At 46.5% G+C, this 141,807-nt stretch overlaps 3 protein-coding genes across 18 annotated transcripts in view; 2 read left to right on the forward strand and 1 right to left on the reverse strand.

The window, feature by feature from the left end:
• The first annotated feature begins 2,999 nt into the window (after positions 1 to 2,999).
• On the forward strand, positions 3,000 to 115,502 carry MARK3 (microtubule affinity regulating kinase 3). 14 transcript variants are annotated; one of them, XM_021081591.1, is made up of 19 exons: positions 3,053 to 3,214; positions 27,025 to 27,216; positions 44,547 to 44,600; positions 64,578 to 64,626; positions 68,716 to 68,781; positions 73,610 to 73,680; positions 79,815 to 79,871; positions 82,423 to 82,659; positions 82,761 to 82,880; positions 83,374 to 83,473; positions 83,764 to 83,876; positions 84,421 to 84,526; positions 90,634 to 90,851; positions 95,729 to 95,832; positions 104,526 to 104,687; positions 105,390 to 105,647; positions 111,045 to 111,071; positions 112,219 to 112,263; positions 114,562 to 115,502. In XM_021081591.1, exons 1-19 carry the CDS (start codon positions 3,164 to 3,166, stop codon positions 114,905 to 114,907), a joined length of 2,376 nt encoding a protein of 791 aa, XP_020937250.1. In that variant the 5' UTR covers positions 3,053 to 3,163; the 3' UTR covers positions 114,908 to 115,502. The 14 variants fall into 14 exon arrangements, 13 of the variants coding, with proteins under 13 accessions (XP_020937256.1, XP_020937250.1, XP_020937260.1 ...); XM_021081588.1 differs by having other exon boundaries at positions 3,054 to 3,214; positions 84,373 to 84,526; XM_021081597.1 differs by lacking the exon at positions 104,526 to 104,687 and having other exon boundaries at positions 3,000 to 3,214; positions 114,562 to 115,105.
• Positions 115,503 to 131,286: 15,784 nt separating this feature from the next.
• Positions 131,287 to 134,585, reverse strand: CKB (creatine kinase B). Of its 2 annotated transcripts, none has more exon segments than NM_001243575.1 (8): positions 131,287 to 131,678; positions 131,764 to 131,953; positions 132,126 to 132,249; positions 132,940 to 133,111; positions 133,457 to 133,589; positions 133,664 to 133,818; positions 134,018 to 134,240; positions 134,518 to 134,585. In NM_001243575.1, coding segments are annotated over 7 exon segments (1,146 nt in total). In that variant the 5' UTR covers positions 134,211 to 134,240; positions 134,518 to 134,585; the 3' UTR covers positions 131,287 to 131,499.
• Positions 134,586 to 139,385: 4,800 nt separating this feature from the next.
• The window catches only part of TRMT61A (tRNA methyltransferase 61A), an 8,774-nt gene continuing 6,352 nt past the window's right edge, over positions 139,386 to 141,807 (forward strand). The window contains exons 1-2 of one of the 2 annotated variants that reach the window (XM_021081563.1): positions 139,386 to 139,867; positions 141,053 to 141,410. In XM_021081563.1, the coding sequence (XP_020937222.1) occupies positions 141,080 to 141,410 (331 nt within the window). In that variant the 5' untranslated portion in view covers positions 139,386 to 139,867; positions 141,053 to 141,079. Of the gene's footprint in view, positions 140,044 to 141,052; positions 141,411 to 141,807 lie in introns of both variants that reach the window. The other variant, XM_021081562.1, reaches the window with a different exon arrangement.

A 141,807-nucleotide genomic window follows, 5' to 3' on the forward strand; every position in this document is an offset into this window, starting at 1 on the left:
ATCCTTAACCCACTGAGAGAGCGCCAGGGATCAAACCAGTGTCCTCATGGATACTAGTCAGGTTTGTTACCGCTAAGCCGCAATGGGAACTCAGAGAATGACATTTTAAACAGGGCTGCCCTTGGCCCAATGAACACTTGGCTGAGAGGGTGAGATGGAAGCCCTGACTGCATCTTAGTCCTCAGTTTTTTTTTTTGTCTTTTTGCCTTTCCTAGTGCTGCTCCCACAGCATAAGGAGGTTCTGAGGCTAGGGGTCTAATCGGAGCTGTAGCTGCTGACTTACTCCCCAGTTCACAGCAACGCCAGATTCTTAACCCACCGAGCGAGGCCATGACGGGAACTCCAGTCCTCACATTTTTACATTGTGAGCATCTGTCCTCTCTGGGAATGATTCTGACATTTAAAGACATATATGGGAGTTCCTGTTGTGGCGCAGCAGAAAGGAATCCCAACTAGGAACCATGAGGTTTCGGATTCAATCCCTAGCCTCACTCAGTGGGTTAAGGATTCAGCGTTGCTGTGAACCGGGGAGTAAGTCAGCAGCTATAGCTCCGATTAGACCCCTACCCTGGGAACCTGCGAATGCCGTGGGTGAGGCCCTAAAAAGCGAACAAATAAAAAAATAGACATATATGTTTTGGGATTCCTGTTGTGGCTCAGCAGTAACAACTAGTATTCATGAGGATGTGCGCTCCATCCCTGGCCCTGCTCAGTGGATTAAGAGTCCAGCATTGCTGTGGCTGTGACTGGCAGTTGCAGCTCCGATTTGACCTGTAGCCTGGGAACTTCCATATGCCGCTGGTGTGTCCCTAAAAAGACGACCAAAAAAAAAAAAAAAAAAAAAAAAAAAGATATAATGTCTCACAGAGCAGGAAATGTCCCAGACATAGCAAGAGGATTCACATCCGGGGGGACCAAAAAAGAAAACATTAAAATAGAAAAAAAGGGAGTTCCCATGATGGCTTAGCGGAAACGAATCTGACAAGTGTCCATGAGGATGCAGGTTCGATTCCTGGCCTTGCTCAGTGGGTTAAGGATCCAGTGTTGCCATGAGCTGTGGGGTAGGTCACAGACACGGCTTGGGTCTGGCATTGCTGTGGCTCTGGGGTAGGCCAGTGGCTATGGCTCCAATTTGACCCCTTGCCTGGGAACCTCTATATGCCGCGGGTGTGGTCCTAAAAAGAAGACAAAAAAAAAAAAAAAAAAAAAAAGAAAGAAAAAGAAAAGAAAGAAAGAAAGGAGTTCTCAGTGTGGCAAAATGGGATCCACAGCTTCTCTGAGGCGCCAGGACGTTAGATTCCCACTGGCACAGTCAGTTATAGGATGCTGCATTGATGCAACTGCCCCTTGGATCTGATTCCTGGTCCAGGAACTCCACATGCTGTGCGGCGCCCAAAAAGAAAAAAAAAAAGAAAAGAAAAAGCAAGACATATCCACAAGGGTTTATCTCTTACGGAGGTTTTAGGATGTGGGTTCAAACCCCGGCTTTGCGGCTAGCCAACTTGGATACTTTGATCAAGTCACTGTAATGTTCAGACCTGAGGTCACAAGGTGTGTCTGCCCATCTTACAAGGTTACCCTGAGGCTTAAATGAGGTAACAAATGTAATGTACCCACAAGGTAGACTCTGAACAGTTCATGTTACTCCAGCCCGTACAGCTCTCCTTCCTCAGAACTCTGCACCAGAGCGTTCCATCTACTGCTGGCCAGCCTCCAGGGAGGTCCACCGTACGTATTCAGAGACTAGAGAACAAGGAAGGCGTCCAGGGGAGGTACCATTTCCAACATCCCAGTCTGCAAGCGTTCACTCAGCTCCGCCCCAAGGTGGGACCCGGGGATACTTCCAGCCCTCCAAACAGCTACACGCTGGTGTATAAGAAGAGGCTGGTTATAAATCCCCTACTGGCTAAACCCCTGAGGGCTTCTAGGGGTCCCCGCCCCAAGTCCCCTTCTAGAACCCTTCCTTCCGGAAGGCGTTTAGCTGGGTCCGGGTCCATTTGCCTCTTGACCGCGAGCTTCCCGAGCGCAGGACACGTCTGCTGCCCTTGGGATACTGAGCTTAGCCCCCGGCTAACCCAGAGGCGGAGGCAGGAAGGGTTATTGAGTCCTCGGCTGCCGGCTAAAGAGCAGGAACTCGTCTCCTCCCTACAGCCCCGGCCCTATAATTGCTGTCACGGCTCGATTGGGGGCAGAGCGGGCCCAGCTTTTGAGGGACGCGACCTCAGCTTTTGCACGCAGCAGGCGCTCGATCAACACTGTAAACTTCAAACTAGCAGTCGAGCTCAGGCCGCCGCCCAGGGTGGCTTGCCGGCTCTTTCGCGGGTCCCGCAAGCTCCAGACGCGGAAAACCCGCCGCCCCAGCCGCCCGCTGGGGAACCGCCACCCCTTCCCAACCTAGAGCACCGCCCCCTCGGCCCGGGACCCGGCAAGTCGCCCCTAGCAACAGCAGCCGGACCGGCTTCCCTGGGCCGCGACGATTGGCTGAACTCCGGGAGGCGGCGGTGCCGTCACTTCCGGCATCCGGAGGCCGCAAAGGAAGCCGAGGGCGGCCATCTTGGGTCCGTGAGGCTCCAAGGTGCCGGGAGCGGCGGCGTCGGCGGCCAGCGGGCGGAGGCTGAGGCTGAGGCTGAAGCTGAAAGCGAGCCGAAGGGAGAAGAGCTGTCCGGCGCAGGCGCCGCCTCCGCAGCCCCCTCCATGGTCGGCGCCCGCATTCTGCGGCGACCTGTCTTGCACTCCGCCTCCCTCACAGCCTCCTCTTGGTCTTCAGGGGCCGTCGGCGACGCTGCGTGGAGGCTCCGGCGCTGAAATTCGCCGCGCGACGGGCGGGGGCGGAGGAGGAGGCGAGGGGCTCCGGGCTCGCGGGGCGCCCTGAGGCGCGGGGACGCCGCCGGGCCGACCCGCCGCCCGCTGCCGCCGGCCCAGCCCCGCCACTGCCGCCCGCGGGGCTGCTCGGCGCGGCCGCCGGGGCCGGGGGAGCATGAGCCCCGCGACCCGCCGGGGGACGGCCCGGGCCCGGCCCGGGATCTAGACGGCCGTGGGGGAGGGGAGCCGCCCGCCCGCCGCGCCTGCGGAGCCGCCGGGCGCTCGACGCCGCGGTCGCGGGCCCCCGAGGGCCGCGCTGTTTGTTTCAGCCTCGCGTCGTGCAGAAGTGAAGGGAAGTAAAATGTCCACTAGGACCCCGTTGCCAACGGTGAATGAACGAGACACTGAGAACGTGAGTAGCCGCGTCGACTTCCCGGGTCGGGGGCGCCCCCCGTCCGGGCCGCTCGGGGACTAGCGGGCAGGCGTGGGCACCGGGAGGCGGCCGGGCGGACCGTTTCCTGAGCGGGCAGCGCTCCCGCCGCTCGCGTGCGGCCGGGGAAGCGCGTCCGCGATGACGCCGGGTCTGGTTCGGTCCCGAAGCCTGCGGGTTGCGGCGTTCCCAGTCGGTGCCCGGAGAGGCTGGGTTGCCGCGCAGTGGGTCCTCCGAGTGCGGCCGGCTCTGCCGTGTGTAGGGCATCTTCTGGCTGAACTCCCCCTTTACATTAGGCAGGCTGTCAGGGTGAAACGTCCGTGGCGTTGATCAAAAGTAATTGATTGCATCAGGTGGACCGTCCTTTCTGCCTCGTTCTTTAAATTGCCTGGGACTGAGTTTAGTGAGAGTCACTAAAACGAAGTGCCCAGTGCGGGATCTTTTCGGACTCCTTAGATAGCACTGCAGAGCTGGTCAGAGGTTCTTGGAGAGAGCTTAAACTTTATTAAAGAGGGGCCTCGTTTCCGTACGAGTCTGTTTAGAAGGAGCTGGTTAAGTACACTTTTGAAAGGAAGCGGTGTAGTAAAGCTGCCCTGCCACGCGCTGCCTAGCCCAGGGCCACCCACTCTGGCTTAGCCTTCCCCCTGCCTGGAAAGGGGGTGGCTTAGAGAAGTTCTTGGGTCCCTTCTGGCACTCACATTCTGTGATTCTGTAAAAGGAACCTTCGATTTTGTTCATATAAACCTTGCAAAAAGGCCAGGAACAGCAGTTGAGAGAACGACAAAACAACGTTTCTCCAGTAGGAGAAATTCTGCTGGAGAAACGTTGACTCTGTCCAAGTGCCTTCTGAACAGTTCTCTAGGTTCAGAAGTGATCCAGTCTAGCTGTGGGTTACCTTCTGTTAAAAACAGACATCTAGAAATTAATTTGTAAAGAAACTTCACTGCACTTTTATTATAAATGTTATGAGATAATTCCTGGCAAGAACATGCTATCACTTAAGAAAAACTTCCTTGCTCTGCCTGTTTTCATGCTTTCAATAACATCCTGAGACATTGTGGCCTAATGGTATCAAATGCCTTCATTTTAATCTTCAAAATGCCACTTGTTTGCTGGATAGCTATCAGGTGATTTAACCTGTTTATACCTTGGTCTAAAGCATCCGTGTAGTATATTAAGGTATGGTATTTAATGCTCTTTAACCTGACAGATTAGAACATTACATAAAGAGTAATCAAAAATCTGTACCAGGTGAATGGAAGTTATTATTGTTTGTTTGTTTTTGTTTTGTTTTTTTTTTGTCTATGCCCGTGGTATGTGGAAGTTCATGGGCCAAGGATTGAACTTAGGCTACAGCAGTGAGCCAAGCCACTGCAGTGACAATATCAGATCCTTAACCCGCTGCACCACGAAAGAACTCCCTGAACTCATTTACATATAGACCTTTTGAGGAACCTTATTCTAACTTCATCATTTTCCTGTTCCCTGACTATCCTGTAGGGTGGAGCAAGCAAAAAAGTGGATTGGTTAACTTTGATCACAGTCATTTTTTTTTCTTCTTCTTTTGTCTTTTTAGGGCCACACCCAAGCCATATGGAGGTTTCCAGGCTAGGGGTCTAATCAGAACTGCAGCTGCGGGCCTACAGCACAGCTCACGGCAATGCCGGATCCTTAACCCACTGAGAAAGGCCAGGGATCGAACCCTCAACCTCATGGTTCCTAGTCGGGTTCAGTTTCCACTGTGCCGAGACAGGAACTCCTGATCACAGTCTTACATTGAACTTTCTAAATAAACTAAAGCCAGAAATAGTCATAGCTGATTTGTGATAATGTACGATTTACACCAAATAGGTCTTTACGTCTTTCTCTTTTGAATTATGCTGTAATTTTTTTTTTTTTTTTTTTTTTTTTTGTCTTTTTGCCATTTCTTGGGCCACTCCCGCAGCGTATGGAGGTTGCCAGGCTAGAGGTCTAATCGGAGCTGTAGCCACTGGCCTACGCCACAGCAACTCGTGGGATCCGAGCCGCATCTTCAACCTACATTGAACCTGTGTCCCAGCAGTGGGTGGCCTGAGCTTCTGCAGTGACAACACCGGATCCATAACCTGATGCACCACCAGGGAACTCCACCCTGTTCCTTTTTAACTCTGGTATTGCCATGTTCTGGACATGCAGTTGAGTGCCTTTCACAGTGTGGTGCCCCTGTGTCAGTGTTATACATCTGGCACATACCCTACTTACCTACCATTGCCGAATTGCTAAGTATTAGACTTCCTGCCAGTTGAGTGATAAGGGTACGAGGATGAATTGGAGTTCTCGATTTATTGGGCAGTTTTCTTATTAAAGTCAGGTTGATTGAGATACAATGTTTACTCTTTTTAAGTGTACGGTTTGGTGAGTTTTGACAAATATTTAGTCATGTAATATCACAGTCAAGTTAGAGAAGGATTCTATTGCCCAAAAAGGTCCCTTGTGGCTCTGTACAGTCAGTCCCCTCTCCCTTCCCCTGGCCCCTGGCAACCGCTAATCTGTTATCTGTCCCTAGAGTTTTTTCTTGTCTAGAACATTATTTAAATGGAGTCAGAGTTGGAGTTACCGTCATGGCTCAGTGGAATTGAATCTGACCGGCATCCATGAGGATGCAGTTTTGATCCCTGGCCTTGCTCAGTGGGTTAAGGATCCGGGGTTGCCGTGAGCTGTGGTGTAGGCTGAAGACGCAGCTGGAATCCTGAGTTGCTGTGGCTGTGGTGTAGGCTGGCGGCTGTAGCTCCGATTAGACCCCTAGCCTGGGAACCTCTATATGCTGTGGGTGCAGCCCTAAAAAGACCAAAAATAGATGGATGGATTCAAAGTGGGAGTTCCCCTTGTGGCTCAGCAGTAACGAATCTGACGAGTATCCATCAGGACGCGAGTTTGATCCCTGGCCTTGCTTAGTGCGTTAGGGATCCGGTGTTGTTGTGAGCTGTGGTCACAGATGCAGCTCAGATCTGGCATTACTGTAACTGTGGCATAGGCCAGCAGCTGTAGCTCGGAATTGACCCCTAGCTTGGGAACTTCCATATGTCTCAGGTTCGGCCCTAAAATGCAAAAAAAAAAAAAGAGTCAAAGAGCATATAATCTTGGGTCTAACATCCTTTACTTGGCATAATACTTTTGAGATTTATTCAGGTTTGTGTGTTTATCATTCCTTTTTATTGCTGAGTAGTAAGGGACTCATTGTTAGGGTGAACCACAGTTTTTTAATTCGTTCACCAGTTGAGCATTTTGGCTGATATGATGAACAGCTTTGTCTTTATATTTTGTAAAAAGACTCCATTTTGCTTAGCCTGGGAATCTTTTTTTTTATGATTTTTATTTTTTCAATTATAGTTGATTTAGTGTTCTGTCTAGCCTAGGAATCTTATATAAATTTTAAGTAATTATATGTAATTGTGCTAAGATTTTGCCTATACATCAAGAATAATAAAAGGCAGATAATTTATAGGAAGAACAATATCTACATCTTGGTACACTACTCTATTTTAAAATTCAAAAGGAGGAGTTCCCTGGCGGCTCATCAGGTTAGGGATCTGGCATTGTCACTGCTGTGGAGTGGGTTAATCCCTGGCCCAGGGAACTTCCATATGCTGAGAGTGCAGCAAAAAAAAAAAAAAAAAAAAACTTTAGAAGGACTAGACATAATGTTCTCACCTAATGAGAATGTTGACACTCAGGTGACAGGAACTGTTTGTGACTGACTGCTATTTAGCAGCATCACCTCTACTAGGCCTTGGATCTCCATCTCATTTCTTTTTGCTTTTTTGTGTATCACACTGTTTCTGAAAAGCTTATGTGCTGGAGTTCCTGTCATGGCTCAGAAAGTTAAGAACCTGACTGGTGTCTGTGAGGATTCAGGTTTGATCCCTGGCCTCGATCAGTGGGTTAAGGATCTGGTGTTGCAGCAAGTTGCGGTGTAGGTCACGGATGTGGCTTGGATCTGGTGTTGCTGTGGCTGTTGACCCCTAGCCTGAGAACTTCCGTGTGCCACAGGTGTGGCCCTGAAAAAAAAAAAAAAACAAAAAACTATGTACTGATTATTCAACTAGGGAGATGTAGTTGTACCATTACACAGAGCGTGATTAAAATAAGACGTAAAGGTATTTTGTCATGAAAAATTTCAAACAAATTAGAGAGAATTTAGTAAGTATTTATCAATGGTTCTCAGCTGAGGACGGTTTTGCTGTTCCCTCCCTCCCCCTCATGGACATTTGACAATGTCTATAGACATTTTGGGGAGTTCTTGTCCTGGTGTAGCGGAAACGAATCCAACTAGGTAGGTTGCAGACGCGACTTGGACCTGGCGTGGCTATGGCTAGGCCGGCTACATCTCAGATTAGACCCCTAGCCTCTGTATGCCGCGAGTGATGCACTAAAAATACAAAATATATATATATATACACACACACACGTGCATACACATACATACACACACATATATAGACATTTTTGGTTGTCACACCTGAAAAGGGTTGCTACTGACCAGGAAGGCAGCTAAACATTTTACCGTACATAGGACAGCAGCCCTGTCCCCTCAACGAAGAAATGTTTAGCCCACAATGTCAATAATGGCAGGATTGGGAAACCCTGGTGTAGAGTTACCCCCTGAAAGGTACTCAACAGCTCAGTGAGCAGTCTTATTTTATTCTCTCTCTAAGAAGCAAGTTCAATAGATCACATCACTTCATCTCTAAACTTTTAGAAGAGATAAAGCTTCTTTTAAAAATGTAATCATAATCCTATTCCTTTGTCATAATTTTTTTTTCTTTTTACAGCCACACCTGTGGCATATGGAAGTTCCTAGGCCAGGGATTGAATTGGAGCTACAGCTGAGGCCTGTGCCACAGCCATAGCAACACCAGATCTTCATCTATGACCTATGCCACAGCTTGTAGCAACACCAGATCCTTTACCCACTGAGCCAGGCCAGGGATCGAATGTGCATCCTCACAGAGACAACGTAAGGTTCCTAACCTGCTGAGCCATAATGGGAACTCCCTTTATTATAATTTTTTTTTTGCTTTTTAGGGCTGCATCTGTGGCATATGAAAGTTCCCAAGCAGGGGTTGGACACCCACGTGGGGTCTGAGCCACGTCTGCGACCTACACGACTTACAGCAACACTGGATCCTTAACCCACTACAAAAGGCCTAGGATCAAATCCACATCCTCGTGAATACTAGTTGGGTTCGTAACCCACTGAGCCACAGTGGGAACTCCCATCATAATTTTTTTAATATCAAATACTCAGTTGGGGAGTTCCTTTCGTGGCTCAGTGGTTAATGAACCCGACTAGTATCTATGAGGATGCGGGTTCAGTCCCTGGCTTTCCTCAGTGGGTTAAGGATCCAGTGTTGCCATGAGCTGTGGTGTAGGTCACAGACACAGATTGGAACTTGTGTGGCTGTGGCTGTGGCGTAGGCTGGCAGCTGCAGCTCTGATTCAACGCCTAGCCTGGGAACCTCCATATGCCACAGGTGCAGCCCTAAAAAGACCAAAAAAGAAAAAAAAAAAAATCCAGTTGGTGTTCAACTCCTCAGTTGTCTACTTTTTTAACACTTTGTTCAAATTAGACTCCATCTTGGGTCCATGTATTATAGTTGGCTAATGTGTGAAACAAGGCTACTCTTTTCTTTCTTTCTTTCTTTTTAGGGCGTACCTTTGGCATATGGAGGTTTCCAGGCTAGGGGTTGACTTGGAGCTGCAGCTGCTGGCCTACACCACAGCTATAGCAACAAGGGGTCTGAGCCGTGTCTGCTACCTACATCACAGCTCAAGGCAATGCTGGATCCTTAACCCACTGGGTGAAGCCAGGGATTGAACCTGCATCCTCATGGATGCTAGTCGAATTTGTTTTTACTGAGCCACAATGGGCGCTCCTTAAATTTTTAAAAATAAATGAGGAGCAGAGTTCCAGTCATGGCTCAGCGGTTAGCTAAACTGACTGGCATCCATGGTGATGAGGGTTTGATCCCTGGTCTTGCTCAATGGGTTGAGGATTTGGCGTTGCCGTGAGCTATGGTGTAGGTCACAGACGTGGTTCGGATCCTGCGTTGCTGTGGCTGTGGTGTAGGCTGGTAGCTGCAGCTCTGACTTGACCCCTAGCCTGGAAGCCTCCATATGCCACAGGTGCGGCCCCAAAAAGACAAAAAATAAAAAACGAGGAGGAGTAAACACATCTCTTCCTTGGGCATCTCCCAGCTTTAATGTCGTCCTCTGCAGGAATGTAAAGAATGCGCTTGGAGTCAGTTTGCAAGTAGTAATAAGGGGTTGTGTGCTGACCCATGTGTACCTGTTTGTACAGTGATTGAGAGGGCAGAAGTTGGCACTGGAAGAAAAGGACTTTTTTGGGGGAAATCCCAACTTTTTCTTCAAGTTAGAGTTCTTGGGCACTGAACTTTAGTCACCTGAGCTGCTCACCATAGTTAGTCTTATACAATCTTATATAGACTAGATGAGGCATTGTTTCTGTGGGTTACCTGGGATTTTTAGTGTTTGTTTATTTATGTGTTGTTGCTTTTTAGGGCTGATCCCATTGCATATGGAAATTCCCAGTCTAGGGGTCGAATCGCAGCTGTAGCCACTGGCCTACTCCACAGCCACAGCAACGTGGGATCCGAGCCGCATCTGCGACGTACACCACACAGCTCACAGCAACGCCAGATCCCCAACCCACTGAGCAAGGACTGGGATCGAACCTGCATCCTCCTGGATACTATTTGGGTTTGTTTCCATTGCGCCACAGAGGGAACTCCATCTTTGGTGTTTATAAAGTTGAAGTTTGAACAAAGCTTGCGGTGGTTTGTAATTCTTGCTAATAGTTAGGCATTTGCTTTTGGATGGAGGTTAAATATTGTGGGGTTTGTATTATGGACATTTTAAGTGAAAAACTGCATTGGGAGAATTTAATATAAAGTGTGAGTAAGTGGAACTCAGGTTTTTAGTCCATAATTTTATATAACCCCATTCTGTCATCATTACCTTTATGACCTCATCGACTACTGTAACAGATTAGAATGAGAATCCTGGAGAGGAGCAGACCGAGAACCATTTCCTAACCCCAGCTTTCTGCCTTTAGCCTTACGTTCTTTGTCCAGAAGAATAATTTCAACTGGGCGAGCGCTTTTGTTGTTGAAGGCATTCGAGGTGTTTTTGGTGACTTTCTTTTCTCACACTGTCTCCACCTCTTTCCTTGTTTTCCTCTCTTGTGTACCCTTTCCTGTCCTAGGCCTTCCTTGATCCCCGTAGGCATATATTAGCTTTACAAGTGGACTAGACTAAAGGAACTTAGATTTTCTTTTCTTAAAAGGAGGTTGCCTTTTAGACACTAAAGATATTGAGTGATGAAGAACCTTCTACATACCATGGTAATGTATTTCTCATTTCTTTTCCATTTTTGTTAACTTAGGTCAGGTGCTTAACATTTATTTCCTGCTTACTGTATAGTTGTCCTTCTTCTTATTGCTGTGGAACTAGCCACTCCACCACTCAGTAGTGTAAAACAACAACCGTTTCCTTATACTTAGAGACTTTGTATGAGGAATTCAAATGAGAATGGCCTGTTGCTGCTCCATTATGTCTGGGACTTCAGTTTGGGGGACTCATGAAAGGCTGGGGGGTCTTGAATAGCTGGACTGGAATATCCACATCCTAGACTCTTTCTTCACTCATGTATCTGGCACCTTGGCAGATACTGTTGAAGTGCTGGCCTCAACTGGGACTCTTGGCCAGAGCCATTTATATGGGCCTCTCCTGCATGGAGGCCAGTGTGATCGGACTTTTGAGGTGGCTTGGTGTTTTGACAAACAAGACAGAAGCTGCCTGCCTTTTATGACCTAGCCTCTTAAGCTGTATAGTATCACTCTGCCATTTACTCTTTTTTTTTTTTTTTTTTTGGCTTTGTCTGCAGCCTGCAGAAGTTCCCAAGTCAGGGATCGAACCCGTACTGCCGGTGTAACCAGAGCCACAGCAGTGACACCAGATCCTTAATCCAGTGAGCCGTGAGGGAACTCCCTGCCATTTATTCTTTTTTTGTTTGCTTGTTTTTGTTTTTTTGTCTTTTTCAGGGCCGCACCCGAGACATATGGAGGTTCCCAGGCTAGGGGTCTAATCGGAGCCGTAGCTGCCGACCTACCCCACAGCCACAGCGACACCAGATCTGAGCCGCATCTGCAACTTGCACCACAGCTCACAGCAACGTCAGATCCTCGACCCACTGAGCGAGGCCAGGGATCGAACCCGCAACCTCATGGTTCCTAGTCAGATTCATTTCTGCTGTGCCACGACAGGAACTCCTTATTTGGGTTTATAATCTGACCTAACATTTTATTGTGTAACCTTGGACAAATTATTTAATTTCATGCCCTAGTTACCTCGTCTTTAAAATGGGATTGATGGTGGTAATGACCTGATAGGGTATTATAAGAATAAGCCCTTCCAGGAGTTTCCACTGTGGCTTAGGTTAAGGACCCGATGTTGTCCCTGTGGGGATGTGGGTTTGATCCCTGGCCTCCAGTGAGATAAGGTCCAGGGTTGCTGTAAGCTGCAGTGTAGGTCCCAGATGTGGCAGGGATGCGGTGTTGCCCCAGCTGCACCTCTTTGTGATGAGGGTTCTATGAATGTGAGTTCCGTCTTGGGATAGTTTTTGTAGTATTATTCCCCAAAACTGGATAATCTAAAGTCCTTGGTTTAATAGTCAAAGCTCTTGACCCATATTTCTCGCTTTGCGATTTCTCTTGACCTATAACTTAACTTTAGAGCCAGAGAGTTCTCCTTGGATGTTTATTTACTCAGCAGTTTCATACCTGCTGGCACAGGTTCTGTGCACTGAGGTGAGACAGTTCTTGCCCTCAGAGAGCTCATAGTCAAGTACTTTAGTGTGGGAATTAGCTAAGCAAGGGAGCATAAGACAGAGTGACAGCCTAGTCAAGAACATAAAAATAAGAAGTTGCCAGCAATCTTGATGTCAGGGGACTAAAGCTGTCCCCCCCAGTGTTAGCAGTGCATGAGTTGTGAGAGATGAAACTGGCTAGACCTGTAGGTTAAGGGAGGCCTTTGGTCCGCCCTCCCCGCAACATCTTTTTAAGCTTTCCTTGTGCTGGTGCCTGGTTTGAAATTGTCTTCATCTCCTATTAGAACTCTATTACTTGTCCTTCAGACTCTCTTCACCTCTAGACTCCTTTTTCATTCATCTCGCCCAGATGTGATCGGATCCTCTGAGTGCCTAGAGCTGCGTTGTCCAGCACAGTAGCCACGAGCCATGTGTGGCTACTGAGCACTTGAAATGTGGCTAATCCAAATTAAGATGTTCTGTGTGTATAAAATATATACTAGATTTCAGAGACAGTATGCAGAAAGGAATGTAAAATCTTACTTTTTTTTTTTTGCTACAACTTTGGCATGTGGAAGTTCCCAGGCAAGGGGTTGAAACTGTGCCACAGCAATGACCCCAAGCCACTGTAGGGGCAATGCCAGATCCTTAACCTACTGTGCCACAAGAGAACTCCCAAAATCTTACCCTTTTTCTATTATGTGTTGAAACATTTGGGAATATATTGGATTAAATGTTAATAAAATTAGCCTATTTCTTTTTGTGTTTGTTTTTTATGTTATTACTAGAAAATTGAAAATTATATATGTAGCTCACAAAGCTGTCAGATGGTGCTTGGAGTATTGGCGCTCTGATTTTTCTTGGGGCAAGGATTGTCCCTTGTTTGAGTTACTGTTCCCTGTGTTAGCCCTTCAGGTAGGTTATGGCGCCTTCAAGGATTGACACCATGCTTTTTTATTTCTTTTATTGTCTTGTAGTGCCTGCTCCTTAATAAGTGCTTAGCGTATAATTAACTGGTCAAAAGCTACAGAGTCAGTTTTCTATAGACACAGTTTATTTGTAACTTATTCTTTTGAGGATCAGGCAAGTAAACTTTTTGGTGTTTTTCGTTATTATGATAGTTCACCTGCTATACCAGTAATAAGTATTTTATTACAAGTGAAACCAATGTGACTGAACTTTTGGATATGAACAGTAATAGACCCCCTTCCCTATTAACCATATTCTTGGAAATATTTTTATAAACTCAGCTGTACAAACTAGTGTTATCAGGAGTTGTCTTTGTGGCTCAGTGGTTAACGAACCCGACATAGTGTCTGTGAGGATGCTGGTTCAATCCCTGGCCTTGCTCAATGGGTTGAGGATGTGGCATTGCCGTGAGCTGTGGCGTAGGTCGCAGATGTGGCTTGGATCTGTTGCTACTAACTGCTGCATAGCACTCTGGTATGAGTCTGTCCCATTTTACTTGTCTCCTTACTGGGGCAGACATTCACAGTGCCTCCAACTCCCTGCCGCCGCAACAGTGACTGTACATATCTCCTTGAGCTGGGGATGTGAGGCTAGGAGTGGACTTGCTGGATGACAGGAAATGTCAAATAGTGCCAGGTTGCTCTTCTGTATGGTTAAATCACTCCACACTCCCACCAGTAGTGCACAGGGATTTTTTAAATCTCTGGTTCCTACCACGTTTAGAATTATCCAGCTTTCCTAATTTTCCTTATTTGAGAGCATTCTGTAAATTTCTGTTTTCCTCTTGTCCCTTTTTCTCTGGTGGTGGTCTTTTTCCTTGTTGATCTGTAGATGTTCCTTGATTTTCTAGATATTAAATCTGATGTAGGTTTTAGTGCCTGTATCTTCTATCATCTTTCTATAATGCCTTTGTTGGGAGTTCCTGTTGTGGCTCAGAGGAAACAAACCTGACTACTATCCATGAGGACTCAGGTTCAGTTCCTGGCCTTGCTCAGTGGGTTGGGGAGCCTGCATTGCTGTGAGCTGTGGTGCAGGTTGCAGATGTGGCTTGGATCTTGTGTTACTATGGCTGTGGTGTAGGCTGGCAGCTGTAGCTCCTATTCAACCCCCAGCCTAGGAACTTCCTTATGCTGCAGCTGTGGCGCCCCAAAAAAAAGCAAAAAAAAAAAATCGTAATGCCTATGTTGGATAGAAAGCCTTAATTCTGGTATAAATAACATAAACTTTTGCCTTGTGATTGTGGTTTTGAAGTTTTACTTAAATACCTGGGTCACAAGGATATATTCACTTACATTTCATGTTAACCTTTTATCATCCAGCTTTCACATGTAAGTTCGTATTTTTTGTTTTTTGCTTTTTAGGGTCAAACCTGCAGCATATGGAGGTTCTCAGGCTAGGGGTCTAATCGGAGTTACAGCTGCTGACTTACACTACAGCCATGGCAACACCAGATCCAAGCTGAGTCTTCGCCCTGCACCACAGCTCATGGCAATGCTGAATCCTTAACCCACTGAATGAGGCCAGGGATCGAACCTGCAACCTCATGGTTTCTAGTTGGATTCGTTTCCTTTGCACCATGACAGGAACTCCACATGTAGGTTTTTTATCCCTCTATATTAAAAGGGAGACTGACCACCTTTTGCAAATTGATTTAGAGAGGGATCTAGTTTTTTCTCTATAGGCTGATACACCGAACCACTTTTCCCACTGCTCTCTACTCAGTAGTGCATCCTTTCCCCACTGGTTTGTAGGACTGCTTTTATTGTATCTTACATTATCATACATTCATGTCTCTCTCTTTTTTTTTTTTAGGGCCGTACCCGCAACATACGGAGGTTCCCAGGCTAGGGGTCTAATCGGAACTACAGCTGCCAGCCTACCCCACAGCCACAGCAACGCCAGATCTGAGCCGCATCTGCCACCTGTACCACAGCTCATGGCAGTGCCGGATCCTTAACCCACTGAGTGAGGCCAGGAATCGAAACCGAAACTTCATGGTTCCTCGTCGGATTTGCTTCCGCTGTGCCACGACAGAAGCTCCCATGTTCATGTCTTTTAGCTTTGTGTTTTTTTTATTTTGTCTTTTTGCTATTTCTTGGGCCGCTCCCACGGCATATGGAGGTTCCCAGGTTAGGGGTCTAATCGGAGCTGTAGCCACCGGCCTACACCAGAGCCACAGCAATGCGGGATCCGAGCCGCATCTGCAACCTACACCACAGCTCACGGCAACGCCAGATCCTTAACCCACTGAGCAAGGGCAGGGACCGAACCCACAACCTCATGGTTCCTAGTCGGGTTCGTTAACCACTGCGCCATGATGGAAACTCCTAGCTTTGTATTTTGATGCATTGGTCTGTTTTTCTGTTGTGCCAAAACCCCATAGGTTTTGTTTTCTTTAAAAATTTCTGTGGCTGTGTGGTATGTTGCACTCTGTCTATTTATGGACCTTTTTATTTTGAAATAATTTTAGACCAAGATAAAAATTGCAGAATTGGTACAGAGTCCATGTATACTTTTCACTCAGCTTCCTTTCGTGTTAATACCTAGATAACTGTGGTACATTTATGAAAACCAGAAAATTAACGTTGGTCTGATACTGTTAATGATGACTGCAGAACCTGTTTGAGTTTTCACAAGTTTTTCTTCAGGGTTCTTTTTTCAGCTCTCTGATCAGAGAACCCACAATTTAAGTTTGATTTTTTTTCAAAATTAGATTAAGGTAATATCTCTTTGGCAATGATACCACGGAAAAGATGCTGTGTTCTTGTCAGTGCATGCTTTTAGAGTGCAGTGATGGAGATGTGTGTTGTCATTGGTTTTAACCTTAATCGCCTTTTTGTGAGCTTTTTTTTAAGCTCCTTTTTTTTTGCTTTTTAGGGCCACACCCAAGACATTTGGAGATTCCCAGGCTAGGGGTCGAATTAGAGCTGTAGCTGCTGACCTACACCACAGCCACAGCAAGGCAGGGTCCGAGCCACATCTAGGACCTGCACCACAGCTCACGGCAATGCCAGATCCTTAACCCAGAGTGAGGCCAGGGATCAAACCTGCGTCCTCATGGATGCTATTCACATTTGTTTCTGCTGAGCCACAACAGGAACTCCCATGTATACTTCAGAGTAAGTTTAAAAATACTCATAAACTAGAGTTCCCATGTGGCTCATCGGGTTAAGGATCTGGTGTTGTCACTGCAGTGGCTCAGGTTGCTGCTGTGTGGTGAGTTCAATCCCTGGCCAGGCTACTTCTGCATGCCACAGTTGCAGCACTCCCCAAAAAATTACTCATAAACTACTGGCTGGAAAATTTTTTTTTTTTTACTTTTTTTTTCAGGGCCTCACCTGCAAGTATATGCAAGTTCCCTGGCTAGGGTTTGAATCAGAGCTACAGCTGCCAGCCTCCATCACAGCCACAACAATGCTGGATCTGAGCTGCGTCTGTGACCTATACCACAGCTCAGGGCAACACCAGATCCATGACCCAGTGAGCGAGTCTAGGGATCGAACCCGTACCTTCATGGATACTAGTTGGATTTGTTTCTGCTGAGCCACAAGCATGAACTCCCTATTGGCTAGGAATTTTAATTGAGATCCCATTGAACTGAAAGATTAATTTGGATAGAATGTATATAATTATTTTTCAAGAGCATGGAATTCCGCCCCCCCTTTTTTTTAGGGCGGCACCTGTGGCTTATCAAGATTCTCAGGCTTGGGGTCGAATTGGAGCTGCATTTGCTGGCCTGTGCCACAGCCACAGCAATGCCAGATCCAAGCTGCATCTGTGACCTTTACTACAGCTCATGGCATCACCAGGTCCTTAACCCACTGAGCGAGGCCAGGGATCAAACCTGTGTCCTCATGGATACTAGTCAGATATGTTTCCACTGAGCCATGATGAGAACTTTGGGGACTCCCTTTTTCCCCCCCTTTTAAGGCTGCACCTGCAGCATATGGAAGTTCTCGGGCTAGGGGTCAAATTGGAGTTGCAGCTGACAGTGGGAGATCTGAATTGCCTCTGTGACCTATGCGGCAGCTTGAGGCCATTAAGCATCCTTAATCCACTGAGCAAGGCCAGGGATCAAATCCGCATCCTTGTGGACTCTCTGTAGGGTTTTTAACTTGGTGATCTACAACAGGAACTCTGGAATTCTCTTTTATTCAGAGTATTTTTTATGTCTTTTATTAAAATTTTAAAGCTTTCTCCAGAGAGTGCTTATATAGTCTTGGTACTTAAGTTACTTTTTACCTACTTTTTAGTTTTTGTTGCTATTATGAACAGTTATTTTTAGTGAAGTTTTGTAGTAAGTTACTACTGTTGTAGAGAACTGTTTTATTTTTTTATATTTTAGGACTGCACCTATAGCATATAGAATTTGAGCTGTAGTTGCTGGCCTCTGCCACAGCCATAGCACCGTGGGATCCAAGCTGTGTGCTCATTATACCCCACGGTTTGCGCCAACTCGGATCCTTAACCTACTGTGAGGCCACGGATTGAACCCACATCTTCTTGGATACTAGTTAGGTTCTTAACCCACTGAGCCGCGATGGAAACTCTTAGAGAACTGCTTTTATAGGTTGATCTTGCAGCTTGCCATACTCTCTCGTGTTCCAGTGGTATTTCCAAGTCTTTTGGTTTATGGCTAGATCATATCATCTACAAATAATGATATTTTTCTCTCTTTCCTTGTGATTCTCATATTTTATAACTTTTTCTTTCCTTAAAAAGTATTAGCCATGACGTCCATTGTTATGTTAAATAATGGTAGTGATAACAGGTAGCCTTGTCTTATTTTTTATCTTAAAAGAAATGATTCTAAAGTTTATTTTTATTTTTTGCTAAAGGATTTAGTCCTGTGATTTTTACCATATTAAGAAAGTTCCGGGAAGTTTCCTGATGGCACAGTGGGTTAAGGATCCAACATTGTTATTTTAGCAGCTTGGGTTGCTGCTGCTGTTGGGAAGGTTCGGCCCCTGGCCCAGAAATTTCCACATGCCATGGGTATTGCCAAACAAAAACCAAACCAAAACAAAACCAAAAAAAAGAAAGTTCCATTATATTCCAATTTGCTAAGAGTTTTTAAAACCACAGATTATCCAATCTTTCTTTTTCCTTCAGTGAATGAAATAACTGCCCAGCTGCTTTCTTGTTTATTTTAAACTCAGTGAATTTTATTATATTTATAGTTGTACAACCATCATCACAACCCAGTTTTACAGCATTTCCATCCCAAACACCCAGCCCATCCCCCTCCCCACCTGTCCCATTTGGAAACCATAAGTTTTTCAAAGTCTGTTAGTCACTTTCTTTTCTGCAAATAAATTCATTGAATCCCTTTTTTAGATCCTACATGTAAGTGATAGCGTACGACATTTGTATCTCACTGTCTAACTTCATTTAGCATGATAATCTATAGTTCCATCTATGTTACTGAAAATGCCATTATTTCATTCCTTTTTATGGTTGAGTAATATTTCACTATGTGTATGTACCACATCTTTATCCACTCGTCTGTGGATGGACATTTAGTTTGCTTCCATGTCTTGGCTATTGTATATAGTGCTTCAGTGTACACTGGGATACATGTATCTTTTTGAGTCATGGTTTTCTCTGGATAGGTGCCCAGGAGTGAGATTGCTGAATCAAATGGTAGTTCTTAGTTTTTCAAGAAATCTCCATACTGTTTTCCATAGTGGTTGTACCAATTTATATTCTAACTTAACAGTGTAAGAGGGTTCCCTTTTCTCCACACTCTCTCCAGCATTTATTGTTTGTAGACTTTTTGATGGTGGCCATTCTGGATGGTATAAGGTGGTAACGTCATAGTAGTTTTGATTTGCATTTCTCTAATAATTAGCGATATTGAACATCTTTTCATGTGTTTTTTGGCCATCTCTGTATCTTCTTTGGAGGATTGCCTGTTTAGAGCTTCTGCCCATTTTTTATGGGGTGGTTTGTTTTTTTGGTATTGAGCTGCAGGAGGTGTTTATATGTTTTGGAGATTAATCCCTTGTCAGTTGCTTCATTTGCAAATATTTTCTTCCATTCTGTGGGTTTTCTTTTTGTTTTGTTTAAGGTATCCTTTGCTGTGCAAGAACTTTTAAGTTTAATTAGGTCCCATTTTTTTTGTTTGTTTGTTTTCATTGTCATTACTCAAGGACACGGATCTGAGGAGATATTCTATGGTTTATGTCAGAGAGTGCTTGGCCTATGTTTTCCTCTGTGTTTTATAGTATCCAGTCTTATATTTAGTTCTTTACTCCTTTCTGCATTTATTTTTATGTATGCTGTTAGTCAGTGTGTTAATTTCATTCTTTTCCATGTAGTTGTTCAGTTTTCCCAGCACCACTTATTGAAGGGACTGTCTTTTCTCCATTGTATATTCTTCTTTTGTCTTTTGTCTTTTTAGGGCTGCACCCGAGACACATGGAGGTTCCTAGGCTAGGGGTCTAATTGGAACTCTAGCTGCTGGCCTATGCCAGAGCCACAGCAATGCTGAATCCTTAACCATGGAGCAAGGCCAGAGATTGAACCAGCAACCTCATGGTTCCTAGTTGGATTCGTTTCCACTGCACCACGATGGAAACTCCTCCATTCCATTGTATATTCTTGCTGCCTCTGTTGTAGATTAGTTGGTCATAGGTGCATGGGTTTAACTCTGGGTTTTCTATCCTGTTCCACTGATCTGTATTTCTGGTTTTGGGCCAGTACCATACTGTTTTGATGGCTGTAGCTTAGTAGTATAGTCTGAAGTCAGGGAGACTGATCCTTTCAGTTCCATTTTTCTTTCTCAGGATGGCTTTGGCTATTCTGGGTCTTTCATGCCTCCAAGCAAACTTGAAAGTATTTTCTTCTAGGGAGTTCCCGTTGTGGCACAGCAGAAATGAATCTGGCCAGTATCCATGAGGATGCAGGTTTGATCCCTGGCCTTGCTCAGTGGGTCAAGGATCCGGCATTGCCCTGAGCTATGGTATAAGTTGCAGACACGACTCAGATCCTGCATTGCTATGGCTGTGGTGTAGGCTGGCACCTGTAGCTCTGATTTTACCCCTAGCCTGGGAATTTTCATATGCTGAAAGTGCAGCCCTTAAAAGAAAAAAGCAAAAAAAAATTCTAGCTACGTAAAAAAAACGCCATTAGTAATTTGATAGGGATTGGATTCAATTGTAGATTGTCTTGGGTGGTATGCTCATTTTGACAGTATTGATTCTTCCAATCCAAGAGCATGCTATATCTCTTTCCACCTGTTTGTGTCATCTTTACTTTCTTTCATCAGCATCTTACAGATTTCAGAGTACAGGTCTGCTCTGATTTCTCTTCTTTCTTTCTACTAACTTTGAGTTTTGTCTGTTCTTTCTCTAGTTGCTTTAGGTGTAGAGCTGGGTGGTTTATTTGAGGTTTTTCTTGTCTCCTGAGGTAGGCCTGTTTTAATTTGGTGGTCTCTTAATTGCAAATGCATTTCCAGTGTCTTGCATTTGTTCCTCCTCTTCTATGGTTGCTGGTTTCGGTAGCAAATGTGTGTGTGGATTACTTCCTACCTTTACTATGTGTTTGCCTTTACCTGTGAACCTTGTCATTTATAATGTTTTTGTTTCTAGTTGTGGCCTTTTCTTTTCCACCTAGAGAAGCTCCTTTGTTGTAAACCTGGTTTAGTGGTGCTGAATTATCTTAGCTTTTGCTTGTCTGTAAAGCTTTTGATTTCTCTTTCAGATCTGAATGAGAGTCATACTGTGTAATCTTGGTTGGAGGGTTTTTGTTTGTTTGTTTTTGTCTTTTTTCATTTGAGGGCCATACCCACAGCCACTACGGGAGCTCCTTGGTTGGAGGTTTTTCTTTTCGTCACTTGAAGTATATCATGCAGCTCCCTTCTGGCCTGAGAGTTTCTACTGAAAAATCAGTCAATAGCCTTGTCAGGGTTCCCTTGTATGTTATTTGTTTCTTCCCAACCTGCTTTCAGTGTTTTCTCTGTCTTTAATTTTGGTCATTTTGATTAACATGTGTCCAGGGGGGTGTCCTTCCTTCGGTTTATTTTATATGCTACTCATTGTGCTTCCTGGACTTGAGTGAGTGATTTCTTTCCCAAGTTAGGGAACTTTCCTGCTATTATCTCTTCAGATGTTTTCTCTGGCCCTTTCTCTCTTCTCCTTCTGGCACTCCTATAATACGAATGTTTGCGTATTTAGCATTGTCCCAGAGTTCTCTCAGACTGTCTTAGTTTCTTTTCAATCTTTTTTCTCTTCTGTTCCACATCAGTGATTTACACCAGTCCGTCTTCCACCTCCTTGACTCCTTCTTCTGCCTCCTGTATTGTGCTACCTATCGCTTTTAATGTATTTTTTATTTCAGTTACTGTATTATGCATCTCTGCTTACCTAATCCTCAAGTCTTCTATTTCTTTGTTCAGTGTTTCTTGTAATTTATCAATTTTTGCCTCCAGTTTAATTTCCAAGATCTTGCTATTAGTCTAAAGTCTTTTTCATGGAGATTGGTGATCGCCAGATATCTTAGTGTTTTTCTGGGTTTTTTTCTTATTCCCTTATCTGAATCAATTATCTGCCTTTTCATTTTATATAGACTTTTGGTGTGGTCTCCTTTTTGCAGAAAATGCAGAGTTGTAGCCTCTCTTATGATGTCTGCCCTCCTTGTGGCCGAAGTTGGTTTTGGGGGGGTGGGGGTTGCTGCAGGCTTCCTGATGGGAGGGACTGGTTTCTGCCCACAGGTAGGTGGAGTTGATTCTTATCCCTTGGTGTGTGGGGCTTTGTCTCTGGGTGTGGATGCAGCTGGTGGGGGGTGAGGGGTGTGTTGGGGGTGTGTGTTAGGCAGCCTGTTTGCTGATAAGTGGCTATGTTCATACCTGGTTTGTTGTTTGGCCTGGGGCTTCTCAGCTCTGATGGGTGGGGCCAGATTTTTTCCAAAATGGCCCCCTCTAGAGGAGTTCCCACTGATGATTATTCCCGAGACCTTTGCCTGCAATGTCCTTCCCCCACAATGAGACATAGTCACCCCCTAAAACAGGAGATCCTCCGAGAACTGCAGGCAGGTCCAACCCAGATTCCTATGGAGTCTCTGCTTTGCCATGGGACCCAGTGCACATGAAAGCCTGTGTGTGCCTTTCAAGAGTGGAGTCTCTGTTTCCCCTAGTCCTGTGGAGCTCCTGCATACATGCCCCACTGATCCTCAAGGCCAAATGTTCTGGAGGCTCCTCCTCCCAATGCCAGATCCCCAGGCGTGGGAACCTGATGGGTAGGACTCAGAACTCTCACCCCCGTGGGTGAGCCTCTGCGATATAGTTACTTTCCAGTCTGTGGGCCACCTACCTGATGGGTATGGGGTTGCTTATATCACGTAATCACTCCTCTAACCGTCTTTTTTATTTTGGTTTTTTTTTTTGCTTTTTTAGGGTCGCACCTGCGGTATATGGAGATTCCCAGGCTAGGGTTCCAATCAGCTACAGCTGCCAGCCTACACCACAGCAACACCAGATCTGAGCCATGTCTGTGACCTACACCACAGCTCACAGCAATGCCAGATCCTTAACCCACTGAGCGAGGCCAGGGATTGAACCTTCAACCTCATGGTGCCTAGTCAGATTCATTCCTGCTGCGCCACAGTGGAAACTCCCCTCCTACTGTCTTGATGTGGCCTCTTTGCCTTTTGGAGTAGGATATCTTTTTTGATGATTTCCAGTATTTTGTTGAAGGTTGTTCAGCAGTTGGTTGTAATTTTGTTGCTTTTATGAGAGAAAATGAGCTCCAGTCCTTCTACTCCGTCTTAATCCCACAGCTCCATCTTCTCCACAGCTGCTTTCAAAAGTGAGTTTTGGAGTTCCCGTCGTGGCGCAGTGGTTAACGAATCCGACTAGGAACCATGAGGTTGCGGGTTCGGTCCCTGCCCTTGCTCAGTGGGTTGACGATCCGGCATTGCTGTGAGCTGTGGTGTAGGTTGCAGACGCGGCTCGGATCCCGCTTTGCTGTGGCTCTGGCGTAGGCCAGTGGCTACAGCTCCGATTCAACCCCTAGCCTGGGAAACTCCATATGCCGCAGGAGCGGCCCAAGAAATAGCAACAACAACAACAAAGGACAAAAAGACAAAAAAAAAAAAAAAAAAAAAAAAAGACAAAAGTGAGTTTTGAGGAGTTGTCATTGTGGCTCAGTGGGTTAAGGACCCAGCTAGTATCCATGAGGATGTGGGTTCAATCCCTGCCCTCCTTTGGTAGGTTAAGGATCTTGTGCTGCCCTGAGATGCATTTGTGGCATTTGGAGATGCAGCTCCGATCTGGCGTTGCGGTGGCTGCGGCCTACGCCGGCAGCTGGAGCTTCGCTTGGACCACTATCCCAGGAACTACACGTGCCTTGGGTGTGGCCTGAAAAAGAAAAAGAAAAAAGTGCATTTTGATTTTGTGAATACTTCTAAAGCACAATATATTGAGGGATAGCTGTGTGTTGTCACAATTTTTTTTTTTTTTTAACGTGAAAAACTTGTCCATATCTTAAGGAGGCGGCTTGTTATTTTAAGGATTAGAAAGGTTGTGTAGGCACACGTCTTACGTTTTACAAGAAGGACACAGACACAACTTAGAATAGATTTACAAGGAGATCCTGCTGAATAGCATTGAGAACTTTGTCTAGATACTCACGCTGCAACAGAACAAAGGGTGGGAGAAAAAATGTAATTGTAATGTATACATGTAAGGATAACCTGACCCCCTTGCTGTACAGTGGGAAAATAAATTATTTAAAAAAAAAAGAAGAAGAAGGACAAAGCTCTGTTCAGGAAAAGTAGTATAAATTTGTTATTGTAAAAATTTTTTTTTTTGCTCTTCAGGGCTGCACCCCCACAGCATATGGAAGTTTCCAGGCTAGCGGTTGAATTGGAGCTGCAGGCACTGGCCTACACCACAGCCATGCAGGATCCAAGTCGTGTCTGTGACCTGCACCACAGCTCATGGCAACACCGGATCCCTGACCCACTGAGCGAGGCCAGGGATCTAACCCACATCCTCATGGATATTAGTCAGTTTCGTTTCCGCTGCACCACAACGGAAATGCTCCATTTAAAAAATTTTTATGACAGTACATGGAGTTCCCATTGTGGCTCAGCAGTTAATGAACCTGACTAGTATCCATGAGGACTTGGGTTCAATCCCTGGTCTTGATCAGTGGGTTAAGGATCCGGTATTGCTGTGAGCTGTGATGTAGGTCCAAGACATGACTTGGACCTGGTGTTGCTGTGGCTGTGGTGTCAGCCGGGAGTTGCAGCTTTGATTCAGCCCCTAGCCTGGGAACCTCCATGGGTGTGGCCCTAAAAAGACAAAAAACCATTTTATTGCTGTATAATTTATTTACAACGTTTTAATTTCTCCTGTATAGCCAAGTGATTCGATTATACATACACATGTAATCCATTCTTTTTCAGATTCTTTGCCCATACAGGTCATCACAGAATATTGAGTAGAGTTCTTTGTGCTATACAGTAGGTCCCTGTTGACCATCCATTTGGTATACCACAGTGTGCATATGCCAATTCCAAACTCCCAATCCATCCCTCCCCTCCTCCAATATTTAGTAAGTACCCGTCACATGCCAACTACTGTTTTTTGGTTTTGTTTTGTTTTTATCTTTTTAAGGCCACACTTGCAGCCTGGGAGGTTCCCAGGCTGGGGTTTGAATTGGAGCTATAGCTGCCGGCCTACACCACAGCAACTCGGGGTCTGTAACCTACACCACAGCTTATGACAATGCCGGTCATTAACCCACTGAGCAAGGCCAGGGATCGAACCTGCGTCCCCATGGATACTAGCTGCGTTCATTAACCACTGAACCACAGTGGGAACTCCCCAACTACTGTTCTAAGATCTAAGGAAGAATAAATTACCAGTCCCAGTTTTTATGAAACTTATATCTAGCTTGGAAATAAACATATAACAAACATGGTTACCAAGATCTTTTAAAATTGTTCTTCAGCTGATGTACAAACCTTAGATTGCAGTTGCACATCTTGTATACAACGAAGTAGAACTGTTTTGTGTAAAGCCTTAGTGTTGTAACTTAGTTGTTGTTATAGTTTTTTCTTTAATCAGCAAGTCCTCATTTATAATAGATTATTTGCCAAAGTTTGGAAATTAGAATTCTCTTTGTTATAGGAACAAAATTGCTTAGATTTGTAACACAAAATTGCTTAGATTTGTAACTAATCTTGTAACCAATTTGTAAAAGTCTCTCTTTTTTTTTTTTTTTTTTTTTTGCTATTTCTTTCAGCCGCTCTCACGGCATGTGGAGGTTCCCAGGCTAGGGGTCGAATCGGAGCTGTAGCCACTGTCCTATGCCAGAGCCACAGCAACATGGGATCCGAACCGCGTCTGCAACCTACACCACAGCTCACGGCAACACCGGATTGTTAACCCACTGAGCAAGGGCAGGGATCTCCTGCCCTAGTCGGATTCGTTAACCACTGCGCCACGACGGGAACTCCTAAAAGTCTCTTTAACCTAAATAGTATGTGTTTATAGTAAAACACATAGAAATTGTTGTTTTCAATGTAGTATTTTATATATGATAATTGAAAAAAACAGAAGAGAACCTATCCCCAAACTTAGTACATGAGAGACAGAGATTTGGTTAAGAGGATAATGAGAAAGTAAATGAAAGTTAATGTGGACCTTCTGAAAGGGACATCTTTTGAAGGCTTGAGGGTTGGTGGCACAAATTCCTAAGCTTTCCCTGTAAAGATACTTGTTTTTCCCTTGATATTAACATGTTACAAAGTATACTTTCTTATGTTGATCACCTAGAATCAGGCTTGTTTTGTCAGACTGGTTGGGGTGGGGGGAGAGAGGGAAAGAGAGCATAAGAAACAAGGAGGGAGTTCCCTTGTGGCCCAGGGGGTTAAGAACCTGACTAGTATTCATGAAGATGCAGGTTTGATCACTGGCCTTACTCAGTGGGTTAAGACTCTGGCATTGCTGCAAGCTGTGGTATAAGTCACGGATGTGGCTTGGATCCTGCATTGCCGTGGCTGTGGCGTAGGCTGACAACTGTGGCTCTGATTCGACCTCTAGCCTGGGAACTTTCATATGCCCCAGATGGGGCCCTAAAAATAAAAAATTAAGAAAATAAAAAAAGGGAAATTTTCCTGGACAAAAAGAAGAGAATGAAGGAGGTTGGAAGTGTGTGAGTGTCCTGAGAGTGAGAAGCTTTCCTTGAGCAGGAAGGAGTTGGCAGCCAGGAAAGGTAGGCGGTGAGGCTTGGCATCCTTTGAGCCACATGTATGGAAAAAGGAAGCACTAGGCAGCTGGCTGCTTGCAGTACAGAACTGCACGCATCAGGCGTTTGTAACTCTAGCACCTTTGTATTTCATATGGTTAGAGACATAGATGATTTGCTTTATTACCCTCACGGAGCATACTGAGCACTGTATTCATCTCTTCAACAAATGCTTATAAAGAGCCCCAGAGTCTGGCAGTTCCTTTAAACACATTGTTTGAAATCGTTAGCAGCATAGTTTAGAAAGAAGTTGGGAGTCAGGTTACTCTTTAGATTTTTCATAGGTGATGTGGCCATAAATAAATCTCAAAGTTATCCTCATCTGACGAATGGTGATATTAGCTGTTCTGCCGGTTTGACAAGGTGTGCTAAGCATAATATGTGCTGGTACATTTAATAGCATATGGAAAAGTTGAATTCTGTGACTGAAGGAAGTCTTGTTTCTCTCCTATTTTATGCTACAGCCACATAACAAAATAGCTCTTTCTGAACACCTGTTTGATTTCAACACTTGGTGTTTCTGTCTCAGCATTCTTTTGTTTTCCTCATAAATTTATGTCATGTGGGCAACTTAAAGTGCTAGACACATTGGGGTTAAAATTAAAGCAGCTAGGTTTTATTACTTCAATTAAAGGCTCTTAAAACTTGCCAAATACCATGATTCTCTCATTTCCTTACCTTTGTTATATGTTATGTTGTAGCACACGTCGCATGGAGATGGGCGGCAAGAAGTTACCTCTCGCACTGGGCGCTCTGGAGCTCGGTGTAGAAACTCTATCGCTTCCTGTGCAGATGAACAACCTCACATCGGAAACTACAGGCTGTTGAAAACAATCGGCAAGGGGAATTTTGCAAAAGTGAAATTGGCAAGACATATCCTTACAGGCAGAGAGGTAAATACAAGTTACGCTTGATTTCTGTTATGACACTTGTTCTGTTCAGTTCCATGTGGGAGAAAGAGGAAGAGAATGTGTGTATTGGGCTTTTTCTAAGCTAATTAATCTTTTTTTCTTTTTTAAAGAATAGGAAGCTTATATAGTAATTATCTGAGAGTTCTTTTGTTTTCTTATTTCTTTAAATGTTCAAAAGGTTATGTTGGGTGTTTGAATAATCTTTTCTTTTTTTTGTCTTGTCTTTTTGCCTTTTCTAGAGCCGCTTCCTGTGGCATATGGAGGTTCCCAGGCTAGGGGTCTAATCGGAGCTGTAGCCGCCTGCCTACACCACAGTCACAGCAACTCGGGATCCAAGCCGCGCCTGCGGCCTACACCACAGCTCATGGCAACGCCAGATCCTTAACCCACTGAGCGAGGCCAGGGATCGAACCCGAAACCTCATGGTTCCTAGTCGGATTCGTTAACCACTGAGCCACGACGGGAACTCCTGAATAATCTTTTTGCTTAAGAAGAGGTGGTGGTTTGTTCTTTTTCAGTAGTAAACATCTGCTACCACAGTAAAAATTGTGAACTTCATCTGTAAGCTCATGATTCTTGCAAAAACCAGTAGGGTTGTCTGTTTTTATAGATTTATCCTCAAGAAGTTTCTTCATCTCCCCGAATATTTTTCTTATAATCTTAATGTTTAATAGGTTATTGTGCAGGAAGGGCACATGCTTTCCTAATTTTTGTGGTGCTGGTTTTCTGCTCATCCAAATTCCATATTTACGAAAAACACTTCCAATAAAACTGCTGCCTGGAGTTCTTGCTATGGTACAGTGAATTAAGAATCTGAGTGCAGCAACTTGGGTCTCTGTGGAGGCACAGGTTTGATCCCTTTAACACACTGGGTTAAGGGATTGGGGATTGCTGCAGCTGTGGCTTGGATTCAGTCTCTTGCCTGCGAACTTACATATGCCGCAGGTGCAACCATTTTAGAAGTTAAAAATAAAACCTGCTATTAATTTCCTCTTCACGTGTGCAGTACACAATCGGTTTTTCATTTTTTTGTTTTTTGGCTGTGCTTTGCTGTGAAGTTTCTGGGCCAGGGACTGAACCCATGCCACAGCAGTAACCAGAGCCACAGCAGTGACAATACTGCATCCTTGAGCCACTGAGCCACCAGGGAACTCCCTATTTTGCCTTTTTGGACATGGTTTCTTGCATTCAGATTTTTGTATCTGCCATTCCTTTGCATAAAATACACATCAGCTTTTTTGTACAGGAATCACTTTTTCTGGAAAGTAGTCATTCACAGACTCCCTTTTCCTAGGCATGGGATTCGTGTTAAAAATTCTGATACTTTCCTTAGCATGCTTTACGTTATATTGGAATTACTTATTTAACTGTCTTTCCCCTCTTGTAGGGTAGACATCGGTATTTAAATGTGTTGGGCACATATTAAGTACTTAATAAATATTTGTTGAATCAATTTAATGTTAATTAACATTGGAAGATTTTTATTTATTTTTTTAAATTAATTTTATTGTCGTATAGCTGACTTAAAAAGTTCCTTTACTTTCAAGTGTACAGCAAAGTAAATCAGCTATACCTATACATAGATCCATTCCTTTTCATATTCTTTTCCCATATAGGTTCTTACACAGTTTTGAGTAGGTTACCCTCTGCTATGCAGTAGGTCCTTGTTACCCGTCTATTTTATATACAGTTGTGTGTATATGTCAGTCCCGTGTTTTATGGGATGCTTTATCCCTTCAACCCCTTTAGTAACCATGAATTGGATTTCAGAGTCTTTGAGCCTGTTTCTTTTGTATCATCCTTTGCTAGATTCTACATATTAGTGATGGTCTTTGTTTTTTCTCTGTCTGATTTACTTCACTTAGTATGATGATTTCTGGGTACATCTATGTTGCTGCAAATGGCATTATTTCATTCTTTTTTGTGGTTGAATAATATTCCATTATATACGTACCACATCTTCTTTGTGCATTCCTCTGTCAGTGGACATTTAGTTTGCTTCCATGTCTTGGCTATTATAAATAGTACAGCAGTGAATATTCAGGTGCATGTATCTTCTTTTTATTTTATTTAATTAACATTTTTTTGGCTGCCCTATAGGATATATAGAGTTCCTGGGCCAGGGATCAGACAAAGCTGCAGTTGTGACCTACATCACAGCTGGGGCAACACTGGAACCTTAACCCACTATGTTGGGCTGGGGATTGAAACTGCACTGCAGAGACCCCACTGATCCCATTGCACCACAGTGGGAACTCCTGCATGTGTCTTTTCAAATTATGGTTTTCTCTGGATAGATGGCCCAGGTTGCTGAATCATATAGTAGTTCTGTTTTTAGTTTTTGGAGGAACTTCCGTACTGTTTTCCATAGTGGTTGTACCAATATACGTTCTACCAACGGTGTAAGAGGGTTGCCTTTTCTCTGCACCCTCTTCAGCATTTATTGTTTGTAGACTCTTTTTTTAAATGATTTTTATTTTTTCCATTTACTGTTGGTTTACAGTGTTCTGTCAGTTTTTTTCTGTACAGCAAAATGCCCTAGTCACACATACATATGTACATTCTTTATCTCACATTTTCCTCCATCATGTGACTAGAATAGTGTGTAGACTTTTTGATGATGGCCATTGGTGTAAGGTGGTACCTCATAGTAGTTTTGGTTTCTGCTCTCTAATAATTAGCAATATTGAGCATCTTTTCATGTGTGTGTTTGTTTTCTTGGCCATCTGTCTATCTTCTTTGGAGAAATGTCTGTTTAGATCCTCTGCCCATTTTTCAGTTGTTTTTTTTGTGTTATTGAGCTGCATGAGTTGTTTGTATATTTTGGAGTCTATTCACTTGTTCCTTTCTCCCCATTCTGTGGGTTGTCTTTTCATTTTGTTTAGGGTTTCCTTTGCTATGCAAAAATCTTTAAGCTTAATTGGGTTACTTTTTTTTTTTTTTTGCCTTTTTTTGGGCCCCATCCATAGCGTATGTGGTTCCCAGGCTAGGGGTTGAATCAGATCTCTACCTGCTGGCCTGCGTCACAACCATAGCAACGCAGGATCCAAGCTGAGTCTTCGGCCGGATCCTTAACGCACTGAGTGAGGCCAGGGATTGAACCCGCAACCTTAAGGTTCCTAGTCAGATTTGTTTCTGCTGTGCCACAATGGGAACTCCTGTTTATCTGTTACTCTAGGAGGTGGAGCTGAAAAGATAGTGCTGTGGATTTTGTCAGAGAATGTTCTGCCTATGTTTTTCTCTAAGAGTTTTACAGTATCCAGTCTTGCATTTAAGCCTTTAATCCATTTTGAATTTATTTTTGTGTATGGTATTAGAAGAGTGTGTTCTAATTTCATTTTTTTACTTGTAGCTGTCCAGTTTTCCCAGCACCACTTATTGGCCATATTGTGTATATTTTTTCCTTTTCTATCATAGATTAGTTGACCTTAGGTACTTTGGGTTTTTTTGGTCTTTTTAGGGCCACACCCATGACATATGGAGGTTCCCAGGCTAGGGGTCCAATTGAAGCTGTAGCTGCTGGCTTATGCCACAGCCACAGCAACTCAGGATCCCAGCTGCATCTGCAACTTACACCACAGCTCACAGCAACGCTGGATCCTTAACCCACTGAGCAAGGCCAGGGATTGAACCCGCAACCTCATGGTTCCTAGTCGGATTCGTTTCTGCTGCGCCATGACAGGAACTCCAGCCTTTCAGGGATATATTTGGTTAAAATTAGATTTTTTTAAGCTATATAAATATGGTTTATTGTTGGAATGCAATAATTTATTTTCTTTTATAATTTTTTATTTTGTCTAGAATCAGTTCTCTCAAGTTTTTTTTGTTTTTGTTTTTTGTTTTTTGTTTTTTTTAGGGCTGCTCCTGCAGCATATGGAAGTTCCCAGGCTATGGGTCAGAACAGAACTACAGCTGCTGGCCCACACCACAGCCACAGCAACACCCGATCCTTAACCCAGTGAGTGAGGCCAGGGATCGAACCTGCATCCTCACGGATACTAGTCGGTTTTGTTTCTGCTGAGCCACAACGGGAACTCCTTAGGTTTTTTTGTTTTTTGTTTTTTTAACTTTCTTATGATTCTGTGTATTTTCTGCTAGTTGTCCCACATATTCCAACATATCTTTCAAATATCTTCCAGTGCCCATGCGTGTAATGTAATACATTAGTTCAAGAGAGAGTAGTGGGTAGAGATTAGAGATAGCAGAATAGCTCTTTCAAGGCACAGATAAATGGGGTGGTGGCTACAGGGAAACGGCAGGCCAAGATATTTTTTTAAAAGATGGGCAGAATACCAACATGTTTGTCTGCCAATGGGAATAATTTCACAGAAAGGATAAGTTTTACCGAGGGGAGAGGTAGTGGCCTTGGATAATGTGGACAGTTTTTACCTGGAAGCAGGAGGCAAGTAGAGGGAACTATGCCAGTTCTCTGCGTATGAGTTTTTCGCTGTGGTGGTGGGAGCTGGAGAGGTTTTCTTCTCATCTCAGCTCTTTCCTTCAGTCAGATAGAAAGCAAGATTATCAAGGAGTGTGATTATCGGGAGATAGGAGATGTCAGAGGTAGACAGTTTCAGGAGAGTGAATGGGTTAGAGAAATGTAATAGCATTTCCAGGCAGCCTTAAAGCTTCCCTGAATGAAGTGAGTGATCATGGATTTAAAGTGGGAATAGACAGTACACCTGTAATTTACTCTCCAGTAACATTCAGTTAATCAGGTGCAGGCTTGGCATTTGTGGATGATTGGATTTTGTTATTCTAAGTATGGTGGAGGGGAAATGGAGCATTGTGCATTGATTTGGAATACCCCGAGGAGTGGTTGCAATGAAGGACTAAAGATTTAATTAAGTAGGAGGTGTAAGACCTTGAGGGAGAAGGCAGCAGTAAGAAGGTGGTGGAATCAATGGATTATAGATCCTGGTGAGTTCAGACAGTTATTCGGGTTCTAGTGAGTGGGTGGGAAAGTAGGAGGAGGTGATTAGAGAGTGGGAAACTCAAAATGAAGATTATAAGGGGTTTTTAAATGTTGGTGATTCTGAAGTCTAGGGTATAACCATGTAAGTAGCTTCAACATGTGGCTTTTTCCTCCCCTGTCTAGAAACGTTTTAAGTCTTCGCCTTTATCCGTACTGTTCAGAAATATCACACTCACTTGCCAGAGTGGGTCTTTATTCCTTGTTCCTATCGTTCATTGAACCTGAGAATCTTATCTTTCAGATCTGGAGAATTACCTCATTTGACTGTTTAAAAATCTTCATTCTGGAATGCTAATCAATCAGAGATGGAACTTTTGAAGAGTCTTGATTAATTGTTTGTTTGTTTTGTCTTTTCTAGGGCCGCTCCTGAAGCATGTGGAGGTTCCCAGGCTAGGGGCCTAATCAGAGCTGTAGCCGCCGGCCTACGCCACAGCACAGGATCCAAGCCCTGTCTGCGACCTACACCACAGCTCACGGCAGTGCCAGATCCTCAACCCACTGAGCGAGGTCAGGGATTGAACCTGAAACCTCATGGTTCCTAGTCGAATTCGTTAACCACTGAGCCACAGCAGGAACTCCTGTTTGGGTTTTCTATTTCTTTGTTTATATTTTAGTTTTGGGAAGATGTCTTTTCTTTTCTTTTTTTTTTTTTTTTTTCCTTCCATTTTTGGCCACCCTGTAGGGATCAGACCTGAGCTGCAGTCTCGACCTAACCTGCAGCTGTGGCAGTGCTGGATTCTTAACCCACTGTGCTGGGCCAGGGGTCAAACCTGTGTCCCAGCGCTCCCACGACGCCACTGATCCTGTTGCACCCCGGTGGGTCCTCTTTTCTTTCTTCTCTTTTGGCCCCTGCAGAGATGCTGCTGATCCTCTTCTACCACAGCAGGAGCTCCTGCTTCCAGTCTCTTTGTGAAATTTGTGTGTTCCTGTGTGTACCCTCTGTTTCCTCCCAGTTATTTCTTGTTCTCTGATTATAGTCTTTATAGTACCCAGTTCTGGTGTCATGAATGCTGTTTCTTCTGTTTACTCCTTGAGGATAGTAAAGACTTTATTCTTCCCTTTTTTTTTTTTAAGTAGTTTATATATTTATTTATTGGCTCCCTACATTGTTTCTCTCTGGGATTCTTTCTTGTTGTCTGTCTTTCATACAGAGACTTTCTTTGGAATCTTGTAATCTATGGTTGTCTGTATTTACGGTGGAACCCAAAGAAGCTGATCAGAAGCTGAGTTTGCATGCATAGGATGTTTGACCATAGAGATTTCCTGCTGGGAGTTGTCCAGTGTTTGTTTTTTTTTTGTTTGTTTGTTTGTTTGTTTGTTTGGGTCTTTTTGCCATTTCTTGGGCCGCTCCAACGGCATATGGAGGTTCCCAGGCTGTGGGTCTGATCGGAGCTGTAGCCACCAGCCTACACCAGAGCCACAGCAACGCGGGATCCGAGCCGCGTCTGCAACCCACACCACAGCTCATTGCAATGCTGGATCCTTAACCCACTGAGCAAGGCCAGGGATTGAACCCGCAACCTCATGATTCCTAGTCGGATTCACTAACCACTGAGCTACGACAGGAATTCCAGTTGTCCAGTGCTTTTATTGGAGACCTCCAGGTATCTGTGTCTTTAGATTTCTTCTCTGGGACCATTCAGTTCTCTAGATTAAGAATCCTCAGATGTGCCTGGGAGGAGCTGTTGTCCCATCCCTTAGAAGCAGTCTCAGACTTAATTTCACCTCCTGCCCTCTCCTGGGTCTGTTGACTTTGTGTCTGGAGCCTCATTATCTTATCTACAGAATAAATTTTTAATCTCTTTAAGAGCCAGTTGTTACTGGTTGTGTTGGGCGGGCAACAGCATTTCCCCCCCCACTCCCCGCCCCACTGCCACACCTGAGTCATATGGAAGTTCCCAGGCCACGGATCATATTTAAGCCACAGCTGCAACCTGCAACCTGTCACAGCTGCACCAACACCAGATCCTTTACCCACTGCTGGAGGCTGGGGATCAAACACATGCCCCCACAGAGACAATGGATCATTAACCCACTGTGTCACTTTTGACTTTGGAATTAGCCCAGCAGCTCCCATGTTGCCTTTGGTCTCCCAGGACCTCCAAGTCTGGAGCCCTTGCGAGTTGTTCTGGGGGAAATCATGTTGTTTCTGGTTATCGCGTCCTTCCCTCTGCTCTCTCTTCTCTCTGTTTTGGGAAATTACTGAAGGCGTTCCCGTTGTGGCTCAGTGGCAACACGCCTGACTAGTATCTGTGAGGATGCGGGTTCGATCCTGGCCTTGCTTAGTGGGTTAAGGATCCGGTGTTGCCGAGAGCTGTGGTTAGGCCGGCAGCTGTAGATCTGATTCAGCACCTAGCCTGGGAACTTCCATATGCCACGGGTGCAGCCCTAAAAAGCAGAAAAAAAGGAAAGAAAAAGAAAATTACTGAAGTGTCTTTCCCACTGTTGTCTTTTCAACTTGTTGTGCTTTTGTGGTTTTGTGCTTTTACTGTCGGCTTGTATCTGTCCTCTCTCCTATAGTAGAGGAGACAGCAGAGAGAGGGAAAGGTTAGATCTTGAACCTCACTTAGTCTTGGCCTTGAAGCACTCAGTAAGTGGTTGTTGGTTGTAAGAACAGTAAAACCATACCTCTTCATCCTGGAATGTGCTCAGCTTCTTGAGACCTCTGCTGAATGGGTATATATTTTAGTCACAATGTTTTATATGTGTGAAGATGGTATTAATAACTTTACAGGAATCTTTGAGACGAGAGAGGAAAAAATTCCCACAATCAGAACATTCTGATTAATACCATTTTTGTATATTCTTCATATTTTATGTGTATTTTCAATATACTTTTGGCCATAATTTTGTCTCCTGTTTTTTTTCCCCTCAGAATTTTATCCTACGCATTTTCTTTGTTGCTACATAATCATAATTGTAGGTTTTTTTGGTGTATGCAGTTCCATTCATTACAACAACTCGAATGTTTTTGTCTCACAATTCCATTAAACCTTTCAAATTGAGATCTTATAAGTTTTTGTTTATTTGGGTTATACCTGTTGCTGTTTACTGTATTAGGAGTTCAGAGTTCCCACGGTGGCACAGCAGGATTGATGGAATCTCCGCAGTGCCAGGATGCAGGTTTGATTCCCAGCCAGCATCTGGCATTGCCACAGCTGCGGCATAGGTTGCAACCGTGGGTCAGATCTGATCCCTGGTCCGGGAACTCCGTATGTCACAGGGCAGCCAAAAATGAAAAAAAAAAGGAAAAACTTAGCACTAAGAAACTTAAAATACATAATAATTCATTTAAAATAATAACAGACCTATTACATGTTGATAAATAAGTGTGTTTTTACGAGAACAATTTTCCAAAAAAGTTGAGAAGAATGGCATTAATTTTTTGCAAGCCTTTTTAATGTCTGATTTAATAGAAATGAGCTGGATTTTCATATCTGCCTCTGCATTCAGACTTAAGCCCAGGAGACAGCATCTCAGGGAGCCTGAGAAACCGCTCTGAGAAGCTGAGGTGAGGAGGGAGGATGTATGGGCTGCCTTTTGCACAAAGGGAAGGTAGTAGGAACAGAAGATTCGCCGATAGCCAGACTTAGAGAAGAGGAGCCGGACTGACAGAAGAGGAAGCGGCTGGGCGTACTGGGATCCCTGCTCTGACGCCACCTCAGCTGGGGGCCCGTCTTCTTGGTTTCTTTCCCGAATTCCCTCAGGGCTCGCTGGCCTACCCTTGGGGGTGGCTGTTCCCGCAGAGACCGTGACATCTTTTGTCCACGGACAGCCCGGGTGGCTCTGCAATACTGCCGCAAAGTCGTGAAGGTGGAGGGAGGTGTTTGCAGCCGGGCACAGGTCTCCTGAAGGTGACTCCTAGTCACAGACGTCAGTCGTCACCGGAGGACTCAGTGTCTTCCTAGACAGGAGGAGGTGTAAGGCCTGCGCCCACAAAATCTCGTCTTGGGTTCCCGTCGTGGTGCAGCAGAAATGAATCCGACTAGGAACCGTGAGGTTGCGGGTTCGATTCCTGGCCTCACTCAGTGGGTTAAAGCTCCGGTGTTGCCGTGAGCTGTGGCGTAGGCTGATGGCTACGGCTCTGATTAGACCCCTAGCCTGGGAACCTCCATATGCTGCGGAACGGCCCAAGAAGTGGCAAAAAGACAAAAAAAAAACCAAACTATCTGAAGACCCGTTCTTCCAGTTTTTCCAGTGCACAGAGTGCCTCCTTCCTGGTCTCCACCCTGAGCTCCGCTCACAGGTGCTGCAGGTCAGCAGCTACAGTGGCTCAAGTTTTGCTCCATGTAGAGACTGAGGGCGAGTGCCAGACTTCAGTTCCTAGGCCTGGGGTCGAATCAGAGCTGCAGCTGCTGGCCTACGCCACAGCCATAGCAGTGCCAAATCCGAGCTGCGCCTGAGACCTACGCGACAGCACATGACAACGCTGCATCCTTTAACCCACTGATTGAGGCCAGGGATCGAACCCGCATCCTCATGGATACCAGTTGGGTTGTTTCTGCTGAGCCACACTGGGAACTCCTAAATCAGTGTTCATAGTGACTTTGCAAAACGATAATTCACATTAATAATAATTTGAATCAGTTGTCTCTCTTTTTTTCTTTTTGAAGAGAAGGCTTAATTATCACTGGCATTTTCCCCTAAAAACAGATATATGGGAAGGGGGTATTAGAAAAGATCATAGGCTTTGCTTATGTGTCTGATTCTTGAAAACATTCTCAGGAGTGGGGAACTAAGAAGCAGGTAGAGAGCTGTGTGAGATGTGTGGAGGTGCCCTGTGGCTAGGAGGAAGATTGGCCTCCACTGTGGGTCCTTCCATGTACACAGCAGAGAATTAATTTTCTCTGGTTAGTAAAGCTTTTCCTGGATTGTACCCTTCTTTGAGCACACTCTAGGCTAGTATGTGCCCTGCTGTATGTGCCTCTGACTTTTGTCTTCCAAAAGTTATTTAAAATCACTTGTCTGCTAATGGAACTTCAAGTCTCCTTGCCATTTTTTGTCATTTTGTCTTTATTGTTTAATTGGACTGTCAGATGGGAGAAGAGAGAAATGCATGTGATTAATATGCCATTTTTAACCAAATGTTCTCATGGATACAAAAATATTTTTTTTGTTTGTTTTTGTTAAAGTTATACAGTTTAGTAGGAGTTCCTGTCATGGCTCAGGGGTTAACGAACCTGACTAGTATTCATGGTGACATGGGTTCGATCCCTGGGCTCACTTAGTGGGTTAAGGATCTCAGTAGGTCTCAGACGTGGCTCAGATCCTACCTTGCTGTGGCTTTGGTGTAGGGCGGTGGCTGCAGCTCTGATTCAACCCCTGGCCTGGGAACTTCCATATGCCTTGGGTGCAGACTGGAAAAGAAAAAAATTTTTTGCAAAAATAATAAAGGAGTTCCCATAGTGGTGCAGCGGAAACGAATCTGACTAGGAGCCATGAGGTTGCAGGTTCGATCCCTGGCGACACTCAGTGGGTTGTCGTGAACTGTGTTGTAGGTCGCAGAATTGGCTCAGATCTGGTGTGGCTGTGGCTGTGGCGTATGCTGGCAGCTCCAGCTCCAATTTGACCCCTAGCCTGGGAACTTCCATTTGCCACAGGTACGGCCCTAAAAAGGCAAAATAATAATGATAACGATAATTTTAAAAAAGTGTTATCTCCCCCCTCTTTCTAATCTCTTAAGATGGCTACTTTCAGTCTTTTAAACTGATTTTTAGGTAGACTTAATGGCATGTTTTATTCTTAATTAGTTTTCAGTTTTAGGTATCATTATGGACTTTTCATTATGGGTCATAACTAACTTTAAAGAATTCATCTCTTTTGAAATATAGCACACATCCAGAAAAAGTGCCCAAATTTTAAGTGTACAGCTTGACGAATTATCATCAGGTAAATACATTTATATAACCATGACCCAGAACAAAAATATACCCAAGGCCCTCCCTTCTGCCTCCTTCTAATTATTTCACTGCCCTTCCTCCCCAAGATAATCACTGTCCTGACTTCTAAAACACAATATAGATTATTGGTTTTTTTCTCTTAAAATTATACTCATGGAATCATACAGTATTTATTTTGTGTCTCCCTCTTTTAGTCCATCTTGTCCTTATGACGTGCACCAATTTTTGTTGTGTGTTGTTAGGTTTTAATTGGAGGTTTTATTTTGTAACCAGCTGTTGTAGTTGATAGCTTGGTTTCCATTCATTGCTGTGGACTGAATTGTATCCCCCGAATGCATATGTTAAAGCCTATTTGGAGATGTGGCCTTTGTGGAAATAGTTAAGGTTAAATTAAGCCATAGGGCCAGGCCCTGATCTGATAGGAGTCATCCTTACAAGAAGAGATACCTAAGAGCTTGCTTTCTTCACTTTGTGGGGACACAGTGGCAGAGTGGGCATCTGCAAACCAAGAGGAGAGGGCTGTGCTGGCACCTTGGTCTCTGGCTTCCAGCCTTCCAAACTGTGAGAAAATTAAGTTTCTGCTCTTTCAACCACCCAGTCTGTGGTATGTTTTGTTACGACAGCCAGAGCTGACTAATGCCATTCTTCTGGATTACTTTGTCCTCTTAAAGGACTTGGGATCTTTTTTTTTTTGCCTGCCCCTTTAGTGGTTGTAGATGCTTTAACGTTTGTCAGGAGCAGATCGTAAGGATCTTTTGAGCAGGAGTCAATTGACAGGACATGGAAGACAAGGATTTTTCTCCAGTGGGTGTTTGCCATGGGTTTGTAGGACTCTTGATTTGAGGAACGTTGGGGGAAGACCTTCTTATGTGTGAGCTCTCTTTATCCCTATTTTGTAATTTTCCACTTTGCTTTAGACAAATAAATGGAATAAATGGAATTTCCCTGAACTTTACACAAGTGGCAGGGACACTCCTGTTGCATCACCTAGTGAACTCCCTTAACTATGAGTGCACATGGGCACACCCACACCCCCTTCACAGCTTTGGGAACCAGTCTCTTTCTTGCGATGTCCCACGGTGGCTGCCTCTTTTTAGTGACCTTGCGATTTGAGCTCTTCAGGCTCCAGCCCTGGACCAAGATTATTTTGGTAGTTGAATCATCCCAGCAGGAAACTGGAAGGAAGAAGGGATTAGGAGCTTCCACTTAGGTTTCACTGCCTCACATACACACGTCATGTTAAATGATAGTGCTTCGCTCCAAGGACACTGGCTTTTGATAAGCTGACTCTCTTCTCTACAGTTTGATTTAGCTGTATTTAACTCAAAACATTTTGAGCTCTGGTTTTTTACTGTAGATACTGTTTAAACAACAGTACTTAAATATATGAAAATATATAATAAAATCAGAATAGACTCTGTAGACAGTGGATATTGAGCAGAACCAGAAGAACTGGTGATCAAGGGGCCTATCATGAGAATAGAAGCAAAGTCTCAGAAGGTCAGAGGGAAGAGGAACTGGAAAGGCAGCATGTTTGGAGGATTTGTCCATGAGAAGGAGAAGGAAAACAGGATTGTGGCCAGAACAGTGTTATCTAATGGGCTTCTTTGGAAATTGGGAGATTGAGGTATACAACATAAAATTACTTATGAAAGTAAGGTTTGGAGAACATTGGTTCATTCAACTTTAAAATAATGAAAATTGTAAACCATATCGGTATGTGGTAAAATGCCAAAAACCCTGTTTCTCACTGTTCTGTCTCCGTCTCTAATGTGTGTATGGTTTCTGATGTGAGTGTTCAAGGCCTCAGCTCACCTCAGCAAGCATTTATATTTTTTTAGAACCACACCCGCAGCATATGGAGGTTCCCAGGCTAGGGGTTGAATCAGAGCTACAGCTGCTGGCTTATGCCACAGCTCGTGGCAACGCTGCATCTTTAACCCATTGAGCAAGGCCAGGGATCGAACCTGCGTCCTCCTGGTTCCCGGTCAGATTCATTTCCATTGAGCCATGATGGGAACTCCTCAGCAGGCATTTACTGCGTGCTTCTCATGTGCCTACCTGTGGTGTGGTAGGACTCTCACAGTGAGCAGGATGGCTTCTCACTGGACACATGCACAAGGTGATCATTGGTTTCATATTCCCACGGCCGGTGTTTCCATTTCTGTTTGCCCGCCCTAGTTCCCATAAGACCTAATGTTTTCCAGATACAGAGTTAGAATTCTGACTACTTTTCTGCAAGCATGCACACTCGTTAGCTCTCCCCTGGTCCATCAATTCTGATTTTTTTCTCCCCCAGGTATAGTTAAAGGGGTAGAGGGTTCCTCCTTCAGGGTCAGACTCACTTTTTCTTTAGCTCCCCTGAAGGTTAGTTGGTCATAGGGAGTAATCAGATAACATGGGCAGATGGAGGCTTTAGAGCAGGTGAATCAGTTTAAAAAAAAAAAGTGTAGTTCAGCAGTTCTCAAAGGAGGAAGGTGGACCCTGGAGGTCTTCTGAGACCATTTTAGGCGGTCTGCAGAGTGAGAGCATTGTGGTAACACTATCAAGACATTATTTGCTTCTTCCATTCTTATGAGCGTGAAGCAGAGTTTTCCAGAGGCTTTGTGACCTGTGATACCGTAAAAGATTGACTGCAGAAAGAGACACGCAGATTTCACTGACATGTTATTTATAGTAATGTAATAGAGTTATTTTTTCAATTTCTTGTGACAAAATACACATAAATGTATTAACTTAAAAAAAAATTTTTTTTGGTCTTTTTGTCTTTTTAGGGCTGCACCCGAGGCATATGGAGGTTCCCAGGCTACGGGTTGCATTGAAGCTATAGCTGCCAGCCTACACCACAGCCACAGCAAAGATCTGAGCCACATATGCAACCTTCACAACATTTCACAGCAAAGCTGTATCCTTAACTGACTGATCGAGGCCAGGGATCGAACCAGTGTCCTCATGGATACTTGTCGGGTTCATAACCACTGAGCCACAATGGGAACTCCTTAACTTTTAAAATGTTTATTCCAGTGATATTAAATACATCCATAATGTTGTGCAGCCATCACCCCATTCATTTTCAGAACTCTTTTCGACTTGTAAAACTGAAACTATACCTGTTAAACATTAACTCCTCGTTTCCCTCTCCCACCACCCCCTGCAGCCACCATTCTGCTTTCTGTCTACGCTTTAGAATACTCTAGGCACCTCATCCACGTGGAGCCACACAGTATTTGTCCGTTTGTGACTGATTTCCCTCAGCATAGTGTAGAGTTCATCCATGTTGTAGCCTGTGCCATACTTTCCTTCCTTTTTATTTTAGTTTTTTTATTAAAGTATAGTTGATTTACAATGATTCTTCAATTTCTGTTGTACGGCAAAATGACCCATGCACACACAGTTCCTTGTGCTGTGCAGTAGGGCTCCATTGCCCATCCGTTCCAAATTTAACAGTTTGCATCCAGAAATCCCAAACACCCTGTTTATCCCACTCCTTCCCCCCCCTCCCTTGGGAACCATAGGTCTCCTCTCTTTGGCCATGATCTGTTTGTTTTGTAGATAGCACCATCTGCCATACTTTAGATTCCACAAATAAATGATATCATACGGTATTTTTCTCTTTCTGGCTTACTTCACTTAGTATGAGAATCTCTAGTTCCTCCCATGTTGCTGCAAATGGCATTATTTTGTCTTTTTTAATGGCTGAGTAGTATTCCATTGTGTATATATGTACCACATCTTGATCCATTCGTCTGTTGATGGACATTTAGATTCTTTCCATATCTTGGCTGTTGTGAATAGCATTGCAGTGAACATAAAGGTGCGTGTATCTTTTTGAATTACAGTCTTGTCAGGATATAGGCCCAGGAATGGGATTGCTGGATCATATACTAGTGTGTTTTTTGTTTTTTTTTGTCTTTTTTGTGGATCTGCTCCCATGGCATATGGAGGTTCCCAGGCTAGGGGTCGAATTGGAGCTGCAGCTGCCAGCCTACACCACAGCCACAGCAATGCCAGATCCGAGCCATGTCTGTGACCTCCACCACAGCTCATAGCAACGCTGGGTCCTTAACCCACTGAACGAGGCCAGGGGTCAAACCTGCATCTTCATGGATACTAGTTGGATTCGTTTCCACTGCCGACAATGGGAACTCCCGTGTGGTAGTTCTATATTTAGTTTTCTGAGGAACCTCCATACTCTTTCCCTAGTGGTTATACCAGTTTACATTCCCACCAACAGTGTGTGGGGGGTACCCTTTTGTCCATACCCTCTCCAACACTTGTTATTTGTTAACTTGTTGATGCTGGCCATTCTGACCAGTGTGAGGTGCATAGTTTTGATTTGCTTTTCTCTAATAGTTAGTGATGTTGAGCATCTTTTCATGTGCCTGTTGGCCATCCTTAAGTCTTTGGAGAAATGTCTGTTTAGGTCTTCTGCCTATTTTTCAAATTGGGTTGTTTGTTTTTTTGTTGTTGGCTTTGAGTTGTTTGTGTATTTTGGAGATGAGGCCCTTGTCACATTGTTTGCAGAGATTTTCTCCCATTCTGTGGGTTGTCTTTTCTTTTTTTAAAAAAAAGATTTCCTTTGCTGTGCAAAGCTTTTGAGTTTAATTAGGTCTCATTGGTTTATTTTTGTCTTTACTGTCATTATTCTAGGAGGCAAATGAAACAAGATGTTGCTGTGATTTGTGTTGAAGAGCTCTCTGCCTGTGTTTTCCTCTAGGAGTTTTTGTACCTGGCCTTATAGCTAGGTCTTTAGTCTATTTTGAGTTTGTTTTTGTGTGTGGTGTTAGGGAGTATTCTGCTCTCATTCTTTTACATGTAGGTGTCCAGTGTTCCCAGCACTGCTCATTGTAGAGACCATCTTTCTTCCACTGTATGTTCTTGCCTTCTTTGGCACAGATTTGTTGACCATAGTTGCTTGGGTTTATTTCTGGCCTTTCTATTCTATTTCATTGATCTGTTTTTCTGTTTTTGTGCCAGTACCATATTGTTTTGATAACTGTAGCTTTGTAGTATTGTCTGAAGTCAGGAAGCCTGAGTCCTCCATTTCCGTTTGTCTTTTGAATATTGCTCGTCTAGTCGGGTCTTTTGTGTTTCCATAAGCAAACTTAATTCAGTGCTTATATTTACACTTTCTCAGTTTTCATTTGTAATGTGGTGAATATTGATAGATATAACCATATTTGAGGTCATTATATTCTTTATATTCTTTAATGTAAAAGGGTCCAAAAAGTATGAGAATCACTGAAAAAAAATCCTGCTGTATAGCACAGGGAACTATGGCTAGTCACTTGTAATGAAACATGATGGAGGGTAATGTGAGGAAAAGAACATATATGTGTGTCTGACTGGATCACTTTGCTGTACAGTAGAAATTGACAGAACACTGTAAATCAAATATAATGGAAAAAATAAAAATCATATATGAAACAAAAACAATAAAACAAAAGAATCATTGAAAAAAATCTTTGAATGCTTTCCCCAGATTTTGACCACAGTCCCTTTCTTCAGTGTGCTTACTGGGTCTCTGTTCTGAAGGACACACGGTAGGAACACAGTTTTACCGGTAGAGGGCCAGATCATTTGTGGTTCTGGACGTGAGGTGCAAGGCTGGGTTAGTTATGTTCCGCATTTCATGGCAAAGCTCTGTCTTCACTTCAGTTCCCTTCTGTCCCTGTCATTACCCCCAGCCCCCTTCATGATGGTCATGGTTTCTAGTTCTGGATATCCATAGTTCACTTTTAAGCAAGAAAAAGTGGAGTTCCCTGGTGGTCTAGTTGTTAGGGATCCAGCATTGTTGCTGCTATGGCACAGGTTTGATCCCTGGCCTGGGAACTTCTGCGTGTCTTGGGTGCAGCCCTCTCCACCCTCTCCCCAAAAAGACAAACTTAGTAGGTGAGGATGTAGGTGCAGTCTACTTAGTAAATATTAGTAAAACTTAAATTTTTCTTTTTTAAGATAGACCTTATTTGCATGAAGCTTCTCTTATCAATTATAAAATATTTATAAAATGTCAAGTATTATTGTAACTAGTTGAATTTTAAGTTTCAGGGTTTGTTTACTTGCTTGCTTTTCAACAATGCTACATGTCTGGTCATTTATAAAGTATTACCAGTTAGTCTATAATTATCAAATTATTTTCTTTTTTTTTTTTTTGGTCTTTTTAGGGCTACATTTGCGGTATATGGAGGTTCCCAAGCTAGGGGTCGCATCAGAGCTATAGTTGCCAGCCACAGCCATGGCAACGTGGGATCGTAGCTGCGTCTGCGACCTACACCACAGCTCACAGCTCAAGGCAATGCCTGATCCTTAACCCACTGAGCAAGGCCAGGGATTGAACCTGTGTCCTTGTGGATACTAGTCAGATTCATTTCCACTGAGCCACAATGGGATCTCCCAAATTCTTAAAATCCATAAGTATTTATTAATTTATCTTTTTCTAGGTTGCAATAAAAATAATTGACAAAACTCAGTTGAATCCAACAAGTCTACAAAAGGTAAGATTGGTCCAGTGTCCAGTATTTTTTCAGTGATTTTCAGTGTTAATTGCATCTAATTTGTCCCTCATTTACCTCTACTATTGTCTGTATTTGTTGTGTTTAGTACAGTAAAACTTGCTCTTCCTCAAATGCATGCAGTTTAAGTTTAATATTGTTTACATGTGGTATTGTAGTAGTGTTGGATTTTTTCCTTTCAGTTGAAGATAGGATTTTTAAATGTTCTAGATAGCCTAAACTGAAGGGTGTACTTTTAAGTTGAGTATTCTAAATATTGGCTAGAATGGTAAAAAAGACAACATGTCTTCATGTAATTAGTCTTAGGCAAAGTGATGCATCTTTCTTAGAGCTAATACTGAGTATTTAAAGTCAGCACTTTGGCTTTATTAAACTACCATAATATGACTGAGGAGTGATGATTAGTTCATGTAAAAGGAGAATACCGTAGTTGAAGGCATATAGGTAGTGTATGTTGCCATTTGTATTAACTGATGTAGACCAGAAGTTCTCAACCCTGGAGCGTGTTAAAATCAACGTCCTGGTGACTGCCCTGTGGGGGTGATTCAGTTGCTCAGGTAGGGAGGGCCTGGTCATAGGTATTGCATTGGTACATCAGTGAATGATGAATGGTCTTCATAGTAAGAGCCTTCTGGTGCTTTTTAGTTTTGCAAAGCATTTTTACGTATTTCAGCTCATGGTAGTTGGAGGTACAGAAACCATGAAATAAGAATACTGCCACTTGGCTGAATGTCTAACTTGACCTTGAGCAAGTCACGTAACTTTCTGCACCTTGAGTTTCTCATCTTTAAAAATGGGAATAAGTTCACTAAGAGGAATAAGTCAGAAAGACAAGTACTACATGATTTCACTGGTATGTGGAATCTAAAAAACAAATAGACAAAATAAAATACAAACAAACTTACAAAGAGAACAAAACTGTTGGTTGCCAAAGGGGGTTGAGTGAAATAGGTAAAGGGGATTGAGAGATACAAATGTGCAGTTATAAAGTAAGCAGGTCATGGGGATGTAGTCAGTAACACTGTGATAATTCGGCATGGTAACAGGTTATTGGACTTGTCGTGGTGATCATTTCGTGATATATTTCATTGTCAGATCACTGTGCTTTACAGCCGAAACTAATCTAATGTGTTATGTCAACTCTCTGTCCGTTAAAAATACGTAAATGGAGATTTAATCTTACCATGATGGATATATTAATGAAATAATACATATAAAAGAACTTTGTAAACTGCAAAGCAAGTATATGTAAGATATTTTAAGTGTAATGCCCTATGTACATTCCTGATGTATTTCTAATGGTTATTTTCCTTTTTATTTTTTTAATTGCTTTTTAGGGCTGCACCCATGGCATATGGAGATTCCCAGGCTGGGGGTCCAATCGGGGCTACAGCTGCTAGCCTGCACCACAGCCACAACAGCGCAGGATCTGAGCCGCATCTGCGAACTACACCACAGCTCATGGCAACGCCAGATCCTTAATTCATTGAGCGAGGCCAGGGATCGAACCATGCAAACCCACAACCTCATGGTTCCTAGTCAGATTTGTTTCTGCTGCACCACGATGGGAGCTCTCATTTTTATCATAATTTTAAAGCTGTGTGTGTGTGTGACAGAGAAATAGGGAGGGAGATAGACTTTATCTTACAATGAAAATGTTATTTAAACAAGTGGTTCTAGGGCATGTTGGGCCCTCAGGGGTTCTCAGGGTGACCCTGGAAAGATCAGAAAATTACAGTCCTTTGTTCTGAAGATGAGATTGTATGCATTTCCTTAAGTTTCATTTCTTCGTATATCTAAGGACTCGATACTAACAAGTTAGGAGTTCCTAAAGTTTGGTATTCAAAACTAAAATTAACATATAAAAAATTTGCAGAATTTAGTTCATCTGATGATGTTAAATCTTTCTCTATTCATTTGTACCAGTAGATAACTGGAATTCTAGCAGTTTTCTAGGAATTTTATTGTAGTGTTGTCTTGAAATTGTTTTTAAATTTTTGGGTTGCTTTTTTCATTTTTGGTTATAATTTTTAATTGCCACAGTTCTTTTTTATTATTATTACAAACTTGTATTTGTCACATCATTATCAGTTTAGTACATGGAAGTTGTCTGTCAGCCGGATGGGGTTATTGTGCCCATTTGCGTCACAATTAATTGCGGCACATAAGTAAGACTCTAAGCTTTGTTTGTGGTATAGTTCAAGTATGAACCATCCACAAAAGATTGATGCTAAAGACACATCTGTCTCAGTTAAGTAGTTTGATAAGTATAATGTTTTCCATTTATAGGACATCTTTTTGTGTGTGTGTGTGTTTGCCTTTTTGCCTTTTCTAGGGCTGCTTCTGTGGCATATGGAGGTTCGCAGGCTAGGGGTCTAATTGGAGCTATAGCCAACAGCCTACGCCACAGCAGCGCGGGATCTGAGCCGTGTCTGTGATCTGCACCACAGCTCACAGCAACGCCGGATCCTTAATCCACTGAGCAAGGCCAGGGATTGAACCTGCAACCTCATAGTTCCTAGTTGGATTCATTTCCACTGAGCCACGATGGGAACTCCTATAGGACACTTTTAAATCATGTGTTCATTTCTTATAAATTAGAAGCATTCTATAACTATTTCTTTCAAATTTTTCTTTGCTGAGTTCCTTTTCCATGGAAAAGTAATAGCAGAGTGAAGTATATCTGGCATCTTTTGCCTTTGGAATAGTTGGTTCTTAGAATTTTTTTTCTTCCTCAGCACCAGTCACAGTTGCATCACACTGGCATTGGGAACAGTGTTTTTGTTTTTGTCTTCTTTTTTTAGGCCTCCCCCAGGGCATATGGAGGTTCCCAGGCTAGGGGTCCAATCGGAACTATAGCCGCTGGCCTACACCACAGCCACAGCAACACAGGATCCCAGCCCACACCATAGCTCATGGCAACTGCAGATCCTTAACCCACTGGGCGGGGCCAGGGATCGAACCTGCGTCCTCATGGATACTAGTCAGATTCGTTTCCTTTGAGCCACAATGGACACTCCTGGGAACAGTTTTTATATTGTGATTTTAAACTTTGGGGTTTAGCACATGGCCTTAGGAGCTAAGATTTATATTAAGGAACATTTCTGTCATCAACAATGACAATATGTAATCTCTTTGTACTGCCACTACTAAAAACTGTGGACTGAATAGCAGTGCTTGACCACAGGTGTTAAAACACTGTCAATTTCAAAATGTTTGCAGTATCCTGGCTTATTACACATTAAATCATGTACATTTAGTAAAGACATATAAGTAAATCTGAGTTGACGGCGTATTTGTAAACTTGTTATTTTCACTAACAAGTTCATTTTATCTTTTTAATAAATGTTATATATTTTAATATATTTTATATAATATAAATTATGTTATATATTATATTAATTTACATATAAATAAATGATACTAAATGTTAAATTCTAGTAAGACATTTCTCCATTGTTTTTGTACTTCTCAATTTCTGTGTACTATTCCTGAGACATTTTCTGTTCATAAATGTCTTTTAGGTCAGTCTTTAAAGAACTTTGTAATATTGTGTTTCTATAATTGTGTTGAAAACAGCAGGAATTTTAAAACTATTAGTCTTCTTGGTTTTACAAAGTCATTTTTAGCTTTGATTTGGTTATGTGCAGGTAATCTTGCTGGGTCTTATTTTATTAAATCTGAGTCATTAAGAAGCAGGTCATGGCTCCTGTTTTTAAAGTTGTGTTTACCTACTCAGAAATACTAGACTTTATTAAGATATGCCAGGATACCAAGTGTAACCTATCTAAAGTTATTAGCATTCTTTTTGAATCTTGGAGTAGAGTGCTCACAGGAAGAGGGAGTATAGAGTAATGGTTAGGAACACAGGGAGCAAGACTTCATGGGCTCAGCTCTGGGCTCCGGCCTAGCCCAGCTGTGGGACAGACAAGACGCCTCCCTGTATCGTAGTTTCCCTGTTTGTAAAGTAGGAACAAAACCAGTACCTCCAGGGCTGTAGTGAGAATTGAATAATACATGAGGGAGGGACCTTAAGAGAGCTGAGTATAGTCCCTGGGCACATGGTCAGGACCTAGTTGTATTTAGTGTGTGTCCTGTTGAGTATTAGTGGGGTTTTACTGGCCACACCCACAGCATGTGGCAGTTCCCAGGCCAGGGAATGAATCCACGCCACAGCAGCAACCTGAGCCACTGCAGTGACAACGCTGGATCCTTAACTTACTGCACCACCAGGGAACTCCCTGCATATTAGTTTTTTGTTTGCTTGGTTTTAGTGGAGTGGGTGATGTTTTTTGTTTTTAATTTTACCCTCACAGAAAATAAATAAAGCTTAAGAATTGAATGGTAGGGAGCTCCCACTGTGGTGCAATGGGAATGGCTGCATCTTGGGAGCTGCTGAAACATAGGTTTGATGCCCGGCACAGTGGGTTAGGGATATGGTGTGGCCACAGCTGTGGCTTAGGCCACAGCTATGACCTTCGTTTGCTGGCCTAGGAGCTCCATATGCCGTGGGGTGGCCAAAAATGTGTGTATGTATGTATACACATACGTACACATACATATATACATATATAGAATGGTAGGTCTCTCTTGAAGGACTTAATTGTAGTAGAGTACTTCTGATAATCACTAATGTTTTCACGTTTAGCATATGTTGGTAACTGTGTTAGCTCATTGTATTAGTTTGCTCAAGCTGCTATAATAAAATATGGTAGGTGGCCATGGGTGGCTTTAACAACATATATTTCACACCATTCAAGAGGCTGGGAGCCGTCCAGGATCAAGGTACCAGCTTGGTCAGGTTCTGGTGAGCGCTCTCTTTGGGGCTTGCGGAGGGCTGCCATCTCACTGTGTCTTCACAGCAGAGGGGGGAGTGGGTGTTTGATCCTATGTGCCTGCTCTTGGATGTCTCTTCTTATAATGGCACTAATCCCACCATCATGACCTACCCTGATGACCTCATCTAAACCTGCTTAATTCCTGAATGTCCCATCTCCAGATAGCACATTGTCGGACAACTTCACGAGGTTAGTTCTGTCATTTGGGAAAGAAAGGCCAAGGAGATAAAGTAACCTGCCCAAATTCCCCTTGCTAATAAGTGATAGATTACTTGGGCAGTCATTTTTATGATGGGTGTAGTTAGCACTGATTCTGGCATTAATTAACTCTAAATGAAAACATGTTCCCCACAGTTCAGATAATAGACCACTTGCAGTAAGCAGTGTCCTAGGTGTGTTGGCTAAATAGGAATTCCTTGTCATTAGATACTAGAGCATGTGCTTCCCATGTGGTTATTACACAGTAGGCGTTTCACACTAGCTCGTCTGACAGATGTCTTTTCATCTTCATGCTCTCGTAGGGAGTAATACCATCTTGATTTTCCAGGGAGGAGATAGACTCTGAGAAGGCCATGTAGTCAAGCTTTCTAGTTAGTACAGAATGGAGCAAAGATGTAAATCTTAATCCGACTCCAGAGTACATGCTCTTTCTACTTCGTTGTGGCACCTTACTGTAATTAGTTAAATTTCCCTAATTGAGATGGGGATCCACCTGAGGCCTTTCTTTGTAGTAGCTAGGAAGACGCCAGGAAATAGTTTTGAAGTCTGAGGGACTGTTTCAAGCACTTAAAGAGAAGTAGGTCTCGGAGTTCCCGTCGTGGCGCAGTGGTTAACGAATCCGACTAGGAACCATGAGGTCGCGGGTTCGGTCCCTGCCCTTGCTCAGTGGGTTAACGATCCGGCGTTGCCGTGAGCTGTGGTGTAGGTGGCAGACGCAGCTCGGATCCCGCGTTGCTGTGGCTCTGGCGTAGGCTGGTGGCTACAGCTGCGATTCAACCCCTAGCCTGGGAACCTCCATGTGCCGCGGGAGCGGCCCAAGAAATAGCAACAACAGCAACAACAACAACAACAGACAAAAAGACAAAAAAAAAAAAAAAAGAGAAGTAGGTCTTTATACCCCACCTCCCCTTGCAAACTTCCGTTAAGTCACGTTTTTGTGCAAGTTTTTATTCAGGTTTTCATGTAACACTCACTTATGATTAAATACCTGTTGTAAGCCAGGCACTGTTCTAAGCGTTGTGGGTACGACATTGAAATAAAATGGAGTTCCTGTTTTTCTGGAATTGACATCATAGTGGAGGAGCAGCAGTAAACACATAATGTCATGTCAGTGCCATTAAGAAGAATACAGTTAGAAGTATTAGTATTAGCTGTATTTTCTTACTTTCTGTGTTCTTAATGCCCTGGCATCTGAGGCCTTGCTAACCTGGGAGAGACTACTCCCCAGGGCTGGCTGATTTCTGGAAACTGAACTGCTGCCCTGTGAGTGCACTGTTCGGGTGCAGACGAGCCAACGCCAAGCCCCTACTCTGAACCATCTCCTCTTCCTGGCTCTTCGGCGCCAGGAGGCAGTAGTTCTCTGTCCTCAGCATTCCAGAGCTGGGGGTCTACCAGACATCTAGAAACCATTGTTACACCCCAGAGCCTGCTGAAATTCTTTAAATAAACCAGGACTCGGCCTGCCTATCCTGCCTGGACTTGCATTTCCTGTGGAAACCAGGGGAACTCTTTCCCATGCTTTCAAACCCTTGCTCCTTGTGCTTTCTTGACCCATCCTGGTGCTCTCATGCGGCCCTGCATGGCACTGTGTGCCTCCTTCTCTTGGGAACCGTAGGTCTTTTTAGTGGCAGTCTTCTGATATCTTGGCTCACCATACCTGCGTAATAATAAAATGTACATTTTTAAACGCAAGGTGTAAGGAGATAGTATTGCAAGGAATATGTGCATTTCCTAGCTCAGGAACTTCCATGTACCACGGGTGCAGCCCTGAAAAGAAAAAGTAATAATAATCTTCTTGTTGGCAAAAACTTGTCACCGTACTGTGACACTATCAGTTTAAACAGTAAATTGGACCCATTGAATTAGAAACAAGAAATGTGTAACATGTAATAAAATAAATGATTTTTCAAAATGTGTTTATGATAGCTAGTTAGCCAGCTTTTTTTTTTGTCTTTTTTGGTCTTTCTAGGGCCACACCTGTGGCATATGGAGGTTCCCAGGCTAGGGGTCTAATCAGAGCTATAGCCACCGGCCTACGCCACAGCCACAGCCCATGCTAGATCTGAGCTGCGTCTGCAACCTACACCACAGCTCACGGCAGTGCTGGATCCTTAATCCACTCAGCAAGGCCAGTGATTGAACCCGCAACCTCATGGTTCCTAGTCGGATTTGTTAACCACTGAGTCACATCGGGAACTCCTAGTTAGCCAACTTTAAACAAAAATAGGGATGGCAGCACACTCTTTCCTGTGTCCTTTGTCTTTTTGTTTGTTTGTTTGTTCACACTCGTGGCAAATGGACGTTCCCAAGCCAGGGACTGAATCTAAGCCACAGCTATGACCTCCACCACAGGTACCAACCATGCCAGACCCTTAACCTGCTATGCCATGTGCAGGAACTCCAGTCCTATGTCATTGTATAGTGGACTATTCTCATTATTAGACAGATTTCTTTTTCTTTTATGGTTTCACTACCATCTGTCTTCTGGAAACTTCTGCAACACTGTTCTCTATTCTGTCATATTGGAGGTATGGAAGCTAAATTTACCAATCCTGCAGCTGTCTGGGGTCTTCTTGGTCCCTTCTCCAGAATAAATACTCAATCTCTTGGGCCAGATGCAGGACTCATCTTCAACACAGGCCTAGTTTATTCCATGTCTGTAATTGATTTTTCTCTTAACTGAATTTATTTGATTTTTATTTTCTTTTTTTAATGGCCATGCCTACAGCATGTAGAAGTCCCTAGGGCCAGGGATTGAATCTGAGCCGCAGCTACAACAATGCTGGATCCTTTAACCCAATGCCTCTGGCAGGAGATCAAACCCATGCCTCCACAGCAACTCAGGCCACTGCAGTTGGATTCCTAACCCACTGCTCGACCTCAGGAACTCCTGAATTTGATTCTTGCTAAAGACTGTTTAATTGGTTTCCTGCTGTAATTCCAGTGGGGGGGGTATTTTTGAAAAAAGAATCTTTTGTGCTATCACTTCTACTTTGGTTCTGTATAAATTGGATAAAGAAGTCGTCTTCATTCAGTTAAAATATCCAACAAGGCCCCTCAAGGGGGAATCCCATCCTTTGGTTGATCCTCCTGACCCAGTAAAGCATTTTTTCAGTAAGATTCAAGCATCATTCTCCCCCCCCAGACACCTTTTTTTTTTTTTTTTTAAGTATGGTTGATTTACACTGTGCCATTTTCTGCAGTACAACAGAGTGACCCAGTCATACGTGTGTGTTCTTATATTCCATCATGGTCTATCCAAGACATTGGATATACTTCCCTGTGCTACACAGTAGGACCCCATTGCTTATCCATTCTAAATGTAATAGTTTGCACCAAACTCCTAGTCCTTCCTCCCTCCCCCTTGGCAACCACAAATCTGTTCTGTATGTCTGTGAGTCTGTTTTGTAGATAGGTTCATTTGTGCTATATTTTAGAGTCCACATAAGTGATACCATATGGTATTTGTCTTCCTCTTTCTGACTGACCTCACTTGGTATGAGAATCTCTAGTTGCATCCACGTTGCTGCAAATAGCATTGTTTTGTTCTTTTTTATGGCTGAGTAGTATTCCAACATATATACCACATCTTAACCCATTCCTGTCGATGGACATTTAGGTTGCCTCTTTTTCTTAGCTGCTGTGAACATAGACTGCATGTCTCTTTTTGAATTAAAATATTGTGTCAGTTTCTGGTGTAGTATCTTTTTGAATTATAGTTTTGTCTGGATATATCCCAGGAGTGGGATTGCTGGGTCATACGGTAGTTCTTTTCCTTTTTTTTTTTTTTTTTTTTTTTTTTTGGTCTTTTTGCTATTTCTTGGGCCGCTCCTGCAGCGTATGGAGGTTCCCAGGCTAGGGGTCGAATCGGAGCTGTAGCCACCAGCCTACGCCAGAGCCACAGCAACGCAGGATCTGAGCCGCGTCTGCAACCTACACCACAGCTCATGGCAACGCCGGATCGTTAACCCACTGAGCAAGGGCAGGGACCGAACCCGCAACCTCATGGTTCCTAGTCGGATTCCTTAACCACTGCGCCACGACGGGAACTCCATACGGTAGTTCTATATTTAGTTTCCTGAGGAGCCTCCATACTGTTTTCCATAGTCATTGTACCAAGTTACAGTCCCACCAACAGTGTAGGAGGGTTACCCATTCTCCACATCCTCACCAAAATTTGTTCTTTGTGTTCTTTTAGGTGATAGCCATTCTGATAGGTGTGAGGTGATACCTCATTGAGGTTTTGATTTGCATTTCTCTGATGATGAGCAATGTTGAGCATCTTTTCATGTGCCTGTTGGTCACTGCGTTTCCTTTTGCGAAAGTGTCTATTCAGTTCTTATGCTTTTTTGTTTTGTTTTGTCTTTTTTTTTGTCTTTTTTGCCTTTTCTAGGGCTGCTCCCGCGGTATATGGAGATTCCCAGGCTAGGGGTCCAGTCGGAGCTGTAACCGCCAGCCTACGCCAGAGCCACAACAACGCAAAATCCGAGCCTCGTCTGCGACCTACACCACAGCTCACAGTAACGCTGGATCCTTAACCCACTGAGCAAGGCCAGGGATTGAACCTGCAGCCTCATGGTTCCTAGTTGGATTCATTAACCACTGAGCCACGATGGGAACTCCTCTTATGCTCATTTTTATATCAGGTTGTTTGATGTTGGGTTGTACGAGCTGTTTATTAGATGCTAATTTTCCGTATCAGTCATATTATTTGCAAATGTTTTCTCCCATTCATTAGGTTGTCTTTTCATTTTCTGGATGGTTTCTTTGCTGTGCAAAAACTTTAAAGTTTAATTAGGTCCTATTTGTTTATTTTTGCTTTTATTTCCTTTAGGAGATGGATCCAAAAAATATTGCTGTGGTTAATGTCAATGAGTGTTATACCTATATTTTTCTCCAGGAGTTTTATAGTATCCAGTCTTACATTTAGATCTTTAATCCATTTTTATTTTATTTTTGTATTTGGTGTTAGAGAACGCTCTAATGTCATTCTTCTACGTGTAGCAGTCCAGTTTCCTCAGCCCCACTTATTGAAGAGACTGTCTTTTTTCTGTTGTGTACTTTTTTTTTTTTTTTTTTTTTTTTGGCTGTGCCTACAGCATGTGGAAATTTGCAGGCCAGGGATCAAACCCAAGCCACAGCAATGACCAAAGCTGCTGCAGTGATGCTGGATCCTCAACCCACTGCACCGCAAGGGAAATTCCTCTAGTGTACGTTCTTGCCCCCTTTGTTGAACATTAATTGGCCATAGGTGTGTGGGTTTATTTCTTTGCTATCTTTTTTTTTTTGGTCTTTTTAGCTGTAACCGCCAGCCTATGCCAGAGCCACAACACCCGAGGCACATGGAGGTTCCTAGGCTAGGGGTTGAACCAGAGCTGAAGCCACCAGCCTACGCTACTGCCACAGCAACGCCAGGTCTGAGCCATGTCTGCAGCCTACGTCACAGCTCACAGCAACACCAGATCCTTAACCCACTGAGTGAGGCCAGGGATTGAACCCTCGTCTTTCTTCATGGATGCTAGTCAGATTCGTTTCTGTTGAGCCACAAGGGGAACTCCTGGGCACTCTTATCTTGTTCCATTTTTCTGTGAGTCTATTTTGCTGGGTTTTGTTTTTGTTTTTGTTTTGTTTTGGGTTTTTTTGTTGTTGGTGGTGGTGTTTTTTGCCTTTTCTAGGGCCGCCCCCACTATTTTGCTGTTTTTATGACCACAGCTGTATAGGGGATGTGATTCCTCCAGCTGTTCTTCTTCCTCAAGATTGTTTTGGCTATTTGGGGTTTTTTGTGTTTCCCTATAAATTTTAAAATTATTTGTTCTAATTCTTTGAAAAATGCCATTGGGGAGTTCCCGTCATGGCTTAAGTGGAAACAAATCTGACTTGCATCCATGAGGACCCGAGTTCGATCCCTGGCCTTGCTTTGTGGGTTAAGTGGATCCAGCATTGCTGTGAGCTATGGTATAGGTCACAGACATGGCTCAGATCCCATGTGGCTGTGGCTGTGGCATAGGCGCAGCTACAAGTCCTATTTGACCCTGGCCTGGGAACCTCCATAAAAACGACAGAAGAAAAGAAAAATGCCATTGGTATTTCATATAGGGATTTCATTGAATCTGTAGATTGCCTTGGGCAGTCTGGACATTTTTAGCAACATTGATTCTTCAGAGCACTCCATCCAAAAGCAGCAGAATACACATTCTTTTCAAGTGCACATGGAACAGTCATCAGGATAGGTCACATGGAAGGCCACAAAACAATCCTTGGCAAATTTAAGAAAATTCAAATCCTGGAGTTCCCATCATGGCTCAGTGGTTAACGAATCTGACTAGGAACCAAGAGGTTGCGGGTTCGATCCCTGGCCTCGCTCAGTGGGTTAAGGATCTGGCGTTGCCGTGAGCTGTGGTGTAGGTCACAGACGCGGCTCGGATCCCGCGTTGCTGTGGCTCTGGCGTAGGCTGGTGGCTATGGCTCCGGATTAGACCCCTAGCCTGGGAACCTCCATATGCCGCAAGAATGGCCCAAGAAAATGGCAAAAAGACAAAAAAAAAAATTTCAAATCCTATCATGTGTCTTTTCTGACCACAGCAGTATGAGACTAGGAATCAGCTACAAGAAAAAACTGCAAAAAACACAAACACATGGAGGCTAAATAATATGCTACTAAACAACTCTTGGATCACTGAAGGCATCAAAGAGAAAATCAAAAAATACTTGAATCCTGACTATTATTTACAGTCCAGCATCTGCATTCAGATTTGAGTAATGGATCTGGTAAACTAATACAAATAGGATACAGCAAATGAAATCTAAGACAAACATTTTTCTTTCTTTTTTTTGGTGGTGGGGGGGCTCATTTGTAAGTTCCTGGTTCAGGGATTGAACCTGGGCTGCTGCAGTGACAATGCCAGATCATTAGCCCACTGCATTACAAGAGAACTCCATCAAACCCTTCTTTACTATACATATTTAAAATATTGAGAATAAAAGTATATGTATAAGGAGTTCCTATTGTAGTTCAGTGGTAACGAACCTAACCAGTATACATGAGAATGCAGGTGCAAACCCTGGCCTCGCTCAGTGGCTTAAGAATCCAGCATTACCATGAGCGGTAGTGTAGGTCACAGATGCTCAGATCTGATGTTGCTGTGGCTGTGGTGTAGGTGGGCAGCTGCAGCTCCAATTCGACCTCAAGCCTGGGAATTTCCATATGTCGCAGGTGCGACACTAAGAAGACAAGGGGAAAAAAGTATATTGTTAGATTTCAAAAATGGTAAGAGAAGTGGGAGAAAATAGAGCTTTAGTGTTGCTATACTGCTTTTAAGGTAGAATTTTTAATTTATTGCCAGACTTTTGTTTTGGCAGAAAAGTAGATTATGAATTGAGAATATTAGAATTTTCCTTTTTTCTTTTTTGCCTGCCCCACGGCATATGGATGTCCCAGGCCAGGGATCAGATCCAGGCCACAGTTGCGACCTATGGTGCAACTGCAGCAATGCTGGATCTCCCGTTTTGGGCTAGGGATTGAACCTGCGCCGTGCGGCTGTAGAGACACTGCCAATCCCGTTGTGCCACAGCAGGAACTCCAGAGTTTAGTTCTAATTATACCAACGGTTCCTTATGCTATTTTAGAAAAGTCACTGAAAAGCCAAGGTTTTGTTTTTTGTTTTTTGGTCTTTGTCTTTTTTTAGGGCCGCACCTGCAGCGTATGGAGGTTCCCTGGCTAGGGGTCTAATCGGAGCTCTTGCTGCTGGCCTGCACCACAGCCACAGCAATGCCAGATCCAAGCCGTGTCTGCGACCTACACCACAGCTCATGGCAACCCTGGATCCTTAACCCATTGAGCGAGGCCAGGGATGGAACCCACAGCCTCATGGTTCCTAGCTGCACCACAAAGGAAACTCCAAGAACGAGTTACATGAATTAAAGCCTAGCATGGATCCATTTTACAGAAAAATGGACAGAAACTAGACCTTTGGGAGAGAATCATAATAACGGCAACAACAAGAATCCCACCACATGTCACTTATTGTGTGCCAGGCATGTTCCAAGATCTCTACACATCAGGTTTCTTTATCCCTGGAGGTCATGTTGCCTAGACTCAGACAGTGAGTGAGTGCTGGGGCTAGGTGGGGCCAGGTAGAATGCTCCAGGGTTCAAATTCTAAATGACTCTACGTTATCTGCTTCATTCGTTGCCTTTTTCCATGGCAACCCTGTAACATAACTGTTCTTATTTATGTTTTACAGATGAGCTGATTGAAGCTTTCTAGGATTTTGTAGTTTGTTCAGTCATCCAGCAAGATAGCAGCTGAACTAACATTAGAACTTAAAGCCCTAACTTCAGATAGCCTTTTAATACTAAACTAATATTTTCTCGTATTTCCCTGATTCCAGGAATCTTGACCACCACCAGAACATTAGGTTTTGAGGGGTAGGATAATTTGTCTTTGAAATATTTGATCATAAAAGTGTACATTGTTCCACTTTTACCTAAATTTTTTTTTTAATTTTTTTTTTTTGTCTTTTTGCCATTTCTTGGGCCGCTCCCACGGCATATGGAGGTTCCCAGGCTAGGGGAACCTAAAATTTTTAAAAACTGCTTAATTTTATTAATCAGCTAAATCTCAGCAGTTATTTAAATTTCAATTTTTATTAAATGCCTTATGTACAGAAAGAATGCAACTTGTTTGTTGTATAAATATATATAGGAAATTTGATTCAAAAAGTGCATCAGGAGTTCCCGTCGTGGCACAGTGGTTAACGAATCCGACTAGGAACCATGAGGTTGCAGGTTCGGTCCCTGCCCTTGCTCAGTGGGTTAACAATCTGGCGTTGCCATGAGCTGTGGTGTAGGTCGCAGATGCGGCTCAGATCCCACGTTGCCATGGCTGTGGCGTAGGCCAGTGGCTGCCCCTAGCCTGGAAACCTCCATGTGTCAAGGGTGCAGCCCTAAAAAGACCAAAAAAAAAAAAAAAAAAAAAAAAGTTGTTCATCAGTAGTCTTTACATCAGTCACAGTGTCGTTTTCTGCACCCTGACCTCCCTTGTTCCTACCAAGGTGACCACTGTTTTCTCAGTTGTCCCTCATCGGTATAGTGTAAAGGTTTTAAACACTACATAAATGGAATCGTATCAATAGAATCCTTCTCCTACTTGCCTTCTTTTGCCCAAATTATATTCCGTGTTGATATATTTAGATGTAATTCATTTTCACTACTGTGCTCATTTTCATGATTATGTAGTACCCCATTATATGACTCTTCCATGATTTATTTATCCGTTATCTGATTCGCAGACATTTGGATTGCTTATAGCTGTTGGTACCACAGACACTGCTGTGCATTGTCCTGTGTGTGTCCTGGTGTGGTCGTGTGAGAGTTTCTGAAGGATATATATCCAGTAGCAGACTTACTCTTCACAGGGCAGGTACATCCTCGTGTGTTAGGGAAGCCACTTGTTTCCCAGGCAGTTGTGCTAATTTATATTCCTACCAGGAGAGTATAAGGCTCAGTTCATGTCACCTCCTCATCAGAATTTGATTTTGCCTGATTTTTTTAATTCTTGCCTATTTGGTGGATACAAAAATATTTCATTGTGGTTTTCTTTTTATACTTCTGTGATTACTGATGATTATCACATCTTTTCATATTTTTATTGGCTTTTATTCTTTGAAGTGCCTCTTCAGATCTTTTGTTCAGTTTCAGTGGATTTTTTCCTTAATCATTTGTAGATCATATATTCTGGATACTGATATATGTGGCAGATAACTTCTTCTGTTTGATGGTATATCTTTTCATTCTCTTGCTGTTCTTTTTTGATGAATAGCAGAGATTCTTAATTTTAACACATCCTAATTTATCAGGTTTTTTTATTAATATGGTTTGTACCTTTTCTGTCTTCTTTAAGAAATTCTTCAGTGCCTGGGCCATGAAGATATTTTTTCTATTGTCTTAAAGTTTTATAATCCTTAATCTGCCTGGATTAAGCAACAAGATTAAGTTGTGTGGAGTTCCCATCCCGGCACAGTGGAAACAAATCTGACTAGGAACCATGAGGTTTCGGGTTCAACCCCTGCCCTCACTCTGTGGGTTAAGGATCCAGCATTGCTGTGAGCTGTGGTGTAGGTGGCAGACTCAGCTCAGATCTGGTGTTGCTGTGGCTCCAATTAGACCCCTAGTCTGGGAACCTCCATATGCCATGGGTGCGACTCTAAAAAAGGACGAAGAGACCAAAAAAAAAAAAAAAAAAAAAAGATTAAGTTGTGTGCATTGTCAAGTAGGAATCCAGTTTCATGTTTTTTCTTATGTGTTGCAACTTAAAGCCTGGCTTCTCCTTTCCCCACTGACTTGCAGTACGGAGTTTTCATGTACGCACGCTTTGTTCTTCAGAGGTGGTTATTCTGTTCCTTTCACAATTGCCGTTTTATATAAAGGCAGTTATTTTAAATTCATTTTCATATTTTAAATTGTTCAATTTTTAAAAAATTTTTATTAAAGTGTAGTTGGTTTACTGTGCTGTGTTACTGAATTTTTATTTTTTAATAGTAGAATGACAGAACCCCAAAATACATGACAGGTAGAATCTGAGCTAAATTAAGAGAAACGCAAGAGTAACAATGGAGACTTGCCCCTCTCAGGCCAGGCATGATATATTTTGAAGAGAAAAAACGTTGTAGATCTTAATAAAAGCACTCCACTAACCCATATTACAAATCTGTGCATTTTTTCAAGTATCTCATTCTTAGGATACATCATAGCTATGTGCCAGGAAATTATTGTGATAACTCTTCAAATCTATGATGACTATAAAAGAAATGATTTCTTCAGGGTTGGGCAGCACATAACTTGCACAGCTGTGAGCGGTGGTCCTGTTAATATGATTAATAAGCCTGACTAAGAGGTCTTTCCAGGCTGCATTTTCTGATTGAGCAGTAAAAATAGGAACCAATAAAAATAGAAACGAAAAGCACAAACATGCGGAACTTAAAACACACAGGGGAGTTCTCTTGTAGTCCTGTAGCTTAAGGATCCAGCGTTGTTGCTGCAGCGCCATCGCTTCCTGGCCTGGAAACTTCCACATGCTGCAGAAGTGGCCCTCCATCTAAAGAGAGAGACGAGGGGGAAGTAGGGCCCAAAGGACTGTAACAGAAGATCGTCCACATCACTGTAAGCTGGAACGAAGCGAATCAAGGCCTTTAAATTCTGAGAGAACTGTGTATTCCCATGTAACAGACTGAAACTGCACCCCCGTCTTATAGATACCACCCACAAAAATGACCTGCAAATGGATTAAGGCTGTAAGTGGAAGACCTGAAACCATAAAGCACCTGGAAGCACCAAGAAGCTCCTTGACTTTGTTCTTAGCAAGGATTTTTTTTTCTTTCTTTCTTTCTTTTTTTTTTTTTGGTTGTGACACGAAAAGTCCAAGAAACAAAACCATAAATCAAGTGGGATTGCAGGAGTTCTCTGGTAACCTAGCATTTAGGCATTCCACGTTGTCACTGCTGTGGCTCAGGTTTGATTCCTGGCCTAGGAACTTCCACCCCACACGTATGGTGGGAAGAAAAAAAAGTGAGACTACAAATAACTTTGGCACAGCAAAAGAAATAGTCAACAGAATGAAAAGGCAGCCTACAAAACGGAAGAAAGTATTTGCAAACGTTTATTTGATTAATATCAGAATTCCCGTCATGGCTCCTTGGTTAACAAACCCCACTAGGAACCATGAGGTTTCGGGTTCAATCTCTGGCCTTGCTCGGTGGGTTAAGGATCAGGAATTGCCCTGAGCTGTGCTGTAGGTCACAGACGTGGCTCGGATCCCACATCGCTGTGGCTTGTGGTATAGGCCAGCAGCTATAGCTCCTATTAGACCCATGGCCTGCGAACCTCCATATGCCTCAGGTGCGGCCCTGAAAAAGACAAAATAATAATAATAATAATATCCAAAATATATAAGGAACTCCTACAACCCAATAGCAAAACCAGAAAAAATTAAAAGGAGTTCCCAACATGGCTCAGGGGTGACAAACCCGACTAGTATCCATGAGTACACAGGTTCAATTCCCTGGCTTCAGTGGGTTAAGGATCCAGCATGGCTGTGAGCTGTGGTCTGGGTACTGGACGCAGCTCGGATCCTGTGTGGCTGTGGCTCCAATTTGACCCCTAGCCTGGAAACTTCCGTATGCTGTGGGTGCGGCCCTAAGAAGACCAAAAAAAAAAAAAAAAAAAAATCCAATTGAAAAATGGACAAAGGATCTGAATAGACATTTTTCCAAAGAAGACATTCAAATAGCCAAGTACAGGAGTTCCAGTCATGGCTTAGCAGTTAACAAACCCTACTAGTATCCATGAGGATGAGGGTTCGATCCCTGGCCTCGCTCACTGGCTTAAGGATCTGGCATTGCTTTGGCTGTGGTGTAGGCTGGCAGCTACAGCTCCGATTTGACCCCTATCCTGGGAACCTCCATATGCCGAGGGTGCGGCCCTAAAAAGCAAAAAAAGCAAAACCAAAAAGGAATACAAAGGTAAGGAGACTGGCTCAAGCCCCACTTCTTGATAGTTAGTACTTTCTTGGAAGCATTTATCAAATGAACGAGTTCCTGTTGTGTGCCAGGCTTGGAGTCAAGGATAACAGTAGGAAAGGGAGACAGAGCGCTCCCTGTGGATGAGGAGGTGACACGAAACTGGTAAACAAAAATGTATCATTGCAATTTGAAAGACATTCTCGGAAAAAGGTGAATAGATTGCTGTCATGTAAAACATTGAGGTCAGGTTGTTGGAGAATCTGCCTGAGACTTGAAGGACGAAAGGAGAAAAGACTGAGGAAGGAAGGAGCTTATATGTTGTCATATCTGAGAGGAATCGGGAGCCACAGCTGAGGTTGGAAGGGTGGGCAGAGGCTGCCACTGGCCATGGTCAGAGTGTCATTCTAAGTGCCTGCACCGTGGTGGTATAATAACCAATCTGGTGCTCCTCTAATGTAGCAGTTGTGGAATAACTGGGAGATGCAGATTACAGCTACAAGTCCAGCTATCATGGACTGGAAATTAGGGTTTCTCTGTTAGCTCGACAGAGGGAAATTAAGAAAGAACTCAAGAAAAAAAAGCGAGTTCCCGTCGTGGCACGGTGGAAACAAATCCATCTAGGAACAATAAGGTTGCAGGTTCAACCCCTGACCTCGCTCAGTGGGTTAAGGATCTGGTGTTGCCATGAGCTGTAGTGTAGGTCGAAGACATGGCTCAGATCCTGTATTGCTGTGGCATAGGCCGGCAGCTATAGCTCCTATTAGACCCCTAGTCTGGGAATCTCCATATGCCGCAGGTGCAGCCCTAAAAAGACCAAAAAAAAAAAAAAAAAAAAAAAAAAAACCTCAAGAGTTCCCATCATGGCTCAGCAGAATTGAACCCAGCTAGCATCCATGAGGATGTGGGTTCGACCCTGGGCCTCAATAAGTGGATTAAGGATCTGGTGTAGCCATGCGCTGTGGTGTAGGTCGAAGATGCAGCTCGGACCCCAAGTTGCTGTGGCAGAGGCCAGCAGCTACAGCCCCAGTTCTACCCCTAGCCTGGGAACCTCCTTATGCTGCAGGTGCGGCCCTAAAAAAAGCCTGAATAGTTGTCAGGGCGACTGTCTTCTCAGAACAGAAAGTGTTGTAAAGCCACAACAGCAGTAGGAAGCATTTATGTTGCAGCTAAAAGCTCTCCTGCCTTTAGGGATGATCCAGGATTCTAGGCAGGAAGGCTGTTCATCTTGTTTGCATGTTTTGTAGAAGCTCTGAGCTGTTTGTAGGTCGGATACCATGCCCGCATGCCTTTCAGCTGTTAGCTCCTGATTCAGTTCTAGGTTAGACATGGTGGACAAGGACGAGAGCAGTGAGAGTCACCCGTCACCTCTTCCCGGAACCAGCTGCTGCTCATCGGCCAAAGCTCCTCCCAGCCTTGCCTCCTGTGGGCTGTCGCGTGCCCTGGGAGACTAGTTCTGGCCAATTCCCCACAGAAAGATAGCAGGACCTCGGAAGATGTTTCTCCTCTCTTTTTCTGCTTTCCACTTGCTTGCCTGAAGGATGGCCTCTAAAATTTCTCTTAGAAAATAAGAGAGGAGTTCCCATCGTGGCGCAGTGGTTAACGATCTGACTAGGAACCATGAGGTTGCGGGTTCCATCCCTGGCCTTGCTCAGTGGGTTAAAGATCCAGCGTTGCCGTGAGCTGTGGTGTAGGTCGCAGACGAGGCTCGGATCCCCTGCTGGTATGGCTGTGGCTCTGGTGTAGGCCAGTGGCTACAGCTCCAATTAGACCCCTAGCCTGGGAACCTCCATATGCCGCGGGGCGGCCCTAGAAAAGGCAAAGAGACAAAAAAAAAAAAAGAACTCTCATATTAGCCCAGGCCGTAATACTGTGACCCTCCTCTGAATTCACATCACATGTTTGTACAGCAGCAGTCTAACATTCCCCTTATTCTGTGTGACCGCTAGACAGCTTGAAGTGATTTTATTCAAAAGCTTCTCATAGAATTAGTTGGAATTATCAATCTAATGCACTCATGATACGGTTCACTGGGACCATACAAGTTGTAGTTTGTAGAATTAGAATCCCTCGGTAGATACTGAAAGTCTAACCACAAACTCCTACTTAAATCTGATCTTACGTGTCCAAGGAAGCAGAATATAATTCAGATTGTGACCGCGCCCTCCTCTGGGATCTGCTTGTTCCTAAGATGAAATGGAAGCATTTAGTATTAGGTCACAAAACTACTTCATAATTGCCCCAGACGTCCACATCTTTAGTAGATGTGGACTACTAAGTATTATCAGTGATCAGTTATCCAAGAGAAAGGGTAGGTTTATATTGCCGCTGTGGAATATACTGTTTAATAACCTGTGTTGGGGGGATTGTGTGTGTTTGTTTTTTAGCTCTTCAGAGAAGTAAGAATAATGAAGATTTTAAATCATCCAAACATAGGTACTTTCTGCTTTCTTAAATTCTTCTGTGTCTAAATGTAAAGAATGTCGTGAAGCTGGCCGCGCGTGCCAGGAGCGACCGGAGAGCCCTCCGGTCTCCCAGCCCAGGCGCACCTGTATGTAAATTGTTGGTCATTTGTGTAAACTTACTGAAATGTTAAAGACAGGTTAAAAGCTTAGGTAGTAAACGTTAGAATTTAAAGCTTTAATTCAATAGAAACATCTGTAATCAGATTATAATTTTCTAAGTTTAATATATTAGAGAATATTATAATTGTGCTTAATTCTTACATAGAGAAGAGGGAATTATAGTAAGTCAGAGTCAAGATGTTCAAAGATATAAAACCTTTTGCCCGGAGTTCCCGTCGTGGCGCAGTGGTTAACGAACCCGACTAGGAACCATGAGGTTGCGGGTTCGGACTCTGCCCTTGCTCAGTGGGTTAATGATCCGGCGTTGCCGTGAGCTGTGGTGTAGGTTGCAGACGCGGCTCGGATCCCGCGTTGCTGTGGCTCTGGCGTAGGCCGGAGACTACAGCTCCGATTAGACCCCTAGCCTGGGAACCTCCATATGCCGAGGGAGCGGCCCAAGAAATAGCAAAAAGACAAAAAAAAAAAAAAAAAAAACCTTTTGCCCTTGCTATGTATGTTCTTGAGAAAATGCTGGTACATTGAGTCATATTTTAAAAGATGCAGAGGTTTCCCACTGTGGCACAGCAGGATAGGCAGTGTCTCTGCAGCAGAATGCAGGTTCCATCCCTGGCCCAGCACAGCAAGTTAAAGGAACCAGTATTGCCGAGGCTGTTGTGTAGGTCGCAACTGCAGCTTGGATTTGATCTCTGCCCCGAGAACCCCATATGCTGCAGGGTGGCCAAAAGAGATATAGGATACTTGCCATCTAATTGAATTTTGATATAAATTGTTTCATACAACACAGATGTGCTTTATGTGTCCTCTGTGTGCACAGCTCTGTGCTGCAAACAAGGTGGGTTTAAAGATGAGGAAGGGTCGGAGTTCCCGTTGTGGCTCAGTGGTAACGAAACTGACTAGTATCCCTGAGGATGTGTGTTTGGTTTGATCCCTGGCCTTGCTCAGTGGGTTAAGATTGCAGACCCAGCTCAGATCCTGTGTTGGTGTGGGTGTGGTATGGGCCAGCAGCCGTAGCTCCGATTTGACCCCTAGCCTGGGAACCTCCATATGCCATGGGTGTGGCCCTAAAAAACAAACTAACAAACAAAACAAAACAAAAGATGAGGAAGGGTTCTGACCTCATCACAGTTGTCAGAACAAGATGAAAACTGACCTTCATGTACAGACATCTCAGTGAAAATTTGTGATTCTACACGTAATACAGAGCTTTCAAAATAATGTATACAGCGATATATAGATATATATCGCTTTTTTATACAGCGATAGCTCTTATGACCTAAAAATATTTCTAGAGTAAAAACATTCTTAAGACAACCAGCTGTATCAGTTTACTATTAAAATCGGTCCTAGGAGTTGGGAGTGTGATACCCATGATGTCAAGGACATCTTAGCAAGACTTACTGAGGCACAAGAACAGAATAAAATGGAGCAACAGGAAGGAGAAACTTATGCTCTGTTCCATTTAATCTGAGCTGCCACTGTTTAAAAGACATCATTGTGTTACATACTACTACTCAGAGAACGCTAACAAGCCACTATCCCCTTATCAGTGATGTTAGTTAAAATGTGAAAAATTTTCTTAGAACCAATGAAATATGAAAAATAATAAGAGTGTAATTGTAGAAAGAAAACCTTCATATTTTATTTCAGTCCTTTGGGGTTAGCTAGCCAACTCCAGATTTCATGTTCTAACTTCCCACCAAAAAATATCACTGCTGGAGTTCCTGTCGAGGCGCAGCGGAAACGAATCTGACTAGGAACCATGAGGTTGCAGGTTCGATCCCTGGCCTCCTTGAGTGGGTTAAAGATCCCGGGTTGCCATGAGCTGTGGTGTAGGTCATAGACGAGGCTTGGATCCCAAGTTGCTGTGGCAGTAGTGTAGGCGGGTGCCTGTAGCTCCTATTAGACCCCTACACTGGGAACCTCCATATGCCATGGGTGTGACCCTGAAAAGCAAAAACAAAAAAAACACTGACTTAAATATATTTATTTTGTTTTTTAAATACTTAAGTTGTACCCTGATTAGAGTTCTCTCTGCTTACTACTAACTGACATACCTGAAAATAGATGTAAATTTTTAAAAATTAAGTTCCTATTGGATTAAAATTGTTTTTCCAGAAAAGCCAATATTTGTATTGGAATTTTATAAAGGTTGTATTTATATGTTGATGATTTACCAGCAGATATCCCTTAAATTTCTTTAAATAATTTTTTGACAACCTGAACATATATCATCTTAAAAATGCTGTGATAGTTGTAGTCACCAGTTTGACAAACATATTAACAAACATATAGACAAACATATTTTTTTTCTTTGGTTTTTAGAGCCACACCAGCAGCATAAGGAAGTTCCCAGGCAAGGGATGGAATCAGAGCTACTGCTGCCGGCCTGTACCACAGCCACAGCAACACCAGATCCAAGCCGAGTCTGCGACCTACTCCACAGCTCAGGGCAACTCCAGGTCCCCCACCCACTGAGCGAGGCCAGGGATCGAACCTGCGTCCTCATGGATATTAGTCGGATTTTTTTCTGCTGCATCCCAATGGGAACTCCATATGTGAGCCACTCAGTACTATCTAATACTCTATATTAAAAGTATCGGAAAATAACCCAATAAAGTAACCCAATAAAATAATACAAGAGACTAGCATTCTCTCTCCCCCATCCCTTTTTTGCTAAATTAATTGTATGTTTTACTAAAATAGACACAGAAAATAGTGATTTGATGGCTTTGGAAATTAACTTCAGTTTTATTTTATTTTATTTTGGTCTTTTTAGGTCCGCACCTGTGCATATATGGAGGTTCCCAGGCTAGGGGTTGAATCGGCGCTGTAGCTGCCAGCCTACACCACAGCCACAGCAATGTGGGATCTGAGCCAAGTCTGTGACCTGCACCACAGCTCACAGCAATGCCAGATCCTTAACCCACTGATCGAGACCACGGATCAAACCTGCATCCTCATGGATGCTAGTCAGATTCATTTCCTCTGAGCCATGACGGGAACTCCTTCAGTTTTGTTTTAAAATGTATATATTTCTGATTGAATTGTAATAGTTTTATGAATTAGCAGTAATAGAAGTATTCTTTCTTTCCTCCTTTTTTTTCCTTTTTCAGCTACACCCATGGCATATGGAAGTTCCTGGGCCAGGGATCAAATTGGAGCCCCAGCTGCCATCTGCACCAAAGCTGCAGCAACACCTGATCCTTAACCCACTGTGCAGGGGCCGTTTAAACCTTGCCACCAGAGAGACAACACCAGATCCTTCCCCTGCTGCGCCACAGCAGGAACTCCTAGAAATATTATTTCTGTCTGTAATAAGAGACTGCTCTAGCAAAGTCACGTTGACCCACTGGAAATAATTCTTTTTAAAGATACATATTTTTAAATTATTTATAGTATGATCTACTTTGCCATCTCTGGCTTCAGAATAGAAAACTAAAAGAACCTCGTTCTCTAAGAATTGTGATGTTTCCTAAGCAGCAAAAGTCCGAAGTGGAATCAAATATATCCTTAGAACCATAATGACAAGTGAATGGACCTGCACTTGTAGGAGTAGAATAGATCTGGGCAGTTCTTGCATGTTGAAGGCAAAATAACACTTTTCCTGAGGTACAAAGGTTGAGCCTCTAGGGCAGTAGCTTGGCAGTATAGATGCAGTTCAGAGAGGTGAAATCAGAGCAGATACACTTCACTAGACTGCTGAGTGCATCCTAAAGTTACATAGTTTGAGCACCCAGAAATAATCTTTATTTTTATGAAATTCCATATTTTTGTAAAATCTTTTCTGTGGTAATATGTAGTAAAATTTCCTAAAAGCGTTTTTTAGAGGGCTAGCTATTAAAATCTTTACCAGGGAAAAGGTTACTTTTGGAGTTTATCTCATGGTGTGTGCATACAGACATTTGTTTCTTTTTCTCCTGTATCTTCTCCCCTCCCCCAGTGAAGTTATTCGAAGTCATTGAAACTGACAAAACGCTCTACCTAATCATGGAGTATGCAAGCGGAGGTAAGCAGTTTTGAATTGTTTTTCTTTCTTCCCTTTTAGAAGAACGCACAGCCACACTGTCCACCTGGATAGTTATTAAACTGTCACCTAATACTCAGCATCGTGATATACTAGGATGACAATCAGAAAAACTAACTCCTAGCAGTTTTGTGGGTTACTGTTAACCTGTTTCACTGTTCGCATCATTAATTGGTAAAACGCAAGTCCTTGGGTTTTGTTTTTGTGGTAAAGTATGTGTCACATAGAATTTACCATTTGAACCGTTTCACATGTGCGGTCCTGTGGCATTGAGCATGTTCCCATTGTCTGCTGTCGCTGCCATCCATCTCCAGAGCTTGCTCGCTTTCCCAAGGGAGACTGTCCCTGTAAAGCAGTACCTCCCGCCTCCCTCCTCTCAGCCCTGGCAGCCCCATTCTGCTTTCTGTGTGTGGGGATGTGACTGCTCCAGATACCTTATACGGGTTGGATCGGACGGGATTTGTCCTTTCACGATTTCCTGGTTCACTCAGCATAATGTCCTCGGGGTTCAACCATGTCGCCGCTTGCATCAGAATTTTCTTCCTTATGAAGGTTGAATAATATTCCTTTGTATAAATAGCACATTTTATTTATTCCAACTGCTTGGATTTTTAAAATAGCAGTGCCTTAGCCTCATTGAAATAAATGTGTACTGCGTGTAAGACGGTTTTCTTTCTCAAATTTTTATGTCCCTGGTGTCCATCTGTTTCCAAGGCCAGACACGGTGGTCACAGTGTATATGGTTAGGTTTCCTTAAAGACTAAGGACTGGTAATTATTTGCCTATAAGGCTGTGTAAATATAGATATTTTTACGAAATGAGTTTTATAACATTTTTTACGAAGATTCTCATTTTAGGGTTATGGTTGGGCTATGCTTATAGTCTGGACCACGTGTGAAGTTTTCATTGTTTGTGAAAGGTTGAAACTTTCCTGTTTGTCTTTATGTGTCCCCACCTCTAGCACGGTGGCCGGCACATAAGAGATACTCAACAGATAAGAATTGAACTGAATTATGAAATTACAAACTCCTGGGGACAAGACCCTGTTTAACTCTACAGCATAGCTTAAATTGTTCTAATTATAGTTGTTAGTTATAGTTGTTAGCATGTTGAGCCAGGATGCAAAACCTGGAGACAGAAGATTGAATCACCCACCGCCTCACTGTAGTGTGTTAACCATTTAATAAGATACTGTAAACCTGTTGTGGGCAAAGCAGGCACACCCCCGACACCACTTTTTCATACTTCTAATTCATTATTAGTTGTGTGTTTTATATTTTAAATGTGCGGTTTGAGAATTTAGTTGGGATTTTCACAATTGAGGAGGACTTGGGAAGAACGGAAGATTAATTGTAGAACAAGAAGCTCTAATGTTCTCCACTCATCTTAGAGTTCACGATTTTTTCATTTGCGTGGTTTCTGCAGTGCGCAGGTGCTTTTCTCTCTTACCTTGTCTTTGACTTTCACAATGACTCCGTGATGTGGCCAGGCAGTGAATGAGGGGGGGCTTTTACCCTTGAGGGAATGCAGCCTGGGAAATCTCATTGTGGTCACAGTGCCAGTCCTGGAGCCCCGGCCTGCTGACATCACATAGCTTCTGCTGATTGGTCAGTTAGTCATGGCTTTCTGTCCCCGTTTACTTGAGGTCCCAGGTTCATAGAGATAGCTCTGTAGGGAAGTTAAAACCACCTGAGAAGTGTCTGTCCAGAGAGAGGATGGGCCTCAATCCAGCTAGGGCCCCTCAAGGGCAGTGTGACCTCACAGGTCAGCTTCCTTTGAGGCCTCGGCGCCATAGCTCAGCATTGTAACAGCACTCGTCGGTGGTGGTGGTGGTGGTTTATTGGCTTGGGCCATTTGGTTTAATCGGCTCAACAAGGGACTGCTGTTTTACAGTGAATACATTTACCCTCCTGAACAACGAAAGTTTCATTAAATTGGTTACCAACTCCTTCCCAGCCTGGTATTTTTCATTTAGGTACAAAATAAAATTTCAGAATTGGAAAGAATCTTAGACATCATCCAGGGCAGTTAAGTTTTACTGTTGAACCTAAAGCTCTGAAAGGCTGTTCCAGGCCAGCAGTTTCTTCACTCGTTCGTGGCATCTGAACTAGAACCAAGGGCTTTCTGAACTGTCCAGTGTCCTTTCATCAACCACATGGGCCCTTAGAGCCACTGTTTGCTATTTTTTCTCCTAATAAATAATAGTCTTTTGAGGTTTTCAATTCAGCAGTCTGAGTGCTAATGCTTTTTTTTTTTTTTTTTTTTTTTTCTTTTGGCTTTTTAGGGCCGTACCTGTGGCACACGGAAGTTCTCAGACTAGGGCTAGAATTGGAGCTGCAGCTGCTGGCCTATGCCACAGCAGTGCCAGATCCTTAACCCACCGAGCAAGGCCAGGGATTGAACCCTCGTCCTCATGGATGCTAGTCAGATTCGTTACTGCTGAGCCACAACAGGAACTCCCTGAGGCATTTTTAATAAGGGGGGGGAGATATGGGTTACATTCCTGGTTTGATAATTGTATGACTTTATGGTTCCAGAATCTCTTAAAAGGTTTATATTGCATTTGAATTTATGAAAATATTTCAAAATTGTATTGACAGACTTGGACTTTGCGTTACTCTGTAACTACCGGGTTTAATCCATTAAAAATTTTTTTTTTAAAGTCAACTGTTCCATATGATATCTTCGTTTTCACTTTTTAACCACTTGTTTTGACATATGTTATTCTGCAGATAGGTCATTCTTATAGAAAATGTTGACATTTTACTTAGCTGACATTTAATCATAGTTAAATGAATTGTGTAGTGTAGCTTATCAATATAATTGCTTTTAAAAAATCATTATGCAGTCATACCCTTTATTTAAAATTTTTTTCAGATTTAAGGCTAAATGTTTAAAAGTCAGATATTTATGTACAGTTGAAAATAACTTTTTCTTCCAAAATAACTAAAATTAAGCTTTATTTAAATATCAGAATATTTTAGTTGAATGTTGTCGCTAAGCTGATGGAAGTATTCTTCATTTGAAGTAGATGTGATTCTTTTCCCAAACATAGTTTATATCCAGTTTGCTAAATTACTATTCTTTCTCTTGATTTCAGAGGTTGTTTCTTTTTCTTTTTCTTTTTTTTTTTTTTTCCTTGCAAAAACCCTGGGCTCGTGGAAAGAGAGGTTGTTTCTTTGTTTCAAACTGATAAGCAGTTGTCAGTACTGATACATTCCTTGAGGCATCTCCTGTCTTTCCTAAAGAATTAGTCCGGTGAAGTTCTCGTTGTCGTTCTATGGTAATGAGGACATGGGTTCAATCCCTGGCCTCTCCCAGTGGGTTAAGGATCTGGCATTGCTGTGAGCTGTGGTGTCGCAGACAAGCTTGGATCCCATGTTGCTGTGGCTGTGGTGTAGGCTGGCAGCTGCAGCTCTGTCTAGACTTCTAACCTGGGAACTCCTATATGCTGCAGGTGGAGCCCTAAAAAGACAAAAAAAAAAAAAAAAAAAAAAAATTTGTGCTGTGTAAACTATGGCTTAGATGTCTAGTTCGCCAGCATGTTCTCTTGGCTTTTCCTTTGCATTGTGTCCTGAATGCCCTCATTTGTCTCTACCACCGCTTCTTCCCACTCTAGACCCAACCACCCTCACTTTGTCCTGTTACTGCAGTAGTCCCAGTTGGCCTCCTGGTTCCTCCCTGAGCCCTGACCCTCTTCTCCCTCTTCTAGCCCAAGTGAGCTTTTTTTTTTTTTTTCCTCTCTTTTTCCAGGGCCGCACCCTTGGCACATAGAGGTTCCGAGACTAGGGGTCCAACCAAAGCTGTAGCCGCCAGCCTACACCACAGCTACAGCAACGCGGGATTCTTAACCCACTGGGCGAGGCCAGGGATTAAACCTGAAACCTCATAGTTCCTGGTCGGATTTGTTAACCACTGAGCCACGACGGGAACTCCAAGTGAGCCTTTTAAAAAGTCAGACTTTAAGTTCTCCTCTGCTTCTCCCTCTCACTGAGATCAAAGCCTACAGGGCTCGTCACGCTCTCACTTCTCTCACCCCTCTCACCCATCTCTCTGCTCATTCACTGCCTCCCTTCTTATTCATGTTTCTCCAGCCTTATTCATGGCCTCCTTGCTGTTGTCTCTTTCAAGAATCTCCTGTGTAACTACAGTGTCCACTCCCTCGCGGTAGTCAGAAAATGCTTACACACACACACACACACACACACACGCACACACATCCTGTTTCCTTCCCCCAGTTTTTCTCCACAGTACTCGTTATCATCTGATATGCTGCGTATTCATTTGTTTATTGTCTGTCTCCCTCTTAGTAGAATATAAACTCCATGAGGAAGAGAACTCTGTTTTGTTCACTGCTGTATTTCCCCAGAGCCTGGAACACCCTCCGTCGGTAGACACGCGATAGTTACTTGCTGAATGAATGAATGTATTCAGGAATTGCTGCTTTGTCGTAGTCCCACAGTGATGACTTCGTCTTTTAACGCTGATAACGTATCCATTTTACCTCTCAGTTTTCACTGCTGAGTTCTTAATTAAAGCAGCCTGTAAGCATAACCTTTAAAATAAGAGTATAAGTTAAATGGGAGAATTTAATTTGAATGCTTTTCTGTAGCTTAAAAGATTTTATTGATCAACTTTGCCTATAGTTAAGGCCTTATTAATTCAAGTTCCACATAGTTCTGTTTCCCTTCATAGCTACATTTTCAAAATTAGAATTAGAGCATTGCTAAAAGTGAAACATCTTCAGTTTATGGGAAAATTAATGCTCAGAAATAGGACTTCTGCTTACTTTCATTTCTCTCAATTATAGGTGAAGTATTTGACTATTTGGTTGCACATGGAAGAATGAAGGAAAAGGAAGCAAGAGCTAAATTTAGACAGGTATGGATCACAAGTGTTTGCCTCTGTAAATGTCCTAAGGCCCATTGGATGGAGCACGGGTTGGTCATTCAACAAAAATTTATTAATTTATTAAGTACTTTCATGCCTAAGACACTGTGCTGGAAGTAGCCACAGGTTCTAGTTCTAGCTGTGTAGTTGGGATTTTAGTCTCACTGTCGACCTTAGTTTTTAAGGGCTTTCAGACACCTTGACTGCATTAATTAAAACCATTTCCAAGTTTTTAGCAAGAAGAGCATCACAATCCCAAAATTTGTTACTAGTTTTGTTGTACATAAACCAAAACCAGGTAGCATTTAACCTGTGAGTGAATGACCCAGCCTTTGTCTTTACCCCATTCCTGAAATAGATACCCACTTGAGTAAAGAGGGTTTAAGCCTAAAGGTGATTTAATTCTCCTGTCTTTATTAGTAATGATTCCTATTGGAGTTCCTTGGTGGCTCAGCTGGTTAGGGATCCCTTGCTGTCACTGCTGTGGCTTGAGTCACTGCTGTGGTGCGGGCTCCATCCCTGCCCTGGGAACATCCGCACACCTCAGGATGCAGCCTAAGGAAAAAAAGAAAAGATGCCTGTTTATTGATTGACTCTTACCTGCTACATATTGGGACACGTACTTCGCCCACATTAATGTAGGTCCTGCAGCAGCCTTGGGAGTTAGGAGGACAGTTCTGCGTGCTGAAGCTGAGGAGACTGAGGCAAAGCAGTATTAAATCATTTGCCCCAAATTTGATGCAGGCAAGTAGCAGATCTACCACGGATTCCGACCTTTGTCTTCACACTCCAGAGCTAAAGTTCTTGATCATTATGAGGTGCTATTGCTTCGACTAGGAATCAACGGACTCTTTCTGTGAAGTGCCAGACAGTATTTTAGGCCTGGAGGCCGTACCGTCTGCTGCAGCTGTTTAACGCTCTGCTGTTGCAGCATGGAATCAGCTGTAGACAGTAACTGAATGAACACACTCATGGTTGGGTCCAGCGGACTTTATTTACAAGGTGGGTCAGAGTGAGCCTACAGGCCGTAATCTGCCCACCCCTGATTTAGGTGAAGGGAAGGAGCCGGGACTTTGTTGCCTGTAAATGAACTCTGTATTCCCGTGGTTTTAAGGTCTAGATTTAAATGGCCAGTATAACCTCATTTCTTTCAGAACCTTTAAATTTTGTTTTATTCACATAGAAGTTTGTTAAGGTAGAAGATAGGAGTCTTTTAAGAGTTTCGCAATATTTGGAAAGGCAAGTTTAACTGATTTTTCAAGATCTTCAAGCCTCTTGATTTGCTTTGTGTTTAGTTAAGGACTTATAGATGTCTTAACTTTTGCTGTTGCTTAAGTGGTTTGTTTTTGTTTTTTAGAGCTACACCTGCAGCATATGGAAGTTCCCAGGCTAGGGGTTGAATCAGAGCTGCAGCTGCATCACAGCCGTAGCAACACTGGATCCTTAACCCACTGAGCAAGGCCAGGGATTGAACCCGTGTCCTCATGGACTCTAGTTGGGTTCATTACCACTGGGCCACAGTGGGAACTCTGCTGTTGCTTAAGTTTAATTTAAAAGATTAAGTAGTACCGGAGTTCCCATTGTTGCTCTGTGAGTTAAGGACCCGACATAGTGTCCTCGAGGTTACAGGTTCAATCCCTGGCCTTGCTCAGTGGGTTTAGGATCCGGCGTTGCTACACACTGTGATGTAGGCTGGCAGCTGCAGCTCCAGTTGATCCCTAGCCCAGAAACTGCCATATGCCACAGGTGGGGCCACAAAAAGGAAAAAAAGAATTAAGAAGTACTAATGTTACTTTGAATTAAATAAAAGCTATTAAATAGCAAAGTTGAAACTGACTTTTGAATATCAGTTAATTTCTCTGATTCTCAGTGTTTCTAGCTGTAAAAATAGGAAGTTAAATGTGATGAATTCTGAGATTCTTTCCAGTTCTGGTATTATTTTATTCTGTGGCCTATAGAAGGAAGCTCAAATTTCTCTTTATTACAAAACAAGTCTTGGAGTTCCCTTCGTGGCTCATTGGTTAACGAATCTGACTAGGAACCAAGAAGTTGCAGGTTTGATCCCTGGCCTCGCTCGGTGGATTAAGGATCCAGCGTTGCCGTGAGCTGTGGTGTAGGCCTGCGGCTATAGCTCCCATTCAACCCCTAGCCTGGGAACCTCCATATGCCGCTGGTGTGGCCCTAGAAGAGACCCCCCCCCAAAAAAAAAATTTCCTGCAGAAATTATGAAACATTTATTGGACGAATCTATTAGTTGGTTCATGAAAGTTAGTTTATGTACTTTTATAGTTATTGACTTGATTTACAAATTAACGTAATCTCTTCTCCTTGCCACAGCATGTCCTTAAGACTGCTCATTTAAACCTGGAAGGATCTAGCATGATATTGGTGCTTCTACTTTTCCGTCTCTTTCTTTTTTTCTTTCATTTTTGGCCACCCCATGGCATAAGGAGTTTCCTGGCCAGGGGTCAGGTCCAAGCTAAGCTCACGGTTACAGCAACGCCAGATCCTCAACCCACTGTGCTGGGCCGGCGATCAAAGCAGCGTCCCAGCTCTCCTCAGACGCCACTGGTCCTGTTGTGCCCAGTGGGAGCTCCACTTTCTTCTGTTTGTCATTGCCGGGTTTTCCAAAGTCACCTTGTTACTTCAGCTAAACAAAACGTTTTCCTGTTTGTAAAAGAGGAAGGTCTGCCACACAGAATACCCTACACTTGATCTGTTTTCTGTCAAAAATAGGCTCTATTTCCCATATTCGCTGACAGATGGTTTTTCCTGCTCCCCTTTCTTCACCACTCTCTTTCTAGCTATTGCTTATGCTCTGTTGATTTTTTGGCTGGGTTCTTGCTTCTTTTCAAAGGAAGAGAATAGATTTCCTGGCTCCATCTTCTTTCCTCGCTTCTTTCTTGCTAGGTTGGTAGTGTTGCTGACTCTGTTCTTTCATGTGTGACTGGAAGTGAATTAGGCCTTCGTTTGTATTTTTTTAACCTTTTATTTTTTACTGAAGTATATATAGTTCATTTACAATGTTTTGTTAGTTTCAGGTGTATAGCAAAGTGATTCAGCTGTACATATATTTTTTTCCAGATTCATTTCCCTTATAGGTTATTACAAAACATTAAGTATAGTTCCCTGTAGCATACAGTAGATCCTTGTTGGTTATCTGTTTTTTTTTTTTTTTTTTTTGTCTTTTGTCTTTTTGTCTGTTGTTGTTGTTGTTGCTGTTGTTGCTATTTCTTGGGCCGCTCCCGCGGCACATGGAGGTTCCCAGGCTAGGGGTTGAATCGGAGCTGTAGCCACCGGCCTACGCCAGAGCCACAGCAACGCGGGATCCGAGCCGCGTCTGCGACCTACACCACAGCTCACGGCAACGCCGGATCCTTAACCCACTGAGCAAGGGCAGGGACCGAACCCGAAACCTCATGGTTCCTAGTCGGATTCGTTAACCACTGCGCCACGAAGGGAACTCCGGTTATCTGTTTTAAACGTAGTAATGTGTGTATGTTTGCATTCATAGTTTAACCTGGGAAACATCTAGGTTCTCAGACACCTTTAGAAATCACAGCTTTCAGCTTAAAAGCAGTAGTTGAAAGTTGAGTACTTTCAGGGTATATTGACATTAGGTTAGCTTTGAGTTGTTTAAACATAATAGAAAAGAAATTCTCTTTGAGAAAGATAGGAAATTCTCAAATCTGGTTCAAAAGCAGGATTTGAAAATAATCTACAAGAAAAATTTCGGTATGGGGGTGGGGTGGAAATTGAATCAAGAAGAAGTAAGATAGGAGTTCCTGCTGTGGCACAGTGGAAATGAATCTGACTAGTAACACGAGGTTGCGGGTTCGATTCCTGGCCTCGCTCAGTGGGTTAAGGATCTGGCCTTGCTGTGAGCTGCGATGTAGGTTGCAAACGTGGCTCGGATCTGGGGTTGCTGTGGCTGTGGTGTAGGCCGGCAGCCGTAGCTCCAATTAGACCCCTATCCTGGGAACTTCCATAGACCACGGGTGCTGCCCTAAAAAGCAAAAAAAAGAAAAAAGAAAAAGAAGTAAGATAAAGTTTACCCAGTCCTAGGCAATAAGCCTGTTACTTTGGGGAAAACAAATCTATTTCATTTGCCTAGTTTTCATGCAGCCAAAGTAGAACAGGGTAATTGACAGTACACAATAGTGGATGCTCTAAAACTGATACACTGGCATTGGAGCTAGTGTTCCTTTAGCTGATTAGGAGAGGGTCCCATCTCCTAAGTGCTTACTTTATAAGGTACGAAGCTGCTTATTGAAGCCTTGGTTTAGGCATCCCCCACTCTCACTCCAACCAGCTGCTCCCTGATGCGTATTCTGAGCCAAAATAGCAACCAATAGGACAGCTCTCTCTGAGTTTTTATTTTCAGTGTCATAAGGTGTGTTTGATTGTGGTGCCTACAATTAAAAGTTGATGATGGTTTGAAGAAATAAGCAGTAGTTTCATTGTAACGCTAGTTTTGTATGTATGTAGTCATATATAATGCTAAAGAAAAGACTAGCAAAAGAACAAGAGATATTACCTCTGTTTGGTGATTATAAAAGCATATACTTGTAAATACTTTTCATATTTCCTAAAAGTTTTTATAATAAACCTATAAAGCTTTTTTTTTTTTTTTTTTTTGGCTGTGCCCATGGTGTGTTATCAGTTCCCAGGCCAGAGATTAAACCCAGTGACCCAGGCTACAGCTCTGACAGCAGTGCATCCTTAACCCCTGAGCCACCAGGGAACTACTAGAACTTTTATAATTAAAGAAGGAGACTTAGGAGTTCCTGTTGTGGCTCAGCAGGTTAAGAACCCAATTCCAGTATTCATGAGGATGCAAGTTCCATCCCTGGCCTCACTCAGTGGGTTAAGTATCCAGCATTGCCGAAAGCTGTGGTGTAGGTCACAGATGTGGCTTGGATCTTGAGGTGCTGTAGCTGTGGTGGAGGCCAGCAGCTGCCACTCCAATTCAGCCCCTAGCATGGGACCATCCATATGCCACGGGTGTGGCCCTAAAAAGGAGAGGATTAAAAAAAAGACTTAAAAAACTGCAAGTCTGGAGTTCGATCTCTGGCGCAATGTGGCCTTTGGCAGCATCCCTGCAGCTCCAGGACACGGCTTCGCTCCCCTGTGCAGCACAGTGGCTTAAGGGATCCTGCGTCGATGGCAGCTGTGGCATTGGTCACAGCTGTGGGGTGGCCAAGAAAAAAAAATTTTTAATGAAAAAAAAAGATTGCTAGCCATTTTGAAATTTCAGCAGAATAATTATTTGACAGTGCTCATCACAGGGGTGATCAAATGTTGGCTGAATCTGAGCGCCATTTGCCGAGCATAGGAGGGTCCTTAGTGTTAGCACACATGGTAGTTTTCATAGTTGATCGTTCTCATTCATTCTTCCATTCTAAGAAAAAGGAAACTGGTCCTGAGAAGAGTGTCCTTTAAACCCACATTAGCCAAAAGGCAGAGAATGCTGTAGGGAGCAGACTGACGGAGAAGAACCAACCTGGATAAACACCTGGCATGGGTAGTCTGTGACTGTCAGGTTGGTTTTGAGTTGATTACATGGTTGCATGAGAGCCTTCTGATCCTGGGACCTGGGCAGCAAGGGTCCTTCAGAGCACACTGATTTGTTGGGCTCAGGCACCACACTCAAAATTAACTAGAAGTTTCCTGCAGGCACAGCTGAGGGTCCAGGGCACCCTGGAATGTCAAGAGGCAGGGTCCAAGAAAAGACTTTGTAGTTAAAACTAGAAAAAACAGCCTCACCTATCTTCCCCTGACCCTGCCACCCCCACCCTTCAGCATATGGAGTTCCTGGGCCAAGGATAGACTGAGCCACTGCCGTGCCAGCGCTGGATCCTTAGTCCGCTGCATTGCGCTGGGGATTGAACCTGCGTCCCTGCTGCTGCAGTGACTGTTGATCCCATTACGCCACAGTAGGCACTCACCCCTAAATCTCTCCAAATTGGAAAGTTCAGAGCATAAGAAAATTATATTTAGAGAGCCACACAGACATTAAAGTTCTCACTGTGTACTTTGCATGTGTGAATATTAATGAAGCAGTCTCTTCTGAATTATGAATCTACATCAGTTATGATTAATAACCTTGTGTCTCTCCTATGCAGATAGTGTCTGCAGTCCAGTACTGCCACCAAAAGAGGATCGTTCACAGAGACCTCAAGGTGAGGCACAGCACACCCACTCGTGCATGCTCGGCTTGCGTGTGTTCAGTTCTCCTGGTGGTCATGACGCAGATGAGGCACAGATTAGATGTCGTCGTTAAATAAGAAAAAGAAATCCGGAGTTCCCGTCATGGCGCAGTGGAAACGAATCCAACCATGAGGTTGTGGGTTGGATCCCTGGCCTTGCTCAGTGGGTTAAGCATCCGTCGTTGCCGTGAGCTGTAGTGTAGATTGCAGACACGGCTCGGATCTGGCATTGCTGTGGCTGTGGTGTACGCCGGTGGCTGCAGCTCCATTTCGACCCCTAGCCTGGGAACCTCCATGTGCTGCCGGTGCAGCCCTAAAAAGACAAAAAGAAAAAAGAAAAAGAAATCCAAAAATGTATTTTACATTTTGGTTAAGGCAGCTCATACATAGTTGGTCTTGAGAGAAAAATCATCGTACCAGCAAACAGATGGGGTCTCTAGACCCCAGATAGCGTGCCCAGAACCTCCTTGTTTCCTTTCTCTTTCTCCACTCAGCATTCTCTCCTGGTAACAGCAGTAGTTGTTTGAGACCTAGTTCCCAATTCTCCACTTCTGCCCTCACTCTCTGGCATAGGATAAGGTTTTCTCTTTCACAGAGAAAACAGAAACACCGGGCAGAAACTTGGTTTTTCCCAGCAGGCCCTCAAGCTTAGCTGCACCTGCATCCAGCCTTAACCTTCCAGAATATTCCTCCTGTTACAGGACAGTGGGGTACCTCTGATGACCTCTGTGTTCTGGGTCCTTTGTCCCTACAGGAGCTGTTTCACTCTGCCCATTTCCTCCCAGCTCTTGTTTCTTCAACTTTCTTGTTTCACTAGCAGCATTTTTTTTTTTTTTTCCTGTCTTTTTTGTTTTTAGGGCCACATCCGAGGCATAAGGAGGTTCCCAGGCTAGAGATCTAATCAGAGCTGTAGCCGCCAGCCTACGCCAGAGCCACAATAACGCCAGATCTTAGCCACATCTGCAACCTACACCATAGCTCATGGCAACACCAGATCCTTAACCCACTGAGTGAGGCCAGGGATCGAACCCGAAACCTCATGGTTCATAGTCAGATTCGTTAACCACTGCGCCATGACGGGAACTCCACTAGCAGCATTTGTAAGAACATGCTCACATCTCTACTCTATTTTACCAAAAACTTCCCCACCCTGACTCTCCTTCCAGATACACCTCCTTTCTCTCTTCACCGTCACAACCACATCTCTCTAAACATGGTCTAGGTTCGCTGTTCATTTGGTACCCCTTCCCCTCTTTGCTCACGACATTGTCTTCCGTTAGCTTGTTGCTTTGCTGCTCCACCCTTGCTGCGTTCTCATCAACGTTAGTCGGTGCTGTGGCCACCCATGTGTTAGTGACCCCAACCCTGTTCCTGCAGCCGGGGTTCTCTTCTAGATTTTCGTATCCAGCTCACAAAAAGGACACCTTCACCTAAGCAGCCCTCAGGCAACTCAGGTTCAGCAAGCTCAACAGCCTAAACCCTTCCTTCCTGTACTTGAATTTAATTTCTCATTGTGGTGACTGATGCCCCTCAGGTGCCTCTCTCTCCTTTGCTCTGCTGTCTGCTCAGTCCCCAGGTCCTTCCGCCACTGTCCCTCAGTATCACTTGAGCTCTCTTTTTGCTACCCTCGTTCATATTTTTCCGAGTCCAGCCCACCAGCATCTCATACTTGCTTATTACCCTGGCCTCTTACCTGGCTTGTCCCTGCTTCCAATTTTGCCTCTTTCTTCCATGTCTGTTTCCTGCATTGCAACCAGAATGATCCTTTAAAAGCACAGATAAATAGGATTGTCATTTCCCTGCTTAAATGACTTTTCAGTGGCTTCCCATTGCCCTTAGGTTAAAAACCCACACACACTTCCCGACCTCAACTCACTTGGCTGCCCTTTGTACTTCAGCCTCGACCTCATCCCCAGCCGTCTCTCTGCCCCACGCTGCTTTTCAATTTCTGGAGTAAAACTTGTTCTCTCTCATGGCCTGGGTTTTCAGACTGTTTATTCCGTCTGAAATACCTCTCATCAGCACACCCACTATGATCAACTAATCCTCTGGACAGCCGCTTCTGTGTCACCCCCTCAGGGAGCTGTGCCTACCTTTCAGTGTCAGTCCTACAGCCCACCCGCCCCCGCCACAGCTACTTAACTTTCCTGCCTCTCCCCTTCTAAAGTGTGCGCTCCTTGAACACTGGTCCCTGTCTGCCTGTGTATCCAGACACTCCTGTCACCCCTGGTGTGTAGTTGCCATGTGATGTATGTTGGAACAAGTGAAAGTAACAGTGGTCTTTATGGTGAAGGACGCTTAGGATTCTCCCCTCCTCAATAAGAACCATTCCGCAGCTTATTCATCAGTGTTTATGAAACGTGACAGTCCACTTAGAGCAAGTATCCATTTTTTTAAGCCCCTCATTCCTAACTGAAAAGCTCTTTAAATTGTTACAAAAGGCTTTTAAGAAATGCCAGATGCTGTCACAGTTCTGATTATATTTTGGCTAAATTTCATGTTTGTTTTGATGTTTTCCCTCTAGGCTGAAAATCTATTGTTAGATGCGGACATGAACATTAAAATAGCCGACTTTGGTTTCAGCAATGAGTTTGCTCTTGGCGGTAAGCTGGATACGTTCTGCGGCAGTCCTCCGTACGCCGCCCCAGAACTCTTCCAGGGCAAGAAATACGACGGGCCGGAGGTGGACGTGTGGAGCCTCGGCGTCATTCTGTACACGCTCGTCAGCGGCTCCCTCCCCTTCGATGGACAGAACCTGAAGGTATGAGAAGCAGCTGCATTGTTGTTTCACTGGGGGTTTTGGGTTCTTCTTTAACCGACAAGTTGACTCAGTAGTTTTCTTTCATCTTTATCTCCCTAAAGGAACTGAGAGAGAGAGTATTGAGAGGCAAATACAGAATCCCTTTCTACATGTCCACAGACTGTGAAAACCTTCTCAAACGCTTCCTGGTGCTAAATCCAATAAAACGGGGCACGCTAGAGGTAATCCCTTAGGGAGGAACACCTAACAACTTGGGAGTATTTTAGAACTTTGCTTGGTTTATGTGGCCTGTTGAGTACTATCCCGAGGGTTTTAAAAGAAGCTCGAGGGCGTTCCCGTCGTGGCGCAATGGTTAACGAATCCAACGTGGAACCCTGAGGTTGCGGGTTCGATCCCTGGCCTCACTCAGTGGGTTAAGGATCTGGCATTTCCGTGAGCTGTGGTGTAGGTCGCAGATGCAGCTCAGATCCAGTGTAGCTGTGGCTGTGGTGTCGGCTGGCGGCTACAGCTCTAATTAGACCCCTAGCCTGGGAACCTCCATATGCCGTGGGTGCAGCCCTCGAAAAAGACAGAAGGACAAAAAAATAAATAAATAAAAGAAGATCGAGACCTGTTTCAGCCATAGTTGATGAAATGTTGGAAGTAAATTTTCCTGGACATTGAGAGTATCAGAGTGTTGCCTTTTGCACTGCTAATAAACAGTTCGCCTTTCAGCAAATCATGAAGGACAGGTGGATCAACGCAGGGCATGAGGAGGACGAACTTAAGCCATTTGTTGAACCCGAACTGGACATTGCAGACCAGAAAAGAATAGGTAATTGCCCTGGGCTTGCGAGCCTGTGTGTGTTCCAGTAACATGCTTGTGTCTTGTTTTTGACTAAAATGGGAATGATGGCGAGTTAGGCGTAAGTTACTCAAATCAGCTTGTATGTTTTGTCATATTTAGGAAATTACTTGCAGTTTCCTTTCATAGCACACAGTAACTACCTGTTAATATTAGAAAATGTGTGATCTTTTGGATCAAATAAAGGAAATCTTTTACCCTGTAACATAAAGATTTCTTAACCAAACAAAACACATAAATTGTATCATTCCCTCTTTTAGATATTATGGTGGGAATGGGATATTCACAAGAAGAAATTCAAGAATCTCTTAGTAAGATGAAATATGATGAAATCACAGCTACATATTTGTTGTTGGGGAGAAAATCTTCAGAGGTAAGAATTAGCAGAAAAACCTGAAATACCCTTTTGATAAATTATTAGCTCATGTAAACTCTTCTCTTGGTGCTGTATATATATTGCTATATATATAACATTGGACATATCATTTTAAAATTTACCTTCAAATAACCAATCTAACGCCTATGACTGTTATGAGTTACTATTTTAATTTTAAGATGATCTTAATAACTTGGCTTTCATTAAGTTCACCTATAGTCATGAATAGTTTTTAAATGATGTAAAGTATCAGATGAAGTTTTCTGGAAAAGCATAGAAAGAAATTCATAGATTATCTTTCCTTGTTTGAGTTCTTCCAGTGGTCAGAAAAATACTTTTGCCTGAGTTTAGGGTGGTCGCATTTGTACATTCATTGTGATTCTTATCTCTGAATGAACTGTTTATAAGAGGTTTGTGTGTTTTAAGTTTAGTTTCTTAATAAAACATTTGGGCTCGTGTTGTGGTTTGCTCTGTTTTTCTCATTCTCTCTTAGCTGGATGCTAGTGATTCCAGTTCTAGCAGCAATCTTTCACTTGCTAAGGTTAGGCCAAGCAGTGACCTCAACAACAGCACTGGCCAGTCTCCTCACCACAAAGTGCAAAGAAGTGTCTCTTCAAGCCAGAAGCAGCGGCGGTACAGTGACCATGGTAAGGAACTTGGGACCATCCAGTGTGTTCTCTTGGAGTCTTCTGTTACCCAGGAGGCCTCCTAACGTGGGCAGGTATCCTTTCGCTTATGGCCCACTGGGGTTGGAGTTGCTTAACTTCCCTTCTTGGCATTTCTTTCAAAGCAGTCCTGAAGGTGCTGGCATATTTATCTCAAGGCTCTGATCTCCTTAGTACATTCAATAGGCATTTTCTGAGTAAGGCCTGGCTGGGTGGAAACCTTAGCCACGGGGGACTATTGAGCCCTTGAACCGAGGAAGAGATTTTCAGTTTTATCTAATTACATTTCTATAGCCATCTGTGGCCAGGGCTACTACATCAGACGGCACAGCCCTGGAAAATGTAGAGTGCCCCCTACACTGCATTAATTTTTTTTCTTCTTTTTTGTCACACTAGCAGCATATGAAAGTTCCCGGGCCAGGGGTCACATCCAAGCTGTAGCTGCAACCTACCCCACAGCTGCAGCAATGCTGGATCCTTAACCTGCTGCACCACAGCGGGAGCTCCTGGTTTAATTTTTTGTTGTTGCTGTCTTTTTGCCATTTCTTGGGCCGCTCCCACGGCATATGGAGGTTCCCAAGCTAGGGGTCTAATTGGAGCTGTTGCCACTGGCCTACGCCACAGCCACAGCAACTTGGGATCCGAGCCGAGTCTGCGACCTACACCACAGTTCACAGCAACACCAGATCCTTAACTACTGAGCAAGGCCAGGGATGGAACCCGCAACCTCATGGTTCCTAGTTGCATTCGTTAGCCACTCCGCCATGACGGGAACTCCCTAAATTTTTGATCTGTGTCATTCTCAGCCACACTCTAGCTTTTGGTGTGTCTTAATACCCTCACTCCTAAAAATTTTCACCTTAGAAGTGAATCTTTCATGAGACTTAGGACCCTAAAGCCTGTGCCTGCCGAACTTGGTTATTCTTCAAGGCAGCCCCGTGCGTTGGAATCCAGGGTCTCTAGCTTGTGTCTGTTTATTCACATACTGTTATTTCTTTTGCTTCCAATATGCAGGAACCAAATTAATGTTGCCCTAGTCTTAGCACTTAAAAACACATCCTCAGGAGTTCCCTTTGTAGCTCAGCAGTTAATGAACCTGACTAGTATCCATGAGGATGCGGATTCGATCCCTGGCCTCACTCAGTGGGTTAAGGATCCAGTGTTGCCGTGAACTGTGGTGTAGGTCACAGACGCGGCTCAGATCCTGCATGGATGTGGCTGTGGTGTAGGCCAGCCGCTGTAGCTTCAGTTCAGCCCCTCGCCTGGGGATCACTGTATGCCGCAGGTGTGGCCCAGAAAACAAAAACAGAACAGTCCTCATGTAGAACACCCATTCGTCTCTCTTTCGGTTCATTTCTCTTCCCTGGACTTTGTCCACACCTGTTCTTTCACCTGGAGATTTGGCACTTGGAACTGCACAGAGTACCCAGGGGTCGGCAGCTTTGGTTTTGCACCAGAAATGATGACTCTCTGCTGGGCTTCGCCTTCTCTTCCTGCTGCGGATGCCTCTCTATATGGTTTGGCCCAAAACAGCCCGTTGTCCTGGCCCTGTCAGTACACTGTCCACATGTCTGCTGTTCAGGGTGTAGTAGGGAGCTCAAAATTCATCGAATGCCAGGATTTGTGCAAATGGCTTTTGTAAACCAAGTGTCGATCTGGGTCTGTGTCTCTTCTGTTCACATTAGTTGCTGACATGGAGAGGTTTTCAGTGCCTGCAGAGAAATTAGCAAAATGTCGACACATTCCTCTGAGTCAACCAGTTTAAAGGGAATTGTTCCTAAAATCCAGGAAGAAATCTGGTAATGGAGTTTTCTAATATCTAGTAACTATCTTAGGTTAATTCTTCCTTAAGCACACAGAATCCACCCAGATTGGTAATGCCGTTTTTTTTTTTTTCTTTCCAGCTCTGAAAATTTTAGAGCTAAAAAGAACTCACCAAACCCCCATTTTAGCATAAGGAAATAGCTCAAGAGGGTTTTTTCATTTCCAAAATTCTTTTTTTTTTAATTACTTAATTTTATTACATTTATAGGTGTATAGCAATCATCACAACCAAATTTTACAGCATGTCCATCCCAAACCCTCAGTACATCCTCCCACCCCCAAAACTGTCTCATTTGGAAACTATAAGTTTTTCAATGTCTGTGAGTCAGCATCTGTTCTGCAAAGAAGTTCCGTCTGTCCTTTTTTCAGATTCCACATGTCAGTGAAAGCATTGGATGTTGGGGTCTCATTGTATGGCTGACTTCACTTAGCATGGTAATTTCTAGGTCCATCCATGTTGCTAAAAATGCCGATATTGCGTTCCTTTTAATGGCTGAGTGATATTCCATTGTGTATATGGACCACCTCTTCTTGATCCACTCCTCAGTCAATGGACACTGAGGTTGTTTCCAGGTCTTGGCTGTTGTGAATAGTGCTGCAGTGAACATCGGAGTCCATGTGTCTTTGTGAGTCATGGTTTTCTCTGGACAGATACCCAGGAGTGGGATTGCTGGATCAAAAGGTAGTTCTGTTTTTATTTTTCTGAGGCATCTCCACACTGTTTTCCACAGTGGTTGCACCAGTTTACATTCCCACCAACAGTGTAATAGGGTTCCTTTTTTTCCACCCCCTCTCCAGCACTTATTGTTTATAGACTTTCGAATGCTGGCCATTCTGACTGGTGTAAGGTGGTACCTCATAGTGGTTTTGATTTGCATCTCTCTAATAATGAGTGATGCTGAACATCTTTTCATGTGTTTTTTGGCCATCTGCATGTCTTCTTTGGAGAACTGTCTGTTTAGATCTTCTGCCCATTTTTTGATGGGGTTGTTTGTTTTTTTGGTATTGAGCAGTAAGAGGTGTTTGTGAATTTTGGAGATTAATCCCTTGTCAGTCTCTTCATTGGCAACTATTTTCTCCCATTCTGTGGGTTGTCCTTTTGTTTTGTTTCGGATTTCCTTTGCTGTGCAGAAACTTTTAAGTTTAATTAGGTCCCATTTGTTTCTTTTTGTTTTTACTGTCATTACTCTAAGAGGTGGATCTGAGAAGATGTTGCTGTCATTTATGTCAGAGAGTGTTTGGCCTATGTTTTCCTCTAAGAGTTTTATAGTGTCTGGTTGTATATCTATGTATTTAATCCATTTTGAGTTTATTTTTGTGTATGGTGTTAGGGAGTGTTCTCATTTCATTCTTTTCCATGTGGCTGTCCAGTTTTCCCAGCACCACTTACCAAACAGGCTGTCTCTTCTCCATGTATATTCTTGCCTCCTTTGTCATAGATTAGTTGGCTGTAGGTGCATGGGTTTAATTCTGGGCTTTCTATCCTGTTCCACTGATCTATATTTCTATCTTTGTGCCAGTACCATACAGTTTGGTTTGTTTTGTTTTGTTTCTCTAACTTTATTTTTTTTTTTCTTTTTTTTTCTTTTTTTTTTTTTTTTTTTTTTTCTTTTTGCCTTTCCTAGGGCCGCACCTGCTGCATGTGGAGGTTCCCAGGCTAGGGGTCGAATCAGAGCTGCAGCCACTAGCCTACGCCAGAGCCACAGCAACACCAGATCCAAGCTGCGTCTGCGACCTACACCACAGCTCACGGCAACGCCGGATCCTTAACCCACTGAGCAAGGCCAGGGATCGAACCTGCAACCTCATGGTTCCTAGTTGGATTCGTTAACCACTTCGCCACAACGGGAACTCCCACCATACAGTTTTGATGATTGTTGCTTTGTAGTATAGTCTGAAGTCAGGGAGCCTGATTCTTCCAGCTCTATTTTTCTTTTTCAGGATGTCTTTGGCTATTCTGGGTCTTTTGTGCTTCCAAACAAACTTTAAAATATTTTGTTTGAGTTCTGTGAAAAATGCCCTTGGTAATTTGATAGGGATTGCATTGAATCTGTAGATTGCCTTGGGTAGTGTAGTCATTTTGATAATATTGACTCCTCCAATCCAAGAGCATGGTATGTCTTTCCATCTATTTGTGTCCTCTTTGATTTCTTTCATTAGTGTCTCATAGTTTTCAGAGTACAGGTCTTTTGTCTCATTAGGTAAGTTTACTCCTACCAAAATTATTTTTTTTTAACTCAGTAGAATTTTATTATATTTATAGTTGCACAGCAATCATTACAACCCAATTTTATAGCATTTCTATCCCATCCCCCCTACCCCCCAATGGGTCTCTGTTAGAAACCGTACGTTTTTCAAAGCTCGTGAGTCAGCATCTGTTCTGCAAAGAAGTTCATTGTATCCTTTTTTTAGGTTCCACATATAAGTCATAGCATATGGCGTTGGTGTCTATCTGACCCTCTTCACTCAGCATGATAAATTCTAGGTCCATCCATGTTGCTGCAAATGCCGTTATTTCTTACCTTTTAATGGCTGAGTAATGCTCCAGTGTGTATATGTACAAGAACATACATATCCAAAATTCTTTGAACTCCCAAGTCTCCTGTGTCACGAGAGTCTCCAGATGATGGATTGCAGAGCGTGAATAATTGCCCACCTGGGCTGTCCCCAGGCACACTCTTCCTGGGAGGGAGTGTGACCGGGGACATTCAAGCACTGCCCCCGTCGCTTGCATGAAGAGCACACTTTCCTCTGCTTGTATTTCCTTTCCTTGTCTACTCAAATTCCTCTTCATCTACAAGACTGTGATTGCTTTAAAAAGATCCAAGAGGAGGAGTTCACATCGTGGCGCAGTGGTTAACGAATCCGACTAGGAACCATGAGGTTGCAGGTTCGATCCCTGGCCTTGCTCAGTGGGTTAAGGATCCGGCGTTGCCGTGAGCTGTGGTGTAGGTCGCAGACGCGGCTCAGATCCCCCGCTGGTATGGCTGTGGCATAAGCCAGTGGCTACAGCTCCGACTGGACCCCTAGCCTGGGAACCTCCACGTGTTGCAGGAGTGGCCCTAGAAAAGGCAAAAAGACAGAAAAAAAAAAAAAGATCCAAGAGGAGTTTCCTTTGTGGCTCAGTGGTTAACAAACCTGACTAGGAACCATGAGGTTGTAGGTTTGATCCCTGGCCTCGGTCAATGGGTTAAAGATCCAATGTTGCTGTGAGCTGTGGTGTAGGTTGCAGACACAGCTCGGATCCTGTGTTGCTGTGACTGTAGCAAAAGCCGGCAGCTACAGCTCTGATTAGACCCCTAGCCTGGGAACTTCCCTATGCTTCGGGTACAGCCCTAAAAAGCAAAAAAAAAAAAAAAAAAAAAAAAAGATCCAAAATAAAACTTCAAAAGAAATGGCTTGTAAATTTGCACTGTTGTTGTAGAAGGTGAAGGCGTCTCTTGTACAAAAAGGATGAGTTTCACTCATGGACCAGGTGAAGCAGTTCATCTCGCATGATGTGTGTACATCAAGTTAGTTTGATGAGTTACCTGTACAGAAACACCCCGTGAGGATGTTTCTGAAGGACAACTCTATAAGCTTATTAATTAAGGAAGAAAATTAACACCTTGGGAGTTCTTACTGTGGCACAGTGTGTTAAGGATCCAGCATTGCCATAGCTGTGGCAGAGGTGGCATCTGTGGCTTGGATTCAGTCCCTGGCCTGGGACCTTCTGTATGTTGCAGGTGCAGCAGAAAAAAGAAAAAAAGAGGGTAAAAGACACTTTCAAAAAGGAGAAAATTAGGAGTTCCCTTAGTGGCTCAGCAATTAATGAACTTGACTGAGATCCATGAGGATTCGGGTTTGATCCCTGGCCTCACTCAGTGGGCTCAGTATCCGACATTGCTGTGAGCTGTGGTGTAGGTCGCAGACTCAGCTCAAATCCTGCGTTGCTGTGGCTTTGGTGTAGTCCAACAGCTGTAGCTCCAATTTGACCCCTAGCCTGAGAGCTTCCATATGCTGCAGGTGTGACCCTAAAAAAGGCCAAAAAAAAAAAAATTAGGAGCTAATAAGTGAAATTTTGGAGTTCCCGTCATGGCTCAGCAGAAACGAATCTGACGAGTATCCATGAAGACTCAGGTTCAATATCTGGCCTCGTTCAGTGGGTTAAGGATCCAGCATTGCCATGAGCTACAGTGTAGGTCGCAGATGCAGTTTGGATCCCACATTGCTGGGGGAAAAAAAAAAAAAATTCTGACTTTTTAAACGTGAACTCTTTATCTTAGCTGGACCAGCCGTTCCTTCAGTTGTGGCGTATCCAAAAAGGAGCCAGACGAGCACTGCAGATAGCGACCTCAAAGAAGATGGAATTCCCTCCCGGAAACCAAGTGGCAGTGCTGTTGGAGGAAAGGGAATCGCTCCTGCCAGTCCCATGCTTGGGAATGCAAGTAATCCCAATAAGGCGGATATTCCTGAACGTAAGAAAAGCTCCACTGTCCCAAGTGTAAGTATTTTTGAGCTCTAGATTGCATGTGCCTAGGATTGTAGGGTTAGAATGATCTAGACATTTTGCTCCTGTGTTCTCTGCCTGGGATGCCTACCTGCTGAGCTGCCATGTCCAGTCTGAACCTGTAGCGATCCCCTGCTGCGAATAGGTGTTTCTTGTTGAGACCATCCCGCAGGATGAGTGGTCAGACCCTTTATGGTTATTATGTAAACATCTGCCAAGCTTTAGATTATATCGGGCACTGAGAGAGTGAAAGACATCATGGACTAACAAGGTCAATAAACCAAATATTGCCAGTGCAGACAGGTGACTGCCAACAGGAGCCTAATAGCATGTGTGCAGGTCTCTGAGGTCTGGCTGCCAGGGATGTGGTGTTTGCCGTGCATCTCAAGTTGACTGAGCCCTTACCACGTGCCAAGGACCATGCCAAGTCCTTTTTTCTGTATTAGCTAAATTTTGAGGTGAAGAAATGTTAGGTGATTGTCTGTAATCATATTGCTGACCTGAATCAGTCTCTTAACCCCTGTCCTTAGCAACATTCTTCAGGAAGTAGGTAGAATTCGTTGAATTGAATCTGTTCCATTTCAGGAACTTTTCTGTGAATTGAAATGTGTTCTCTGGCTTAACATAGTAATTTTTTTTTTTTTTTTTTTTTTTTTTTTGGTCTGTTGTTGTTGTTGTTGTTGCTATTTCTTGGGCCGCTCCCGCGGCATATGGAGGTTCCCAGGCTAGGGGTCGAATCGGAGCTGTAGCCACCGGCCTACGCCAGAGCCACAGCAACGCGTGATCTGAGCCGAGTCTGCAACCTACACCACAGCTCACGGCAACGCTGGATCGTTAACCCACTGAGCAAGGGCAGGGACCGAACCTGCAACCTCATGGTTCCTAGTTGGATTCGTTAACCACTGCGCCACGACGGGAACTCCCTGTAATTATTATTTTTATCAGCACTCCAGAAGTAATTTTTTTATGAATTTATGTTTGTATTTATTGTGAAACAATCTTAAGTGTAGTTAACACGTCACCATACATAGTTACAGATTTTTTTCTTGCCATGAGAACATCTTGGATTTACTTTGAGCAGCGTTCATGGTTGTAGCATTGTGTCATTAACGATCAGCATCAAGCTGCTTGTTACACCCCCTTGACTTGTTTTTTATAACTGAAAGACTCTAGAAATAATTTTAAGAAGAATTTGCAGCAAATGAACCATTCTAAGGATATTCTGTAACCACATTTTTAACAGTGACCAAGCCTTCCCTCTCCCCTCAAGAAACCCCAGGGCGAGGAACCCACGTGGGAGCTGTGCTGCTCCCCGTGTCCTGTTCTTGGTGTGGGGCCTATGGCAGAGCCAAGGGATCTGTCTGCTCCATCCTCTGACCTTGTACACATGGTCAACCCTGTGTGGAAAGGTATTGCTCCTTTGACCTCCTCGTGCTGTCCGGTGGGTCACATTCCACAGCCCGGCAATGTGAATTCAGTCCCAACCTTTCTTGTTACCAGATGGAGGAAAGGACCTTGTCCCTTCATGACTTCCGTTCCCTTGCTCTACTCATCTGCACACACCCGCCTTTTGAAAATGTACCTCCAAGCATCATCAGTCACTCATGTTTGAGTATTTATAAAGGAAAAGGTGATGTTATTACAGTTTTCTCCCATTAGCCTTCGGAGTTTCTTTGTACATTGTCCACTCACTGTATTCAGGTGGGCACACCCATGGCATATGGAGGTTCCGAGGCTGGGATCCAATCGGAGTTGCAGCCGCTGGCCTACATGACAGCCACAGCAACGCCAGATCCAAGGCAAGTCTCCCACCCACACCATAGTTCACAACAACGCTAGATCCTTAACCCACTGAGCGAGGCCAGGGATCAAACCCTCGTCCTCATGGTTGGGTTCGTTACCACTGAGCTGCAACGGGAATGCCAGGATAACAACAAATTTCATACAAAGATAGGCGTTCCTGTCATGGTTTAGCAGTAACAAACATGACTAGTATCCATGAGGACCTGGTTTTTGCCTTGGATCTGGCGTTGCTGTGGCTGTGATGTAGGCCGGCAGCTACAGCTCCGATTTGACCTCTAGCCTGGAAACCTCATATGCTACTTGTGTGGCCCTAAAAAGACAAAAATAAAAAACTAAATTTGTGATCTGATAAAAGTCTTTACTTGTGACTTTTTAGCTCATGGTTCCTTGCTTTTTAATTTTGAAAGCATCAGCTTTTTAAAAATTGGTGTGAAAGTCATATGACGTGATTAACCACTTGAAGCATAGTATTCAGTGCCAACTCGTACATTCACAATGTTGTGTGGCTTCTGCCTCTTTCTAGTTCCAAAGCTTTTTTAACACATCAGAACAGCCGGTCATCACTCTCCAGTCCTGCCCTCCCCAGCCCTGGCAGCCACTCACCTGCTCTCTGTCCCGATGGGTTTGCCTATTCTGGATATTTCATATAAATGTACTTAATAGAAGCCTTTTTTGACTGATTTCTTTCACTCAGCGTCACATTTTCAGGGTCCATCCAAGTGGTTGCAGGTGTCAGTACTTCATTCCTCTTAGAGGCCAATGTGCTTAGCCACTGATGGACATTTAGATTCTTCCTAGCTTTTGGTTATTGTGAGTAAAGACGCTATAAGCATTTGTTTTTATGTGGTTTTTATGTGGACTTTATGTTTTCATTTTTCTTGTTTGTTTGTTTTTTTTGCTTTTTAGGGCTACCCCCGAGGCACATGGAGGTTCCCAGACTAGGGGTCTGTTGGAGCTACAGCTGCCACAGCCACAGCAGTGCCAGATCTGAGCTCATGGCAACCCTGGATCTTTAACCCACTGAGTGAGGCCAGGGATCAAACCCAAAACATCATGGTTCCTCGTCGTATTTGTTTACGCTGTGCCATGACAGGAAGTCCTCATTTTTCTTGTATGTATATTTAGGAATGAACTTGCTGGGTCATATGGTAATTCTATGTTTAACTCTTTAGGCACCACCAAACTGTTTTTTTACCGAAGCTGCACTGTCATTTTGTTATAATCCTACCCCCCCCCTTATTTTGGCCACACCCATAACATGCTGAACTTCGTGGGCCAGGGACTGAACCCACTCCACAGCAGCAAGCCATGCCTTGGCAGTGAGAATGCTGGATCCTTAACCCATTGAGCTTCAAAGGAATTCCATTGAGTCCCTCTTTTTCCACATCCTTGCCAAGTTGTTATTTTCTGTTTTGGGTGGGTTTTTTGTTGGTTGGTTGGTTGGTTTAGGGGGATTTCTTGGCGGTACTCACAGTATACGGAAGTTCCTGAACCAGGGGTCAAGTCCAAGCAGCAGCTGCAACCTGCTTCACCCACTGCACCAAGCCAGGAATCAGACCTGCACCCAGCAGCAACCTGAGCCTCCAGAGACGACACTAGATCCTTAACCCACTGCACTACAATGCGAACTCCTATTTTCTGGGTTTTTTGTTTTTTTTTTTTTTTTATTACAGCTGTCCTAGTAGGTGTGAAGTGGTACCTCTTTGTGGTTTTCATTTGCATTTCCTAAATGACCAGTGGCGGTCAGCATCTTTTCATGTGCTCTTTGGCCATTTATGTGCCTTCTTTAGAAAAATACCTATTCAAGTTCTTTGCCCCTTTTTTTGGTCCACGTCCATGGCATGTGGAAGTTGCTGGGCCACGGATTGAACTTGCACCTCAGTTGCAGCCTATGCCACAGCTCCAGCAACACCATATCCTTCACCTGCTGCACCACAAGGGAACTGCCCTTTTGCCCTTTCTTTGTTTGTGTTTTGTTTTGTTTTTTTGTTTTTGTCTTTTTCGGGCCATACCTGTGGCACGTGGAGGTTTTCAGGCTAGGGGTCAAGTCAGACCTGTAGCTGCTGGCCTCTGCCACAGTCACAGCAATGCCAGATGTGAGTCACTGTGACCTACACCGCCACTTGGCAACACCAGATCCTTAACCCACTGAGTGGGGCCCGGATCAAACCTGCATCTTCATGGATACTAGTCTGATTCATTACTGCTGAGCCACAGCAGGAACTCCTTTTGCCCATTTTTAAATTGGTTTGTTTTCCATATTGTGGTTGAGTTCTTTATGTATTCTGGATATTAAACCTTTACCAAATAAAGGATTTGCAAGTATTTTCTCCTGTTCTGTAGAATCTCTCTTCACATTCTTAGTAATGTTCTTTGATGCACAAATTTTTGTTGTTTTTTGGGGGGTTTTTTTAGGGCCACACCTGTGGCACTTGGGAGATCCTGGGCTAAGGGTCCAATTGGAGCTGCATGTGCAGCCTACACCACAGCCACAGCGATGCCAGATCCCAGCCACATCTGTGACTTAACACCGTAGCTTGAGGCAATGATGGATCCTTAACCCACTGAGCAAGGCCAGGGATCAAACCCATGTCCTCACAGACACTATGTCAGGTTCTTAACCCACTCAGCCACGAGGGGAACTCTGATGCAAAATGTTTTAATTTTGATCAAATCCCAATTTACCTATTTTTTCTTAATCTTGTTCGTGTGTCATATGCATGAATCCCTTGTCAAACCCAGGGTCATGCAGATTTACCTGGTTTTATGTTAATAGTTTTAATTTATAATCCTTGCCTTCTAATTTTTTAGTTTGAAAGTATTACCTTTGGAAAATAGTGAATCTCTGGAATTCCGGTTGAGGAAATAATGGAGGTAGGGCAGAGGTTACTGCCTTTCCTCTTGTGTTCATCTCTTGGCTAGTACTTGGCAATAATGATATTTCAGTATAGATTTATTTAAAAACTGAGTGTTCTCCTTTATTTAAATGAGTGTTGTTGTTTTCCATTGTACTATACTTACTAAACAGTTTAAGACAAAAATGCCCCCTTCCGTTTATTTTTAAATAGAGTAATACAGCATCCGGTGGAATGACACGGCGGAATACTTATGTTTGCAGTGAAAGAACTACAGCTGATAGACATTCAGTAATTCAGAATGGCAAAGAAAACAGGTATGAAGTTTTACCTGTTTGCAAGAAAATTTGTTCTTTCCCAAGAGAAATGGAAGGATATTATTTACTTCTCAGTTTTTATAATCAAAATTCAAGTAATAGTGGTAAGTATTCTCTAATGGTAAGTTAAGTTTAATGTGAAGTTTTAGTGAGATTGTAGGATTCCAGGGTCCTCTCATTTTCCACAGCCGATCCTCCTGGCTGCCTGAGTCTCATGACTAGAAGGGTTGAATTCAACAAGGGAGCGTTCCCAGAGGGCCTAGATAGGAAGCTAGGGTTCAGATGTGGAATTGAGAACAGGGAGATGGAGACAGTTTTGCACGTGTTGGGGGGAAGGATGAGGACCTGAGTCAGGGAGCCCTGCCCCAGGAGGACGTGGAGTTCAAGGTAAGGTAGGGTTACAGGACAGAGTGCGCCAGAGGGCCGGGTGGGCAAGAAGTAGTGTAGTCGTCACCTTAGAAGAGACACACTGGAGCAGCCAAGACATGGAGAGTGCGGTCTTGTGAGTGCGTTTAACCAGGTGGAGGGGCAAATGCATGTTGGATAAGCGTGATTTAAAATACGAAAGGCGTTTCCATTGTGGCACAGTGGAAACAAATCCGACTAGGAACTGTGAGGTTGCGGGTTCAATCCCTGGCCTCACTCTGTGGATCGAGCATCTGGTGTTGCCATGAGCTGTGGTGTAGGTCGTAGACACGGCTCGGATCCCGAGTTGCTGTGGCTGTGGTGTAGGCCGGCAGCAGCAGCTCCAATTCGACCCCTAGCCTGGGAACCTCTGTATGCCACGGGGTGCGGCCCTAAAAAGACCAAAGACCAAAAAAAATAAAACACGAACAGTAAGGTGTTCCCACATCGCTTAGCAGGTTACAGATGGGCATTTTCACTGCTGCAGCTCAGGTCATTTCTGAAGCGTAGGTTTGATCCCTGGCCTGGAAAATTTTGCATGCTGTAGCATGGCCAAAAAAAAAATTCTAACAGTTAAAAAAAAAAAAAAAGTAAATTAAAAAAAAAAACTAAGTTGGAGTTCCCGCTGTGGTGTGACAGGATTGGTGGCGTCTCCAAAGAGCCAGAATGCAGATTCAGTCCCTGGCCCAGCACTCTGGGTGAAAGGAACTGGAGTTGCTGCGGCTGTGACATAGGTCGTCACAGCGGTGGCTCAGATCTGATCCCTGGCCCAGAAACTTCAAGAAATAGAGTCAGAAAAGTGGAATTAAGTAGATCCAGAGGTCATGGAGTAGAGGTAAGGTTTGAGGAGAGAGGAAAGAAAGTTGGATTGTTAGAGTAGGTAAATATATTCTGCATAGAACAGATTTTCCAGACAGGCATATTTTCCTTCCTTCTTTTCAGAAGAATGGCATAAACTTAAATGCAAAGTGGTGAGATAGGAGTTCCCATCGTGGCTCAGTGGTGAACGAATCCAACTAGGAACCATGAGGTGGTGGGTTCAGTCCCTGGCCTTGCTCAGTGAATTAAGGATCCGGCGTTGCCGTGAGCTGTGGTGTAGGTTGCAGACGCGGCTCGGATCCCGCGTCGCTGTGGCTCCGGCGTAGGCCGGCGGCTACAGCTCCGATTAGACCCCTAACCTGGGAATATGCTGTGGGAGCGGCCCTAGAAAATGTAAAAAAAAAAAAAAAAAAGACAAAAACAAAAACGGTGAGATAAGGTCAAAGTGAGCAGATAAAGTTCTGGAGTAGAAATCGATAAAATAAGTCCACATCGTCTTTCATTGTCCCCTGGCCTCTCAACCCAAATATTGTTTGGTCACATCACAGTCCCATGTGGAGCATCACAGTTGTTTTTTCTTCCTTTCTTCTAACATCTTCTTTTTGAAATTGCTTTGTAAGGTCTCTGTTTCCTTTAGATCTCATTAGTCAAACAACATGTTTGATCACTAACTTTCCTAACAGTCTAAAAGTACAAATTCTTTCCTCTTTCCTAAGACCAGACTGATCATTCCACTCCTCCACAGACCATGTAGGTTTGAATTGACAGGAAGGTAGAAGCTTGTTATGTAAGATTATCAGTAACTTCTGGGCTAGATAGCTTACAAATTCATGATCGGTATGTTTGTCTTTTAATGGTGGGCTGCTCCTTAGTCAGTTTTCTTATATTACAGTCACATTCTCAAATCCATCAAACTTCTTTCACTTTAAAGTGATTGGCTAGAAGAGTTCTGTCGACGTAAACCACGAGATCCTACTGGATACAGGGCGGGGAACCATAGGCAAGACCCTGTGGTGAACCAGATGGGAAGAGCACACGTAGAAGTGAATCACTTCGCTGCACAGCAGAAACTAACACCTTCTCCAACAACTTTACTTAAGTAAAATTTTTTAGAAGATAGCTGTAGAAGACTTAGTTAAGAGGATTTTAGTCTACAGAGCTAGAAAAATGTTGCATGACCCTTTTTACAGATTCTTCTAAATTGTTAACTATTCTGTCAGATTTCCTTTTGAACCTTCGGGTGTATATGGTTCTCTGCAGTACGGAGTCAGATGTTTTAAAAGACTTAAGACCAAGGTCTCCTAGCTGCTTCCTTGCTGTGTGTTTGTGTGTGTGCACGTGCTCCTCTGATTCTCCTTCCATACAGTTATTCAGAGCTCACTCTTTGGAAATAGTTTTAAGAATTCTCTGATCTCTTTGGAGTCATTATCTGTCTGTGTTCTACCTGGAGACACCTTCCTCAGTGGGGCTGCCTCCTTCTTATCCCAACCTGGACCTCATTGCACATGTCGGCATCAATTATTTAATACTTTTGTTTTTGAAAGTGTAGTCTTTATCTTTAGTAGAGCCTCCAGCCACACAAGATGGGCCTGTAGTTTAATAATATCTGCATTGTCTTTTCTATTTTAAAATGAATCAAAAAGTGATGGGAAAACATTGGAGGATTCATTGCCAAACTAGTGGCCATATTCTTTCCTCTCAATTAAGGAAGGCACTAAATGTGATAACTTTCTCACCCTTAGAATACATGCTTGAGTCGTAAATTAGATGCACTGAGTCTTTTCTGTGCACAGATGACTTCTTTAGGAGATTGTTGTTTTTTCCTCTCCCATATATTTATCTCATCCCTTGACTAAAATATTAGTGAGGTACAGGATACCTGGATACATTTTAATTTCTGAAAGAAGGTCATTAGTTTCCATTTTCAGTGTGTTGGTGCTTTTGTTCTTATATATGTGAGGGTTTTATAGAATTCCAACATGAGAATGATCATGGCTAATGAAGCTGCGTGAGTAAAGGCCTTTTTACCATGGTTAAAACATATGTCTTTGTGTTGTGTTTAATTCTGCTTTTGCCCAGTCACTAAGTATGCTTTGAATCAGCAACCAAAATGTTCCATTTCAGAATATATCAAACAGATTGAAAATAGTTTTGCTTTAATAACCATAAGGCAGTTCCCTTGTGGTGTAGTGGGTTAAGGCTCCAGAGTTGTCACTGCAGCTGCTTGGGTTCAATCCCTGGCCCAGGAAGTTACACATGCTGCAGGTGTGGCCAAAAATAATAATAATAAGGATAAGTGGATTATAATTTTAAAGAAAAGCTTATAGACGCAAATACAAAACTGGAAGATTGGAGTTCCCATCATGGCTCAGTGGTTAACGAATCCTACTAGGAACCATGAGGTTGCGGGTCTGATCCCTGGCCTTGCTCAGCGGGTTACGGATCTGGCGTGATCTGGCGTTGCCGTGAGCCGTGGTGTGAGTTGCAGATGCGACTCGGATCCTGCGTTGCTATGGCCCTGATGTAGGCCAGTGGCTACAGCTCTCATTCAACCCCTAGCCTAGGAACCTCCATATGCCAAGGGAGCGGCCCAAGAAATGACAAAAAGACAAAAAAAAATAAAATAAAACTGGAAGATTAATAGGAATTTCACAGAACTTGAATCTTAAGAAACATTGCTGTTTCTGTAAGTTACAGTTTTAAAAATGATTCTAAAAAATAAATTAATTAAAAATGATTCTTCCTTAGACCCAGAAATACCAGAAACATACTGCAGTTACTGTTTTGTTTATGTAGATTGTTGTGGGGTAGTCTGTGAAATATAACCAACGTTTTTACCCCTTTTTTGGGGGTGGGGGTTGTGTAGCTTTCACAGCAACCAACTGGATACAGCCCATTTTGATGTTGGGGTTGTCTGTTGTAAGTACAATTTTTGTGACTTTGTGCAAACTTGAAACTCTGCAAAATTTATTGAGTTTACTGTTTCCTAAACAGTAAACTTTGAAGGAAGACAAAAAAATGCATCTACTTTGTTTCTTGCTTTGTGGAACTCATGGTGTGACATGATTAAATATCTAAAGAAATAATTCATTTATCTACCGTAAAGACATTGTCAAAATTTAATAATTTATAGTGAGTATATCAATTGACACTTTTTTCCTAGGAAGGTCTCTGACTTGAAGGAGGGTCGTTTTTTTTGCTGCAGAGTGTCTGTCCGCAAAGTCTTGCTTGCACTGTCCAGCCAGGGGCCAGCATGCCTCACAGAGAACAGATTGAGGATCTCTTTGCTCAGGACGGTGCCTGAAAGCCATCTCCTTCCCCAGTGTCTTTGGGACCATTTATGTTCTCCAGCCTCTTCTTCCCTCCCTTTTTTTTTTTTTTTTTTTTTTTTTTTTTTGGCTTTTTGCCTATTTTGCCTTTTCTAGGGCCACTTCCCGCGGCATATGGAGGTTCCCAGGCTAGGGGTCTAATTGGAGCTGTAGCCGCTGGCCTACACTAGAGCCACAGCAACTGGGAATCTGAGCCGCGTCTGCGACCTACATCACAGCTCGTGGCAATGCCAGATCCTTAACCCACTGAGCAAGGCCAGGGATCGAACCCGCAACCTCATGGTTCCTAGTCGGATTCATTAACCACTGCGCCACGACGGGAACTCCCTTCCCTCCATTGATCCTAACTCCTAATTGGGTCAAGAGACTGTTAGCAGCTGGGCAAGGAGATAAAACACTTACTCTTGACCTGCTCTGAACAGATAACAGAGCACAAAAAAAGTTGTATTTGTCTGTAACTTTTTTTTTTTTTTTTTTTTTTTTTTTTGGTCTTTTTTTTAGGGCTGCACCTGAGGCATGTGGAAGTTCCCAGGCTAGGGGTCGAATCCGATGTGTAGCTGCTGGCCTACACCACAGCCACACGCAACTCCGGATCCTTAACCCACTGAGCAAGGCCAGGGATTGAACCCACATCCTCACAGATATTTGTTGGGTTCATTATCGCTGAGCTACAATGGGAACGCCTATCCATAACTTTTTTTTTTTTTTTGTCTTTTGCCTTTTGCCTTTTCTAGGGCCGCTCCCATGGCATATGGAGGTTCCCAGGCTAGGGGTCTAATCAGAGCTGTAGCCACCGGCCTACACCAGAGCCACAGCAACACAGGATCCGAGCCACGTCTGCAGCCTACACCACAGCTCATGGCAACGCTGGATCGTTAACCCACTGAGCAAGGCAGGGATCGAACCCGCAAACTCATGGTTCCTAGTCGGATTCGTTAACCACTGCGCCACGACGGGAACTCCCTTATCCATAACTTTTTAAAGATTAGTAAACTGTAAGTATCTATTTGTATGGATACCTGTATGTGTATCTCAGAAACAACAAAGTATTTCTTCAAATAATTGAATCAGGACTCCGTGTTGCAGGTAATAAAAACCTAATTCAAATGAGTTTAAATTAGAAAGGGCATCTATGAATTTCTATAACTAGAAGAGTCCAGGGAGAGAAGGTTCATCTGGTAGCCGTGCTTCTTCTGCAGGAGTTCCTCAGTGGGCTCAGCAGTTTCAGCCTCGACGTCTTCCCACACTCAGCTCTGCTCCCACAGGAGCCCTGGAGCTCTCTCCTGGGTCTGTGTTTTTCAGGCTCTGGCTGTTTGCCTGTCTGTATATCTGTCACTGGCCAGGGTAGCAGGGAAAGTCTGGGGTGGAATCAGTGACATGGAGAGACCAAAACCTATTTCTGTCAAAACAGAATTCAGGTGTTGTTGCCAATGGAAAAGACTGTCAGAAACACAAAAGTGAATCTGTGTTTCGTCTTTAGAAGGTATTTGTTTCCGGTTCTGTGACTGTATTAGAGCCACCCTCCAAATCAGGGGCAGAATTGCCAAAGAGAAATGCAGGGACAAGCAGACCGTCGTGAGCAATTTATTATAAAGACCTCTCCCTCATAGTGGGACTCTTAGAATTCCAGTGTCTCCTTTCAGTTAGGAGAGCATTTGTTGAGCACCTGCTCTGAGTACTGCTGACACTGGGGACCTGGGGAGGTTGCAGGCTGGGTTTCCCAGGGCGCACATGCAGACAGGAGTCACTGCAGTGGAGTGCTGTGTGCAGTAGCAGGTGCCCACACGAAATACACAGAAGGGAATGAATAACTCATGATGGGAGAGGACGCCAGTGACGACTTCATGGAGGCAGTGACCTCTGGGGTTTTGGGTGAAAGTAGAAAGGTGCCAGCTCTCCAGACACAGAGAATAGCTCTCTGACCTGATCTATGACCAAGAGACTGTACCTCATCGGGGGGGCAGGAAGTCAAGTTCCAGGAGATGCCAGTGGAAGGTAAAGCGTGGAGAGATGGCAGGGACCAGGCTGTGGTTCCCTGCGGATGCAACTGGGATGCCAGGGTGAGGCGTTTGAACTTAGCCTTAAAGACTGGGTGCTCTTGCAAGTTACAGTCAGATGAGTTAACAAGTTCAGGTTTGCATTTTAAGACGTTCACAGTTGTGTGCCATGTGGAAGTGTGAGATTGGCAGTCGGGAGACAAGAGAAGGCAGGTGGCTGAGGACCAGGCCATGAGAGCTGAAGCTCTGGTCAAGGAAGAATGAGGAGGACTGGGCTCCTCAAAGCCCTGTTAGGAAGTTGACACCAACAAGATGTCCCAGTTGCTCTGGATGTGGGCATGAGGGAAGAATCATGGTTTCTAGGTTTCAGGCTTTGAAAGGATTTCTGCAGAAAGACACTGAAGAAATCTAAATCCCTGATTATCCTTAAAGGAAAGAAAATGCCCCTTGGAATTCCAAAGATATGGTGACCAAGCTGGAGTTAAGGATAGGGAGGAATTCCCTCTGTGGCTCAGCAGATTAAGGCCCCGACTAGGATCCATGAGGATGTGGGTTCAATCCTGGCCTCACTCAGTGGGTTAAGGATCCAGTGTTGCCATGAGCTGTGGTGTAGGTCGCAGACGTGGCTCAGATCCCCTAGTTGTTGTGTCTGTGGTGCAGGCCGGCAGCTGCAGCTCACATTCGACCCCTAGCCTGGCAGCTTCCACATGCCTCACAATCGGCCCTTTAAAAACTAAAATTTAAAAAAAGATAGGGGAAACTCCCTTAGGTGGTTTTGTCCCATGGCTGTCTGTGCCAGGTGAAACTGCAGGCTTGCAGCCACTTCTGTCAGTCTTTTTCTTCTATAAACAGTTAATTTGCTCTTACTAATTTTCCCACCTTGAGAAATGAGGCTCTATTGACCCCTTCGGAATTATGAGTGTTGTTATAAAGAAGTGAATGTCCCTGAATAGGGAAGTTCTCAATTACATTTAAACTACATAGGATACTCCAATAAATACAGCTGTTCACTACTACACCCATAATTTTACTGACATTTAAAATTTGTCAGGAGGAGTTCCCATCATGGCGCCGTGGTTAACGAATCCGACTAGGAACCATGAGGTGGCGGGTTCGATCCCTGCCCTTGCTCAGTGGGTTAACGATCCGGCGTTGCCGTGAGCTGTGGTGTAGGTCGCAGACGCGGCTCAGATCCCACGTTGCTGGCCCCTAGCCTGGGAACCTCCATATGCCACGGGAGCGGCCCTAGAAAAGGCAAAAAAGACCAAAAAAAAATTGACAGGAGTTCCCATTGTGGCACAGAGGAAACGAATCTGACTAGGAACCATGAGGTTTCGGGTTTGACCCCTGGCCTTGCTCAGTGGGTTAAGGATCCTGAGTTGCTGTGGCTGTGGTGTAGGCTGGCAGCTCTAGCTCCAATTTGACCCCTAGCCTGGGAACCTCCATATGCTGCACCTGCGGCCCTAAAAAGCAAAAAAAAATAAATTTAAAATAAAATTTGACATTGCTTTGGAAACGGGTTGAGAGCCCAGTGTACTTCCTTTTATAGATTCATTTCGATTTGGAGACATCTCAGGATAAGTTTTATTTTATACATAGCTCAGACGACATCATCGTTATTTTCACATTAATATTTACACGTTTGTTCTTTTTTTTAAGCTATTAACAAACCTCTAAAATTACTGTTTTTAAAAAAGCAGATACATGGAGTTCCCGTTGGGGCTCAGCGGGTTATGAACCTGACCCGTATCTATGAGGATGTGAGTTTGTTCCCTGGCCCTGCTCAGTGGGTTAAGGATCCAGCGTTGTTGTGAGCTGTGGTGTAGGTCACAGACGCAGCTGGGATCCGGTGTTTTTGTGGCTGTAGCTTAGGTTGGCAGCTGCAGCTCCGATTCAACCCCTAACCTGGGAACTTGCATATGCCACAGGTTTAGCCATGAAAAGCAAAATAAATAAATAAGCAGATGCAGGTGAGCAGTTGCTCCAGAATCCCCAAAACAAGTTTAAGAGCTTTTTGTTCTTTGACAGAAATGAGATGGTTTGGGGAGGAAGGTTATGTGCTTTAAACAACAGGTTGCTCTTTCTGTCACTGGTCCATCATACTGTTGTTTCTGCCTCTGCCTGAACCCAAACCCCCTCCCAGCCTGACAGAAATGTTCGCTTACGCAGCTAGCCCTGCCTCTGTTTGTACCACATCTTCCACCTGTCGGCTGAGACATCAGAAGTCGATGTCCATGTCAGCCTCTGGGCACCCCAAGATGATGTTACCTCCAATAGACAGTGAAGGAGATAACTTCAAGGCTGTGTAAGAACAATGCACATTCCTTGTGACACTAATGTGTACCCACTGCTGCTTAATTTTGTGCTGTGGATTTTCTAGTCCAAGGTTTCGTTACAGTGGTCCACAACGTCCTTCTTGTGTGTGGTTTTAGTGAAACACATCCTGTCTCATGGTGTCCTTGGTCCTGTGTGTGTCTTCATGCCTTTGAACACTATAAACAGCCTAAGAACTCCCCCCTTCTTTCCAGGTTGCTTTCAGCATGTGGAATTTTACAGTACTTCTCATTTTCGTGCTTCCAAAACTTTTTAGTTGCCTATTCTTCAGTTTCACCTGTGTAGCCTTTATTTCTTTTATATTGACAAGGTTCTCTGCATGTAAGCAATCTGAGAGAAAAGCAAAGGAAAAAAAGAAAAGCTTGAGGTAGCTGTTCTTTGTTCTCGAATTCCCCTGCATTAATCTTGTCCTTGAAACATGTATGTACTATTCCCTTAAACTCCATGAGGTTTTGTGTCATCGTATACTGTTCCTTTGGTACCCTTTGCCATGGAACTCACCTTTTGCTCCTAAGTCCTGTAAAATACCCCTTGGTTCTGAATTTACATGGTGGGTTTTCTCCACTTTGTGTAAAAGGTATACTGTGGTTGTAAATGTTTGTGTGCCATGTTTGCTGCAAAGTCAAGATTTGTGAGCAAAAATAATGAGTTTTTTGTTTTTTCGCTCTCATAGCGCTGTTCCTGACCAGAGAGCGCCAGTTGCTTCAACACACAGTATTAGCAGTGCCACCACCCCAGACCGAACACGCTTCCCAAGAGGCACTGCCAGTCGAAGTACTTTCCACGGCCAGCCCCGGGAGCGGCGCACTGCCACATACAATGGCCCGCCAGCCTCGCCCAGCCTGTCCCATGAAGCCACACCATTGTCGCAGAATCGAAGCCGAGGCTCCACTAATCTTTTTAGTAAATTAACTTCCAAACTCACAAGGAGGTAAGTGCCGGTGGTGCTGGGCGGTTGGAAGACACACAGAGCAGCAGGAAATGTCTTCTCCTCCGTTGCGAGAAGCCACCACCCAGATGCTTTTCATTTTGTCTTTAGCTTGTGTCTGTCTGGTTCGGTGTCTAACTCTGTATTTGAAAACCTTTTAGAGGAGAAATTACAGAGCCTAGTCTTTTCACCATAACACAAAAGTTCTCTAGCCCCTGGGTGAATGTAGTTGTTCTTCAGCTGTCTTAGGAGTTTTTCGTGATTAGAGTATTTCTGTTTGTTCCCATCACACATCTCTCCACATGCAGTATGCGCTGCAGTTTCGCAAAGCCCAGACCCAGTGTAGTCTGGGGGCTGGTGTTCCGAAGAGTCGCTGAGGAAGACAGTGTGGTCGTCCCCAGACACAGAGCCCTTCCTCCTATCTCACTTCAAGAACCTAGTGTCTCGGGGTTCCCGCCACGGAAGCCCCGCGGAAACGAATCCGCCTAGGAACCGGTTCTGGGTTCCATCCCTGGCCTTGCTCAGTGGGTTAAGGATCCGGCGTTGCCGTGAGCTGTGGTGTAGGTCACAGATGCGGCTCAGATCTGATATGGTGTAGGCCGGCAGCGACAGCTCCGATTAGACCCCTAGCCTGGGAACCTGCGGGTGTGGCCCTAGAAGGACAAAAGACAAAAATAAAAAAAGAATCTAGTGTCTCATAAGTTCCCATGTGGCACAGTGGGTTAAGGATCCGGCATTGACGCAGCTTTGACACAGGTCACATCTGTGGTACCAGTTCAGTCCCTGGCCCGGGAACTTCCACATGCTATGAGGATGGCCAAAAAAAGCAGCAGCAGCAGCAGCAGCAGCTAGCATCTGAATGTTCTGCCTTTGAGACAGACCTGATTCTGCCTGTGGAATGGGTAACTCTCAGTAAACCCCCTCTCGCTTTAAAAAAAAAAGAAGGAGTTCCCATCGTGACTCAGCAGTTAGTGAACCTGATGAGCATCCATGAGGACTCGGGTTCTCTCCCTGGCCTCACTCAGTGGATTAAGGATCCACTCCCCGGCCTCGCTCAGTGGATTAAGGATCCGGCATTGCTGTGAGCTGTGCTTTAGGTTGCAAGTGCAGCTCGGACAGCTCTGATTTGACCCCTAGCCTGGGAACCTCCATGTACCCCGGGTGAAGCCCTAGAAAGACCAAAAAAAAAAAAGAAGAAGAAGATGATGATGCTATTCTCTGGTCGTATGTAAAATATTTTGTATGTCAGCAGGCCGTCATTTGGGGCCTTATGAAGTCTTGAAAGGTCCCTTGAGGTACTTTAACTTTATTTCCAGAATCTAGTCTGGAGATTGCAAAGCCTAGAAACCTTGCCTGCTACCAGAGGAAAAAGAAAAGATACCACTTTGCATCATAAGCAGATAGGCAGAGGCATCTTTGGCCAGGACCACAGCCAGGAAATCTGAAGCATCTGCAGTTTTAGGACACCTGGAGGAAGTTCCTGGAGCTCAAGCCTCACTGTGGCTTAGTATGTCCAGGGTGCCCTGCAAGTTTCCCTGCGGCGGCCTCTCTTGTTCATCATCCGTATCTCAGAGCAACAGCGGGGTCTTCCCAGAGTCTAAAGTGATACGTGCCCCTCTCCTCTGTCTCTCTGCTGCCCCTGTGGCCCAGTAGCCTGCTGATCTGTTCCATGCTGTCTTCATTATTTAACCTCTGAGCCAAGTGTCACTTCTCAGTCTCCTTAATTCCTCCAGTCATTTCATTTTGAATCAGTCGTCTGAGACTTAGACAATCACATCAAACTGTCTTTCCTCAGAAGTTCTGTCTGTGGTCAGGCTGTAAGTACAGGGTTAGGGAGGACTTTTTCTTGTCCACTAGCACTGACCAGCAGTCAGAGGAGTCAGAAGTTTCCAGTCCACCCTCATGTTTTCTTTTCAGCCCCGTTACTGAGACATCCCATCCCAGGCTGGGCAGAGGAACAGAGTGGGCCAAAGGGCCTTGCCAGATTTGGGCACCCATTCGTGGCCAGCAAGAGAGACAGGAGTTCAATCCCAGGAGAGTCTGTTGACCCCCCAGAATAATCCGTGGCATCTTTTCAGGGTCACCCCAGGGCTATCCCAGGCCTCCCTGTGCCTTAGCTCCTTCCCCAGAGACAAGGCTGCTCAGTGTCAATTGGTGCCCCCCCCGGTCCCTGAGCGCGGGGGCATGTGTGGCAGTCAGAGCTAAGCTCCGGGCACAGGACAGTCGGCTTTGTGTCCTTACTCTTTGGTCATAGACGGGCTCGTCAGATAAAGCCTTGCACATCATTAAAATCCTTAAATTTATTTGTCTCTTTTGTGGGGTTTTTTGGTGATCTTAATACTATTTTTGATACTAAAAACAAGTAATATCACCCATGATGTGTTAAATGCTTACTTACTATGTGCTAAGAGATATAGATGTTTGTAGACTTATGGAAATTCTAATTTTACCTTCATAAGTGTGTGTGTGTGCGTGTACATACACACATGCATTCTTTCTCACACACTCCAGGCTCCACAGTCTACCCTGTGGAATAGACATTTTCCCAGTTTTGAAGAAGGAACTGGAGATGAGGTGCAGAGCAATTAAGGCACCTGTTCAGGATCCTACAGCCAAAGAGGGTTGAGTCAGGTCTGTGACTCCAAACAGGCCCTTTTGAGCCCCGTGCACAGTGCTGCCTGGTAGAAAGCAGTTAAGGACTGGTGCGGACAGGAGTCCTTTACCCTCGTTTTCTAATTAAGTTTATTTCGTGTATTTGAATTGAAACTGGAGACTGAGGCTTCTTGTTAAAAATATCCTAGGAGTTCCCGTCGTGGCTCGGTGGTTAACGAATCTGACTAGAGAGCATGGGGTTGTGGGTTTGATCCCTGGCCTTGCACAGTGGGTTAAGGAGCCGGCGTTGCTGTGAGCTGTGGTGTAGGTTGCAGCGTGGCTGTGGCCGGCATCTGCAGCTCCAGTTGGACTGGTAGCCTGGGAACTTCCATATGCCTCGGGTGTGGCCCTAAAAAGCAAAAATATATGCATGTGTATGTATATATATTTTAGGGGGGGGTATCTTATTTTACAGTTTACACCTCCAAGTTTTTGTGGAAAACCTTCTGTCCTATAGTTTGCAGACTGAGGCCTGTAGCCTCCCTTGGTATGTGCTGTACTTCGTTCACAGTCAGTTCATTCTTAGAAGTAGGGTGCCTGCTGCCAAAGCCTCAGCTTCCTATCTTCCCGTAACAGTGATGGCTAGGATTAACGTTCTAGTGCCTGGAAGGCTCACAGGTTGATACACTGGTGGCTCAGCAGGGATCTGGCGTTGTTGTTGCTGTGGCGGCAATTTCATCCCTGGCCCCCAGAATTTCCACATGCCACAGGTGCACCCGAAAAGAAAAAAGCAGTCCTGTGGTACCTGACCAATAATGTTGACTTTTCTCGGGTAGAAAATTCAGAAGTTAAAATATATTTTAGGGAATTCTTGCTGTGGCACATTGGAATTGGCATCTCTGGAGCAGGCTCAGTGCCGGCACAGTAGGTTAAGGATCAGTTGTTGCCACTGCTTCTCGGAGCTGATCCCTGACCCGGGAACTCCATATGCCACAGGGTGGCCAGAAGAAGAAGACTGTGTGTGTGTGTAAAGATCTTTTAATCACTTTTCAGCTAAAATAATCTTTTGAACAGTACTGCCTTATATTTATGTAGTGCTTTATTATTTACAAAATACTTTCACATGCATAATCTTCTCTGCTTTGTATAATTGTTCTGTGTACTGCTTTTCGTCTGATTATGGAATGGTTAGCAGTTATCTACAGTAGTTAGGTACTTTTTTTTTTCTCCTCTGGCTGCACCCACAGCATATGGAAGTTCCCAGTATAGGGATGAAACTTAAAATTGGTTAGTGTATGATGCAGTGCCAAAACCATTCTAAAGTAGAAGGAAAAAAAAATTCCAGAAACTTACTGTCATTTAGCAAATACACGAGTGCCTCCTGTGTTCCATAATAGAACTAAGACTTAGAAGTAACTTGACAAGCTCAGCTCACACTTACCCAGGAATGCTGATTGCATGATCATATAACCCTGCTCCATAGTTTGAAGTGTCTTTTGTCAAGTTCTGTTCAGTACAACATAATCATCATTGTAAACTTTTTTTATTTAAGATCAAAGTCTCTTTTTTTTTTTTTTTTTTTGGTCTTTTTAGAGCCTCACCTGCGGCATATGGAGGTTCCCAAGCTAGGGGTCGAATCAGAGCTGTTGCTGCCAGCCTACACCACAGCCACAGCAACTCGGGATCCCAGCCATGTCTGCAACCTACAACAAAGCTCATAGCAATGCCAGATCTTTAACCCACTGAGCAAGACCAGGGATTGAACCTGTGTCCTCGTGGATGCTATTCAGATTCATTTCCACTCAGCCACAACAGGAACTCTGCAAAGTAACTTCTTTTAATACAACTTTTCCAGTTTACTGCATAAAGTATAAAAGTGAAACCCCTACTGTTTATCTTGTCATTTAATTTTCATTCATTTTGATATCTAAAACTCCAGAAAGTCTACTTAATTTTAAGCTCCCAGTAACTTACTACAGTGTTGAATGTCAGTTATATCAAAACTGGAAGGGGAAAAAAAAACCTCATTAACTTTTTTCTTAAAAAATGATTTATATCATACCACTGTAACAGATGTTCTGTTAATGTTTAAATCATCTTCCTGAAATAATGATTCTCTTCATAGATAAACATTTTATAATGAAATCTTTTTTGTTGTTTTTTGTCTTTTTTGGGCCTCACCTGTGGCATATGGAGGAGGTTCCCAGGCTAAGGGTCCCAGCCTACACCACAGCCACAGCACCGCAGGATCCCAGCCACATCTGCAGCCTACACCAAAGCTCACGGCAACGCCAGGATCCTTAACCCACTGAGGGAGGTCAGGAATCGAACCCTCAACCTCATGGTTCCTAGTCGGATTCGTTTCTGCTGTGCCATGACGGGAACTCCTTATAATGAAATCTTTAATGTTTCTTTATAAGGTGAGATTTTTGTTCATAAGATATTCTGAAAAAAATTGAGGAATGTTATTTCTAGTACATTGTTAATGACTTTTCTTTAAACGAAAGAATTTTACTATATCCATCTGAAGAACTTTAAAATTTTTAATTATGTTTTTAAAAATTTATAGCTAATGTCAGTATTTACTGCTGAATTTTTTCTTATAAGTACAGTTTTTTTGTATTTCTATTTAAAAGATCATTCAGTTATCTGTGATAATTTTACTTTTTCATCAGATGTCACCGTCTCATTGTTAGACAGGAGAGAAGCCCTGTTTTACTTGCTGCTTTTTATTCTCTCTGTAATTGACTATTTATCTTGTCCAAGTCATTTTTGTTAATTTTTTTTCTTTGGCTTAATTTCTTTTAGAAACATGTCATTCAGGTTTATCAAAAGGTAGGATTTATATATACACATTTTTTTTTTCAATCCTCACCCCAAAATGGCTCCTGCAATTAACCTCAGGTTTGGCTTTCTAGCCCTGTTTGTGTCCTTAAAAACTAAACTTTCTGCTGAGAACTAAATACTTCTTTCTTTGAAAGGAAACTGGAAAGAAATAGATTAACTCTGTCAGGCATTTTTCAAGGGACTCTGGCACCCATGTAACAAGAGGCCTACGCATGCTCTGTGCATTTTCTTCCTTTGGTAGAATTATTTAGCATCAGATCGTTCTGTCTTCGTACTAATAACACTTAGCATGCTTCTGTTTGAAAAATGAGATGTTCAGTAACAATGTGCAGTTAATGACTAGCCCCAGGCATGCATACGGTAAGTGGTAATTGCGTTGTTGCTTTTTTATTTCATTGAGGATCGTGGGAACAAGCATAAAATTCAAACCTACAGCCTCATTTGTTGGGAGTTTTTCAGAACCTAAGATACGGGTAACTGCACAGCAGAAGTGTTTCCGTGGTTTTTGAGAGTCGGAGAGTAATAGTGTCGTATCAAAAGGCCTGTTTTTCCAGCCGCTGAAGAAAGCGCGTCTCGTTTTCACCTCAAGCACTGTGGTGGACCTTACTCCTGCTGGGATGTTTTTTGGTGCAACGTCTGCCACTGCGGCCACTTGGTGCCTGCACCTCTCAGCTCACCAGAAGGCCGGGCTCTGAGCTTTTGTGTTGATGCCACCAGTGGGTCACTGAGAGGCCTTGTTCACACAAGCTCTTTATCAGAAACTGTGGGAAGAGTGCTTTCTTCCTCTGGGAAACTCCGCTCCAGATTGTTTAATTGGAAACCCATTATCCTTCACAGCGTGATTAAAAAGTGAGAGTCGCTGCAGCTGAAGGCCGTGAATGTACTCGACCCCAGGGCGGGGCGGGCACACCTGCTGTGTACATGAAGCAGTTGTGCGGCCAGCCTCCCGCATGGCCTTCTGGACGCGTGGCGAAGCCTCTGGCTGAGAGGAAGCGGCCTAGTCAGCGCCACTGGTGACCACACAGTGCTTTGAATTTGTTCGTGTTACGATGTTGCTTTGTGCGCGGTCGTGTACGAGTGTGTAAGACTTCTTTTCTCTTTCCCACTTCTCTGCTTCTCCATTCTATTCGTTGAGGCTTCCAACTGAATATGAAAGGAACGGGAGATATGAGGGCTCAAGGTGAGGGAAATGATTTTTACTTAAAATGTTTCATAGGTATTTACCTTATTTCTGTGGCAGAGGTAACAGTCCTTTCTGAATGTTCTCCATCGTGCCCCCCCGCCCCGCACGGAGGACTGCATGTTAGGTCAGCACTCTGTGGTCCGGAAGCAGTTGTGCCTCGGCTGCCTCCTCCCCGGTGGGCCTGGCCCACAGGCTGTGCGCCCCGCTGGCCACATGGGGGCGCTGGAGCGCTGCCGCCGCCCGCCGGGTGGACGCCTCCAGGTCCCAGCCCGACCTGGTTTACTTTGCTGTTGGGATGTTAAAATGTGCATCCCTCCTGCCTGAGCTGAGCGCTCCTGACCTAAGATGGGGTTTGGGAGCAGGTGGGAGCACTCGGCATGCTGAGAACGCCTGCGTAGTTCTAGTCTCGAATTGGAAGTAGGATATTGAGTAGTTTTCATATTTCAAGTTAGGTATTTTCTTTTAAGAATGATTATGTAGTTGTGTTTTTTGTTTGTTTGGCTTTTTGGGTTTGTGTGTTTTTTTTTTTTTTTTTTGGTCAAACCTGCCACATGCAGAAGTTCCCAGGCCAGGGATCAAACCTGCATCACAGCTATAACCAGATGCACAGCAGTGACAGTGCTAGATCCTTAACCTGCTGAGCCACAAGGGAACTCTGCTTTAAATTGTGTATAGCTGACATAGCTTGGATTTGGGGCCAAGGACTAAATTTCTCCAATTGTGCCCTTTTTTATGCCATTGCCACTGTGTTCTTTCAGATCCTTGTTATTAGTCCATTTGCTCTCTTGCTGGTCTTCCTACAGCACAGCATGAATCTGACCAACCATGTCCCTATGAGGCCCTGTGTGGCCTCAGCAGGCCGGTTTCTCCTACTCTCAACCCCCAGTTGAAAGTGGCATGCCCTTCTGGGGCCTGCCCATCCTGACCCGAGCAGGCTAAGGCTATCCTGAGTTTGCTTCCCTGGCTGTCATTGGGAGGGAGTAACGGGACCTACCTCCTGGTGTGGTGGGTCACATGCTCGTTAGATGCCAGCGGCTGTGAGGCTGTGCCCGCTGCTCCAGTCATACAGCTTTGATCCCCCTCCACATGCTCAGCCCCAGTCGTACAGCTTTGATCCCCCCCCACATGCCCAGCCCCAGTCGTACAGCTTTGATTCACCCCCACATGCTCAGCCCCAGCCGTACAGCTTTGATCCCCCCCCCGCCCCCACCTACAGTTTACTTTCCATACCTCCTTGCCTTCACTTAGGGCGGTTCCTCTGCTGCACACACTGATGGCTCTGCTCTCACCTCCATCGCAGTGCTGAAGTCTCATGGGCTCTTCGTAGCTGTCCTCGCTGCCACTCCCCACACGCTGAAAGCCCTGCCTTTCCCGGGCCTCACACTGCCTGTCAGGGGGGCGTCTCAGTCTGCCTGTCAATGCTGGTTTGTTAAGGGCAGTAATGATTAAATGCCTGAGAGCAGGGAGGGCGTATGTGCCTGTTGTTGGAGTTCCTGGGAGCCCAGCCTGGGACCTCAGCCTGCGCTTTGTGAGTCTGGACAAGCTGGTCCAGACTGTTGTTTCCGTGCTCAGCAGCACATAGGCCTCAACGGTTGGTTTTCCTATTTCAGTAGGAAGATGGTATCATCTAAGAATTCTTTTTAATGAATAGAAGAATAAGTGCTGAGGGAGGTGGAGGTGACGGAAAGAACGGCCCACCTCCAGCCCAGCTGTCCTTGGCACCTGGGGCCATTTGCAGGGGAAGCGATTTTCAAGTATGTTGAGTCGCTGGGTATCCTGAGTAACAGTGGCAGTTATGATGCGTTGAAATTTTTTAAATTGTGGTGGGAGAGAGAAGCAGCCAGGCTGAACAGAAGTGGAGGCTGGCCTGCTGACACCACCTCCCTCTGCTGGGCCTGCAGAGGGCCCAGAGAGCTCCTTGCCACCTGCAGCCAGCCTGGATGGGGAAGGCTGGGCTCTTGGACGTGTGCTCAGAGCTCTCTACTTTGCCTGATTCCCAGGGATTCTATTTTAACAAATTGTTTTCTTAGTTTTTAAGTACAGATGGCTGGTGAAGATTTTTCAGCCAGGTAGTGTTTTGTTTTTTACACTGTGGATCATGGTTTGTGGGAGTTATGATTTGTAGGGAAAAGGAAAATAGACAATTACTTCTTAGTAAAGAAGCAGCTTACCAAATGTGAGCCTGCTAGGAAAAACATGGAAGTCATTTATGATGCTGTGTCATAGATTAGCTAAAGTACAAAAAGGTTGGTCATCCCCTCCAATTAAGAATAAACCTGCCACTGTGCATTTCAGTCGCAACGTATCTGCTGAGCAAAAGGAGGAAAACAAAGAAGCAAAACCTCGTTCCCTTCGCTTTACCTGGAGCATGAAAACCACTAGTTCCATGGATCCCAATGACATGATGCGGGAAATCCGCAAAGTGCTGGACGCCAATAACTGCGACTATGAGCAGAGAGAGCGCTTCCTACTCTTCTGTGTCCACGGCGATGGGCACGCAGAGAACCTCGTGCAGTGGGAGATGGAGGTGTGCAAGCTGCCAAGACTGTCTCTGAACGGGGTCCGATTCAAGCGGATATCAGGGACATCCATAGCTTTCAAAAATATTGCTTCCAAAATTGCCAATGAGCTAAAGCTGTAACCCAGTCATTATGGTGTAAATTAAGTAGCAGTTTAAAGTGTTTTCCTGAACACTGATGGAAATGTATAGAATAATATTTAGGCAATAACGTCTGCATCTTCTAAATCATGATATTAAAATATAAGGACGCGAGCACGCCTGGGAGCGAAGCTGGCCTTTTTTCTACGAATGCACTACATTAAAGACGTGTGACACGTGTGCCCTCTGTCTTCTTTCCATTGCCCTGGAAGTCAGCACGTGCTGCCATCTCCACGTGCCTCCTGTCTGTGCGGGTGTGAGAGTGGACGGTGTGTGTGCGAAGCACTGCTGCCACAGCAGCTCCTCCCACGGGCAGGGTTGCTTCAGGTACCTCTGCGGGAGGTCGTTTGGTGCTAAAACATTAAAATTGCCAAGGAGGAAGATACTCAGTTACTACTAAAAATTAACTTTGAGACTAGTTGATAATTAATACAGGTTTACAGTTCATGCCTGTGGTTTTGTGTTTGTTTCGTGTTTTTTAGTGCAAAAGGTTTCAATTTATAGTTGTGAACATTGCTTGTGTGTTTTTCTAAGTAGATTCACAAGACAATTAAAAATTCACTTTTTCTCAGTAAAATCTTGCATCGTCTCCTAATACTGTATTTAAGCCTCATGTTAAGGCAATGACTAAAAGTACGTGTTTCTACCTCCACCACCCAGCTGGACAAAAGCAAATGGAAAACGTGAGGGAAACGTTGCGGGCCGGCCGCGTTCTCCTTAATGTGGACCCAGCCTCTTGTGAATACCAGCGCCTTTTTTCCCCAAAGGCGGCGAGGGGAGAAGATGGCCCTCGGGTGACCTGAGAAAGATGGGACTCGGGAGTGGCCGGCAGCCTCCGCTTCGGGAGCCCCAGCGTGCCCCATACCCCGCACCCCGTGTGACGAAACGCCCGGCCTGGGCCGTTCTGGGTTTGTGCTCTGCGAAGTCCGTGGCTTTCCTCTCATGCTTTTCGTGATGCAGCGCGTGAATCAGACCCAAGGCTTTTTTCTAACACCTGCTCGCTTGCCCGGCGAGGGAGATGAGCTCCTCAGTCAGCTTGGTGCTTTAGTTTCACAGAGATGTTGTCACGTTGATTGGTGTCTGTCTGGGTTCTGGTGTGTTGGTGGTGGCGCAAGTATGAGCGTCTGGACAGTCACTCAGCCACAAGTACCCTCTGCCAGGGCAGGGCACTGTTCTAGGAGTTCAGGAGATAACCCTAGCCTCTTAAAACCTAGGTCCTGGAGTTCCCGTCGTGGCGCAGTGGAAACGAAGCCAACCAGGAACCATGAGGTTTCGGGTTTGATCCCTGGCCTCACTCAGTGGGTTAAGGATCCAGCATTGCTGTGAGCTGTGGTGTCACAAACACGGCTCAGATCCTGTATTGCTGTGGCTGTGGTGTAGGCCGGCAGCTGTAGCTCCGATTCAGCCCCTGGCCTGGGAACCTCCATATGCCCTGGGTGTGGCCCTAAAAAAACAAAAGAAAAAAAACAATACAAAACAAACCTTGGGTCCTAACAGGACAGCGGTCAGTAAACAATGATAAAGCATTTAGTATGAAACAGGTAAGTGGCACGAAAAACATCACGGGGCAGGGTAAGGCCTTCCAGAGGTCCCAGGGTCCGAGGAGGTGCCATGGTAAACGGGGCGATGGGTGGGGGCTTCGCTGGAGGCATCCGGGCACCCAGCGCTGGGGCAGGGTGGCGGAAGGTGTGGCCACAATGCCAGTGGCCTGGTGCCCCCTGTCTCTTGCTCTGAGGTGGGAGCAGCTGGAGGGCTTTCCTGGCCGCTGCGAGGGAATCCATCTCGAGGAGCAAGGAGAGGCCAGAAAAGCCACGTGAAGTTGACAGTGAGCAGGCGAGAGGTGATGCTGACCCGCTGAGACCGTGGTTGGATTCTGGGTGTGTTGGAGTAGAGTTGACGGCGCCTGCAGTCAGATCGGGAATGGCTGAGTGAGCGGAAGCTCAGGGTGACTCTGGCTCCCGGCCCAATCCCAGAAAGGATGGGCTTGCTGTCCATGAAATGGGGCAGGTTGCTGCAGGCAGGTTCGGGGGTGGAAGACGGAGAGACCCCAGGAGTCCACGGCAAGTCCCGGGCAAGGGGCAGGGTGAGTGTCCTTTGACCTAAGAGCAGAGAGGTCATCTCACTTGACTGGATCTCTCAGACCTTCATGCCAAGTAAATACGGTCTCTCCTCTTGCCCTCGAGGCCTCTCCTTTCTCCTCCAGACCTTCCGCAGGCGCTCTCCTGAGAGCTCAGTGCGCAGGGCTGCCCGGGCAGGATCACCCTGCAAGGGTTGCCAAGGGTGTGGCTACCACCGCGTTTCTCCTCCTTTTGCCTAGTGTGCGGTTTCAGTGGTTTTCCACGTGGCTGTTCTCAAGGACAGGAGGTTAAACTCCTCCAGGAGAAGCTAGTCTACCCCATGCCCTGACGAAGTGGCCCCTCTACATGCATGATGTTCTTGTGAGAGTTGACTGCTGCCTTGTCATAAGCCATCTCTGCATTTTGCTGTGTTCCTGGTCCCTTGGGAAGTGGTGTCTCTGTAACACCAGTACTCGCCTGCAGAGGTCATCGAACGTGTCCTTGTTGGAAGGCTCTGTTACTCATTGGTAGAGATTTGATTTTAGTGGCAGCGTAGGTCGTGTGCCCTTTAGGGAGGTTAAAACCTGAGCTCTCATCCGCTGCTAAGGGGCCCAAGCCCTTCCTTGACGTGCTGCCTTCTCAGGACACGGCGTTTTTACTCTCTGTACAGTGAGTTTTGAAAGGCAGTTTTCTAGAGTACTTCGGTCACTTGAGACAAGGCCACAGTTTTTTCCTTCATTTACTGCCCTGGAATCCCTCAGGAGTGAGGTGAGGTACCTGGTGGGGCCATGCTACTTGTTTTATTTACCCAACAGCCAGGGTGTTGTCTCACTCCTGAAAATAAGGCTCATGTTCCATTCGTGTCAACTTTTATCTCAGTCAGGCAGATCAGAACCAAGGTTCCTTAACACCATACCTGGTTCTGGAGTTGCCATCGTGTCTTAACAGGTAATGAATCCGACTAGGGTCCACGAGGACGTACGTGGGTTCGATCCCTGGCCTCGCCCAGTGGGTTAAGGACCCCGCGTTGCTGTGAGCTGCGGTGCAGGTCGAAGGCAAGGTTCAGATCCAGCATGCTGTGGCTGTGGTGTAGGCCGGCAGCTAGACCTCTGATTTGACCCCTGGCCTGGGAACCTCCGTATGGGTGCAGCTCCAAAAAGACCAAATAAGAAAAGTGCCTGGTTCTCGTGTTGTCCTGTCATTTCTGAAGGTGAAGACCCATTCAAGAAGCTGTTCGGAAACATGGCTGACTTCAGAAGCCCAACTCATGATGGCTTTCCCAGCTTGTTTTTGTCCAAAAGCCTAGAAAACGACCATGTTTAAAAAAAAATCTCCGTCCATGTGCTATATGGACAGGTTACCTTTATTGGGGAAACCGTCCCTGCAATACCCTCTCCTGCCAGCTCTTGCTGCACGAGTACCGCCTGGCGACCTTGGGATCCACAGGGTGCTTGTGGCTTCTGTGAGCTGATCAGGGAGACACAGGGACTCAGGCCTGTCTCGAGCGCCACATTTTTGGGTCCGTTTCAGGCAAGAAGGGCATCAGGAATATGCTCGAGAATGGGAGTTCAGAACTCTGGATTTTTGGGTTTCGTTGGGTTTGTTGTTGTTGTTTTAATTAGCAGTTTACTGTGAGATCTTTTAGACAGCTAGGCAGTGGCAGTGGGTTTTGTTGGTTGGTTTTTGCTTTTTAGGGCCACACCCACGGCATGTGGAAGTTCCCAGGCCAGGGGTTGAATTAGCTGTAGCTGCCAGCCTACACCGCAGCTCACAGCAGTGCTGGATCCCAGACCCACTGAGCAAAGCCAGGGATTTAACCTGCATCCTCATGAACACTAGCCAGATTTGTTTCCACTGCGCCACATCGAAAATGCTGTCCTTTTTTTTCTTTTCTTTTTTCTTTTTTTTTTTTTTTTTTTTTTTTTTTTTTTCTTTCTTTGGTCTTGCTTGCAGCCTGTGGAAGTTTCTGGGCCAAGAATGGAACCTGTGCCACAGCAGTGACCCAGACCACTGCAGTGATGACACCAGATCCTTAACCTACTGCACCCCAAGGGAGCTTCCTAGCAGTCACTGTTAAACAGAGGGATACGTTTGCTCTTGAAGGGAACAGTGTGAAGAGATGATGTGCCTTACAGATGTCCTGACAGCACGCAGGTGCGTCCAGGTGTGACTGTCCCCAAGAGTGGAACCGGCTGTCCTCGCCAGTCAATGAGAAGGACGAGGCCCAGCAGCTTTGTAATTTGGTCTTTGGTTTGTTACACCAGAACCCAGACAGGGTGACGCTTCCTCCGGGCAGTGTCCGCACGTGGCATGGTACATCCCATTGCTGTGGCTGGGCCACTGAGCGACAGCAGCGCCGAGATCCTCAGAGGTCGGAGGAAATCTAGGCCCATCCTGTGTCCCGAGGGAAGGGAGCTTACCTGGTGAGGAGGGGACGTGGAGAATGGGTTGTGGCAGGAGGGGTCTGCGACCTTGCTTGTTTGGGCCGCACTGAGAGGAAGCCAGGTGTACAGGGATGGCTCTAGGGAACAGAACAGGTGGCAGAATGGGCATCACGAGGAGGCCTGGGTGAGCCGGAAATAAAGGGTTCTGCGAGGTTCCCCCATGGCGAAGCGGGTTAGGGATCCGTCGTTGCTGCTGCTGCTGTGGCACGGGCTGCAGTTGTGTCACGGGTTCACTTCCCGGCCCAGGAACTTCCATATGTCACAGGTGCGGCAAAAAAAAAAGAAAAAAGGACTCTTCCAGGAAGTGATCCTCTCCCCTCCCCACAGGTCACTGCAGCGGGGCCCGCAGGGCCGGGAGAGGCTGGCGCAAGCGTCTTAGGAGTCACTCCGAACAGGCAGCAGAGTCCCATGTGAAAGGGAATTGGGGGCAGTTCCCATTGTGGCACAGTGGGAACAAATCCAACCGGGATCCGTGAGGATACAGGTTCAGTCCTTGGCCTCGATCCGTGAGTTGGGGATCCGGCATTGCCGTGAGCTGTGGTGTAGGTCGAAGATGTGCCTCGGATCCCAAATTGCTCTGGTTTTCGTGTATGCCGGCAGCTGTAGCTCCCATTCGACTCCCAACCTATTTTGGGTGTGTGTGGCCCAAAACAGCAAAAGGAAAAAAGAAGCTGAATTGTGGAGTTTCCATTGTGGCTGAGCAGGTTAGGAACCCACCATGGGAGTTCCCATTGCGGGGCAGTGGAAACAAATCCAACTAGGAACCAAGATGTGGTGGGTTTAACCGCTGGCCTCGCTCAGTGGATTAAAGATCCAGCATTGCTGTGAGCTGGCGTGTAGGTTGCAGACAGCTTGGATCCCCAGTGCCATGGCTGTGGTGTAGGCTGGCAGCTGGAGCTCTGATTTGACCCCTAGCCTGGGAACCTCCATATACTGCAGATGTGACCCAAAAAAAAGAGGAAAAAAATAAACCCAACACAGTGTCCGTGAGGATGTGGGTTCAATCCTGGTCTCCCTCAGGGTGTTGAGAATCCAACACTGCCAGCGAGTCGGACAGTGTGGCTTAGAGGTGTGTACCCTTGACTTGGGCAGCCTGTTTTCCAGCTCCCAGCTTCTTGCCCTTGGGTTTTCTCCTCATAAAGACAGCCTGTTGTAATCATATCTCTCTGGGTTGTTGGCTTGGGTCCCCCAGAGGGCACGTGCAGAGCAGCACAGCTGGCAGGTGCTGCAAATATGGCAGCTCACACTGGTCTTCTTTTTTTTTTTGTTTGGTCTTTTTAGGGCCGCACCCACAGCATTTAGAGTTTCCCAGGCTAGGTGTCCAAGCAGAGCTACAGCTGCTGGCCTACACCACAGCTACAGGAATGTGGGATTCGAGCCTTGTCTTCAACCCACACCACAACTCACAGCAACATGGGATCCTTAACCCACTGAGTGGGGCCAGGGATCGAACCTGCGTCCTCGTGGATACCAGTCAGATTCTGCTGAGCCACAATGGGAACTCCTCACACAGGTCCTTTTAAACAAGAACTCGAGCTGGGAGTTCTCCTTGTGGCCCACTGGTAACGAACCTGACTGGCATCCATGAGGATTCGGGCTCAATCCCTGGCCTCACTCAGTGGGTTAAGGATCCGGCGCTGCCATGAGCTGTGGTGTAGGTTGAAGATGAGGCTCGGATCCCACATTCCTGTGGTTGTTGCGTAGGCCGGCCGCTGTAGCTCTGATTTGACCCCTAGCCTGGGACTGGGAGCTCCCATACGCTGCACCTGTGGCCCTAAAAACCAGCCAACCAACCAACAGAAGCCCAGGCTGGGAGCTGGTCCTCTTCTCTTCCCTCCAGCTCACCCAGGGCCCAGACGCCCTTGAACATCGGCCTCTGCTCTCAGGAGAGGCCACTGCCCTGCCATCGGGGGCTTGATAGAGTGTAGAGGTGTGGGCTCTGAGGCTGCTCTTAGGAAAGCTGACAGGCCTGTGCCACCGCCTTCCTGGCCCAGGCCCTGCTGGTGCTCCCAGAGGACAGGGAGAAGCCGTGGGACACTCGACAGGAGGCAGATGTCTCCACCTCGGCCTGCCCTGGCCTTCAGGTTTCGCCTGCACCCGCGCTCCCAGGCCTGCTTACCCCACTCTGCCCTTCGCTGCCTGCTGCAGCCGTCTCCCGGGCCACCTGCGCTGTCCACGGGGCCACTTTATCTCTGGGTGTGCCCTCCCTTCCCTTACTGGAATGTAAGCACCGAGGGACAGGGACTGTCGTCTTTCTTTCTCCCGTAACCCAGGCACCCAGCACAGAGCCCGGTGCATGGCGCAGACTGGTCTCCATGGGATGCTGCCGGTGAGGGTGGAGGAGCTCAGGCGAGAGGTCTGGAAAGCACCAGATGTCTGCTAGCGAGTCCCCATAGCCGCGTGTGCCCCGGCCAGCCCGGGCTGCAGCTGCTGGAAGCCGTGTTTTGGTTTGTGGCCCGTCCTGCTTGGTCTCCAGCAGCGACCACGACTTGCCTGTTTTACAGACGAGGTGCAGAGGTGAGATGAGCGGCCGCCCTCAGGCCAGGCAGGGCCAGCGCACTTCACTACCCGCCCCCGCCGCTGCCTGTACGGCCAGTGCCCACGCTGGGCCGTTCAGCTTGGACCAGGCAGGTCCTGTGTCGCCTAACGCTTGCCAGCAAGTACGAGGTGTGTGTTGAAGCGTGTGGCGTAGTTCTTTTGTCTGTCCCACACCGCCAGCTGTCGCACGGTCAGTGCAGTGTTTGGATTTCACTTGGTTAAAAGGGTCCAGTCAGGAGGTCAGCCAGAGATTGACTTGGGTGTTAACAGGGGCCCGTGCTCCAGTTGGCTCTGACCCTGTGCCAAGCCGAAGGTGAGAACTGCTAAGCAGGAGCCCCCCTCCGAGAAAGCGGTCCGGGTCGGGCGGGGACCATCCAGATCTAAGGGCCATGGCCGGGAAGACTTCTGGTGCCTTATTGATAAATTTTGTTGGTTGGTTGTGTGCTGGGCGGATTGGTTACACACTCTGAGGCTCTCACATTTGCTCCCAGCTCCCTGGATCCCTGTGGCTTTTAGCTGGGGTGGTAAATAGGGAGCAGGGTGTCACCGAGAAGAGAGACAACTGATCATACCACAGCTCTTCCCACAGCCTGTGCCTCTTGTAACTTCCTGCTCCATCTACATCCCACCCACTTAACCCACCTCGGAGGGTTATTTTAAGCCAGAACTCATCCGTCAAGCAGAAGGGAAGTCTTCACTCACTCGTTAGAAACTCCTCCAGCTTCTCCTGGGACGCCTCCAGGGCCGGGGCCCTCATGCCTACAGCAGGGGCCCGGGGGGGCGTGCTGCCTGTTTCTGCATTTTTCTGGTGTCCCTCCGTGCCCTGCCGGCCCTGGTCGTGTCTCCGGCCCTTGGGAGCTTTAACCAGGCAAGGCTCAAGTGTACGAAGGTGAAATTTGCATTCCTTCCCTGGGTTGTGCTTCTCCAAGGTAAACGGCCCCAGTGCTTCTCAGTCGCTTCAGCACCAGGTGTGAAGACTTCCGATCATTGTTCACGTGTTCGTTTATCGACGTTCATATTTTAGCGGGGGTGGTTAGGGTGGGACAGCTACTCTGGAGGGCCCTGTGCGGAGCTCGGAGGATCGAAAAACAGGGTAAAACCTGTATCCTCTAGAAGCTTGTTCTCACGGGAAGAGGAGCAGAGACGCAGCCTTGAAACCCGGTGCAGCCTGTGCTGCATGAAGGTGCTCCGAGGCTTGGGGCCGAGCAGAAGCCCTGTCTGGCGGGGGAGACAAGCAGAGAAGAGAGGCTGCTCGTGGGGAAGGGAGGGGCGCCTGCAAAGGCAGGACTGGGGCTGCCCTTGGGCTGGACAGGCTCTGTCTTGTCACCACCTAATAAAGTGGCTCAGTGAACCTTTCTTCTGTTAAGGGGACTCTGGTCCAACACTTCTTAGGGAGCAGCTTGGCAGGCCTCCGGGGGGAGTTCTGCTGCCACCAGACCAAACAGATCCTGCTGCCCTGGAAAGCCAGGTCTTGGGGACCAGAGAGGAAGCTTCCTAGTGTGGGGCACCTGGCATGCCAGCTCCTGCAGGCGTGGAGCTGCCGGCAGGCGTGGGTAGGTGTGAATGCGCACTCAGAGCAGGCGCGCCTGCGTGGACGCGAGCTGGGAAGCAGGAGCGTATGCATCCTGCTCATTCGTGTGGCACCAGGAGTCCTGTGACAGAAGGTGCCCCTGAAAGCCATGTCCCGACACCAGAGCAGTGAGCCACTGCACCATCCCCAGATGCACCCGTGCCCTCAGTGCCCTCTGTGTCCTGGGGGCTGCTTGTGCCCGTCCCCCCCTCTGCTCGCGTCCTCAGGCGAGAGCCCCTGCTCGTCGTTCAGTACCCAGCTCACCTGGCACCTGCTGCCTCCAGGCTTGAGGGTTCTGGGCCTCAGCCCGGGTGGCTTCCCTCTGCAGTGCCCCGTGTCGCTGGGTCTTCTCGTCTCCAAGTCCAGAGACGTCCTGGCTTGTCCAATACCAATCCTGCCTGTGGATAGAGGGTGGGGGTTCCTGTGACCCGGAAAGGCCATGCCATACGTTCTCTTGTCCTGACACCACTCCTGTAGGGCACCTTTTTCAGGTTGTATTTCCTAGTGTCGTGGCGTTAATGAACCAGAAGCCCGGAACTGGACTGGAGATGCAGTCACGTGGTCTTGTCTTTGTTAGTGGAGAATAGAGCAAAGCAGTCAACACCTGAATCCTCCTTTCTCGTCTCCAGGAACGAGGAGGAGGAGGCAGGTCCTCTGGCCTCCCTCTGCTCAGAGCACTTCCTCTCCAGAACAGGCGCCAGGGCTGTGACTATTGGCGCAGCTGCGCAGGAGGCCCCGTCAAGCACAGAGTCAGCAGTTTCAAGCGTGGATGAGTACGGGCCGCCTTTATTCCTTCTTTTTTAAAATTCTCAGTGCATTTAGTGCTACTTAATGTGTTGGGCAGTTGATGGGTTGAAAGTATTCACAAAATAGACTTTTTACTCTAGTGAAAATGTGATAGAAGTTTACTCTGTTGCTAAATTATGTATTTCTGGAGACACAGACCACCTGTCCCAGGAATAGGAGCAGCCCTGTTTACATGGGGTGGGACAAAAGGGGGACGACCCAAAGCCTGACCCCATAGCCAGTGTCCTCAGAAGATTCAGAGTGACACCGCTGCATGATGGGAAGGGTGACGCGATGAAGCCCAAGGAGAAGGATGAGTGAGGGCTGTGTAGGCAGGACGTCTTCCCTGGAGACGGCTTAGGTAGGCCCTGGGCTTTAGTTGGGCAGGACAGACTGTGGCAAGCAGAGAGCAGGTTTACGGAGGGGAGCCCCAGTTTGGGCCAAAATGGCAAATGGAAACAAGTCTTGGGCGGGGGGGTGCCACTGCCATCAATCTCTAGTCTTGTATGTGCCATTCTGAGTGTAGGCCGGCCGGGAGCTGCCCAAAGCCTAGGCTGCTTCTTGAGCTACTGGTCCCAGTTCCAGCTAGTTCCAGGACAGACTCACATCCAAGCCCGGAGAGACCCTGAGCAGACCAGCAGTACCAAGCTGTGCCTGCCCATGCATTGGGATTAGCATGTGGTCAGTGGGGTCCCGCCCGAGTCCCCATCACCGAGGCAGGAGTCGTATGAGCCGTCACGTGAGTGCACCAGGTGAAACATGAAGGTACCCCCCCGGGGCTTATGCGCCCCTTGTCAAAGATGACTTCTGGAGTATTCTACCCCTCAGCCCTGGGCTGCTGTGAGGGCGCCTTGGAAGTGTGCTCCCCTGGTTGGACTGCTGCATGCCAGGCTCCAAACCAGGGTTTTGTCCCAAAAGCAGAAGGGAAGAGTGGCTGCTGGGAGCCAGGCAACCGTCCCTGCAGAAATTCATCAGATGCAGCTAGAGGGTATCAGACTAAGTGAAGCAAGTTAGAAAGAGGACAAATACATATGATAATCAACACTTACACAAGGAATCTAAAACATGGCACAAACGGAGGTCCTGTTATGGCTCAGTGGAAACGAACCTGACTAGCATCCACGAGGACCCGGGTTTGTTCCATGGCCTCGCCTATCTGGTTAAGGATCCAGTGTTGCTGTGGCTGTGATGTAGGCTGGCGGCGACAGCTCCAGTTCAACCCCTAGCCTGGAAGCTCCAGATGCTGTGGGCGCAGCCCTAAAAAGACAGAAAAATAAAATATGGTACAGGAGTTCCCCCTGTGGTACAGCAGGTTCAGGATCCAGTGCTGTCTCTGCAGCTGCGTGGAGCAGTGCAAGTTCAATCCCTACCGTGGTGCAGTGGTTTAAGAATTCAGCGTTGCCACAGCTGTGCTGTCAGTTGCAGCTGCAGCTTGGATTCGATCCCTGGCCCAGGAATTTCTGTTTTGGCAAAAAAAAGCAAAACAGAAACAAACTCACAGACATAGAGAACAGACTTGTGGTTGCCAAGGGAGGTAGGGGAAGTGGGATGGACTAGGAGTTTGAGGTTAGTAGATGCAAACTGTTATATTTAGAATGGATAGGAGGTCCCGTCATGGCGCAGTGGTTAACGAATCCGACTAGGAACCATGAAGTTGCAGGTTTGATCCCTGGCCTTGCTCAGTGGGTTAAGGATCTGGTGTTGCCGTGAGCTGTGGTGTAGGTTACAGACACGGCTCGGATCCCACGTTGCTGTGGCTCTGGCGTAGGCCGGCGGCTGCAGCTCCGATTCAACCCCTAGCCTGGGAACCTCCATATGCTGAGGGAGTGGCCCAAGAAATGGCAAAAAGACAAAAAAAAAAAAAAAAAAGAATGGATAAACAACAGGGTCCCGCTGTATAGCACAGAGAACGATATCCAATCTCCTGGGATAGACCATGATGAAAAGTAGTATTTGGAGTTCCCGTCGTGGCTCAGTGGTTAACGAATCTGTCTAGGAACCATGAGGTTGCGGGTTTGATCCCTGGCCTCGCTCAGTGGATTGAGGATCCGGTGTTGTTGTGACCTGTAGTGTAGGTCGCAGACGTGGCTCGGATACCACGTTGCTGTGGCTCCGGCGGCTACAGCTCCGATTAGACCCTTAGCCTGGGGAACCTCCATATGCCTCGAGTGTGGCCCTAGAAAAAGACAAAAAAAAAAAAAGTATTTTATTTTTATTTTTTATTTATATATATATTATTATATTACATATATATAATAATATAATAATAAATACTAATAATATATAATAATAATACTAAATTATATGTGTATGTAATTTTTTTTGTCTTTTTAGGGTTTTACCCGCAGCATATGGAGGTTCCCAGGCTAGGGGGTCCAATCAGAGCTGCAGTCGCAGGCCTACACCACAGCCACAGCAATGCCAGATCCAAGCCGCATCTGGGACCTACACTACAGCTCACAGCCACACCAGATCCTTGACCATCTAAGCAAGGCCAGGGATTGAACCCGCAACGTCATGGTTCCTAGTCGGATTCGTTTCTGCTGTTCCATGACAAGAACTTCGGAAAATAGTATTTTAAAAAGAGTGGGCGGAGTTCCCTTCGTGGCGCAGTGGTTAACAAATCCGACTAGGAACCATGAGGTTGTGGGTTCGGTCCCTGCCCTTGCTCAGTGGGTTAACGATCCGGCGTTGCCGAGAGCTGTGGTGTAGGTTGCAGACGCGGCTCGGATCCTGCATTGCTGTGGCTCTGGCGTAGGCCAGTGGCTACAGCTCCAATTGGACCCCTAGCCTGGGAACCTCCATATGCCGCGGGAGCGGCCCAAAGAAATAGCAAAAAGACCAAAAAAAAAAAAAAAAAAGAGTGGGGGTTCCTGCTGTGGTACAATGGGATTGGCAGCATCTCTGAAGCACTGGGACACAGGTTCAATTCCTAGCCCAGCACAGTGGGTTAAGGTTCCAGTGTTGTTGCATCTGTTGTGTAGGTTGCAACTACAGTTCAGATTTAACCCCAGGCCCAGGAATTCCATATGCCACGAGGTAGCCAAAAACAACAACGAGAAAAGAATGCATATGTGACTGAGTCACTTGCTGTGCAGCAGAAATTGCATAGCATCGTAAATCAACTATAATTTTTTAAAAAATAAGCTGGAAGAAGAGTTTTTAGCTTTTCTGCGTCTTAAGTTTAATTATTAAAGTCAGGCCTTACATTTTCTTTTCCTTTTTTTTTTTTTTTAGGACTGCACCTGCAGCATATGGAAGTCCCCAGGCTAGAGGTTGAATCAGAGCGGCAGCTACACAGCAACTTGCAGCAACACCCGATTCTTTAACCCACTGAGCAAGGCCAGGGATTGAATCCTCATGGATGCTAGTCGGGCTCTTAACCCACTGAGCCACAAAGGGAAGTCCAGTTGAGGTTTAAATTTTGACAAGACCTCAACTCTGAGAAAGGTGTGAAAGTTAGGACTTCTGAAACAAAGCATTACATCCTCACTTCTCTGTGGCTCTAGCAAAGCCAAACAGTGATGCAAAGACAGGTTCGAGTCCAGAGCTGTGAAGGGCATCCCTACAGAAAGCGCTTTCTCCGGCTAGGCTTGGGAACTAGCACTGTCCCCCAGTTCACATGTGAAAAGCCTCAGCCCTCAGCCTCGCTTCTTCAAGCTGAAATTCACTCCCCTCATTCACTGGAAACCCCACAGCCAGCAAGACGACTTCTTGCCAGCCAAAAGATTGTTTTCCTTTGTTACCTGTGGGCAAAGAAATTAGCCTAGAATCCTGGTGAGAACACATGTGAGCCCCAGGGTGCGGCAGGAGGCTTTGGTGTAGCAGCTCCAAACAGAAATGCAGAGGAAGGAACCGTGCAGGCCACTGCCACCCATGCAGCTGCTGCCGAGAGTGGCAGGTCCTGCACCCTGGATGTTCTGAAAGGTCCAAGAGCAGTGAACGGAACGCAGGACTTGCCCCTCAGCCAGTCCACTCTGTTTCCACCCCAGGGTTGGGGAGAGGTTCCTCCAGAGCAAGCCGGGGCGGTGGCAGTGACGCCCTGTGGCCTCAGTGATGGTCTCCCACCAGCGGGGACACCTTGCCACATTTTTTTAAAACCACTCAAAAAAAAAGAATTTGGTTCAGCTTATATAAGCAATATATGTTCACTGTAGAAAACTTGGGGACGAAAGTATAAAGAAGGAAGTCACCTGTTACCCCTCCACCCACAGCTGACTGCTGTTCTTCAGGATTTTTCCATACGTGTCCTGTGTGGGCTCTCAGGAGTACAAGCTGTTTCATAACCTGCTCTTGCACTTCCGCTTTCTTTAGGCCTGTCTCCGTCTCACTGAGGTCTTCATGCTGCTGTGGATTCCTGCATGGCACCATGTTGAGGGAGGCGGCCTGGTTTTTTTAACCAACACTTTATCGGTGGCCGTCCTGACCGGTTCTGCCCTGTTCTAAGTAATTGCATCTCTATTTGTGCAGGACAGTGGTTCTCAACCACTGATGATATGGGCCTCAGGGGACATTTGGCACTGTCTGGACATTGTCTCTCCATTGTCGCAAACAGGGTGGGTAATACTGCCCGCATCTAGGGGGCAGAGGCTGGGGATACTGCTGAGTGCCTGGCAGTACCCATGGCAGCACCCAGATGGTAGTGTTCTGTGCTTGAGAAGTTTCTTAGCTGGGCCATTACCACGTTACAGGTGTGTATGCTGTCACCGTGTCCTGGGGTGTCCTCCACCCAAAGCAGTGAGTGGATACAGGTGTGTGTTGTCTCCCAGTGGGGTGGCTTCCCCGTCTGACCAGGATTTCAAGGAAAGGTACAGTCACCGTGTGTCCAGAGGGCAGGAAGACAGATTGTAGGGCCCTGGTCAAAGGGCCCATGGACTGCTGGCTGAGCAGAGGGGCCCCCTCTGAGTGGAAACGGTCTTGGCCCAGAAAGAATTAATGCGCCTTCCAAGCACACGTTCAGTACAGCCAGCCGAAGTGAGAATAAAAAGTGAGAAGTACAAGTGAGGCAAGGGGAAAACGGGGTAGGAAAATGAGTAGCCTAGGGGAGAAGCAGTGGGTGTAGCTGAGCTTGTGGAAGAGGCTTCTCCCTACAGGGCCCCGAGGAGCTGTGCCGGTGCTACTCTCTGGCTGTTGGCCAGATTCCAGAGAGCCCAGGGGCTGTAGCCCAAGGGCAGGAGTCTCCGGCTGCTTGGGGTAGCTGGCTCCCCTGCCTGGTGAGAAATCCTGTGCCAGGCCCCGTCCTCTGGGTGACTGGCTGGGCCTGCCACTGCAAATTGCCCATTGCTAGTGTGGGAGAACCCATTCTGACAGGTCCAGGTGGTGAAGGGGGATTAAGGCCTCTTTCCCAGGCAGTGATATGCCTGCCTGACCAGGCCCCTTGGGTGCTTGTACCCACCTTAGGGTACTGTCGGGACAGGCTGGTATTGAGGGGGCCTGAGTAGGCAGGAGGGCCTTCAGCTGGAGGGAGCACAGGCCCAAGGGTGGGCACAGGCAGTTGGGCCAGGACCCCTGCCAGCCCATGTGCAGTCCCTGCAGCTCTGCAGGTAGCGGTGACACAGCAAGCCTGGGCAGCTCCTGGGCCAGCTGGCAGAGGCCTCCGCCTGCTCCTGCTGTCTCTTCTGTGCTGCCTCTGCACAGGGAAGGCCTTCCCAGGAGGGACCCGCTTCCTGGACTAGTCACGGCCCTTTCTACCCTGAGTCACCAGATTCCAGGAAGCACTGTCTGGCCTGGCCTAGCCCACGCTGGCTAGAGGAAGCTGAGAATGGAGTTGCTGCCTGCTATGTGCCCCTCACCTGAACCTTCATGGCGAAAAGGCAAGCCTGGGACTGAACCCTGGCCCCCAGGCGGTCCCCAAGTGTACACTCACCCAGCCTGTGGGCCCATGCCCTCTCCCTGGCAGAGGCTGAGCGCTGCCCTGCCTGGCCCCTGAGGCAGATGACAGGGCACCCCTCCTGCAGCTCTTTATTAGGCTTTGTCTGCCCAGCGAGAGATTGTCATGAGCCATGCCCGGCTTCTCCCAACCTCAGCAGGCTAAGGCCTGCCTGGCTGACTTATGGAACTGGGGGCCCTAGATCCACATGGGGCTGGGGAATCGGAAAACAGAGGTGGCCCTGGCCAGCAGGTGGCAGCACAGACTGCAGAGTGAGGAGCATAAGAAGACAGGCTGGGGGGTGCCCTGGCTGAGCCCCTCAGGGGCTCATCTCTGGTGAGACCCCTGAGACAGGGATGGTAGCAACTGGGAAATAGACCAGAAGACCGCCTCCAGAACAGACCCGATCTCCTTCTGCCTAGGGACCCTAATGAAGAGAGAGGCCCAGGGACTGGGGCACCTGAGGGTTTTGGAGAGGCTTGCCAGGAGGAAGGGGACTGAAGGGGTTCCAGGGCTTCCTGGAAGGGTATGGAGCCTGGGGCGCCAAGAAGGGCTCAGTTCAGCCTAGGTGGAGGTTGGGAGGGAAGTAGAGAGACTATTTAGGAGCTAGAGTAGGTGTTGGGGTGGTGGGAGGGGATGGTGGCAGGGACAAGCTGCCAGGAAGAAAAGTAACAGGACTTGGGGGTGGAGCACCGGAAAAGGCATCAAGTTTCTGGGCTCCAGTCCCCATCCCCCCTACCCCGCCAGCCCCTGGACTGCTCACTGCAGGATGGGGCTAAGCAGCGTGCAATGCTCTACCCCCGAGGCCCGAAAATCCCTTAGGTCCTCAGGGCAGAGCTCTGCCACCCTGGGGTTCCTCTCTCCACCCCCCCCGGCCCCACCCCCAGCCCACCCAAAACCTGCAAGGAAGCTAAGTAGACAGGATGGCAGAAGAGGCTCATGAATAGGACTGGGGAGGGGGTACAGCAGGCTAACTGTCCGGACAGCCTCCAGCTTCCTGTCCCATGGCACGCAGAAGGGCAGACCCAGGGCTCAGTCCTCACAACCCGACTGCGGGGCCCTGGGCTGCCCTGGGAAAGAGGAGGCACCACTCAGACTTGGGGCAGGCCAAAACCTGTTTATTTCAGCATCAGCAACATCTTAGCCATCACAAAAATAAACTCTACTGAGGGCGGCAGGAGAAGTCTCTACAGCGAGGCTAAGGACTCAGCCACCAAAGGGTGAGCCTCAGGGGTGCATGGTGGGCACTGCCCGGGCAATAAATTAGGAAGCAGCGGGGCTGGTGGTGGCAGCAGGTGCAGGCCAGGGCTTCACTTCTGGGCGGGCACGAGGTCATCAATGGCCTGGCCCTGCTCCAGCCGCTGCTCCATCTCGATGAGCAGCTTCACCCCGTCCACCACCATCTGCACCAGCTCCACCTCGGAGAAGCCCAGGCGGTCAGCATTGGAGACATCGAAGACCCCGCCCACAGCGGCGGTGTCCACACCGCCTGGGGAGACAGACGGGTCAGCAGGGTTGGGGGGGTGTCAAGGGAGGCACCCTGAGGGGATGCCTGCAGTCCCCACCCAGCTCACCTGTGCCTCGCTTCTGGAGCCGCAGCCGCTTGAGCACCTCGGGGAACTTCTCGTGCTTGCCCAGGTGGGGCAACTTGATGTGCACACCTGCCCGCAGCCCCGTGCCCAGGTTGGATGGGCAGGTCAGGATGTAGCCCAGGTGAGGGTTCCACATGAACTCGTAGTTCTTGGACTTGAAGAGGGTTTCGATCTAGAGGCGGAGAAGGTGTCAGAGGGGAGGATGGGCTGAGGCACCCCCAGGGGACCAGAGGGGACCCAGGAGCTCCTTACAGATCTGCCTGAACCCCAGGGCCTCGTCCTGCCCCCTCCCAGGCACCAGGCTCCCACCGTCGCAGCCCCGCCTGGGGGTGGCCAGGCCTGACCTGAGTGAGGCCATTGCAGAAGCGGGTGAACACCTCCTTCATGTTGCCCCCCTTCTGCATGGAGATGACCCGCAGGTGGTCCTCCTCGTTGATCCACACCAGGAAGGTCTTATTGTCATTGTGCCTGCGGAAGGCCCACAGTCAGCCTCCTCCCTGGACTGTGGTCTCGGGCCACGTCCAGAAACCAAAACGAGGGGGCCCCAGACCCAATTCTCAAGTCCCAGAGGTGCTCGTCCCACCTGTACCAGGGGTGCGGGCTGTTGCTAGGACCCCAGCCCCGTCTACACTCTGGGGTCAGGCAGGGAGGGGATGAAAAGGCTTTGGGCCACTTCCCAGCTTGCCCAGTTTAGCCTGGGTGGCGCATGGGGGGGTACAGTCCCCACAGAGGGGAGAAGGGGCAGAGGTGGCCAGGAGAATGCACTTTATCTGGCTTTGGAAGTGGAAACAGGAGCTGGTAAGCCCTTCTCCCCCGACTCCCCAACCGAGGAAACTTCTGCGTCACCCAGCAACTCAGAGTCCCAGCGGGAAGTGGGCTAGAAAGAGAAAAGGCAAGGTCCTTCTCCCAAGGCGGGGTGTTTGAAGGCGAAAAGCCAGCAGGACGGGTCCCCCACCTCTAAGATCCCGAGAGGCTGAGGCCTCTATCAGCCAGGGTCCTTCACACACCTGCGTGCTCAAGGTCACCTGCAAGGAGGCCTGGGCGGCACCAAACCTCTCCCAGGAGCAAGGCTCCTCCCTCTTCCTCCTGACTCGGCCGCTTCGAGGACGAAGGGGCGGGGTGGAGGGACCCGCGGGAGGGGGGTTGGGCCTTACGCACCAGATGCCGCGGGCATCGGGCCAGTCGCGGGCCATGCCCGAGGCCAGCAGCAGGGGCGACACGGGCTTGTCGAAAAGGAAGTGGTCGTCGATGAGCTGCTGCTGTTCCGCCTCGGTCATGCTTTTGAGCGCGTAGTACCTCCCCGCCAGGTCACCGTCCAGGCTCGACAGGGCTGCGAAGGGGCGCGCTCAGGAGGACGAGCGGGAGGGGGCGGGGGAGGGGAGGGTCCGTGCCCATACCCTCAACCCCCTCTCGCGACAGGAGTGCATCCCACCTCCCAATGCCCGCCCAGCCTGCTGGGAATCCAGTCCTCGCGGTCGGTCGGGGCGGCGGGCCGACCCTCGCCGGCCCCCAGTGCGCCGCAGACCCAGGGTGCTGGGCCTGTCCCTCCAGGAAACCGGAGCCGGCTCGCAGATAAGAGCGCGGCGGCGGCTCAGATGACCGGTAAACAAGCGGGCAGGGACCGGCACCGAGGGGTGGGGGGGCGCGGGAGGCACCCAGTCGGCCCGACCTGTACCTTCGACAGCGAGCTTCTCGATGGCGCGGCGCTCCCCGCGGCTGCAGTGCGGGGGTAGACAGAAGCCGCGGATGCTGCGGCCCGTGCGCACCCGCGAGCTCAGCACGTAGTTGGGGTCCAGGTCGTCGCCGCCCTGGGAGACCAAGCGGGGTTCAGCGTCGAGAGAGCCCTCCCTACCCCGACCCGCCGCCCGAGGCCGCCCTGCACCTGAAGGTTGTCTGGGTTGAGATCGGTCTTGTGCTCATCGCTAGGCTTGTAGCCGCCGTGCCGGTCCTCAATGATGGGGTCAAAGAGTTCCTTGAACACGTCATACGACTCCTCGTCGCCAGCAACGCAGCCCACAGTCATGATATAGGGGTGGCCTAGAGGGGAACACGGAATGGGGACAGTGACGTCACTGCCAGGCCCGGGCAAGCTGCTGAGGATCCTGTGGCCGCGCGCGGAGAAGGGGCGCCGGGACCTTGGCCCGAGGGGGGCTGGGGGATGCCCTGGGTCCTAGACTCCCGATATATGTCACGTATACGGCGCGGGCACCCTGACCCCGCGAGTAGGGTGCGGTACCTGGGTTGTCCACGCCGGTCTGGATGACGTCGTCCAACGTGAAGCCGCTGGGCGTGCTCTTAGCGCGCAGCTCGGCATACAGCTCGGGGGTCAGCACCTTGGCCATGTGGTTGTTGTGGCCGCTGAGGTCGGGGAACTCGTCCTCAGCCGGGAAGCGCAGCTTCAGCGTGTTGTGGCTGTTGGAGAAGGGCATGGCGGCGGCGGCGGCGGCGGCGGCGGCGAGCTGCGGGGAGACGTGGGGGTCAGCGGGGCCCGAGGCTCTGAGCCTCCCACCTGCAAACCTACCCAAGGACCGGGCCAAGGTCAGGCGAGGTCTGCGCTGCGCGCAGGAGACTATCACATCTACCACGACGACCCCCAGCCTAGCTGATGCTCCCGTCCTAGGCGGTGGGCCGGGGGGCTGCGCCGAGCGCGGGACGCCCCGGCCTCTTCGCGCAGCCCTTGCCCCAGTGTCCCGCGCAGCCCTTGCCCCAGCGGCCCGGGCCCTATGGCCCACTCACTGAGCGGCCAGGCAGGGGTGGGAGCTCTCGAGAGACCGGCAGCTCCGGGCGCGTCGCAGGCGAACAGCGGTCGCTCAGAGCTCCAGCTGCTCTTAAGGGGCGCGACGCGGGCCTCCCATTGGCCGCTATTTATAGCCCATTCATTCCATTGGACCGCGCTGCGGGGTGGTGCCCGCCGCTTTGTCCGCCGCCCGGGGCCCCTACACCCCCCCCCACCCCTCCCAGGCTGCCCACCGCGACTACCCCCTGGCTGGGACCCCTTGCAGCCCTCCCACCCCGCCCGCCCAGGATCCCAAAGCGGGAACTTTAGGCCATTGGACATTCTGGATTCTCCCACCCGCTGTCTGCCTCCGAGCGGGAAACTGAGGCAGGGGGGCCACCCGGCAGTGAGGGACGCTCAGGCCTGTCTGCACCATGACTTCTGCCTTCCCTCCGCCCGCCAGTCTCCGCGGTGCTCCCAGCGAGGGGCCAGGCGAGAGCGTCCAGGGCTTCCACAGCAGGTACTGCCACCCCCCAAACCCCTCCCTTCTCCCGCCGGCCCGAGCTGGCCCCAAGCCTCTGACCTTCCTCAAGGTGCCCGCAGGCATCTCCCGGGCCATCTTGGTGCAGAGGGAGGGCGAAGTCTGGATGCCGCCCAGCCCGGCGGCACCCTTGGTAGATTGACCTTGGGCAGTTCCCAGGGGATTTTGGGGATCCCAGCCAGAGACCACCCCCCCTCCCCAGACCCGGCCCCTCCTGGTCGATGCAGGAACACATGGCCTTGAGAGGCTGCTGGGCAGTGCACAGCCTCTAGGCCTGGGCCCTCTCTGTCGGAGACAAATACATCTCCCCACCCCCCACCCCAAAGGCAGAACTTGGAGACTCTAGGCAAAAAAACAGGGGAAATGCTAACAAACAATAACTCACTAAAAATCTGAATCATGCAAGTTAAGACAACAATGACTATGCGGTCCACTACCCACCACACACCCAAATTGCAGAAGATTGACCCCAGTCAGTGTGGGCTACAGGGTGGCACGTGGGGAGACAGGCGTTCACACGCTGTCGCAGCTTCAAATTGCTACATCCTTTTTGGAAAGTCACTTGGCAAGATCTATTAAAATGTAAAATGTTCCTTCTCCGTGACCCAGCAATACCACTTCTAGGAATCCAGTCTTTGGAAAGGGCAGCCTCGTTTCTCTTTGCAGGTAGACCAAGAGATGTGTAGTAGGAGAAACAAACACCAATAAATCTGGATACTATTGGATGCCCAACATTTGGGAACTGGCCAGGGCATAGGGAAGGCATTTTCCCAGTGTGGAGTATTACGCAGCTATTAAAAAGCGTGACTTGGAGCTTGTGTGGTTAATGTCCATCATATTGCTTTGTGAGTGAAGCAAGGAAGGGAGGAAACCCTTATCTCTGTGTGGGTTTAGCAGAATTTCTCCAGGGCTGCACAGTGAGCTCTGTGGGCTGCTGCTGGGGGACAGAAGATGCCTGGAGCAAGCCAACCAATGACCAAAATAGCCTCAAGGGATGGAAGGAGATGAGAGCCTCGGGGGCAGGGATAGAGTAGAAATTCCAGTGTATTTGGAGCCTCCGAGGAAGAGGCACTGGAGGAAAGGGAAGTCCGCCGGCCTCTGCCTCCATGCAGTCCTGTGTTCACCGGGGAGGGACTCCTGCCTCTTTCCTTGCATACCCTGGCATGCTTTGACTTGCTCCCAGTCAGCATGTTTTTAGACCCATAAAACAGATCAAGGTAAAAAGGCAAATGGCCCTGGACATTCTGGATTCTCCCACCCGCTGTCTGCCTCCGAGCGGGAAACTGAGGCAGGGGAGCCACCCGGCAGTGAGGGACACTCAGGCCTGTCTACACCAGGACTTCTGCCTTCCCTCCGCCCGCCCGCCAGTCTCTGCGGTCTCAGCAGGTGTCCCTTAAGCCTGAAATTCCTGCATTCTGTGCCCCCTGCAGCCCCTTCCCCTAATTTTAGAAGGATCTGCAGCTGCCTTCCCCAGTTCCCCACCCCCAAAGGCCTGATGGGCTCAAGTTTCTGTTTCTGGAAACAGAGCTGCTGGCCCTGAAAGCCTCCTTGGCTTTCAGACCTGCCCGCCTCAGGGCTCTTTGTCTGCAGCTTCCCAGAAGGCCACCTTTCCCCTCCCCCTCCCCGCCCTCGAGTTGCCTGACCAACTTGGGATGGGGGAAGGGAAGGACCCCCATTGTTCTCACTTCCCTCCAGGAGCAAGGAGAGGTGAAGTCCAGGGGCCTTGGGGTCTTCCCAGGGCCAGGCCCTGGGGTTGCTCCTGCCCCGGTCCCCAGCCTTCTGAGATGAGGGTTTTGTCCTACTTTTGCAGATAAGCAAAGGGAAGATCAGAAGGTGGGTGACAGGGGGACCAGGTCAGAGGTCTGGCAAGCCCTGAGTGATCTTCGAGGGCCTGGGCCTGTGCTAACCAGACGCAGGGCCCACCCCAGGGACCCCCAGCGGGCCAAGCCCGGGGGGCTGGACTCGGACTGACAGTGACAGAGTGCATGGTCAGCAGCTGTGACGGTGGAAGTGGGGTGGGGCTTCCAGGCCTTTAGACTCAAGTCAGGTTGAGGCCCCCCACTAGGCAAGGGCTGCTGGGGAGCCGGTGGGGGTGTCCCAGAGCAGTGAAGCAAAGAGGGGGACTGGGGGGTACCAGCCTCTGCCTCCGGGGGAAGAACACTGCCCATGGCTAAACTAGCCCTTGTCTGTGGACCCTCCAGTCTCCCCAGGGCCCACGGGAGCCGGTTTGGTGGCGTCCAGGCAAGAAACTGGGTGACATCACCTGGCCAGTTACGTTCCAGGTTCCTCAGAAATCACACATGGTTACATATTAACCACTGGGCCCTGGAGGGGGTGGGGAGCCTCAAAGGAGTTCCGGCCTTTCATCCACAGGAATGGTCCGCTGAGCGGGGCAGACACAGACCTGGGCAGGCGGGGGCGAGCCGGGTGGGAGGGCACAGGATGGCCTCCTCAGGGTCTGTCTCCTCAGCGCGCAGCCCAGGGCCATTGCGTCCTGCAGGTGCCCTGCCCCTGAATTCCGCACAACGCACAGGGGAAGCTGGTTGGGGTCAGAAAGGGGCAGGGACTGCCTTGTGGTCACAGAGCATGTTGGGGCAGAAGGCTGAGCTGTTCAGAGTAGAGGGACCTTGGGTCACCTGATCACTGCCTGAGACGCAGGAGCGGAGCAGCCTCCCTCTGTCAGCATCCTCAGCCTCTCCCTTCCCTCCAGGGCCTTCTTCCTGCCTGTTCCCACATTTCTTCAGATCCACCACTGGTTCTCCGAAGCCAAGTTTGCTGGCTTTAAATCCCAAGCCCACGCTGGCCACTTTGGCTGCGTGACCTTAGACAAGTTTCTTGACCTCCCTGAATCTCATGCTCCCCATCTGTGAGGTGGTCCCACCCTCAGAGGCTTGTGAGGAGGATTCAAGGTGATGACACTTAATTGGGCTTATATAGCATTGGTTCTTTTTTTTTTTTTGTCTTTTTGCCATTTCTTGGGCCGCTCCCGCGGCATATGGAGGTTCCCAGGCTAGGGGTTGAATTGGAGCCGTAGCCACTGGCCTACGCCAGAGCCACAACAACGCGGGATCCGAGCCACATCTGCAACCTACACCACAGCTCACGGCAACGCCGGATCCTTAACCCACTGAGCAAGGGCAGGGATCGAACCCGCCACCTCATGGTTCCTAGTCGGATTTGTTAACCACTGCGCCACGACGGAAACTCCTAGCATTGGTTCTTTTTATTTTTTTCCCTGGTCATGTGTATGACATAGCGGAAGTTCCTGGGCCAGAGGTCAAACCTAAGCCACATCAGTGCCCCGAGCCCCTGCAGTGACAATGACAGATCCTTAGCCCGTTGCGCCAAAAGACAACTGGAGCCTTAGTTCTTTTTAGGGGCCCCTTATACACAAATGCTGTCCTGAGTAAGGTGCTCAGGTCGACTCAGGCTGAGGCCAGGGGTAGGCTCAGATTGGGGAGATGGAGCCCTCGGAGGGCTGCCTGGAGGAGAGAGCAATGGAGGAACAGGCCTGCCAGTCACGGAAGGAGAGGCAAGTGGGAAGCTGGGACCACAGGAAACCACTGGCGAGTCACCAAGTCACTGAGTCCTAATTTAGGCTCTCAGGCATTTAGCCTCTGAGAAGCAAGAGGCTGGAGAAGAGGAACCCCCACACCAAGTGGAAAGTTGAGATCTCCCAGGGGCGTAATTAGGGGCTGATTCAGGCGGGAGCAGAGTCACATGGAACAAAGGCTGGCAAGCCCTAGAGTTGGGTTGTCTCAGTGCAGGACATGATGCATCCACGCAGGCAGCTGGTGGGCAGAGCACTGGCCTCGCAGAGAATGGAGGTCATCAAAGGCTCCTCATTGTCTTGCCCAAGACCCAGGCCCAAGTCAGGGCTGGGGCACAGAGGGGCTGAAACGACGCACTTGGGTCTTTGCCATGGACTCTGAGGTCCACAAACACCCTTATCAGTCCTGGCCCCAGAGGGGGAGAGTTCAGAGGGCTCCACAAGTGGGCAGGGCCTGGCCACTCCCATTTATCCAGGATGGAGTGGCCTGGGCCAAGAAGTGTGGCCTAGCGTCATTGCTAGCTGGCCCTCGGTTAGGGCTCAGGCCCCACAGCAGCTGAGTGGGCTGCAGTCTCTATCCTTCTCTAGTCCTCAAGGCTAACAGGATAAGCCCTGGCCCGCAGGGACCAGAGTGCTGCGGGATCGGCCTCTGCACACTCTCCACAGAGGAACCGGCTCTGAATCAGCACTGCTGAGACAGAACCCGGCCGCCGCTTCCCTTTTCTGCCCCACCTCTCCAGCCACCACACTCCAACCCCACCCCCGCCCCCGCCTCCCCCGCTCCCCCCCTGCCCTGTTCTGATCCCAAGGTAAGCCCAGTTCATCCAGCGCTCATTGCACCGTGGGGACACAGAACTCCTTCCCTTCTTGAAGCAGCTTCTGCACTTGGAGAATGTGCCCCGAAGGGGAGGAACGCCAACTGCACCTCCGCAGCCCCTTCAAGGCCACCATCTCCTTCCTACTCCTCTGGCTGAGCCCGGCCAAAGCCTTCTGGACGACCCTCTGATCTGCGATCCCATTTTCTGGAATATATCCTGGGAGCCATTAAGAGGTGTCCCCAGGGCGGTTTGCAGGGACAAAACGGCCATGGCCAAGCGTCCCGCTAGGGGCTTGCGCAGCTAGCGGTGGGCCGGCCCTTCGGGGACTCCAGGGCTGTCCAAGGCTGCGAAGGGGACCCTGCCCGGATCTGAAAGGACCGCAGCAGCTCGGCGGCGGGACAGTGGGACTTCCCGTTTGTCTTCCGCAGGAGCAGCTAGAAACGCTGGAGAAACTCTGGGAGGTGCGCCCCGGACGGCGGCAAGGGGGGCCCGCGGGTCCCGGGAGCCCGCGCGCGAGGGGCGGGGCCGTGACGTCGTCAGCGGGCGCCGCGCGCCGGGCCGGAGCCGGAAGGGCTGTAGCCGCGGCGCGGAGCCACGTGTAGCGCCTCCGGGAGTCTCAACCCGAGGAACGTCGCCGGTGAGACTCCCCAGGGCTACGCTGGCAGTGCGCGGGTGGGGGGGTCGCCCTGGCGGGCGCGGCGCCCACGGCTCCCGGGCAGCCTCCCCTGGCCGCCCTCAGCGCCGTGCCAGCCTGGCCTGACCCTCCGCCTGCCTCTGCCCTGGCCAGGCCAGTGTTCTGTTTCCGTCCCGCTGCACATCCCCAACCTATGCTTGCACCGCTGTGCCACTCGTCTGCCCAGATGCCCGCCATGGGAATCTGCGGCATCGAGCCTGGCCTGGAGGTGACATCAAGGGCCATTTGCTGCTTCCCCCTAGATACTCTCTGGTTTCACAGCTGGGCAATGGGAACTCGGCTCCTGGAGAAGGGTGACTCCAGAGGACCAAGTCCTTTTTTTTTCCTGTGCCCATGGCGCGTAAAAGTTCCTTGGCAAGGGTTGGAACCAGTGCCACGGTAGTGACCCAAGTCCTGCAGAGACAACTGCCAGATCCTTAACTCACTGCAACACAAGAGAACTCCAAGGAGTTCCTGCTGTGATGCAAGAGGATGCGTGGTGTCTTGGGAGCCTGGGACCCTTGGTTCGATCCCCAGCGCAGTACAGTCAGTTAGGGATTTGGCATTGCTGCAGCTGCAGCTTAGGTCACAACTGTGGCTCAGATCTGAGCCCTGGCCTGGGAACTCCATGCGCCACGGGGCAACCGAAAATGGAAAAAACAAAAGAGAGCTCCAAGGGTCAAGTCGTTTCTTTGTGGGAATCCTTGGGCCTCTTCTCTGCCAGTGCCAGGCCTCAGTCTCTCCGTCTGTGATTTGGGCTGATGGCTTTTGTCTCATGCCCAGACCAAGAAGGGCTTCAATCGTCAGGCCAGGGTGCAGCCCTTTTGGGCTGCCCTAATGGACTGTGCCAGAGGCTGAGACAGCTACTCCACCCGCACTGCTCAGGAGCTGGGCCTCACCGTCTTCTGCGGGGACTTAAGGTACACATCCTGCCTCCTGTCGCCTTACATGTTCATGTCCACACACCTAACAGGTCCCTGGCACTTGCCAGACAGCAACCATGAGCTTTGTGGCGTACGAGGAGCTGATCAAAGAGGGTGACACAGCCATCCTGTCGCTGGGCCATGGTGCAATGGTGGCCGTACGTGTACAGCGTGGGGCCCAGACCCAGACCCGGCACGGCGTCCTGCGACACTCGGTAGACCTCATTGGCCGCCCGTTTGGCTCCAAGGTGACCTGCGGCCGTGGTGGCTGGGTGTATGTGCTGCACCCGACGCCCGAGCTCTGGACGCTGAACCTGCCGCACCGGACGCAGATCCTCTACTCCACTGACATCGCCCTGCTCACCATGATGCTGGAGCTTCGGCCTGGCTCTGTGGTCTGTGAGTCCGGTGAGTTCCTCAGGCCGCCTCGGCTCCTGAGGGTGAATGTCAGACCCAGTGTCCATCCAGCCTCTAGTCTGCGCTTCCTGAACACAGGCGTGACTCTTCACCCTCTATCTTCATGTATTTACTTATCTATTTCCTTTTGAGGGCCACACCTGAGGGCATATAGAAGCTCCTGGGCTGGGGATGGAATCAGAGCTGCAGCTGCCAGCCTATGCCACAGCCATGGCAGCACCGGTTCCTTACCCCACTGAGTGAGGGATAGAACCCACATCCTCACAGACAGGATGTCGGGTTCTTAATGCTCTGAGCCACAATGGGAGCTCCTCAACTTCTGTTTTGGTTTTGTTTTGGGTTTTTTTGTGTTTTTAGGGCCACACCCTGCGGCATATAGAGGTTCCCA

Source organism: Sus scrofa, unplaced genomic scaffold (genome assembly GCF_000003025.6).
Source record: "Sus scrofa isolate TJ Tabasco breed Duroc unplaced genomic scaffold, Sscrofa11.1 Contig1914, whole genome shotgun sequence".
Taxonomy (NCBI): domain Eukaryota; kingdom Metazoa; phylum Chordata; class Mammalia; order Artiodactyla; family Suidae; genus Sus; species Sus scrofa.

What these genes read in the sequence shown, in the direction of transcription:
- MARK3 (XM_021081588.1), top strand. Translation starts at nt 3,164, where the DNA reads ATGTCCACTAGGACCCCGTTGCCAACGGTGAATGAACGAGACACTGAG. An exon ending in ATCCAACAAGTCTACAAAAG is followed by an intron (nt 44,601 to 64,577) that starts GTAAGATTGGTC and finishes TTTGTTTTTTAG; the next exon opens with CTCTTCAGAGAAGTAAGAAT. An exon ending in GCGGCGGTACAGTGACCATG is followed by an intron (nt 84,527 to 90,633) that starts GTAAGGAACTTG and finishes TCTTTATCTTAG; the next exon opens with CTGGACCAGCCGTTCCTTCA.
- CKB (XM_021081502.1), bottom strand. Translation starts at nt 134,210, where the DNA reads ATGCCCTTCTCCAACAGCCACAACACGCTGAAGCTGCGCTTCCCGGCT. An exon ending in GACCGGCGTGGACAACCCAG is followed by an intron (nt 133,819 to 134,017) that starts GTACCGCACCCT and finishes GTTCCCCTCTAG; the next exon opens with GCCACCCCTATATCATGACT. An exon ending in TCAACCCAGACAACCTTCAG is followed by an intron (nt 133,590 to 133,663) that starts GTGCAGGGCGGC and finishes TTGGTCTCCCAG; the next exon opens with GGCGGCGACGACCTGGACCC.